Source organism: Alligator mississippiensis, chromosome 3 (assembly GCF_030867095.1).
Source record: "Alligator mississippiensis isolate rAllMis1 chromosome 3, rAllMis1, whole genome shotgun sequence".
Lineage (NCBI taxonomy): Eukaryota > Metazoa > Chordata > Crocodylia > Alligatoridae > Alligator > Alligator mississippiensis.
Window position 1 is genome coordinate 90,822,093 of NC_081826.1, and position 124,160 is coordinate 90,946,252.

The window sequence follows — 124,160 nt, forward strand, 5'->3', positions numbered from 1 at the left end:
CAGCTCAGGCCTCCTAAGTTCCAGCCTAGTGTTCAGTCAACTAGACTATTCCACCCTTTTTATAATAATGTGTTTATTTTACTTTTTTATTACAATAAATAATCATATTTTTATTTAAAACGTAGGTTTTAGCCCATTTGGGACAAAGGCCATGCTTATGCTTTCCTGAGTTTTTCAATTTACAACCCAACATTGTTCAGTTTACATAATATTCAACATAACAGAACAATCATAAATTGAAAATGATATGTTAGTTTGCTGATAGATGGGTAAACAAAGCCTTGCTATGGTGGAAAAGCATATGCTCCTTGTATCTTGGCACATAAAACTTCTTGCATATCTTTAGTACATGCCCATGTCCCACAGAGATGTGTTTTGCTCTGTACATATTGTGCTACATGAGTTCCTATTCTTTTTCCTGCAGCAGCCACACTTCTGGCAGAGCCTTACTGCTATATATTTAAATATCTGTAGAGCTCAGAACTCCAGTCATTAAATGCCATGCAACTTGTAGTTTGGGAAGTGCTGCCTAAGAGTGAAATCAACACATCTTTCATTATTTGTAAATATTACGTTTTATTAAAAAAAAAAAACAAAACCTTTGTATATTGGACAAATTTATTCCTTGCATGAAATGCATACACAATTTTTGGTGGAAAAAAAGGGGTTTTGGCAGTTAGAAACACACACACACACACACTGAATTGCAGGGGTTTTGTAAACATATATATATTATTAAATGACAGGTCAAATGCCAAGCCTGCTCATCTTGATATTGCTGGTTTCACAATAGAAATTCTGAATGAATGTTGGGAAATTTTATGGAGCAAATTCATGCATATATGCATCTCTTACTCAGCTCAGTGCAATTAATGTTCCCCTGTTTGGTACTGCATGGATATTCCTGTCTCAGCTGTTACAGTAGTCCAAAGGCATCACTCATTTGAATAGAATGGCATAATGATAATAGTCCAACTATATTTGCATAATATGTTTCCTGAACATAAGGTACCTGGAAATACCATTAAGCTTGAAAGATTTCAAATGCATTCAGAATCGTTATAAATCATTTCAGGTTTCCCTCCACGCTTTCTTGTGCTCCTTATTTGTTGTCTTATCTCAGTTTAGACCTTGTGAGAATAAATTTGTTAAAAATTGTCCTTACAACAGATATTTTCTTCCTATGCCCATGATTTGTTGCTTTCAGCAGACAGTGCTTTTCAAAATGACAGCAATCTCCTTTTCAGCACCAGAGAGCTTTATCGCTGAGAAATAGAAGAGGGGGTTAAATATATCACTGTGTCCTCAAAAGTCAATCTTAAAATAGATCCTATTATGACATTAAAGTAAATCCAGCAAATGACCAGCTGCTTAGCCAACAGATAATTTTTTAGTGGCAGGTAGTATTTCATTTCAATTAGTAAGCCACCCCTTTCATTTCAGCCAGAGAAAAGAAGTTCCTAGAGCTAGGAAAATTCATGTGAAACACAACATCTTCTGTACAGGTTTCCTTGTCTTCTTAGAGAGTTGCCATCTTCAGAGAGCCCTCGGTTTTTGTCTCCTACATCCTCACCTGCTCTTCCCCCTCCCCCTCACCTTCTTCCATAACATTTTAAAACTAAACTATAAAAATGGTAAATTGTATTCTTTTCACACATTTGGCATATTTATTTATTCTCTGATTAGACAACATTCCATGTAGGCTGACATGAACCAAATTACCCTTTCAGTTTTTATATGCAATTATATTCTTGTTTGTGTGAGTCTATATGTCACCCTACAACAATGTAGCAACACACTATGTCACCATATAGTATGCTACGGTGATGTAGCGATCACATGGGTCTACACATGATCTCCAGCTACGTTGCCATAATGGTACACTTCCCTGGTGTAGTGCGCTGCTATGGCGACAGTGGCGAAATCTAGCCATGTACCAGGCACACAGCTCAGTTACCTCCCATACTGGAAGTACTAAAGCATGGCGCTGTAGCAATGTTGCCATATGGCAACGTGTAGATGTGCCCTTTGAGATGTAACCTGTGACACCATCTGGTCATCTGGACCTTTTAACTACCCTAATAAAAAAATCCAGAGGCCTCATCATGGTCTTTATTCAGCGCAAAGCATATTCCTTGCCCCTGATCAGTATTCAGATTATATGATCATTCCTCCATTTCTTTCACAGCGCAAGCCACATCTGCTAGTGAGTGGATACCTTGAGATGTCCCACTCACAGTCATAAAGACCAGCTCCCCTCATCTATATATAAGCAGTAGGGCTGTGCGAAATTTCGGCAGCCGTTTCATTTTGGAGGTGTTTTGGGCTGTTTTGGCACCCGAAACACCGAATCCGAAGCAAAATGGAAGGCTCTGAAACATCTCCGAAATGAAATGAAGCATCTGAAACATTTTGAAAATGTTTTGGACAGTTTTGGAGTTTCAGAGCCAGGCTTACAGGGAAATAGCTGTACGCTGTTGCCCTGCCATGCAACTTGGCTCTGCAGGGAGCAGAAATCCAGGGCAGTGTAGGGTCAGCAGCGGTGCCAAGGAGACCCCCAGTGCAGATCTCTGTTCCTGCAGAGCCAGGTCGTGCAGCAGGGCAGTGCTGGTCCCTGCTGCATGACCTGGTTCCTTAGAGAGCAGAGATCCAGGGCAACGTGGGGTGGGCAGCGGAAGCGAGAAAATCCCTGGCGTGGATCTCTGCTCCCTGCGGAGCCAGGTCATGCAGCAGGGACCAGCAGGCTTGCTCACCACTCTGTGCTGCTTCCCTGCCCCATGACCTGGCGTGACAGGGATGGGAGATCTGTGCCGGGGTCTCCTCACCTGCACAGAGGGCAGGGGCACTCTCCCAGATGAACCACCCGTAGCCCCAGCTTGCTCCCTGCTGGGGCCCCAAGCCCCTGACCTCAAGCCCCGCCCAGCTGGGCAGTAGGGCTGTGCAAAGCTTACAGCCTGTTCGAAAGAGCTTCAGAGGAGATTTGGCCAAAACGAAACAGGACAGTGATCCGAAATGAATTACTGTCCTCCGAAACAGCCGAATCCAAAACTGAATTGAAACACTGCCATTTTGCACAGCCCTAAGTTAAGCAGGTGGCAAAGTGCTGTTCAAAATTGTGTTTATGGAGTACCTGTGCTAAAACTTGCAGCAGTTCCAAAAAAGGTAACGTATCAATTTTGGATGAATTAAGTAGGTGCTATATGCAAATTGCTATAGCCATGTTTAATTTCAAGATAATTGTTTTCAAATTTGCTCCTTATTTCTGTGTGTTCAGGGAGAACAGGGTCTGACAGTAAAGAAAAAGGGAAGGAGCTGCCAGGGCAAAATATTGTGGGGAAGCAGCTAAGAGTCTACTTGATCCCCCAAGATTTATTTTCTCTGCTATAGCAGTGGGAGGGTGACAACTTCAAGGCAAACCTCCAAAAATTATATCTGGAAAATTATAACAAACTAGTCAATTGCCTGTCAAGAATGATGGGTGGGGGTGGGGGTGTGTGCGGGTGGGGATAGAGGCCTGTGTCCAGCCCCCTACCCTCCCAACCTTTGGGGCCAGGCCTACTCCCCCTTTTCCACCCTCTGCTGCAGGCTGGGCCCACCCTGCCCCCACCACTCTGCCCCCTGACTCCCCACCCTCTCTGCCACTGTTTTGGGGCTGGGCTGAGCCCTGTGCATGCCCTCCCCATTGCAGGGACAGGCCCATATCCCCTCCCATCCATCCGGCCCATGTCCTCCTGCCTCCTCTTCCCATGAATGTCGTGGGGGGGGTGTGGATGGAGCACCACCACCCAGCACCCCATGCCACCGCTGCATCCAGGGAGCGGGGGTAGGCCAGTGCTGATGGCCTTCTACCCTGCTCTGTCCACTCTATTGCTGCTGCCTGCTTCTTTCCCTCTGTCCCTGCCATCACAACAGCATCTGGGCCTGCTCCTCCCCCACGTCGTGGCAGGCCCGGGCCTGGGCCCATTCCTCCCCTCCCCTGCACCGCCATTGTGAGTCCAACCATGTTCCCCACCCCACTCATGCTGCCACTGCTGCCTCCGCCATGGAGTGGGGGGGGCAAGGCCAGCTGTGCTGGCCTCAGCCCCCCGTCCCCTCTGTCCCTGCTGCCATGGCATCACAGCACTGCCACCACCTGCAATCTGAACGCTCTTGGAGCACTCCGATTGGCTGCCGAGACAGCCAATCAGAGTGTGAATAAAGCATTACGGAAAGACAGGCAGGCTAAGGCTGTGTGTAGATGAAACGAGGGGCATACACGCATGACACTTTAAAGTGGGCTAAATGCTTTTGCACCACTTTAATGGTGTCAGCCTTCGCACGCCTCGGCCGAGTATTGTGCATTAATTCCAGCTGCTGTAGGAAATTCGGCAGCATAATGCACCTTAAATGACTTGGGGCACAGCAAACTAAAACTCCTCAGACATTATGAGGGGTTTTAGTTTGCTGTGTGTACAGCCACGGAGCGAAGCACTGAGCTCTGTGCATTGCAAAATCAAGCCCCACATGAGCAATATTCCTTCACTCCTGACAATTATTAGCAAGCATTGTACACACTACTGCCTGATAATATGTAAGGCAGATCATCTGATAAGAGGACAAAGTCCTGATTCTTCTTGAAATCACTAGCCATTATTTTCCTCAACAACAGGTGCCTTCTAGCTAGAACTTTCCATTGTGGCTAGGCTGAAGAGGGCAGGCAAACATTTTCTATAGCTTTCTCCCCTTCCCCTGCTCCAGGTTTCCCCAGTTCTGCTTTTATGAATAGAGTTATAAGCAAGTACTTTTGCCAGGTACGTTGGGATTTTAAATGGGTCTCATTCTGATGGTGTTAGCATGAGTAGACAAACTCTAAGAAGATAGGAGAAGAGAAGAGAATGAGGAAGAGGAGACAGACTGGCACACAGAAAGGGTTAGAGTAAGGGTGCTTGTACACGTTATTAAGTGGCCTAGTTTACACCACAACATTTTCTCAATAGAACTTAAGTTGTGCTGGTAAAATTTTGAGCGTAGACAGATTCAAAATTTCTCTAAGATGGCAGAATTCTCCTGCTTGCTGCCAAGGTTAAACATTTCCCCTAACAAAGTAATGTTTCATGTAGACATGATTTTCAATCAAGGTGCCGTGGCCCCCAGGCTGCTATGCAATGTTAGCTGTGCTTACATGATTTACAAGATAAACCCAGAGTTTTCAAATAGGAATCCATAGTGTTAAAAGCATTCTGACTTGTTTGGGTCTTTCTGAATTGCAACAGGAATTCCTTTTTTTTTTTTTTGGGTAATCAAATATCAAGTGAAAACTAAGAACTGGCATTTTCCAAAGGGAGCCTGGCATGTAGTAAGGCATGCTTTAAGTCTAAAAAGGCTGAGAACCACTGATGTGATACACCCATGCTTTCCACTTGCTGTAAGTCCTTTCAGCAGCTGTTGCCTTCTCAGGGTGCACTTTGTAGCCTGGCAGCACAGCTGCTGAGGGAAGCTGCCAAAAGCACATAGTCATCCTGATTACTCTCTTGAGCCCGGGGGGGGGGGGGGGGGTGGCTGCTCTCTACTGTATGAATGTCTACTGCCAGAGGCAGGTAAGAGTTGACATCAGAAAAGAGGCCCTTAAACATAATGAGCAGTTGAGGGAGACAACTTAGACAACATGTCAACAAAGGAAAGTGGTCCATTTTAATGTCTCTCTCCACTTTCATTTCTCCCTGACCGTCTCCCACACTCATTTTCTCTTAATTTTTCTTTTTTATTCAGGTTCCTATACAGATGAAATCAATTATTCCTTGTACATTTTAATTTTCATGTGATCTGCTGCTCTTTGCTCTTCTCCCAATAACACTTTGCTTCAGTTCTTACAAATTGTTGTTCTGTCTTCAGGACAATGGAATCTGTTGTGTGTAAAGATTTGTTCTTCCATTCCAGCAAGCAGAAACATAGATTGACTGGAATATTATTATTAATGTGTTCAGTTTATGGCTATTGTTAGGGGAGTCAGGCTGAATATCTAACATGGTCATTATTTTAATTTGCAACCAGATGATGCAAATAAAATAGCTTTGTGTACTGTAGCATTGGGTTTTAGCAGCCTGAGTCTACAGACAGATCGTTTTCAATGATTAGGCAATAAATCTTGAACTCACCCCTACAAGAAGTCAAGAGCAACAAGAACCACAGATATACAGACTTGTTTTTTCACAACAGCACAGAAATCATTATACTCACTTATAGCTAATAAGAACAGAGATCAGACCCTTCTGCCTAAGTCAAAAGGAAAAATTTTTTCACAACTCTTCTTTCCCCATCTTTAAAATGCATACTTTATAATTTTGGGAGATAAATAACAGACTCATGCATGTGATCCTTCATTCACACTTTTTGTATGTGAACTATTCTGTGTTTATGTTGTTGAACCTAGGTGTCACACCATCAGGAGATGAGTTTACAATAGGATTATAAACTTAAGTATGAAGAATAGTATTTGCAGGAATGGGATATTTAGGTGATGAAAGGAGGTCATTACCCAAAAGCAGTACTCCAGATAAGCACTGTAATGACCAGGATGTTTGTTTAAAATGTAGTTACAAATATCTTGGCATATATAATAGAAGTGTCTATCATTTTAGAAATGCATCACATTCTGTCATTATGTAATGGAGTGAGAACAAAAGAACAACATTTTGTTGTATGTCACAAGAATGGAACCTATAAGCATCTCTTTAAAAGATTAGGGTCCAAGAAAACTTTTTATTCAATTTTATTGTTAAATGACAACACTCAGCAGTTCTTTTATTACAGTATTGTTAAAAGTATTTTTTCATGCACTTGTGAATGACACTAACTTATATAATTAAAATTAGAATTTTAAAGGCTTTACTTAGTTACCATGCACTAACTGTTTGTATTTTGTTTACTTTATGTAATAACACTTGAGCGGCTAGTGAGCAGTTCCTAACAGAACAAATATGTTGGTTTCCAGTTCTTTAAGACAATAAACTGAAAAAACAAACTAAGCAATACTCTAATGTAAGTTCACTGATATAAAATTCTTTCCACAAGTTTTGATGATAACAGAAGCAAAAATCTATTAATTTTTTTTTTTTTACAATACCTGCAGCCCCAGTTCTTTTCCAGCAGAGTTCTGTTACAGACCCTAGTGGGAGCAGAACTGGTTCCTAAATGTGAAGTTTTGTGAGCATTTTAGAATGTTCTTTCAGATTGGTTCTTTCAGACCCTGGTTTAAAGTCCCATTAAAGTCCATTAAAAGATGTCTATTAATGCCAATTGAGTAGGAGCTCAATCCACCACTCAATGGCAAAACCCTGCATTATATCATTTATATAACAATACAGGTGTCCATGTTCTATAAAACTAATTTCCTTGTAGAGGAGCTATAGAAGATGATTGATTTTTACAAGGGGTTTGCAGGATTCAAGCAACTGCTATGACAAAGAAATGGTTAAGAAGCATACAAAGCAGGCAGCAGATGCCAACTTCCGTATATTAGTGATATTTTGAAAGGACAGCGTTTCTCAAACTGCTGCTTTCTCACTAAGTGATGTAGTCATCATTTCTCCTGTAGAGTATTAATCATTTCCTGCTACACTCAAGCACTAATACATGTCTACCAGTATATATATTATTTGGGTTACCACTAAAACCAATTCTTATAGAGACAAATCACTCCTGTGTTTCTCTGTGAAACCTGTTGTAAAATTACAGGTTGTATTTGTTAGGCTGATTCACCATTGCTGTTTCCATTTCCCATTGATTTCAATGGAGTGACTTTTGTGTAATACAGGAATAATGCAGTAGTAAATCTAGCCTTGTGTCAAACAGTAGCTTGGTCTGATAGGAGCAGTGTTAGGAGGAGATTAGGCTTAGATGTGTATGGACTTTTTGGGGGGTGGGGCGTGGATTCTTCTGAATTTCTTGCTTAACGATAAACATTTTGCTCTGTGCTATTTTGAATCTTCAGGCAATTTGCTGTCTTCCATTCAGTTCTAAATTGTTTAAGTTCTAGTTTGTCTGAAACTTCTATCTTATTTATCAGAAAATTATTAGCAGTACCAGACTAAAAATGTACTTTAATTGTCCCTAAACATGGCACACTTGAAATGTTAGGTTTTTTTTTTATAGAGTCCACAACGCCCTGGCCAAGACTTGGTGGGTAGGAGTAGGGGAAGATGACAGTGAATGAAAAATTTAATGGTGGTGATGAAAAATGATAAAGCTCAATCAGTTCTAAGCTGCAGGTGGGTATGAGTGAGTGAAACCCAGGTACTTCTACTCTCAGGGTGCTGCTACCATGTTTCTGGGGAGAAGGTCCTGAGGCCTTATCTATGACTACAACAGCCCCTTAAGGATAGAGTCATTTGGGGCACAGACAGAAATGACTTTTGTTGTGTGATTGGCCTGTTAAGATCACTTTAAAGCCGCGCTGAAACAGAAGAGCACGGCTACAGAGCCCTCTGATTGTGAGACATAGTAATCCCCATTGTATGAGGGTTTAAATGAAGTCACTCCTAAGTGGAATGACTTAACTAATTTCTGTCTGCTTCAGCAGCAGCACAGTGAACTGCGGCTGCTGTCCCTGGATGGAAGGGGGAGAAGGCAGGGGAGGGAGGTCCCTTCTGGGGTTCTCAGCCCTGCTAGAGTGGGGTGGGGATTGGAGCTCCAATCTACCCACCCTACCACTCTGGGGTGGGGGGGAGGGAGGTTAGTAGGTGAGCAGAGACTAGGGAAGGCACAGCTTCTCTCCCTGGATCAGCTCCAAATTGGTGATTCATAGAAGTCACCTTGCGTTAGACCCAGGAGTTACACTTCTGTCTGTGCTCTTGGTGGTAATGGTAAAAGGTACAGCCAACATTACATTTGGGTGGCTGTATGTGAGGCCTCTAGATGTCAATTAGTAAAGACTCTCTGCTTTTAAGCTTCATGATTACCATACATTTGCAGCACTCTATACCAGGTCAATATTTTTTTTTATAGGGTCATAAACTTGTTGTTTATTGACAGACTATATTGTTATGCCTTCTACTCATTTCAGTGATTTTTTACACTGTATTGAATCACTTTATCAATACATGGATAATTGCTCCATTACTCTGTAAAATATACTTAGAAGCAACCACAATGCAATTCATACATGACATTAAAATGTGAACACACAGTATAAACAAAAACTAGTCTACGTTGTGAAGCTATGATAAAGGTAATAAGAAAAATCAATGGGTGTCTTTTAAAATATGGATATACTGCAATTCTCTTAGAGTTCATTGCAAGCTCAATATTGATCATTATACATACATGACAGTACAGTTTCACTCAGCCATTTGTTTCTACTGATTTTTCTTCCTGTCTCTCGAGGCTTTCTGTGGGATAAAGAACTATTTTTGCTGCTGCAGATTGCATATCATTCACCCTTACTGCTTGCTTGTTGCCTTCTGCATCATCCTCCTCTTCTACAATTGGGATTTCATTTGGATCAGGTGTCTCTTCTGTGGCAATAATCTCTTCTACATGTGGCTTAACAAAATCTGATGTAGAGGAAGTAATACAATTCCCCACATGTTTACTGAACTTAATATAACACAAGAATATGCAGTGTTTGTCTTTGTTTATGAGCTTCCCCCCCTCCTTTTTCTCTTCCCACGCCTGCATAAGGAGACCTTGGACTAGAAGTGTTACCATTTTCACATAAAGTTAAATGTGAGCTGAAACCTTTATGGAGAAGCAGGTAAACAGTTCCCTTCCTAAAGAAGACTGAATCTGCAAAAGTTTCACTCCTCAGTGAGTCTTTCACATAAATAATGTCCTTTACAGGACTACTGACAATCATATTACATGAACTAGTAAGGTTTAGATCTGACCCCAATAAACAATATAAAGATGGACGACGGGAAAGGAATACTTCTAAAAAATAATATTTTCTTATTTTTCCTTTTTTAAGGAGACAGTAGAGAAATTGGGACTAAGGAATTGTCTCATAACAAAAGTAAATATAACATATTTTGGTCCCACCTTCAATGGAAAAAACTGTTTACTTACCAGTACTTGGACACAAACATGATACAAGATTTCTTAAAAATATTGTAATTTTGGTATGGCTGGAAGCCAAGACATCGTACAGAAATAAATCATAATGTCTGTTAGCAAGAATAAATTAGTGTTGAATAACACTCACTTGGTGGATCTATACATACGCTTTACTGCAGTTGACTAATTAGCTCCGCAGTAAAGCATCACTGTCTACACGTGCACAGGGTACAGTAAATTAATTAACTCTGCCATAAGATAGTATTGTTGGAACGGGACTATCTTACAGCAGAGTCATTTGCTACACAGAAATGCTTGTGTGGGATGGTGACCAGGACCACAGCAGTTTGAGCTGGGACTGAGCAGGCCCAGGCTGGCAGTAGGCTCAGGGGTCAGCCTTATGGATCTACATTTTCGGCACTCTTGTGCCCCAGTCATCCCCGATGTTGCCATCTGGAACCTGGGGCTAACCCCTCAACCGAGCCTGCTGCCACCCCGGGGCTGTCCCAGCTCAGACTGCTGAGGTCCCAAGAGCACGTGAAAACGTTGAACCCTGGAGCAGAAGACTCCAGTGCAAACTGTGCCAGAGTTTATTGAGCCACATTAATAGCTCATGTAGATGCACCCACATTGTAACAACCTACAGTAACGTAAAAAACTCATTTAGAAAATACTGAACAATCAGACAACTTTGATTTGCATTTTTTGACTGAAAGTTCATAAAAATAGCCACTTAAAATTGTAACTCAATCATTCAAAACAGAAATAAAATTTTAAAAGAAGCATGCGTGAGAACACAGAACAGGTATTTCAGGAACCGATTCAGGAATTTCTTATAAATTAGGATGCTCAATTTCAGATAACTTAATGGGGCCTTATTTTCAAGAAGTGCAGAATACCAACTTTGTCTGAAAATCACATTTCCAAGATTACTAGTTGCTTTAACAAACCTTGATTATTATATGTATGTCTCTATGAAACCCATGATCTATGAATAATGGTTTGCATGGACTCTTAAGTCTGCAATGTTAGATGTAATTTTTTGTGGTGGGGAGCACACCCATATAAATGTTGGATTTCTTACCTTCTCTCGTCTTTTCTTTCTGATGATTGCTTGGAGTATTTGTTTTTTTCTTTTTAGTTAAAGACACTTTATTTTTATTCTGTCCCTGTGCATCAGAGACATGCACAGGCATGCTGGTCTGTCCTGACACAGGAGTGACAATCACCTAGGGCAAAGCAAGAACAAATAATGCACAAGCAAGGAATGCAGATGCATCAGGGATCTGCTTTAAAAAGCAGTGGTAGAATCCCCAATAAGCAGTACACATAAATGTGCATATTAGCATATTTTTTCTTCTAGATGAACTGAAGCAAAGGGACATAGAATTTTGTCCCGTATTTAGCAGATGATCTTCCCATAACACTATTCATAAAGGAACTATTTCCTTGTAGCTCTGTCAAATATACGATAAGTACAGGTAAGGCAAGATAAAGACAGAAGTTTGGCAAGAAAGTACAAACTCTGAAAGAAAAGTATAGTCATATTAAAATATGCTTATAAAATATAATAAGGATTGTTTAATCAACTACTCGAGTAAAAACTGTCCAAATGATCCTTTCAATTAAACCTGTATAATTTTATGGACCTCAGTCAGGTTGGAGAGAGGACTGACTAAATTCAGCAAGATTTAGTCAATTTTGCTTTATAGTGTGTGTTCTGGGCCCAGATTAGAACAATCTAATGAATTGTCACCTTGGAATTGAATTTATATTATTTTACGTGAAAGAATCAAATGCTCTCTCACCACTCTACTTAAAGTTCAGAGGTTTAGTTATGGTGCATTAAGCAATGAATCTGTTCTCTGTGGTTTCATTTTGAACGTAAAAAAGTAAGGAGCAGTTTTACTTTGTCTAATGTGCAGACATTCTCTAAACAAGGTTTGAACTGATCTTTTTAATTCTGTACAAGATAAGCATTCGTTAATGTACATAAGCACATGCTTAAATATTAAGATTGTTAATTATACCATTGAAATAATCATGGAAGTGTGTGAAAAAGTGATCACAGATCATGCTCCTGTAAACTGCTGAAAATGGATGCTAGTTCTACAAATTTTGTTGTGAAAAATCGTGATACTGCGAGATCATTTTGGGGAAAAAAAAGAACATGGCATATTGGTATATTCCAAATCACATTAAGATAATTTAGCTTTGTGAAATGATTGAGAGTACTCTATGCTTATAAAATGCTTTGATGGATCCGGGATACTTGGATAGACCAAATCCTGCTTGCCTTATGTAAGGAATTATGACCGAAGCCTGGCACTTTACATAAACTTTAGATCAGAATCTTCAGCGTTTTGTCAAAATTGGTTAAAAGTTCAACTGCAAAAATGACCAATTTCAATATTGATAAATGTGTTGAAAGTTGTATCATTAACAGAATGCAGAACTTGTTGATTTCACTTGTGTGTACATCCCCTTCTTTTCATACTTGTACTCCTTGAGATTTTGCATTGTGTGTCGGCACAAGCAAATGCAAATAAAAATCAGATCACAATCTGTTAGAAACTGCATGTTTGGTGGTATTTCAACCATCTTAGATCTATTGAAAATACCTGTCAAAATTCAGAAATCTTTTGGGAGAACCTGGACTCAGTTCTAGATGGTAAACAAAACCCCAAACATCAAACCCCTTCAAACCTTAAATCTTAATGTTTTACAGCATTCTAACTTACACAAAAAGAATTGGATCAAACTTTTAAATTTAAGCCACCAAAATTATACTGTTACACTTGAAAGACTGCCATCGTGCATCTGATGGACCACTCACATGAATAAGGGCTGTGCAATAGGCCTCAGCTGGGCAACAGTTTAATTTACCAGGCATACAGCACTTACCTTTTGTTCTTCAAAAAGCTGCCTCTATTACAGCAAGGTGACTGAGAAACTGTAGGGTTTGTGGGTTCACAGTGGTTGAGATAGTATAGAAGATAAAAGTTTGTGAAAAAAGTGAACACAAATCATGCAAAAAAAAAATTAGGCTGTTGTAAGATCAGTTGTGCAAAACAATGCATTCCAGATGATATTAAGAAATTTTACTGTCAAAATCAGAGATTAAGTTAATAACTATGTTAGACCACAGGGCTGAGTGTATATAGGAATTTAATTGCCTCACCTCATTTAAGAATAAACAAAGGCATTTTTGTAAAATCAGTGCCACAGATATTACTATTGCTACTAGAAGGCAGTTCTTGCAAACAGATCCAAGTTTTGGCTTAAAGGTTAAGGAAAATTTTTAACTGAAAACAGGTATTCTAAGATTCAACGATCACCCATTTTGTACTGTCACAACGAGAAATAATACAGAGAATACAAAGTAATGAAAAGCACAGGTCAGCCATTAGTGATTGTGCCTGTAGAGACCGGGGACACCCAATGTAACATAACTGACTGAGTTTGACAAGTTAATTGATCGTTTTGGAGCTACATGCTCTCTTGTTCCCATTCTTTCCCTACTTAATAATAATAATAATAATAATAAAATTATGGATAACAATTAACTTCAGTAGACAAATTGCTCAACTTGAGAGGACTCACTCCAGGCTTCCACCCCCACTAGCTGGTAAAAGAATTCAAATTTTCTCATGCAAGAAAGGAGGGAGGAGCAGGACAGAGATTTTTGCAGCACAAGGCAGCCACAGCTCCCATGGACCAAGGCCAATAGGAGTCAGGAGTCCAAAATGTGTGACACAAGGGATGCTGCCATTTCCTGATTCAAAACCCATGGGAGGGCAGTGATGGAAAAGCTGTTTTTCCCTTTGGATGAATTCCTTCCTGGAGTCCAGCAGGCAACACAGTGTCACAGCATTATATTGCATCAACAAGTACATCAAACAAGTACTGCTGTGCTTCTGGACTGTAAGCAGCTCAGAGACCTCTTTTTATACTCCAATAAGCATATAGCAATAGCGAGTCAGGAGAGGGGGTATGTATATACAGGGATGTATTTGATAGCCGTGTTGGTCTGAGACAAGCAAATGCAAAACCCTAGAACTCTTGCTTCAGAGATGATACCTTTTAAGATACTTTTCATCTTTTCTGAACCAACAGTTCACAGTTTTGCATTCTTCTATGTGTGTGTGTGTATATATACACACAAACACACACAATACATATATGTACAGCAGGGGTGTGTGAAGCGGGCCCTATTCAATTCGAATTCAGATTTGGCCTGAATCAGGGACAGTGATTCGATTTGTTGACTCGGATCAACGTCCTTGATTCAATTCGGCCGAATCTGAATCTGAAGATTCAATTCCGATTCAGAGAATCAGCGATTTGGACATAGACACAGCTTTAAAAGTTTTTTCTACATACCTTGAGGTAGCAGGCATGGCTCTTGATTGCTGCGATGCTGGAGTGCATGGAGCATCTCACAGCAGTGTGGGGGACCCTCCACGTGCTCAGCAGTGAACCTGGAAGTGGACCAGAAGTACGCAGGGATGCAGAGGGGCCACCCCAGCTTACTCCCCGGCAGACCCAGAAGTGCTTCTGGTCCAATTCTGGGTCTGCTGCTGAGCATGCTGGGGAGCCCCCCGTGCTTCTGTGGGACACTCCATGTGCCCCAGCATCGCTACCTGCTACCCAGAGGTATGTAGAAAAAACTTTTAAAGCTGTGTCTATGTCCGAATTGCCAAATCTTTCTGAATCTCTCTGAATCAATTCGGAGGGTTCCAATTTGATTTGGAGAAATTAAAGGGTCCTCTGATTTGATTCAGAGATTGGCCACCCGATTGGGCCATATCTGCCAAATCGAATCAGGAACCAAAGCTTCACACAGCCCTAAGGTATAGCATATTTCATCATTAAACAAACAGTAATTAATCATCATAATGTCCTTGTCAGGTAAGTATATGGATAGTATTATTTCCATTTTACACATGGAAAAAACATCACAGCAAGAAATTAAGTAACTTGCTCAAGTTAACTTAATTGAAGTCACGGTAGGGATAAACTTGGGACATGTTTTTATCAGGAGCATCACAGCTCTCCTAGTAAAAAAAAGCATGAGCATATAGGTGGGCACACTTGCTCTTGGAAAAAAAAGGCAGTTTCTGGAGAAAAATAACCTCTCTCTAACATGGTAGAGGTCGCTCTCCAGACAGTCTCTGGAAAATAACAACAGCAGAAATTCAGGTGTCATCTCTTACATCCCTTTGAAATAAGTTTATAATCTAAGTTTATAAATATAACATATAATCATATCATTTTAAATCAGCCCCTACTATTTTGCTATTCAGTGCTAGTTTTCTGTGATGTTAATATCCAATAACAGATGTTACTATGATAAACTTTAAATAAGTGATTTACTAGGATTTCAATTCACCAAAATATTCAAAACACATGTAATTGTAAGATCATGCCTCTTGAAATCAAGTGTTATTATTATTATTTAGATTTACTTGAGCTTAAATTTAGGAATGTTCTTAAGTTTGAAGTTGGTGATGACTGGCATTGAAATGCATAGAGTGGAAGATTATTGTGGCCAAAAGGAGTTATGAAAGTGCAGGCTATTGTGAACAACCAGTGACCAATAAAACAAGACACAGTGAAACAAGGTGGAGGTAGAGATGAAAGAACTGTGATACATTTATTCATAAACATTGAGGAGGGTTCATACACTTTTGCTGACATGATCACACGTTAACGTTATAGGAACACATACAACAAATTCATTGGTTTAGCATCTTCAGCCTGATTTTCATTTACATTATAGCCCCTTTACACCACTAAGTATAACCAAAACTCTTAAGTGGTTCCTTGACACTTCCAAAGCATGTAAAAGAGATTCAGGACCTCTTTTACTCATACCTATACTATTCTATGATTTATTCCATGTAAAATACTTTACCAAAGTCTGAAAAAAAATCTAAATTGCTGCTCAAAAAACCATCTCCTTTAAACCTAGAACATTCTTAATCTTTTCAGTCACTTCATTGGTTACCTCCCATGAAATACTTCCCTAATCTTTTTGTTTTGCAAAAATTGCAAAAAGAAGCCATTTGAGGTTAATAGTAAAAGAATGGTGTTTGAAGATTAATTTGCAAAGGCACCACTTTGCTTCATGTAAATAAAAGTAGTAAATACACCAGTGAAGTGAGTGGAAAGGCCAAGACCCTCTACTATGCATAAAATAATTTGCACACATGGATTATGTCAGTGTTTATTATTTAATCTCTCCTCTATTCTTTTGCTTTCTACTCTTAAATTCACACTTTCTTTTTCTTAGCTTCTGTAATGTGCTCAGGGTAAGGTATGGTACCTTCTTCTTCAGGTATGAATACACTTACAGTAAAATCACTTGTCTCTGTGCCATATTTATTTTTCACCAGAAGGGCATATTTTCCAGAGTCGACTGTGCTGACAGCAGTAATGGTGAAACTGGCACATTTTCCAGATTCATATTTCAGGATGCAATGGTCATCTGCTGTGAATGTTCTCTCGTTCTTCAGCCATGTGATCTCTGGGGCGGGATCTCCCCAGACATTACAAGTAAGATTAAGCGCCTGTAGCAAATGTACAAAAGGATTATTGTTAACAGATACTTGTTTACATCCATGTTGACAAATAATTCCCAGAAAGTCCCTTCTTTGCTGCTTCCTATTAAAAAATGGATGCAAGGATCCAAGATCAGTAATGTTTTGCTGTAGCCTGATGTGTTACCAAGGAAAAGAAACATAAAAAAAATTAAAACCCTTCAGTATTTCACAGATCTTTGTCATTTCTTTCATGATCATTACTATTGCTCTCTCTCTCTCTCTCTCTCTCTCTCTCTCTCTCTCACTGTTGTTTAATACATGTTTAGGCATTAATAGCATTTGAACATTAGGCCTTAAGCAAGAGTTTGAAAACTGTCAAATGGATTTATTTGCATGATGTCTGTGATGAACATGCTGCAGGAATATTGAGGCAAATCTATCATAATGATCTAAATAATGATTAAGCATTAAAACACTTAAATTTATTTGTTTGCTTTAAGAACTCTCTGAGCTACCTCCTGACAGCCTCATTTACACAGTGCGTTAAGCTATTTTACAGACACAATTAGTGTATAGCATTCAACTGCTAAAATTTTTATCTCAAATCAATAGTTTTCAGAACCATTTTTTGCTTTGCAGTGCTCATACATCTATTTACCTTTTAAGTGAACAGAAGTTATGCACGCATAAGGGATGAATCCATCTCTTATTAAAACATAGAATCTTAATTATCAAAGAACCATTTGTTATGATTACCTTGACAGTTGAAGAGCCATTGCACACTGGCAAATATGTGATTGGCACTAAGCATCAGAACTACGTCAACCAATGGCGACACATAGGGGGTGCATGTGCACTCCCTGAGAGTGCAGGTGCACTCCCTGACAGGCTGTGCTGCCCGCTTAGGCAATGGGCAGGGGGGGCAGGCAGGAGTGCCGGTGCCCCCACTGCGAGTGCTGGCTACGAAATGGGAGCTCTGGATGAAGTGCTGCGGCCACTTCCTGGTCAGCACAATCAGCTCCAGGGCGACCCCCTACTCCACCTCCCTGGTCAGTGAGATTGGCTGCAGGGGGACCCCCTCCCCCGCATTTGCTGACTGGTCACTGGGGGGGCATATGCCCTCTGACTAAGGTGGCACCAATCACCCATGCCTTTAATGCTTCTCTCTCTTGCAATACCAACCCCAAAATACACACACAGAAGATTGTCAGACATTAAATATTGCCTTCACCACGCAGGCTGAATTTGACCCTTAAGTATTAAGGAATTCTAATATTATAAAAGCCTAAGTCTGTCTGTCTGTAACGCTTTATTCGCGTTCTGATTGGCTGACAGAAACAGACAATCAGCATGAAGAAGCATTCTGACAGAAGGCAGCCTGTCACCATGATGGTGGGGACCCAGGGGACATGGGGGCTGGCCTCATCCCCTCCTTGCTCCCTGGAGGTGGTGGCAACAGAGTAGACAGAAGGAGTGGGCAAGGCCAGCGGGGCTAGCCTTGCCCCCCACTGCCCTGCTCCCTACAGGTAATGGGGGTGGGGTGGGGGGGAGCGGACCTAAGCAGGGAAAAAGCCAACCCTCCATGGCAGGGGTTGGGGAACAGTGGGCCTGACCCAACGTAGCTGCAGCAGCGGCAGGGGGAGGGAAAGAGTGGGCCTCCTTCCCCCTTGGGCCTGGGCCCACTCCTCCACCACCCCTCTCCCTGCATTGGTCCTGAACCCACTCCTCCCGTTTCCAAGTGGGCCTGCTGTGGGGGACGGGGGGAGGGAGGAGCAGGTGTACAGATATTAACAGAATGAAGGCTCTCACAACTGGAGTGAATGCTGCTCCCTCCATTTGAGATGAAGGATCCCCCAGGAGTGGAATCTTATTTTTTCTAAGAATACTGCTTTTAGCAAGAGTTATGGAGCAGGGTGTTATCCATCCTGATTAAGTGCTACCTCTGAGAGATATTGTTCAGAATAATTCTGAAACTAGGGATAGAAGGGGAGGGGAGATTGCCATCCTTCACAAGGTAAATTTGAATAATGAATGGATTCCCCATTTTCAAAAAGGGAAGGAAGGAGGACCCGGGCAACTATAGGCCGGTCAGTCTCACCTCCATCCTTGGTAAAGTATTTGAAAAAATTATCAAGGCTCACATTTGTGAGAGCCCGGCAGGACAAATTATGCTGAGGGGAAACCAGCATGGGTTTGTGGCGGGCAGATCGTGCCTGACCAACCTAGTCTCTTTCTATGACCAGGTTACGAAACGCCTGGACACAGGAGGAGGGGTGGATGTCGTATACCTGGACTTCAGGAAGGCCTTCGATACGGTATCCCACCCCATACTGGTGAACAAATTAAGAGGCTGTGATGTGGATGACTGCACAGTCCGGTGGGTGGCGAATTGGCTAGAGGGTCGCACCCAAAGAGTCGTGGTAGATGGGTCGGTCTCGACCTGGAAGGGTGTGGGCAGTGGGGTCCCGCAGGGTTCGGTCCTTGGACCGATACTCTTTAATGTCTTCATCAGCGACTTGGACGTGGGAGTGAAATGTACTCTGTCCAAGTTTGCAGATGACACAAAGCTATGGGGAGAAGTGGACACGCCGGAGGGCAGGGAACAGCTGCAAGCAGACCTGGATAGGCTGGACAAGTGGGCAGAAAACAACAGGATGCAGTTCAACAAGGAGAAATGCAAAGTGCTGCACCTAGGGAGGAAAAATGTCCAGCACACCTACAGCCTAGGGAATGACCTGCTGGGTGGCACGGAGGTGGAAAGGGATCTTGGAGTCCTAGTGGACTCCAAGTTGAACATGAGCCGGCAGTGTGATGAAGCCATCAGAAAAGCCAATGGCACTTTATCGTGCATCAGCAGATGCATGACAAATAGGTCCAGGGAGGTGATACTTCCCCTCTATAGGGCGTTGGTCAGACCGCAGTTGGAGTACTGCGTGCAATTCTGGGCGCCACACTTCAAGAAGGATGCGGATAACCTGGAGAGGGTACAGCGAAGGGCAACTCGTATGGTCAAGGGCCTGCAGACCAAGCCCTACGAGGAGAGACTAGAGAAACTGGACCTTTTCAGCCTCCGCAAGAGAAGGTTGAGAGGCGACCTTGTGGCGGCCTATAAGTTCATCACGGGGGCACAGAAGGGAATTGGTGAGGATTTATTCACCAAGGCGCCCCCGGGGGTTACAAGAAACAATGGCCACAAGCTAGCAGAGAGCAGATTTAGACTGGACATTAGGAAGAACTTCTTCACAGTTCGAGTGGCCAAGGTCTGGAACGGGCTCCCAAGGGAGGTGGTGCTCTCCCCTACCCTGGGGGTCTTCAAGAGGAGGTTAGACGAGTATCTAGCTGGGGTCATTTAGACCCAGCACTCTTTCCTGCTTATGCAGGGGGTCGGACTTGATGATCTATTGAGGTCCCTTCCGACCCTAACATCTATGAATCTATGAATCTATGAATATCTTATAAGTTAAAAAAAGGCAAAATTAGTCAGGTTATTCTGTCTGAATTCACGAATCAGCTACCTACATCCTTGTTTCGAATTTCTCAGAAGCAGGTGAATACAGGCACTGTAAAAATCTAGGATTGTAAGCACGTCTAACTTTTCCTTCAGTGCTTAGCTATCCCAGTTAGCAGGCATTAGCCCTTCTCTTGAGCCTGGCGCATGAAATGAAACTCTCTAAAAAGCTATAAAAATGGTGCACATGTTCAGGATATTTATTGCCAAGGTATAACTTTAATTCTGAATATGGGTGGGTTGAGCGAGAAATGGAGCATGAGCAATTTCTGGTTCCTAGGCTATTTCCTCTTCCTTCCCTATTTGTATTTGTTTCTTACTAAGCTTTAAAAAAATCCAGCTTTATTGAGCCTTCCAAAGACAAGATACGAGAATCAAATAATAAATCCCATATAAGAATAAAATATCAAAATAAAGCATATTGTGTCTTGTTAGAAGAACTCACAAAAGTGAACTCCATAGAATACAGCGTAAGTACAAAAAGTAGGGGTTACGTGATACTTAAGTGGTCATCAGTCCTTGCACTGGAGCTCTATACATGGGAAAATTTATCTCTACAGAGCTAAATCCTTCAGTTGGAGGATTCCTCTTCTTTGGAACGGGAAAATGTATCATTTTATCAATTGTATCTATACTGTATTTCCCATATAGCTGTGGTACATTGTTCTAAATTTGAAATAGTATTTAAAACAGTCTAGTTTTATTTCAAATTTGGTTTGAAGGTAGAGGGAATTATCTCCAAGTAAATACTAGGATTAGGATGGGGTGAAGGGCTGGGTTCAGAAAACAAGAAAATGGGTAGAGGGGAAATATAATCTTTCTCCACAAAGAAGCACTTCACTACAGCAGGCTGCAGTGCAGTAAATTCCTAGAGAAGCAAAACCAAAAACACACAGGATATAACATAGGAACAAGAGAAAGACAAAAAATTCATCCTCCTCTCAAAACTATTCATCTTGGTATGAACAAATGAAAAGTGCAGACTCTGGGCATCAGCAGTCAAAGCCTGCTGAAAATGACCCCTATCTAGTTTTCTGGAGCAGCTGCAGTTGATGATAAGTGGAGCTCTTCACCCTGTCCTTTCAGTCTTCTGCCATTAAGTAAACATGTTTTTGACAATGAAATCAGCACATTGCTCTAATCTGATTAAACAGCTGAAAACAGAAAAAACTCTTATTTCTCCTTCCTGTTCAAGCTCAGCCAGGTCTGTCTCTAATATTGCTACACAATCTAACAGGCCACTGATCAATACTGATCAGGGGTCTACCACTGTAAGATCCTAATGGACTGATATCAATGACACACATGTATTGGAGGCATTATTCAAACCCTAACGGTGGGAAAACATGCCGATTTTCCCTAACTCAGTGAGACATACCAGAAACAATAACACTTTTCTTCTTCAAATCTTTCCTTCAAATATCTCATTTTGTTTAGCCTTACATCACCAATCCTCTCTTTGGTATTGTGTTCACACTATCATGCATTAACTGTTTATTATTTGCATTTTGTCTCTTCGCATGAAAAAAATAAGTCTTAGAATCTTGTTACACCTTACACTGTGAGCTGCACAAATGTTCCATGTTAGTGCTAGTTCACGTTTGAAGCAGTCACACTTCAGTAGGGGCCTGGAGGACTGAAAGGTAAGAATCCCCCATACTCCCATTCTTCCCTTTCCCCCCCCTGCCCCCCCCGGGGCTTCCTCTCCTGCCCCCACCTCAACTCCATCCCCACCTACTTGTAGCTGCCTGGCTGCCTGTCCCAGGGGAAGCAGCCAGGGAAGGGTTAACTTGCCTGCCCAGCTGCTGTTGCCTGACTGCTGCTCTTCTTGAGGCTGAGTCCTTATAATTCAGTATGAAGATGGTAAGATCTCTGGCCATTTTGATACCATCTGGAGGGGATTTCCATAATTGTGGGCCTACTGCCAAGAAGGTCTGATCCCTTGCATGTAATGGTGCATCTGTCTGTTTTGGATATTTTTACTCCTTGGGGCAAGAACCTTATTTACCAATGTGTTCATAAAGCAGTATGTACCACTACAGGATTTCAGAAATCACTGATGATAAGGCTAGGCCAAATCCTTAGATCTGTGTTCCAGTTTCATGCGCAAATGCCCTGGCCTATTCCTGTTGGGGACATTAGCTTCTTTCTTCAGTGTTCCCCTCCAAGGAACTCTCTGGGCCTGTCTATACATGAATGTACGCACACCTAAACTTAATGCGCCTCAGCCTAAGGCACATTAAAGTGATTTAGGCGTGTGTCTACATGTGCATACCTTAAGGCACCTTAATGCAGATTGGTGGGTGAATGTGTTTGCAGCCTGGGCTGGGCAGCACCCTGGACAACCCCCTCATATGTACAGCAGTGCTAGGGCCTGCAGGCAGCGGGCAGGTGCCACGCTGGGAAAATGGCTGGGGGCAGCACAAACAATGAATGCATTCCTGGCTGGGGAGTGCAGAGACAGATGCAGGGCATGCCCAGGGGCCATGGCGTCTGTCAGCACCACGTGCAGAACTGGGGCCACTGGACCGCAGCCAGGGGCAGCTTGGCTCCAAGCAAACAGAGGGCGCACCTGAACCCCCAGGCCATGTCTAGTGACTTGAGGCAGCTGTACCCAATGCTGGGCCAGCACTGTTCCAAGACACCTGTTCGTGCCATAAAGCCCGCAGCAGTGTAGCCAAGCAGTGCAGCCCAATGCTGGCTGAGACAGTTGGCTTAGATGCAATCAGCCTGGCCCCGGCTCAACCCCCTCCCTGCGTTCCTGCTTTCCCAGCATCAGTCAAGAGTGGGCTGGACCCAAGCCTGCTGCTGCTGGGTACTACCGAGAAGAAAAAGCGACTTGGGACTTAGTCCCAAGTCAGTTGGCATACTGACAGGTACTGTTGGTGCTGGAACTACTGCTCCAGTTCCAGCATCTGCACCTCAGAGAACAGTACCTGCCACTTCTTCTTGGCAGCATCCGGTGGTAGCACAGGGCCCTGCAGGCTCAACTCTGGCCCACTCAGTCAATATACACAGCATTAAGGTGTCTGTGCAGAGTAAGAAACAAGTATTTGGGTCTGAGATGAGAGATCTCCAAAGAGACCCATGATCTTGAAGAACGTAGCCCAAGCAAAGGATTCTCTGTTTGAGTCTTTATTTTTATTTATGTATTTATTGGTAATAGGTTTTGTCCTGTAGTTTAGGAATAGAATTTTGAATAAAACGTTGTCAGAGACTTTTCTTATTTTTGGACATGCCCTGCCAGCATACAATGAAAAGGTTGTACTATATTAACCATAAACTTTTTTTAAACAGTGTATCCCCTTAGGAGCACTACACTGCTCCGGGGCAAAAAAGGGAGTAAAAAAGACTCAATAAATTCATTGTTATAGGGTCATTGATATCCTTGCTGGGACCTTCGTGCCCCAATCTTTCACAACAACACAGGTGTCTTTATAGTCAGGGGCAATGCATGTCTGCAGAAACCTCTGCAGCTTGCTGTTTTATAATATGAAATGATTGTGCTCTCACTCGCTCACTCTCAATCTCACTCTCTCTCTCCCCACACACATAATCTTTGCATTTTGCTTTAGAAATACTCATTTATATTGCTTAATTTCAACCTTCGTCTGGCAAAGAACTCTCAGTTGATGTAACCAGCTGAGCTTTTGCTCCATATCAAAATCCTATCTCCGAGCAAAAGCAATTATTTTAGCTGAAAATCTGCAAAATGATTTATTCTCCCTCTGGACATTTTCTATTCTGTTGCAATTTTTTAAATCTTTGAGGACTTCTTACCCCCTACATATTTTCCTTAACTGATAGTAACCTATAAAAAAGGAGTTGTGTGGTACCTGTCTCTCTTGAGAATGCTAAGATATGCTATTATTCATGAGACAAAGCAGTTTAGGACATTAGATTTCCAATATTTCCCTTCAATTCACATTAAAATATTTTTGTCCTGCTTTTTCTCATTGTTAGATCAACACCAAGGATCTGGAAAGCACTGTTGCTTACTGTCCTTGTAAAAAAAAATCATTCCCATTTCTTCTTTTAGTTTGCATACCTTCAGTTTGCATGTGATTGTTACCTACATTTTGAAGTGCTTAAGACAGCCTGTGATAAAGTAGAAAAGGTGCTGCTCCATCTTTTGATCATTACTGAACATATTTCCTTCAGCAGGAAAGACAACTGTGAACCAGACCATGCACCTAATCAGGCTGTGTTTTTTTTTGGTAAAATTGATTTCATTAGGACTTGATGGAATCCAGTGGAGAGCTGATAAAAACCAGGAATGCAGTGCTGGTAAATGATTATTAGACATGAACAGGTTTCTTGGGTAGTGTGAGTCATTACCAAGAACTACTACAGCAGCATTCCCTACATGGACCCTATTTCTCCAGTGAGCAGTCTTTGGCCCAAACTGTGCTATATGAATATAAATCCAAAGTAACCCCATAAGTACAAAAGACTGAAATTTAATAAATAATACAACAGATATTTTAGATGAAACTTTAACATGGAATCTTTCTTTAAAAGGTAGCAAAGTTGGTTAGCTGCTATGTAAAGCTTCAGTTAATTTACTGTACCTTGCCCTCCTGGATGGTGACAACATCGGGCAAACCTCCAAGTACCCGGGCACGATCTGAAAATACACAAATACAGTTTCCTTTAATGTCTACACAATCAACTCTGTCCCAGATTTTGTTTCCCCTCCAGCACTTTCCTTTTATCTTGTTTTTGTACAAGTTGTCCCTGGCACATGCAAATGATGAAAGGTATTCAGTATTCCTAGCACACCAGTTGTAAAATGGCAAATCTTCTGCAAAAGCCACATGTTAATATCTGTCACCTACTCAGTAAAATTGAAGCATAGGCTTTTGCTTGCTGTTACTTCTGATGAGTTCAGTATGAATGCTGGGTATACAAACAATGTAAAAGTGTTTGGCTCAATTTTTTTAAATTTCCAGAGCAATTCTGTGTTTTTAAAAGAGATGAGTTAAAGCCTGTAGAAAAGACTCTGAAGTGGATATTAAGTCTCTGATCTAAATACAAAGACAGATTCTGATTTCAATTACGCTGTCTGGAATAATTACATTGACTTCATTGGAGTTTCTTTGGATTTATACAGGTGTAAATGAGATCAGAATCTAGCCTGATTTATTTTTAGTTTCAAAACCCTACTGCAATCCCATACAGCTAAAATCATGCCCAGTGCATACAGTTGTTTGCTACAGCTATTCTAGGAAGTGGAGTAAAGTTGTGATAGTTGCAGCTCTTGATCTTGTAGCAACACATGATGCTTTCCCCTTTAGCTTAGTTGTTGTTCACCACTCTGTAAAATATGGACTCTGTCAAAAATAATCTTTTGAAAAAGAGTTGGCAGGTGCAGGGCTTAGGCCAAACTCTAATATGTGATATGCTCCCTCCCTACTCCCCACATCCAACTAAAGTCAGAATTAGAGTACAGCTTGAAAAGACCACTCAATGCTCAGTATGATTACTGGTCATCACATTGGCTGTGGGTGGTGGTGGCAGTGGTGGGGACTGCTAATTTCCTATGAACCTGCAGGAGGTGGGAAGGTAGGGTTAGGGGCCCAGATCACAACATATTTATTATACTTCACTGTCTTTTCAGATTCTATCCCTGCCTGCATCATTTCTTTGCAGATCAGAAAGATGCAGGAAGTGGGGAGAATTTGCTAAAATGTTTCAAAACCCAAAAGCTTGCTAAGAAAGCTTTAAACCCGAAAGTTTGTTAAGAAAAATGTTTACAACTATTTAGCTGGTCTAATAAAAGATATCAGATTTACCCAAAGAACCTTGTTTGCCTATGTCTTTAGACCAGGGGTGGGTAAAATGTAGCACGGGGTCCGGATGCGGCCTGCCAGGCCATTCTATCCAGCCCACGGGGCCCCTAAAAATTTTAGAAAATTAATATTTATCTGCCCTGGGCTGCCTGTCATGCGGCCCTCGATGGTTTGCCAAAACTCAGTAAGCCACCCTCTACCCAAAATAATTGCCTGCCCCTGCCTTAGATCAACATGGCTACCACCTATGCCCCTCTAAAATGTTTCATTCATCCATTGTACTCCATACATCTTTATATAGGACAGGATGCCTAGAGAGCTTAGTCCTTGTAGTCAATGTATAATGGCTTTATTCATGGAATTAATTATTAAATATGTTTTTCCTAATTAAGATTATGGTTTTTTAATGTATATATGTCAAGAAATTCAAAATGTTACTTTCAGAGAGGCAGTGACTTTGGCCCATTATACATATTTCATATTACTGTATGTGATGTGAAAACATTTACCACATGGGATAATTCAACAGCAATTGAACAATTTCCTTCCTTCATATCAAAGTTGCTTTTGCTTAGAGAAGGCAAAGAAATTTCAACCTGAAGTTAATCTAGCAATAAAAACAGAAGCAAAAGCTGCAAAAGTCAACTTATTTATAATAATATTGGGACTAGTTAAATATTATCATGCCAGTCATGGAAAAAAAGCCATTTTTCTCTGGTATTAGGATAAACTAATTCTGTCCGCCTGTCTGCCACACACACAGTTTCAATTCACAGTGCTAAGGAAAAAATCATAAACAATTTATGGAGATTACTGTAAAAGACAGTCCACTTACTTTTCTCTGCAATGGCAGCTTGCCTATAGTTGAGGGGGAAAAAAAATTCCAATTTTATTTTAAGTTAATTTAGGTTGACTAAGCATGGCTAAGCTTTGTAAGTGCTTTTAATCAGTTAAAGAAATGTTCTACACAGTACATCACTTGCTAGTCCTGCTTGTTCCTTATCAATAGAGTCATACATTTCCACTGACCTTATTAGGACCAAGATCTGGTCCAAAGCCTTTTTTAACATCAGTACAAAATGAACACTACTATATTTTCTCTCTTCTTGAGCACCATAATTGTAGTTAAATGACACTTGTTACAAGTAATACTTACTTTAACCTCTGGAATTCAGCATAGGCTTCATCAAATGCTTTAAAAAGAAAAATAATGTTAAGGGTATGTTCATAAACAAGTCATCATACAACAATAACTTATAACTTAAGTTGTAGCCAATAATTTGAAGATTAAAATTAACCAATTTGGTATCACGTAAGACAAAACAACCAGGTAACTTTACTTTGGTATCGTGTAAGACAAAACAACCAGGGATTTAATTAAAATAATTAAATGAAGGGCTGATATATATATAAAAGATCAGGCAAATAAGATCAGGCTTAAATGCAGGGATGGAGAGAGAGGCTGTGAGTATCCAACTAAAGCCACATCAGGAACAAAGCTACAATGTTTCAAATTAATTATAGCTTACAAGACATCAAAAAAATCTGTTTTTACAAGTACTTTTTACACCCAGTGCATGCAACTGGTCAAACAACAAAATATTTGGTGTTGACCTGAGGGAGCCAGCCCCATTTTTTCTCTCTTAAGGAGAAGAAAAGCATTTTCCCAGAAACTGAAAAACAGTAGAGAGGGGCAACAATGATTACTGTCAGATCATCCTGTCGCTCAGAGCCTACAGGCACAATGAAGCCTCAAGGGTTGAGACAGCTCTGGAAGGAAAGATTGGAGCTTGGGAGCAGCCACTGTATCATTGTTCCTCCTGAGATGCAAGAGGTTTCTCAGTGGAACTCCATCCCAAGAATTAATCTACATTCTGCACCTGCTCCCCCCTATTCTTAGTGCTGGTGAAAGTACCAACACGGAGAATTCTGAACAATGAGATCCTCTGTTTTTTTCATAAAAGAGCTATCACGGGAACAGCAGAGCAAAATTCTGCTTCTCTTCCTCCTCAATGTAGCTTATATTTGACTGGGTGTTGTTCAGTACATACCCATTCAGTTACTCACCTTTTTTCTTAGACTGCCAATCAGTGTGAATAATATTGTGTTTTTTTGTAATGTGAACCAGAAACTGGATTTAGACTAAAAGAAAAGCTGTCCTCTGACATCGAGACAAGCTAAAGCCTAAATTGTAATTCACTACCTGAGCACAAGTATGCCAGGATCTTCTTAATACACAGTAGCAGGCTGCTTAGGAGTAGCATAAGCATAATGAGAATTAAATCAGAAGAGTAAAATATCTTGCAGCACATAACAACCCACATATCTTAATGTAACTTCTATCCCAAATCCTGCACTGATTCAGAGATTACTTTTATAGAGTGACTCTTTTACCTTGTCCAGAAAGATCCACCATCTTCGTGTGTGCCTTTTTACCATCAAAAATCTCCATTGTATATTTGCCCTTGTCATGTGGAGTTGGCTCATTGATCTGTAACCAGATCTGCTCCCCAGTGACACCAGTCTTAACTCTGTCTGTATATTTAATCTTGGCATCACTGAAAAATACAAAGCAAAATTAACCCTTCATTTTTATTCTACAAAAAAATGTGAATGCCTTTTTGGCTTCATTGTATCTATCTACAATACAGAATTTTAGGAAATGATTCCCAGGTGGCGCAAGATGCTACATCGCCATAGCTTGTTGCTGCCTCACTATAGTGCTATGGTGACATAGCTGCTAAAAATAACCATGCACCACTGAGACGGAGAAGCTGTTAATGCACCATCATTTAGTACTTCCTAAAGCAAGTACTCAATGACAGCAAAGTAACAACTGCACCATATGGGGCAGGTGTAGATGTGCCTAAGGTTCTATATGACCAGAATAAAAAAATTTGAAGCTTCTGAGGTCATATTCTTACTGGGGATTATACCATGCCAGGAAAGATGAGGGCTACCAGGTGTCTGAGGAAGGTATTTGTCTGTTTTACTTCTAACATTCACAGAGATCAAGTCATGCATCCTCCATAACCAGACCTGAAGATCTATATGTAAGTCAGGACATATGGGTTATGGTGAGGAGCTCCGTATTTCACCATTTAACCCCACAATACACCTCACTTACATATTTCCTTCTCAACATAGTTTATTCCTTGCTGAGGAAAAATATAGGATTGGAACCGGTCAGGACACAGGCCTGCAACAAATCTATTATTGTATTAATAATATATGCCCGGCCTGAAGACAGTTTGGCACTATGTCAGAATTTGGTCCTTTAAATCGCTTCATTTATCAGTGTATTCCTTCTACAAAAAACATCCATTTACAACCTTTCCTGTTATAAAGTTAATTGCCTGAGACAAGTGGGAAAACTGTGTATCGAAACAGATGCTCATTTCCCTTTTCTCCTTAAACGAATGCCTTGGGATATACTACAGGGTCAAGGAGAAATTTACTGGCATTTACTGGATTAATTCGATCTGTTCTAGTATCCAATTAGTTTCTAAAACCAAAACAGATACCTATAAATGAAAAAGTGCAACAAAGTGAGACCATGTGATATTAGCTTCCCATTATAAAATACTTAGAGTCCTCCAATGTGAGGTTGAAAGTAGTGATGATGCCACTTCTGAGGAAAACCATAAGTTGTTACAACATCACTCTTACGCTACCTTCAATATTTCTTACAGTGTTGACTTGCCTTTCTGATCAGCACCAGTGCCTGTTAGTATAGCTATAATGGCCGAACATCTAATTAGCATGCTATGCCTGTCAGTTCCATACAGTTTTATTGAAAAATCAGTGATTGAGACTCCTTTTCATGACTAATTTCTTTTGTAATGACCAGAAGAGGAACAGCAATAATATTCATAATAGATTTTAAATAATTGTAATTACTTACTCTAATTTTTCCTGTGCTCCTCTATTTTGGCTGAAATCTTGGAGCTGTCTAAAAGATTTGGATACTCAGCTTCCATTCATTTTAATGGGAATTTGTCATTCAAATCCTTAAAGGCATTGATAAAGACTGAGATTTTCAATACCTTCTTTAGGTAATAACGTTATAAACTGTTGTGTAGGGAGCATTTTTCACATTTTTGGAGTTTGCTTGTCTTTTAAAGATGAGTTTACGTATTGAAAGATTTATAACACACCCGTTTGTTCTGTACCTTTAGTGTCCTTGCAATACTGTCAAATGATAGACTACCTAACCTCCAGTTAGATGTGATATGCACCAGCTTCACACATGGAAGGCCAGTAAACATTATCTTCAAATTCCTCCTTCAGGCTGCTACAATTAATGGATCTAATTCTTCTCTTTACTCAGTTTCACACTGGTGTAATGCTATCAAATTCAGTAGCACTACAGTTGATTACATGGGCATAAATAAAAGGATAACTGAACCCAGTGCCTTTAACACATGAGTTTCTGTTGAATGTATAAAAACAAAGAATTTACAGACAGCTGGCAAGCTCTTACTTGAGATGTACTTACTTGTGTGACCAGCTCACCCTCAGATCTTCTACATAATGACTAACAAAGGAGTATAATCTGATACCCTCTTCTGTGCTCTGGATTTTTAGTTCTGTTGCAGATAAAGCTGAAAAAAAGAATGTGTGTTTAATACAACCCTAGAACCATTCATGGCATGGCACAATTAATCATTCATCTGAAGGAAGAATTAAATCCTTACCAATTATTCTGCATACTTCATTCATCAGATCTGCAAAAGCTGTGGAAACAAAATCCAGAGATTGAGACACAGTGTTTCTAACTCAGACACTCAGAAATGGGATAAAACTGGCTCTGGAGTATTTTGTCAAAAGAGTCCCTATTGAAATCTTGAGTTAACCTTTTAAAATGTACCAGTTACAAATGCAGTACAGCTACCTTTCTTGTCTTTTCCATGGCTTTGGGACGTTATTTAACCCCTTCTGTGTTGAAGCCTGCTGCTGTACAATGCAGTAATATGCTTTTTTTTCTATATGTGACAGTGTTCAATGGTAACTTTGTCCACTCTATGACCTATGTATTGAACATGAATTTTGCCCCACTTGGTAGAGTAAGTAGCAGTAATGACTTTAAAGTATAAGGAGTTCAGTAACTGGAAATTCTTTGTGGAAACCTCTGATGTCCATAACATGATCTAGTTATATACTTTTCTTCCATATTTCTGGAATTATTTCTAACACAGATAGCCATATCAGCTGCTACCACTGTTACCTTAGTGGTGTTATCCTGAAGAAAATTACGCATAACTGAATTAACAAAAGTAAATTTGAATGCTGTTTGTACTGAAAAGCGACACCTTCCTATCAAGAGGATCTTATGCCTCTGTAATAAGTTTTGTTTTGTCAGCCTGTTTGTTAAGGAACACCTGAAAAAGATGCAGTAGTTCACCTATGTTATCAAAAAATCAAAGCACTGTCCCTTAAGGTACTAATGACCCAGCTGGTCATCAGTAAACCATTCAGAATGCAGTTCTGACCTGCATCCAGCAGCTTAAGCTCGCTTCTGTCCTTTCCTCTGTCATCCTTCAGTATGACTTCATAAATCCCAGCATCTTTCTTGGAGAACTGTAAAGTAACAAGAGTAAATATTAGCATTCAAAATTATTATTTTAAAGAACTGGATCATTGTTATCAATTGTCCTGGTGTTTTTTGGTGATTGAAAAGAACAAGAATGCAAAATTCTTCCAGCTATGTTCTTGTTTTAACTTTTCTCTTTTCCTTCTGGGGAACTCAGACACAGAAAGGAGATTAAGGGGCTTGCCTAAGATAATATGTGAAGCCTGGAAGAGAGCAGGGAACTTAGCCTATCTTCCCTGAATTTTAGTTCAGTGAATAACTTCAAGGTAGTGTTCCTGTCACTGACTGATAGGAATGAACTTTCAAGATAGGGATAATAATCCCTTTCCAAATGCACGTAACATACAGCAAAGTAATATTATCTGACTCTTACATGGAAGTTGGAAGCCCTTTATCTTTTTTACACCATTTCCTAAATATCTGCATTCATAGGATTATAAATAGAAATTTGCTTTAGCTGAAACCTAGATGTAAAGTGAGCTTTTTTTATAACCTATATCCAAGTACTTGTTTTTAGTAGTTCTGTTGAAATATCAGATTCAATCAAATCTATGAATTCAACTGAATAATATGGACCTCTACACTGAAAATGCACATTCACTCACCTCTGATATCAGAAGAGTACATACACCATCTTTAAAGTCATGTTCCTCATCCACCATTATTTCCCTGTCATCTTTGTACCAAACGATGTGTGTTTCCTTCTTAATGTTAGCCACCTGTAGCATATGCAAAACACAATTGGGTTATCATCTTCTTTTAACACAATTAACTTAATGCTGCATCTACTAAACTCTTCCCTGAGATGGCACAGAACCCACAACAACAAGCACCTCAGAAAATGGATTTAACAGATTAGGGAACAAAAAGCGTAGGTCAAAATCAGGAATCCACAGGCAGGGAGGGAAAATACAGTAGGAGCTATTCTGAGAGAGTTCAAGGAGTCAGCCTAGAGCAGAGGTATCAAACATATGGCCATTGTCTTGCCCCTAGTGCTGCCCCTGGGTCTGAGTTGACCCACACATACTGGTCTGGCCTTGCAGGCAAGGACCAGGACATGCTGCATACCACCACTCTGGGATCTGTGCAGCATGTTGGCCCCATCCCCCTCACCAGTCTAGGTGCCTGCAGGTGCCACATGCAACATGGGTCCCAGACCAGGTGGACTAGTCATTGTATGCAGCACAGACCCCACAGTGGCCAGAATGACCACTGCATATTGTGGATCTGTCATGTCATGGTTGGGGAGGAGGTGTTGAGGAGGACAGGGGGCCCATGAGCCCAATCTGGCCTGTGTACCCATACCAGCCTCTCACCACTCATCCAGCCCTGGGGCCAGATGAGTTTGACACCCCTGGCCTAGACGAACTATGTTTAGATATGTGAACAGGCATGAGACCAAAAAAAGGTCTTATACATTCAGAGAACCCACATCCTGTTTCAGCTTCCTTTTCCTGGCAGTCAAATGATTTACAGCCCTGGAGAGTAAAGTTCAGTCTATTTGTCTATTATGTCCTTGAGCTTTCTTCTCAGACGGCCAAGGAGAGTGCCATTTTTGTTGTTGTTTTTGTATTTTTATTTTCTTGTAACATAGACATGGATGCACTAGACACAAGACTTGTACCCTCAGCTCTTCAGACCTAGGTAGCCGCCAAGTTATAATGTCTGACCTAAGGTTGGAGGCTCCCTAAAAAGGGGAACCTAGGAAAGGGACTGAGAGACTGTGCCCTTCCAACTCTCTCAGTCCCTTTCCTAGGTTTCCCTTATTAGTTTATGTTTGTATTACAATAGTTTCAAGAGGCCTACAGGTTCAAAGCACTGCACATATACAAAAAACAGAGTCCCTATCCTGAGCAGTTTACTCTCCTTCCTGATTTCTTTCTCCCTCATGCACAAGGATTAAGGCTTTGCTGTTTTACTAGGACATTGTACTCACCAAAAAACAGTGGTCTGACCTTATCCAATATTGTACTACTAACTTGATTTGGATTTGAAATATAAGGGTGACCTAACCACTGCACTCTCCCCTAGCTGATTTGGGCTCAATAGTACCTGGTAGGCCTATCTCTGCATAAGGAAAGCCTGAAAATACCAGCTCTAGAAGGAATTGTGTCCAGAGGCTCCATCTCTCATGGCTTTATCCAATATCCAGGTGAAGCATACTTGTTACTACAATGTGCTTTGATTAAGAGCAGTATGCTTCCCTTCCTCTAACCAATTCTGGTTTTAGGGGCCCTTGCTTCTACTGAGACCCATCTCAAAGCAGCACAGAAAGGTAAAGGGAACTTTCTTGATCTCTTCCCTACCCTGCATGTCCGTGCAATGACTTGCCATACCTGGCCTGGTATATTGTACACTCTTATGTAGCTTGCTGTACAGCAGTGGCGCTCAACTTATCCAGCCCCACAGGCCAGATGAGTGGTGCAGGGCCAATTTGTAGGCTGGATCCAGTGTGGGGTCAGTGCACAGGGTTAGTGCATGTGTGCAGTGATCCAGCCACATGCTGCCCCAATGCCATGCATGGGGTACAGACACAGCTCAACCTTGTGTCGATGGGATTCACCACCATGCAGGGCCATGTCATCTGGATCATAGAGTTCCCCATGTTTTCAGAAATTTACCTGTGGGGAGCACAGTGGCAGAATTAACACTACAACCATTCCTCCACTGCCAAATTTTCAAACCCATAGGGAGTCCCATGAGCCAGGTGACAAAAGCTTCATAGCCAGATCTAGCCTAAGAGCCATATGTTAAGTATTACTGATCAAGTGTTGAAAATTTGCCTGCTTCTTACCTTACATTTCAATAACACATTGCAGTCACTGGTAACTTCCCATCCCAGATACTCAACAAAATGGGGACCTGTTTAAAATTATATATAAAAAAATATGTATCAGCAATGAATCATAATATAAAAGTATGGTCAACCATTTTTTTAGGCTAAGCATACACTGACATTGTACGTTTCATATTTCTTCTATACAAGTCAAACAATTATTTAGCGATTTATATTACAAAAATATATTGAAACCTACTCCTATATTTAATTAGCTAATATAAATATGGATTCCTTTCACATCCGTATACTATGCTGTCCAGTACCTTGTTTCCTGTACCATTCCCGCCTCTGGAAGTCTGCTTCATCCTGTAGTTTCTTAAAAACTAGGGATCAAAAATAATAAAGAGAAATGTAAACTTCTCAAACATAACATTTCATTGTATTCAGGTAACTGAATATTATGGTATTGGAAGGGTAAAATCCTGTCCCTGCGGCGGTCACAGAGTTTTGCTATTGACTTCAAAAGGGCCAGAAATGCATCTTGGGTCTTCAATATTACATATCTCAACATTTAACCATATCCACTTTCATGGTGTTAGTATAGGGAACTAAGTTCTACTAACTGCTGATAGTCATCAAATCTTTTGCATGTGTCAAACAATTTTGATGAAGTATTAGCCTTAGTCAGACAATCACATTTGATCCTCAAAGGCAGGAAATTAAGAATGGCAGCCAAATAAATAAGCATTTGAAATATAGACAGCTGCTAGTATATTTGAACAGCTAACCTGAAATATGAGAACAGTCCCAACTACTTCCAATATGCATCACCATAGCATTGTGGATCATTTTCAGTGTAAATAGAAAAGCAAGGAAAGCAAACTGGAAGAAGTTACTACTACACTTGGGCAGTAGTAACCAGCAGCACACTTATAAGATGGGTAACTCCCTTCTTGAGAGCACGGAGGCAGAAAGGGATCTTGGAGTCATCATTGACTCCAAGATGAACATGGGCCGACAATGCGAGGTCACGGTCGGCAGGGCTAACCGGACCTTATTGTGCATCCACAGGTGCATCTTGAGTAGGGCCAAGGAGGTGATCCTCCCCCTCTACGCAACACTGGTCAGGCTGCAGCTGGAGTACTGTGTCCAGTTCTGGGCACCCCACTTCAAGAGGGATGTGGACAACATTGAGAGGGTCCAGAGGAGGGCCACCCGCATGATCCGGGGACAGCAGGGCAGACCCTACAATGAGAGGCTACGGGACCTGAACCTGTTCAACCTTCACAAGAGAAGAGGGGGGACCTGGTCTATAAACTCACTAGGGGGGACCAGAAGGGTTTGGGGGAGACCTTGTTTCCCCTAGCACCCACCGAGATAACAAGGAATAATGGCCACAAGTTGTTGGAGAGTAGGTTTAGATTAGACATCCGTAGGAACTACTTCACAGTTAGGGTGGCTAGGATCTGGAACCAACTTCCAAGGGAAGTCGTGCTGGCTCCTACCCTGGGGATCTTTAAGAAGCGGCTTGATGCCTACCTGACTAGGGTCAATTGAGCTCAGTTTTTCCTCCTGCCCAGGCAGGGGGTCGGACTTGAAGATCTACAAGGTCCCTTCCGACCCTACTTCTATGATTCTATGATTCTAAGTGATAGAGCTATTGTAGGTAGTAATATTTAACTCTTGCATAGCAGTTGTCATATTTCAAGCACTTTGCAAATATTACTTCATTCATACAGTGCCTGTGAGAGGCAGATATGTATATCTGATGGCCAAAATCTTGGAACGTTTTTTTCTAATGTTTTTGTGGAATATTTTCCTTTTTATCAAAAAAATTGAAATTTGATATGCTCTATTAAGTGTTCTTATCCCAATATACAGTTGAGGAGACTAAAAAATGACTTGTGCAAAGGAAAAATTCATCCATAGGAAAACACAGATCATCCATAAGAGCACAGATCAAGACTCAAGAGTCAATGGCTGCTTAGTTCAGCCCTCTTTCATAAAAGCAAAGCTACAAATGAGCTTACCATCACCAATTAGCACAAGGCTGGATTGGTTGGTTGCTTTTCCATCTTGAAGTTGGAAGGTATAGGTCCCTTCATCCTTGGCATCAAGTTTTTCCATGATCATTTCAACCAGACCAGTCTTCTGATCTACATTCATTTTATATTTCTTTAGAAACAAAAAGAAAAGTAAGAATAATGACTGTCTTCAGAACTGCCCCCCCATCACTATCGAGCCAATACTCAATGGTATAAGTTATATAAAATTCCTCATTTTCTTCATTTGCTCACTGTGATTAACACAGTCTGATTATACAACCAAACAAACAGATCTACAGTCAAAACTTATTTATTAATATTAGAACAATATTATTCCTGTTAGAGTCTAAGCATCACATCCCGTTTCATTAGACAGGATTTTTAAAAATATATTTTAATTTCTGCCAAACACTACTGATTCTTGAACCAAAGATAATTGTGGATCTCATCAGCATAGAATACTCTGCTGATATAGAATAGGATAAAAGCAATGGAATTCTATACATATCATACAACTTCCTTGCCTATTATTAATGGAAACTTGCATACAGGTCCCAGTCTTGGGCTACATGCAGCCCCTTTTCAGTAGAATTTTATGGCTGTAAACTCGGAGGAAATGGTTGCCTGGAAATCCCCCTTAACATAAGAAGCTTCCCCACAAAGTATAGAAATAACAGACCTAGTCTTACAGTCCCTAGCTGGTGGCCCGGATGAGGGAAAAGAAGGTATGGTTTGAAACTGGGATTCTGGGCTACCGTAAAAGTTTATATAAGGCCATGACAGGCAGTTGCAAGTTACAGCAACCCTTGAAACTGCTTCTTCTGAGGTCTGAAATGGTCTTCAGCTACTACTAGCTCTGGGTACCCATGAAGGTGACCTAAAAATGCTTTGAGCCCACCCTCCTTGTCTTCATTCAGCAGAACTCAGCTGCAGCTCAGAATTTGTCCCTAATTTCCACACTGGTGTTTTCTGTTACTTATGATCTCCATGAAAAAGTATTAAAGAAGTATGTTTTGACTGTGTTCAAAACACTTAATTGGCATATTAATATTCATTGTTTATAAAAATCAGAAAACCATAAGCAACTACAAGTCTTACCTCTCCATTAAAAATTTCTTTGTCGTTAAATACAAAGTTGACCTTTGCATTGCCAGACAACTTTTCAGCCTGCAACCAGAATCTCACTTGTCCTTTCTCCATAATTTCAACTGCCAACTCAGACGTAAGTGGGATAGCTACAAAAAGGAAAGAAAGGGTTAGACATGCTCTTGTCTGTGTTTCACAATTTTTCTTTGTCATATTCAAATACCATTTCTTCCACAAATGTGCAGTGAATGTATGCATTAACTACCAGTAATATTAATTGCGCACTTGTGTTGAAATCCTTTTTTTTTTGTTCATACAAATAATAAATTAGTATTAATCCCTCTATTATTCACCATTGCCAGATCTGCATACACCTGGAAATATTCAGGATTCATTTAAGTTATATTTAATTGCCATAAAGTTATATTTAACTCCATTCAAGCTCAAAGCCAAACAGTAAACTGAAAATATCTCTGCGGCATGATGGACTTTCCATGACACAGAACCACACTTAATGATTCACTCTGTAATTAGACTTTAAGGGAGTGGAGTGACTCAGCAGACAAAACAGCATGCAAGGTCTTGTCCTGAAGGGCAATTAAAAAACAAACAGGTACACTCTAAGCTAGGAAGTTTTTTTAAGCACTGTGAACCCCTGCATGTGAAGTCCTTCATTCCCAAAATTTATGCTGTATGTCATATTGTGCCATAAATCTCAGTGGCTCACACATTTTTCCAAAAACAAAATTGAAGTCACTGACAAGGGCCAAATCCATTGCATTGAATGGGCCAGACTCTACTGAATTGTGTTGTGGTCACTTATCCTATAATAACTGTAGTCATACTTTTAGTTTTTTCCAGTACTAACAAGTTCAAAACGTTTAACATATTTCATTTTAAATCTTCCTTGGACTTTAGTTTACTTAAATCAGATGGTCACTTGAACCTGGTCATATATTGTGCGACTTAAGCTCCCACCCAGAGTTTAAACATAATCAAACTCATAGAGCTTTGTAAACTATGTGAAAAATCCCTTGCCCTCCTACAGGTATCTTGTGCATATATACATATTTTTTAAATAGTAGTTTCCCCCAAAATATAAGAACCTGCCAGATTGGCAACCTGAATTAGTACATTATTACTTATTCATCTTCTCTCATATAGTAAAATTAAGGTATAACACTATCCCAGAGCTTCACTGCTCAGTCCTGCATACCAGGATCAAGGCCTCCTGCATTACCTTGGCCTAGTCCTGTGTGCCAAAATTGGGGCCCCAGAGCCATGTGCCACTTCTGCTTGGTCCCATGTACCAAGATCAGGGCTCCAAGGCCCTGTGCCACTTCTGCTTGCTCCCATGTGCCAGGATCAGGGCTACAAGACCCTGTGCTGCCTCTGACTGGTCCTGCATGCCAGGATCAGGGCGGTGAGTCCCCACACTGCCTCTGCACAGTCCATAGGCCACAATTGGGGCCCCAGGGCCCTGTACATTCTCCATCAGATCCTGTGGGCTGGGATCAGACCCTGTGCTGCTTTGAGCATCCAATCTAGTACACAGGGCCACAACCTGTTGGGCTCCCCAGGGGTCTGTGGAGAGCCCGGCAGGCCAGATAACATGGCACCAGGGGCTGGATCTGGCCCAGGGGCTGGGGGTTGAGCATCCTTATGTTGCACTCTCAGCCTAATCTTACGTTGTCGAACAGTGGCATATGGTTCCTTTAAAGCTCTCCACTTGCTTGCACTTCCCAGAGCAAATGCACCTTCCAAAGCAGGCAATATACATAGAAATAGCTGCCTCCCAGTCTGTATATGGCCATGACGAACATGTAGAGGCTACACTCTGCATATGAGGCTTCTACTTCTCTCATAAATCATGTGCACACACAAACTTTTACTGCCTGAGTAGCAGGGAACCCTCTTTCAATCTTACTAATCTTAAGACATCTGGTATGCGGGGAAATGGGGAACAGTCATAAGGAAAAAAGGAAGCAATAGCTGCTACAGGGAAGATGGCAGAAAGAGTCATTAGGGGTGGGGGGAAATGGGATCTAGCATTAAAGTGACACTTTCCTCTCTGTTTAACTTCTGCATATTAGTACAATGGTGCTGTTAAAAGCTTCCTTACTTGCTTCACTGCTCAGTTTATGAGAAATGAAGGGAATCTAGGATCATGCATAATCTTTAAAAACAAAGGAATGAAATGTCACATGTACCAGTGTTTGCAGCAGGAAGTGGGTGTAAAAGAAGAAATTAGGCTGTGCTGCTTTTGTCTTACTGTCAGCTCTGTGGCAGTTTTACACTCTTCACTTGATTTGTATGTAATTAACTATGAATATCTTAGCCTAAAATGGAAACGGGGGGAAAAGCCTCACAGAAGACTACAATGAGCTAAAAGCTTTTTCTCTTGTGAAGAGAATTCACTCCCCAATCTACAGGAATCTGAGTAACATGACTGAGCACTTGTTTTTCCCAACAAAAAAGCTTATTTATAATCTCTGTATTATGAGGCACTGACTGGCAGCAACACCAGGGTATTTCAGCCTTCCTTCCTATTTTGTATAGGATCCAAAGTATCACAGGCTTTTGATTAAACCTCCTTTGGCAGTTCCAAAGTTGAAAAGCAGGGCTTTCCCATCCTTCTCTGAGTCCCTACATGGCTACTATTCATGCTTGTCTGAGTTCAGTAAGACTGGATTGCTCAGGCAACCCATTTGCCAATAAACTTGCCAGCTGTTGTTGTATTTGAACATGAATTACAATCTGTTCAAGTTAAGCACTGTTCAGAAGTTCAAGCGAGTGAACATGCAAGTATTTAAGCTTAATGTGTAAGTTCTGGAAATTAATATTCATGTACAGAATGAATTTTGTTACTGCTTGTCAAAGATTGTCAGGAGTTGAGACTGAAGCCCCCTACATACCCACTGGATCTCATTACTTTTATTCTGTCCTCTTAGGCATCTGCTAGTATATTTTATCTTATTGTTGTTATTTATGTTTTTACAGTGTCTAGAAGTCTGCTGCTATCCAAAAGGATGCAATAGTTATGCAAAAGCAAAGGCATGGGCTCCACCCTGAAGACATTACACTGTCTAATGTTGGACATGATACCAGAGGTAGGAAGGAACAACTAACTAGCAGTGAGGGGAAAGGTGAGGAAGGACAAATAACAATAGCAATAACATTGTGGAATTACAAAATTGTGGGCGTGGAACTGTGATTAGGCCAGAAAGCAGGTAGTTGAGGAAGAAGCAAACAAGTGGGACACTGAAGTGGCATCAGGGTGGCAAAACTGCGTCAGTGGATGACACATGAAAGTGAAAGTTGGCTGTTGGACAGGAGTGGAGTTTTTAAAAGAATCAGTGGGAGGATTCAGAATGAGATGGCTGGAGTGATGGTCATGTCCAGGTTTTGGAAGGACTGGAGAGGTGCAGTGAGGGTCTCAAGTAGGCTAGAAGAGTGGAGATTCTGACAACGGAGGCAGATGATCAAAGCTTGGTCAAAAATTTCAGTTCAGATTAAAGGAATAGTCTATGTTTTGATATGCACCAGAGGTACAAACAACCAGATATGGCCTGGCTATATGAAACAGGATTCAGCACTGTGTACTCCAGTTACACTACCATGATTCACTGAAAAAACGACACCAGGCTACACCAGGCTATTGCTGGATAAACAGAGACTGCGACCCAAATGCATCCTCCAAGGTAAGAGCCCATGTATGAAGAAGAATAGTCGTGTTGTCAACAATAACACCAGTCTCTAAAAGAAACAGCCAATGGGATGTTTTCAACACAGCCAATACATGGACTGTACTATAAAACATAACTTAGAGCATTCTAAATGTGCACTATTAATGTAGTGATAGGACCAGAAAGACTTATTAGAAGGAACCAACCTTCACACACACAAACTTCCTTATGAAATTAGTGGTGCAGCTCCCCTGGCAGAAACTTTGTAATATACATGCATACAAACCTTTCCCCTATGAACATGCTCATAATACATACTTGGGAATTTGTGTTCATGGCTGAGTGCAAGTAGCCTCTTCATTTCTGCAAAAATTTAAAAAGATATGATATGTAAATATATGAACATCTATTTCACAGCCTTTAATGAGCAGATTTTTCTACATTTTCATGTACTGCAGAAGAAAAAAATAAGATGTGAAAAATGAAGCAGCTATGCAAAAAGAAGTGGGTTTTGTTCTTACCTTCCTCATCCATTGTGTAGCTTGATGAAACTCCATCAGTGTCCGTGACAATACAAGAATAAATGCCCAAATCATTTTCTCCAAGATCTTTAAAGACAGCTTTCGACCTTCAGATAAAAAACATTAATTAAAAGCAGAACTGTGTCTGAACTGACCTTTCTGTCCCTAACAAATCCATATGTCTGCTATACCTCTAGCTGAGCAAGAGAATAGAGGTGCATGGTCAATGAAAAATCTGTATCTGCTAAATCTGTAAAGTCCCCTCCCCTCTGTCAACTATGCATCTAGAATAAGAAGGATATGAATAGTTTACCTCTGATTAGTAAAGAGACAAAATGGGCAACTTCCAAGAGCAAAGCATATAGGAGTAAAGATGGCTAGGAAGCGTTGACATGCAACTGAAGTGTGTTTGCTGCTTTGTTTGTGGATATACCCAAATTAGATTTAAATTAGAGAGTTCATGTAGTATGGAGCTGGATGGAAAATCCACCCTGAGAGCTGGAAAAATAGTCAGGCAATTAGCCTGTGTTGAGCTCCATTCTACTGTGGCTACCCTGTTACAAGTTCACAACCTAGCACGCTTAAAGGTGGCATGGGTATGTCTACACAAGCTGCAGTCATAGGACTGCAGACATATCTTATACTACATAACAGGCACCTATCCAGGGAGAAATTCTTCCTGGACCTAGTTTTTTATGGGAGGGATCAAGGAACATAGCAGGTTGTTATCTACCAGGGAGGGGAGATACCAAATTGTTTTGAGGCTCTATAATAATCAGGACCCCCCCACATCCATGTTAGTTTGTAAACATGTATTTACAGTTTCCTCCCCCCAAATAAAAGTCTGGGGAAATACATTAATTTTGTAGAGCAACCTGAAAGTCACCAAATCTGGAGTCTGGTGGAACAAAATGTTCCATTATTCACTGAAAAAATCTTGGAGGACCAGTCCCTTGTGATCAGGCTAAGGTGTTTGCTGCAGTACTTCAGGGGACTGAGACATTTGCAGTGTTACATGGTGAAAGAGCCTGAGCATTGAAGGCATAGAAAATTTATAGCTTCATAGATTAAGAAAAATCTTCAATAACACTTGAAAACTATGTGGTAGTTAGGTTAGGTTACAGAGCACATGTATAATGTCCTTTCTATGTAAAACACTATTTAAGTAATCAGGCTGCATCATTTCATTTTTGCTGCAATTTCTGAATAGTCTGAAAGTAGACTCCCATGAAGACAGCATGGTAACAATCTTACCTTCAGGCATGGATAATCTTGGTATCCATATCTAATACCACATTGGATGTGGTATTGGATCTGCATCCAATACAGTAGTGGATCCAGGATGGAAAAAAACAGGGTGTGTTGGCAGTGGAAAACTCACTGTGTACATGTTTAGAAGGTGACACCAGAGCTCTCAGCAGCAAAACAGTAACAAAAGTGGGGTGGAACTGCACCACTGAATCTCCTTGAATCCACCCTTGATCAGATAAGATGGATTTCAGTTTCTAGAGCTGCTAATCATCATAGAATTGCTATTATCAAGGTTTCTTACTTTCCACCCTTAGTGTCAACGTCTAATCGAGAGTCATCTTCAATTGGTTCATAATTCTTGGACCAGATGAACTTAGAGTCTGGAGACATCTGATCACATTCAAAGTTGAGGGAAATGACTCCATTATCATCTACTTCCGCCACCACTTCTTTAGTTCCTAGAAGATCAACACAAGGCAATTCTACTTCTTTTTCATACAAAGAAGCATAAAGATTGGATGGTTTTCATTCAAAGAGTGAACTCAAAGAAGGTTAATAAAATAATGATTAAAGAGGGTTCATAGATCAATGTGGCTACATGCACTTGGAAAAGGATTGTACATATCTGAAACTTGCAACATGGAGCCCTGAGTTAAAAGAAGCTTTAAAAAAAGACTCATAGAAAAAATGTAATGCAGCAGAGAGAATGAAAATGAGCAAATGCAAGTACATTAAAATGCACAGGATGTTGAAATATTGTAAAGGCAATACTTTCCAAGGTAAGGTGCATCTATAGCTTTCTTTAGGCAGGGCAAATTTTTAATTTGCTAATAAAAAACCTAATAAAATGCCAAATGCAAAAGTGCATACTTTGGAAATAGGTGAATTGAAACACTGCAACACTCACTTGTACAACTGAACTACTATTCACAGTTCTGAGCTCATTCACACATACAGGTTGGATTAAACTTACAGTATGTTGATCTGCAACAGCCTGTGAAATGCATTCCATGTCCACTAGTAGAGTGTGTATGTATTTGTGATTGGTTGCTAAGTGCAACACTTCAGGTGCATCTACACATCACCATACAGTGATGTTGCTAAGGCGCTGTGCTTCAGTACTTCCTTTTAGAGGTACTAAAGCATGGTGCAGTATGGGTGGTTACTGCACTGTGCATGTGGTGCACAGTTAAATTTCACTGCTGCATCACCATGGTGGCACATCATACCTGGGAAGTGCACTGCCATGGCAGTGTAGCTGGCAATCATGTGTAGACACGATTGTTATGTCACCATAGCGCACCATATGGTAATGTAGCATGTTGCAATGTCACTGTAGGGCAACACGTAGATGCACCCTTTGATTCAAACTAAGACCTAGTCCTGACTACTGTCTTGTCACTTGTTACTTGGTAAGGGCAAGATCATCCAGCACACTCCAGGAGGGTACCAAATGGAAAATAAAAGGTCCAGAACTAGAATATACTTAGAATCTACCCCTTTTGTATCCTTGTACAAATAAGAGGGCTCCATTTTGTGTATGAGTGCAGAGATAGCTCTGACCCACTCTTGAACATGAAGTTAACTTTTACTCCAACAGCTTGCCTGGAATGTCTTGAAAGTGGTTTGCATTCAGGAGGAGTTGGAAAATATCCAACTTCTTTTTTTGGCACAGCACTGAACTTGACTGTAATTTTTAAAAAAGACGCTGATGTCACAATATCCAGTTAGGAAAGCCTTGGTGTGCCTAGAATGTTAATGACATCCTTTTACCCTAAACAGTTATATCTTATTGAGAAAAGGGCCTCAATCACAAAACACTTGCAGAATTCTAAACAGTTATAGTAAATGCCTTATTTTCAGCACTTTTCTTAAATTCTGTGTTTCATCAGCCTGCAGCACCTTGCATGGCTTCTCCAGCACTGGGGACAGCAGCATGCTCCTTATAATAAATGTATTTGTGAACATGTAGCCTTCTTATCGTCTGTAACTTCCCTTTAATATTTAATGAAAGGTGAAATTCATATTTTTCTTACACCACTATTATCATTCTAGCACTTAATGTCTATGAATCTGTGAATGTATTCTCTAGCCCTTCTGATAATGCTCTTCACGGTTCAAAGATACAAGTTTAATACTAGTGAACTGTAAGTGAAGTCTCAGCTCTACAAATCTGTCACTGGGCAGCAGCATGTTTTTACGTTTTTCAAATAATCCATTATGTGGAAATCCACTTTTTGACATGTCATTAGCATTTGTTTCCACTGTAGATTGTTTGTACGTGAATCTTTTGATGACAGCGTAGATAATATATGACAAAGACAGCCATAATGGCCAACCAGGATAAATATACTTTTTACTTACTTTTAAAATGTTCATAATATGATGACAATATTTGGCATTTATCTTGAGTAGTGGTGCATATGCAATTAAGTTCTGCTATATTTTCTGCGAGTTCTCTGTTTTTATTTTATTTTGCTGATGATTTACCTCTACCTTCAATTCTTAATTAGGCCATTAGAAAACCAAAGTATGTTTTTATATTATTAGTTTTATCTACCAGAGGTATTCATCAAGCCTTCAAAAAGGAACCAGAGAGGTAGATAAAACAATACCAGACAAATTCCTTTTCCTGATAGCATGGCAATTTTAACATGTTGTTTTGTATCTCATTGAAGATTTGCCATAGGAAAAAATACTTGGATTATATTAAAGGATATTATATCACCTATTAAATATCCTCAATTCTGCTGAGGGTTTCATTACAATGAAAGGAAAGAGAGAACATTAAGATAAGATGGACAGCTTGGAAACATCAAAGTTACTGCCATCATTTCAGATTTGGCCAATTAGAAGAGAATGGTTGAATGGGACAGTTTCATTAATTTCTGCAGTTTGGATTTAAAACTTTCTGAACTCACTGCCAAAGATCTTCCTCTAAAGCTGGAATTGCTCATTGATCAGCTGCAATGACTGTGGTGGCTAACAGGCTCTGTGATTAGTCTGAAACAGCAGAAATGTACTGAGGCTAGTAGCTCTGTTCTTGGGTCTGGAAGAGCTGTGCTCCCTGCAGAGCTAGAAGCCATGGCAAAGAGAATGGGCAAATGCAGCTCCATGATTTCTAAAAGTGCTCTTAATTCATTGGTTGGGGATCATTTCAGCTGTTCATGTAACTTGGAGCAGCCTGCTCTAAAACTAAGTTATTGGTAGCTGCAACAGCCCTCAAATTATTGTTTTTACAGTTGAGGATAACAGAGTCGAATAGCACTATACACGGGCTCCCCTTTGAAAGCCACACAAGGACAATCCCCAATATTTAAGTGAGGTTTAAGACCCTGATCCTGCAATCTAATTCCAATGGGCAGTTCTTTAAGTCCAAGAAGAACGCTTTAAAATCAAGGGTGCTTTGCATAGGAGTGGTTGTCTAGCCATAAAAAGGCCCAACTGACCAACATAATATTTTGTATCCATCTAAGATCTGAATAACAGCAATGCTCATTAGAAAAATATCTTTCCTAAAAAGTGGAGAGTTTTAAGAATGGCACAATTATTACTGAGAAAGATAAAAGCTTGGCCCAGAAATGCTTTCTGAGGGAATTGTTTAATCAGTCTTTTCTTAAACTCATTTTTAAGAAGAGTTGCCTGTTTCCACATCTGCAGATCTGAACTAGAAATATGGGTCATTAAGCTCAGTATAAAACCTCAACTATCCTGAGAATTTTAATGGGCAGATGCCTGACTCTCCAAATCTCTGGACTTGGAACTGATGTTTTGGCTGCAACCTGTGTCCCTGAAAAAGAGTGCAACATGAGAAACAGCCACAGTTCTGCTTTGCAGTTCCTCTTCACCAAGATGTGTGGTCTGCAGGCCAAATGTTATGCTGATTTGGCCTTATGACTCCATAAGCTTCCCCTATTGTAGCTTTCAGAAATGTTGCTGAAGTTAAATCTCCTTGCTTTTTGTAAAAAAGCATCCCCAGTTCCCAATTAATGTAATTATCTATGCTTGTCTGTTCAATATGTCCAGGGCTTTTTAATGCAAGGCAAATGTGTTATCAGTCTGAAGACTAAACATTAATTCTCAAGGGAAAGAAATTAATACAAACAAAGTTTTGGAACTAAGTGTTCATCTGACTCTCTTTTTCATGAGGCTTGCCTTTCTTTGTGTAGAAACAGTTATCAGTTCCAACTGCAGAATGTGGCAAAAGTCCTAGTAAATCAAGAGCTCATAATACTGGGCTTTGTATGGCCGCGTTCAGAAAAGCACAGACAACTCTTTAAAATCAAGGGTGCTTTGCATAGGAGTGGTTGTCTAGCCATAAAAAGGCCCAACTGACCAACATAATATTTTGTATCCATCTAAGATCTGAATAACAGCAATGCTCATTAGAAAAATACCAGGGACAACAAGCAGAGGGACACCTTGTGCCACCAGTTGTCCAGGGGAATGCACATGCCATGCGTGCTCTGGCATGCAGCAGGTTACCTCAGGTTGGGTAGGGGAGGCTGGGGCCAACACAGTTGCTAGCCCCAACAGCTTTACCTGGGGTCCTGGGGGCCAGGGAAGCTGCAGCCATATCGCTTCTGCAGCTTGGAGCCTGGATGGCAGCTGGAGTGTGGCTCTGGCTGGCCAGGCTCCAATTTTAGGCAGTGCATGCTGTCCCCCTATGTGTCACCCCACCTTTTTCTGTGTGGGTTTTTTGACCCCTGGAGATGCTCCAGGGGTAACCCCCCCCCCCCCCCCCCCAGCACCATACTGCAAGGTAGCAGCACAGGAAACACCTAAATGTGTGGTATGTGGTGTCCCAGATGGGTCTGCAGCACCACATACCTCATGGCTGCACTTGTCTGGACACTGTCTGTGTATTTATATTAAGTGATTATTAAATAGATTGTTTGAAAGATATTTAAGGAAATTTTTCATAATTTAATCACCCATTTTGCTTTTAAATGTTCCAATATAAAATACAGCCTTTGTGTCCAGACTTATTTAATTTCAGTGTTTTCATCAGTTTTATGTATTATCTTACAGTTCTAACTATGATACCACATCTTGTGAGTCAATCAAAAGCTCAACAGTGTCCTTCTATGAAATATTCAGAGGCAGAGTCTAAAGGGAGGAAAGCTTTTGGAGGCTCAAAAAGTTTTCTTCATCTTCTGTCTTTTCTTAGGATTTTTTGCCCTGTAGAAAAATCACAGGCCCAGAGTCCAAAATCATAGATACCGAAGTATTTGTATGGATTCCGGTACCCAATGCAGTTGTAAGGCTAACTGTGCAGGGATTTGATGTCTCTTCAGTGATTCCTGGGCTCTCTCTGTTCTTGTAGCTTTTCTAGCCCTGTGAAACCATGCCTCCCCAGCCAGCAGTTACTTCAGTTACCCTGAGACTACTTAATGGTAGTCTCCATGGCACTGACACTGTCTATATTCGCTTTTTCAAGAATTTAGTGGTGGCTGATAAAGGGGAAGGGAGGAAGAGATCTTCCCAGTCTGTCTCCCCAACACTTTCCATAGTGACAGAGGTGGCAGGTACATTTCCTGTGCTTATCTAATAAAAATAATTAGGCTCTGCATTTATTGGTCTTTCAGCAACTACATACAAACCTTATTAGCTTATCATATTTGTGTGTTCCAGTACATTATGGTATAGGCATCTAATTTTATTTAAAATATATTTAAAAAGCGATAAAACATTTCCATGTTCTGTTCTGCATAGGAAAAGGGCCTCGTAACTTTGTAATAAATGAAAAGACAGATGGATCCATTTCTTTATGTGAAATTCTGTTTATGAACATAGCTGACAAATATGGACCTGCTTTAATCAGATGCAAAACCAGAATATTTAACAAACCTGGCTGCGTTTGAGCTATGACTGGGTCAGTGAGATCAGATGGTTTCCCAACGCCTGCCTGGTTTGTTGCCCGCACACGGAATACATAGCTGACACCTTCCTTTAAGCCGGTGATCTAAGAAATAAACACAAATAATGTATACAACTGAGCACTGTTTTTATTCCACTTGGTCTGTTCCCCTGGCTTGCAGGACTGACAGTAATGTATCTGTTGTTTCTAACATTTTCCACTTGGCAAGTATTTCCTTCCTTATGTTTTGTTAGCCCAAACTAATGTGACTAACTTGTTTTTGTTTGCTACTTCCTTGTGTGTGTACCTTGTAGTTTTTGATAGTGTCATCAATGATATTAGCATATTTCTGGGAACAGGATGGGTTTTTTTTAACTCCAGTTTTACTTATCTGTCTCTGAGGCAGCAGAGCAAACATTTCAAAGCACAGATATTTAGAATCTGGAGAATGTTGTCTGTTGGGCTACTGTGGTTTTAGCCTGTAGTTTGAGGACACTATAAGTGAATGTCTCTTTAAAAAGGCACATGCAAGGATAACATTTTAAAGTGAGGGGGTTTAAAAATCATCTGTGGATATATACATCTCAAATCTATTCATTTGCACATTCCTGGGAGAATGTCTATAATCAAGTTACAGTTATCCTATATTTAGAAGCAGGTCCATGAAATTATGTACTATAATACAGAAATCTAAATTCAAACTCATGGTAGAATGTAATGACAACACTATATTATGCTTAAAAGAGTTATCCTGTCATATCTCCACAATATCTGTTTTGGTGATGTGCTGCTTATTTCACCTTTGAATCAGAAAATATAGAAAGTATATATCCTGGATTTTAGGAATGCTGTATATGTTGGCAGTGCTTTCTTCTATTTTTAGATTCTGGCACTGCATTTTGCATTTTTACTCTGGTAACTACAATTCCCTCCTTGCTGTGCTAAATTTTCTTCCAAATTTAGTAATGTGCAAATACTGGCATTACATGGGTGTAACTCAGAGCACAATAAAGGTTGGCAAAGCTAAAATTATAAGGAAGCATTACCAAAATAATAGTGGCATACCTTGAACTGACTTCATTGTTCCTGGTTTCACTGGTATAACTAAATTTGGCCCCAAACTGTTTTACCTTCAAGAATCTTTTTGTAATTGTTTTCTCATTGGCGCTTTTCCAATGTTCATCTGTTGCTTCAGTTTCTTTCACATCAACATAGTAACCAGATACAGGGCTACGACCAGTATAAACTGGCTCTTTCCAAAGTAAAACCAAAGAATCTTTCCTAACTTCAGTGCAGAAGAGATCATGGGGTGGTCCTAAATGAAAAAAACAAACATGGAATCCCATAAATTAATTAAAATGACAAATAGGCTAATGCATAAAATTAATAAAGAATGTACTGTCTCAAAAAACTGGGGTCTAAGTCCAAATCTGGTGCAAGCCAGTATTGCTCCATTTTATCTTGTATATGAAGAATGAATATTGTCCTGATCATGTTAAATTGAATTAGTGCATAAAATAATCAAATTTATTTTGTGACATCCACTATCCTGACCACATAGTCATCAACAAACATAAATGACCAACAATATCAAGTACTGGGGGGAGAGGGGGTGTTAATTATTAAACCCATTACTAGATCCGGATTGCTATGTGTAGCACTGGGCTACTCAGCCCTCTATGTTGTGTGGCTATTTACACATAAGCTACTCTGATGCACATAGTATGAAAACCTCAAGAAAAAGAAATGCAAAATACAATGTTGTTGTAAAATCCTGCTTAAGATCTATTTTGCAGAGCAGTAAATGACTGTTCCATGTACAAGGCAGTAGAGGTTCAAGCCCTTATTGTTTTGCAACCTCTCCTCTTCACCTTCATTGAAACTGAGGGCACTCAAGCACTTGCATTATGGAACTGTTGAGAATACAGAACGGGGCAGCGTTCCTGTTAGAAGTACTGTTCTTTCCTCCTGTTTTCAATGTGCCTTTGTTATGTTAAGCTTCATGATATAAAACTTCAAAGCTATATTCAAGTTTTTACCTGGAACAGCAATGCTCCATTCTTCACATTTGAAGGAACGGCTAGGTGGGGAAGGAATCCCGACTCCAGCCACATTAGTAGCAGCCACTTGGAACTGGTATATCATGTTTTCCTTCAAACTGGTAATCTGCAGGACCAAGAAAGTTGTACCCATTAGCTTTGCTTTAAAGCTATGAGAGATGGAAAACTAGCTATTTCCCACATGAAAATTCATAGAACTTGTTCCAGTGTTTTACTACCCTCCTAGTGAGAAAATTCTTCCTGATATCTAACCTAAACTTTCCTTGTTGCAACTTGAGACCTTTGCTCCTTGTTCTGTCATCTGCCACCACTGAGAACAGTCTAGCTCCATCCTCTTTGGAACTCCCCTTCTGGTAGTTGAAGGCTGCTATTAAATCCCCTCTCAGTCTTCTCTTCTCCAAACGAAATAAGCCCAGTTCCCTCAGCCTCTCCTCATAAGTGACATTATCTAATACAAATCATCTTTGAAATCCTGTATGATAAATAGATTAAAACACTATTACAAATTATTTCTCTCTCTCTCCTTCTCTCTCAACATTATTAATATCGTAGTTTCCATTATGAAGAATGGAAGGACATTACAAATGAGACCTTGGTACTTTGCGACTTGGACAATATACCTTCTTTAAGCAAAGTGAAGAGGGTTTGAGACTATGACTGTTCTAAATGTGCTCAAATCGTAAAACTCTGCCCTTAATGATAGACAGTATGCTAGGTAAAAATAAGCAAGACTGTTGCCAGCTGAACATTAAATATATGAGTCATTCTGCTGACACAGAGCAGGATGGTTTAGAGCAAGAACTGTCCTTGCAAATTGCACATTTGTCTATGATATATAGCAGCCTTGCAAGTGAAATCAAGATCTGGCCACAGACATTAGTCAATAGGACGGAATATGTGGGTACATGAAGACATATTTAGATCGACCTGACTAGGTCAACTGCCGGTCTGTGACTGGCCCTGCATGCCAGATCCAGCAGATGTCCTAGAGCAGCTGGGGTGGGCACTGTATGCAGCACAGTCCCAGAGTGGTGGAGTGGCTGCTGCAAACAGCGAGACTCTGGAATGGTGGAATGTCATGCAGCCACTTCAAGGCCGTGCTGCTTGTGGTGGCCACTTTCCTGCTCTGGCATGTGTGTCAGAGTAGGCACCATGTGTGGGATGGTCCCAGAGTGGCCACTGCAAACAGCATGCAGGGCCATCCAATGTGTGCCATACATTGCCTGTGGGTCAACTCCAAGACCCATGGGCAGCACTGTTGGCCAAATGATAGGGCTCCATAGGCTGGATCTGGCCTACAGGTGGTATCTTTGACAACCCTGTTCTAGCCCATGAAACATCATTTTTTAAAAGCTGTCATATATTAAATTGGAGGACAGGTGTCTGAGTCACATTTAATAGACTAATAATACTATTTTATCTAGCATCTTTCTATGAAGGATTCCTAAACACTTACAGATATGACAAATAACTTCTGCATAAATTTAGCAATATTTGGCACTTATGAATGAGAAAACCAAGCAGTTAGTACATTAGCATTTGGTTACAAAAATTCCATTTCACAGGAAACAATAACTTGTAATGTGTCCTTTTCTGAACCAGTTTTTAGGAACTGTATTTTGCTATTTGTACATTTCTAATTCACACATAGCAATATGAAACTTAACCTCTTACCCTATATGCCCTCTCACTGATAGGTTTAACGTTAGCCTCTTTCCATTTCCCAGGAATTCCATCAATCACTTCACGATAGTCCACATAGTAGCCTGTAATTTCAGCCCCGCCAATGACTTTAGGCTGCTTCCATCCTAGCACCATGGAATCACGAACACTCTCCAATACACTGATGTCATAAGGTGGTGATGGGGCAGCTGTTTCAACATGAACAACACATGAGTAAGAAGTAACCATTGTATTAACTAAAGATATATTTAATTGAATTTCTTGGGTAGGCCCATCTTCTATTTCCTAATCAGGAAAATCTCTTATTGGAATCAATGGATATTTTGCTGGAATAAGGAATGCAGGATTCAGGTCACTGTCAGACCCATAAAACTCCAAACTGGATAAAAATCAGTTGGACTGCAACAGTTGTTTTTTTCAGGAAGTAAGCTGATACATAGTGAAAGTGTGTGTTGCAACTGCAGCTCTTATAAGTGATTTTTTTATTTTACAAAATGGTGAAAAATAAAACTAATACTATAGCAGACTTACAACATTTGGAGATGCAATGATTTATTTTCTTTTGCTGAAACCAAACTTTTCCCTCCCACACACAATATTTGCTTAACTTCCTATTTTTTTAACACCATACTCCTCTGATAAGAGCAGACCGCAATCCATTTGTTCTCTTTTGGTACCCCTACATTGCAATAATGTTATCATTGCACCTTCTGGGTAATCTTACCTTACTGAAACAAGACGCGATCATAACCACTGCAGTCTGATCAGAAATGGAAGATGCCTGTTTCTGGAGCTCAGTTTAAAAACACTTGCAGCATAATTATTTTTCTTTGTTTAATCAACCTAGAAAGCATGTAACTTCAGACCCCCCAATCAAATTGACTGGCTTGCCATATCTCCTCAATTTATATTGGTAGCATATTGATACACCTCTGAGGCTGTGTCCACATGAGCATGGACATTTGTTTCCCTGGGGACAAGAAGCAGCAGCACACCTTGTGCCATTGCTACTTGTCCTCAGGGAAAGCCTGTGCCATGTACCATCTGGCACACAGCAGGTTACCCTAGGTGGAGTAGAGGAGGCAGGGGCTAGCACTGGGCTGGCCCCAGCAGCCTTACTTGGGGTCCTGGGAGCCTTCTGGGGTTGCAGCAGTGGCAATCCTGTGGCTCAGACCCTAGCTGGCAGCTGGAGTGTGGCTCTGGCTGGCTAGGTTCCGGTTTTGAGTGGCACACGTTGTCCCCAAATACACCATCTTGCTTCTTTTTGTGTGGGTTTTTTGACCCCCGGACCTCCCAGGGTCATAACTCCCTATCCCCCTGTGTCCCGTGCCACTACCTTGCAGCACAGAGAACACCTGAATGTGTGGCATGTGTGGCACATGCCGCATGGCCATGCTCATCTGGATGCAGCCTGAGAGGCTTTCTTGGTCCCACTTTAGATGAATCTCAGACATCTTTAGAGTTACCTTATTTGTAGACTCATCTTTCAGAATAATACATCATCTAGTCAGTTAATTTAAAAAGGTACAGGAATTGGCTAAAACCATCATGAAAAATTTAACATCATGAATAATTAGCTAAATTTAAGTTAACTATTACTGAAATGTACTTTACAGTATCTAGGTATATCTTCAGATAGGTATAGGTAGTCCAATGCCACAGTGCTGGGCATGGATAGATATGTGCAAGGAAAGGCTAACTGTATGCATATTACAGTACTTTGTATATTTCCTTTTATTTTCTTTATGCTCTGATTAATGGGTTATAACATTTGGACTAATTTAGAATGGATTTACTTAGGTGATCAGTTTATATCAGCTGACCCAATGTTCTTGATGGTTCAATGTTCTTAAGTGTTGATTGCATATAACTTAAATGCTATGTATACATATTCAGGTTTTATGGTGTGCTCTATTAAGTATTCCTGTCAATAAGAGATACAACACAATATTCACAAGCATTCTGTCTTAAAGCATAGTTCTAAAACTAGGCATAAATCTACAGAGGACTGCCACATACTGGACAATGGCAGAGATGTCTATGCTTTGCTTCCTTTGTATACAACCTGACAAATAGGGGGAAGAACGTCTTTGCAGACAGGCTCACTAACCTACTGAGGAGGGCTTAAACTAGGTTTGCCAGGGGATGAAAAACAAAGCACTGAGGTAAGTGGGGAACCTGGAGGAAGCAGAAGCAAGAGAGGCTTCATTCTTCCTGAGAAAGTAGGGCAATCAGCTAGTCACCTCAGGTGTCTGTACACGAATGCATGGAGCCTGGGAAAAAGCAGGAAGAATGGAAATCTTCACACAGTCACAGAACTATGATATGATTGGAATAACAGAGAGGTGATGGGAGCTCGCATGACTGGAGAACTGCCACGGATGGGTACAAACTGTTCAGGAAGGACAGGCAGGGGAGAAGAGGAGGAGGAGTTGCACTGTATGTAAAAGAACTGTTGTACATACTCAGAGCACCAGTATGAAACTGGAGGTAGGACTGTTGAAAGTCTCTGGGTTAAAATTAGAGGGGAGAGCAACAAGAGTGATGTTGTGGTGGGTGTCTGCTATAGACCACCAGACCAGGAGGATGAGGCAGATGAGGTTTTCTTCAGACAACTAGTGGAAGTTTCACCATCACAGGCCTCATGGTTTTCATAGGGGACTTCAATCACCCTGACATCTATTGGGAGGGCAATACAGCAGTGCACAAGCAGTCCAGGAGGTTCTTGGAGAGTGTTGGAGAAAACTTCCTGGTGCAAGTGTTGGAGAGACCGACCAGGGGCCATACTCTTCTTGACCTACTGCTCACAAACAGGGAAGAATTGGTAGGCGACATAGAAGTGAATGTCAAGTTGGGCAGCAGTGACCACTAAACGATCGAGTTCAGGATCCTGACAAAAGGAAGAAAGGAAAGCAGCAGAGTACAGACTCTGGACTTTAGAAAAGCAGACTTTGATTCCCTCAGGGAACTGATAAGCAAGATCCCCTGTGAGGCCAGTCTGAGGGGGAAAGAGGAGAGCAGGTTGTATTGTAAAGAAATTTTACTGAGAGCACAGGAACAAACTATCCTGCTGTGCAGGAAAATAGTAAATGTGGCAAGTGACCAGCTTGGCTTAGCAAAGAACTCTTTGGTGAGCTTAAACACAAAAAGGAAGCTTACAAGAAGTGGAAGCTTGGACAAACAACCTGGGAGGAGTATAAGAGCATTGCTTGGGTATCCAGGGATGAAGTCAGAAAGGCCAACACACAACTGGAGTTGTAGCTAGCAAGGGATGTGAAGGGCAACAAGAAGGGTTTCTATAAGTATGATAGCAACAAGAGGAAGGTTAGGGAAAGTGTGGGTCCCTTACTGAGTGGGAGAGATGACCTAGTGACAGATGATAAGGAAAAGGCTGAAGTACTCAATGCCTTTTTTACCTCAGTCTTCACAGACAAGGCCAGCTACCACAGTACTGCATCTTGCAGCACAGTTTGGGGAAAGGTGAGCAGCCCTCAGTGGTGAAAAAACAGGTGAGGGACTATTTAGAAAAGCTGAATGTGTACAGATCCATGGGGCCAGATGCAATACATCTGAGGGTGCTGAGGAAATTGGCTGATGTGATTGCAGAGCTGCTGACCATTATCTTTAAAAACTCATGGTGATCAGGAGAAGTCCCAGATGTTTGGAAATGGGCAAATATAATGCCCATCTTTAAGAAAGGGAAGATGGAGGATATGGGGAACTATAGACCAGTCAGCCTCACCTCAGTTCCCATAAAAATCATGGAGCTGGTCCTCAAAGAATCTATTTCTAAGCACTTGAAGGAGAAGAAGGTGATTAGGAGCAGTTAACATGGACACACCAAGGGCAAGTCATGTCTGACCAACCTGATTGCCTTCTATGATAAGATAAGTGGCTCTGTGGATGTGGAGAAAGCAGTGGGCATAATATACCTTGACTTTAGCTGGTCTTTTGATACCATCTCCCACAGCATTCGTGCAAGCAAGCTGAGGAGGTATGGGTTGGAATAATGTACTCTAAGGTGGACAGAAAGCTGGCTGGATTGTTGGGCTCAACAGGTAGTCATCAATGGCTCAATGTCTAGCTGGAAGCCAGTATCAACTGGAGTGCCCCAGGGGTTGGTCCGGGGGCTGATTTTGTTCAATATCTTCATTAACGCTCTGGAAGATGGGATGGATTGCACCCTCAGCAAGTTTGTAAGTGATACCAAACTGGGGGGTGTACCAAGCAATACCAATGCTGAAGGGTAGGGCTAGGATTCAGAGTGACCAAGACAAATTGGAGGATTGGGCCAAAAGAAACCTCATGAGGTTCAACAAGGACAAGTGCAAAGTCCTGCACTTAGGATGGAAGAATCCCATGCGCCACTACAGCTTGGGGATGGGCTGGGTAAGCAGTAGATCTGCAGAAAAGGACCTGAGGGTTACTGTAGACAATAACATTGATGCAAGACAGCAGTGTGCCCTTGTTGCCAAGATGGCTAACAGCATACTGGGCTGCATTAGTAGGAATATTCCCAGCAGATTGAGGGAAGTAATTATTCCCCTCTATTCTGCACTAGTGAGACCATATCTGGAGTACTGTGTCCAGTTTTGGGCCCCCACTACAGAAAGGATGTGGACAAATTGGAGAGAGTCCAGTGGAGAGCAACAAAAATGGTTTGGGGCCTGGGGCACATGACTTATGAGGAGAGGATGAGGGAACTAGGTTTACTTAGTCTGCAAAAGAGAAGACTGAGGGGGGATTTGATAGCAGCCTTCAGCTACTTGAAGGGAGGTTCCATAGAGGAAGGAGCTAGAGACTGTTCTCAGTGGTGACAGATAACAGAACAAGGACCAATGGTCTCAAGTTGCAGCAAAGGAGGTTCAGGTTGGATATTAGGAAAAATTCGCTTACTAAGGGGGTGGTAAAGCGTTGGAACAGGTTATCTAGAGAGGTAATAGACTCTCTATCCTTGGAGGTTTTTAAGGCCCGGCTTGACAAAGCCCTGGCTGGGATGATCTAGTTGGGGATGGTCCTGCTTTGAGCAGGGGGTTGGACTAGAGCCCCTGAGGTTCCTTCCAACCCTAATTTTCAGAGATTCTATGATTCTAACCTAGGGCGTAAATAATAAGATTCCTAACAGAGTGAATTGCTGGCATTTGTCCAAAATACACTTTTCAGTATGCTATGCAAACATTGTTACTATCCCCATAAAAGTTACTGAAGTATTTAAAAGTGACATGATACTTTGGATAAATAAACATACATTATAGTAAAGCAAGCTCTTAAATTAGTTAACAATTTTAAAAGTTTCATTGTCAATAGGCACAATGTATATGAAATGACCCCCAATTTGTTACATGCAGGATGACCCTTAATGGAAAGCTGAGGATGTATCAAATAAATCTGATGAAGGATGCGTTGAGGAAAATGTTCATTTGTGACTTGGATGATCAGGGATGATTAAGTGAATGCACTAAAGTGATGAAATGGGTTGATTTTATTAGCTCTCACCTATATCTGTCGTCTTTTTCATTTTTTCCAATGCCAAGGAGTCCCCAGGTTGATAATTACTTGCCTGCTTAGAAGCTCCCTTCTGTGGTGAAGGTGTGGGACCATCTTTTACCGTTTCACTCACTTTACTGACTCCTGTATGCCCCAGCTTATCAGAGCTACTGGGCAGTGTATGTCTGTTAAATTTAGCATTGCATTTTAGCAAAGCATCTGTGTCAAATATAGGCTGGGAGGACTCATGCATGCCTTCCCAACTTGTAGTGTAGTCTGTTAGTCCACCAGCTTTACCACTCAGTTCAGGACACACACCATGAAGCAATCCTCCCCCTATAATTACCAGAAAATAACAAAGACATTTTCAGTTAGAATTCATCCTTATTTCTTCATTTACTTAACAGAATGAAGAAACTCACACAGGTAACAACACAGGCAGAACATAAACAACATGTTTTTAATGGACATTATGATATTCACAAATTTGAAAAGCACACAATACCTCTCACCCTCCTCGTCCCAACCAAGACTTTTTTATGGTATACATTTTACAGTACATGTGAATGCTCCATAATTTAGAAGCTAGTAGGGTTGGGAGGTATGTCAGTTTAAGACAAACTAGAGAGTTAGAATGTACACATACATGTTAAAATGTAAACAGACTATTTATTCTGGCCCAGTGAGTTCATTCATCTTTTTGTATTAATTCAGGCAATAGCAAAATGGAAACAACTTGTCACCAGAATGGGGGAAGCACAGGTTTTAGAAGCACAGAAAAGCATCATAGCAATATTAGTGAGCTCAGATATGAAAACAAATCAGGCCGTTAGCATTAGAAAGTGACTTTATGAAAGATGGTGTGTATTAGGTGATAAATAGAGATGATAAATACCACATTATGGAATCAGACTGCAACTCCATTTTCCAGCACAACTGTGAAGTGAACTTAGCAGTGTTTTCACATAGTGGTTCATGAATAACATCCAAGGAAGCCTGCATGGTGAAGGTGAATGGTCTATAGTACAGGGACTCAATTGCTGCAAAAGGATGGCTGTGAGGCATTACATATAACTTATAAGTAAATCATTATCTGTGGACAGCTCCATAGAACATGTCATTAGTTACAAATAGTTGCTAAAAACTATTGGTGAAATATGTTTTTGCTTTTTTGCTTACCATTGACCCTAGCAATGAGAAATAGCTTACCAATGGCTGCTTTCACTTGAATAGCCTCTGATTCCCGTGAAAATTCACTGAGTCCAGCTGCATTAACAGCTCTGACTCTGAAAACATAGTTTTCATCAGTCAGGAGTCCATGGCAAATAAATCTAAAATAAAATGGTGAAGGAATATTTAGAGAATACTGAAAGAAGTCCAAAAAAGACAAGACAAAACTATAGCATCATTTTTTTTTTTGGCTTTTGGAACTTGGCACTGAAATTCTGACTACTGTGGTTGACAGAAGTCATGCTATTGACCAGGAGTTCACCAATGTGGTATCTGTAGTGCAGTAAGACACAAAGGAAACTTAGATATCAGCAGAAAGGCTGACAAAAAAATTAATCTCAGGAACACATAAAGCTTTTTCAACAGCAAATTCTGGAAATAACTGATCAGTACGTGAATGATTTTATTAGGAGTGTTAGGATTCTGTCTCATAAAAATGTTGCACATGAAGCTGTGTAAACCAGGTGAAATATGGAAAACTTAAATGAAGATAAGACTTGGGTGATGATGAGCAGGACAAGGAACAGATGGAAATTTGACCTTACATAAACGATAGCATTTCTCTGTAAGTCTGAAATTATTTCTGCCTAGTAACAGAGAAAGGTCAAAGAATGGAGGATAATGACGCTAACATTAGCCTTGTTAATAAATTACTGCAATAGGTCATAACATACCAGACTTGCTTCTCAATTAAAATGACATAGGCACTAATTCCTATCAAATTACCAAAATTATTCTGGACTTCCATCTGGGATCAGAACTGGGATTTTGTGAATTTAGGATCTAATTCTGAAAAGCTTATTCAGACTAAATTCTCCTGTGGCCAAAGATTGATTTAATTTACTAAGGTATATATATCTTTAATATATATATTAACTTTATTACCCAACTAGCTAATTGCCTGTCAAGAATGAAGGGGGGAGCGGAGCAGGAAGGGATGGAGCCCTGTGGCCCCTTCCCTCGTGCTGCTTCGGGTCCGGCCCTGTTCCCCCCCTCCCTGCCACAGTGGTGGGGGGAGGGGAGGAGTGGACCCGGGCCCAATTCGGGGGAGAACCAGGCCCAAGAGTGGGGAGAAGCCAGGCTGCCGCAGTGGGAGGGGCAGAGGGGGGGGAACAGCAGGCCCGGATTGAAACCGGCAGCGGCAGGGGGATGCGAGGAGTGGGGGAGGGGCCAATGCAGGGGTACAGGGGGATGGGGGAGGAGTGGGACAAGGCTCCTCCCCTCCCCCCACCACTGCTGTGTCGGGCCAGGCCCACTGCTCCTCCCCCCTGCATCGGGCCCACTCCTCCCCCATGTTGGACCTGCTCCCCCACATGGCGGCAGTGGTGGGGGAAGGGAGGAGTGGGTCTGGGCCCAATGTGGGGGAGGACTGGGCCCTAGCCTGGGGAGAAGCCAGACCACCACAGTGGGGGGAGCACCGGGCCCAGGCCAACCCGGTGGTGATGGGGGTATGGGAGAAGAGGGCTCAAGGCTGATACGGGGTAGGAGGGGGAGTAGGGAAGGAGTGGGACCAAGCCCAAAGAGGGGAGGAGGCCTGCTCCACCCCTACCCCCACTGCTGCTGCATAGGGCCAGGCCCGCTGCTCCCCTCCACTGCCACGGTGGGTTGGCTTCTCCCCCTGATTGGGCTCAGTCCTCCTCCCCCCCTCAGGCCCAGTCCCACTCTTTCCCCATCCCCCCCTTACCCCTGCGTTGGCTCAGAGCCTGCTCCTCCCATCCTCCCCACCATTGCTGGGTCAGCCCAGGCCCACTGCTTCCCCCGCCATGGAGGCCCGGCTTCTTCTCACTCTCAGGCCCAGTCCTCCCCTGTATTGGGCCCGGCCCAGTCCTCCCCTCCCCCCACCACTGCCACATTGGGCCCTGCAGGCGGCGATGATGGAAGGGGGGAAGGGGAGGTCAAGGCCAGAGCCAGTGGCCTTGCCCCCCCACAGCATCCCAACTCGACTGCCCCCTGCGCTGCCACCACCATCACCTGCAAGGAGTAAGCAGGGTGTGAGGCCAGCTCTGGTGGCCTTGCCCCCCGACCTCCACTCCATCATCGCCCTCCCCCCGGTTCCATCTACTCTGTTGCTCTCACTTCCAGGGAGCAGGGCGAGGGAGGAGGGTGAGGCCAGCACAGCTGCATCCCCTGTGTCCCTGCCATCATGGCAGCGCTCCACCACTTCCATTTTCTGTTTAAACACTTGTTTTGACACTGATTGGCTGTAAGTGTGTGCATGTGTGTCATCAGGCACAGGGGCAGAGTGTGTGTGTGTGTGTGTGTGTGTGTTCATCGGGTGAGTCACACACGAACACCCCTCCATACACATGCACCTATGCCTCCCCTCGCACTGCCATACACAAACCCAGCCACCCTCCCCCCAAATTCACCCACACCCCACATACTCACAACTCACAGCCGCCACAAACCTATACCCACTCCCCACAATATACAAGAATAAGACTTCATTTTAAGCTATTGTGCATTCACCACTACGTACACTACACAAATGTATGTAAACCAGGACAAAAAAATTTTTGAAATCAAATTAATGAATGTTGTAGGTGATGACTTTTTAGAATATAATTTGGTATTTTTCTGGTTCTGAGATGGCAAAACCCCTTGCTGAAAGGAGTACTTCCGGGAGCAAGGGGAGGGACTTCTGGTGGCAAAGGTCAGGAGTTAGGGGGTGGGACTTCTGGACACAAGATGGCGACCAAGGGGCGGGGCACCTGTCAAGGGGTGAGGCTACCCATGAGGCCCTTGACAGCTTGCCAAAACTTGGTAAGTGGCCCTCTATCCAAAATAATTGCCCGCCTCATCCTAAAGTGATTAAAGCCTTTGTTTGCTACTTTGGTATTATTAGTATTACTGCCACCAGTCCCTTGCTCAGACTTAGGTGGTACATAAGCCACCAAACAAAGTTGCCATGTTTGGTAACCAAAGCCAGCAAATCAGAAATCTTGCATTCCATGCTTTTGGATATATTACCTTGTGCCTTTCACTGGATTGTTGTTGCATGGTTCCCAATGACCAGATCCAACTATGCTTGCTTCTATGTAATACCCAACCAACTCCTTTGCATCTTGGGGTTCTGTCCAAGTGACAACGACTGAGGTGTCTGTATTCCTGGTTGGTATAATACGGCCAGGAGCTTTTGGAATATCTGGTGGGGGAAAAACCAAAACCAAATGAATGACCAGTAACGTTGGAATTGTGCTATACTATAGACTATAGTTTACATTCTTTTTTTGGTTGCACTAGTGTGAATCCAAATAGCTCCACTGACTTCAGGGCATAACTTCTAGCATAATTCAGCCTTATGTTTTAAAAGCCGTGGGTCCTTACTGTGACTACTATCTTAGATTTTCTTCCACAAAAAGGAGTCTCTGTGTCCATGCAAGTGTTATAAGCACCATATTTTTTTGGTAAAACAGTAATAATTAGGGCTGGTAACGTGACCGCCACATGCCCCCAAAGACTGGTGGGGCATGGTGAGCTCCAGGAGGTGGTGGTGGCGCTGGCGGTGGGGGCAGGAGTGTGGTGGCAGTAAGCAGGGATCTCCTGCAGGCAGTCATGGAGCGGGCGGGGGTGTGGGGGACGAGCACTGAACAGAGGTCAGTGACCACCTGCAGACGCTGCCAGCAGCATCGGTGGTGGCCAGCAGCAATCATGGACTACCCACATGCGCTGCTGGTGGTGTCGGTGGTGGAGAGAGGGGTGGCAAGCAGCGACCACCTGCAGGTGCCGCTAGCAGTGTTGGTGGTGCCTTTTCATAGGGGGTGCACTGTCATGCTCAGGGTGTGCATGTGCACCCCCTACGCATCACCAAGGGCTGACAATATAGAGGAATTATTTTCAGCGAAAAACTGCAAACAAAAAAAGAGTGTGATTTTTGGATGAATTCCCTCTCCCCCCTTGTGCAATTTTCTTTTCATGTATTTAGTAATTTTACTAAATTACTTGAGGTCTTTGCTGCAGTTTTTGTATCTGCCATTAAATATACAATGAATCAATAACTCAGGTCATGATTAACTATGTAAAAAATAACATATCACTATCTACAGTCCACAGTAGTGCCAACCATGTAAAACCCATAAGTCTTCTTCCTGTAAAATAATTTAACCATTATATAGTCTCAGAGACTGTACAATATACCTGGTGATGTACTTACCAAGTTTATCACCCACCACAGTTGATTCTGTTGCTTCACAGGGCTCACCAATGCCAGCTGAATTACAACAGCGAACACGGAAATGATAAGATTTCCCCTCAGCCAAATCAAAAACAGCAAAACGAGGAGATTTTACAGGGATCTCAGTGTTCACTCTCTGCCAGTTCTCGGTGCCTGCAATACACTGCAATCAAAAGGAGAAACAGTTTTTAGGACAAATATTCCAAGTACAAAACTTAGAAAATTATCTAGGATGTCAAGCAGTTCCATCTGGACTGCCAAAGGCACAGCTATTATGGAAGAAAGACCCTGTACTCTTCTGTTCAGCAAGGCCTCACAATGAATTAATAGATTTCTCATCTTTCAGGTGATCACTGATTCCAGAGTCCATACCTATGGGCAATGCCATAGCAAGGAAGTTTGGTGCCTGGGGCAAGACCAAAAAACACCACCCCCAAACTTCAATTATTATAAAAATAAATAATTTTAATTGTGTGCTAAATAAGAAAAATATTACGTTTTTTACCATATATACAACATACTTTCTGGGTTGGTATGGGGTACCATGGCTTTGCAGGGAGCGGGAGAGGTGGGTTATACCACCCCTACTTTGGGTTTTACTAGGGCAAAAGTGGGCCATACCAATGTCCATTGCAGGGAAGGAGCATGGGCTATACCAATGCAGGTGCGCAGCCCTACCAATGCAGCTGAGGAGGAGGGAGGAGGGTGGGAGGCAGCACTGTATGAATGCTGCCGGGAAGCAAGTGAACTGTACCAATGGTGTGGAGTTGGGCAGTGGACTGTACCAAGCTGGGCTCTGGCTGGGGGGGAGGTGTGGTGGAACTCCCTGGATGGCCCTGAGCATGGTGTGGGGGAGGGGCATGGTGGCTCATGAGGAGCCATTGGCATGGGGGGAGGGGCAGGCATCCCACACGGGCTGTGCCATGGGTGGCTCCTGCTGGGGAGGCAGGAATGAAGAGCCCTAAGCTGGCAACTGCAGCCAAAGCAATAGGGGCAATGGCAGCCAGATGTGAGCCTAGGAGGTTCTATGTTAACCCCTTGCAGGTCACTTGGACAGCCCTGTCCTGAACAAAGTGTTTTAACACTTGCTCAGACTTAGTTTTCAGAATGTGAAAAGAAGCATCTTCCACAAGAAGTTTTGCAGATGTCTCAAATCATCAAAGAGACAATACATTATCATCACAGTGCTTGTTGAAGCTCCCTGGCCACTACAATGTGCTCGTTAGTATGGCTGGCATCACAGTGTCTTGGCAGGGAGATCCCCTATTCTCTAATAAATCTAGGGACTGCGATCATTGGAGTGCACTGTGAGTGGCTGTACAGTTAAGATGGTGTTTTGTGCACTCTTTTCTATTACAATGAACCATGATCTGAGCTAGATTTTTCAAAAAACAATAATGTTTTAATTATTGTTTTTCAAAAAACAAAAATGTTTTAATTATTAATGTTTTTAAAAAAACAATTAAGGTTTTAATGTGTGGCTAATTTTCGCTGATACAGAAGTGATATATTTGGGCTAAGTACAGAAAGTCAAAAAGCCCGAGGCTGAATCGATTCAGTCTTTAGACATTAATCTAAGCTGCATAGATTGAACCAATAAACAAGTGAATAGACGTTCACTTTTGATTCCAGAAATGCATCCACATGCCTGCAGTGGCCCATAGGGGTTACCTAAAGGCACTATTTCAGATGACAGCCCTCAGTTTGTTTTTGAAGAGTTTCAAAGAAAATGAAAACAATGTTATCAGAGAACACAACAGCTGATCCATGTCATCCAGCATCCAATGAGTTAACAAGTGCTTTTTTCATATAGATATTTAAAAGAACACGCAGGCAGAAATGAAGGGTAAAGCTTGCCACACCGGGTTGCCAATTTTCCCTAAACTGGAAATTGGCCTACTCCCGTTATCTGCTTTTCAGAAAACCTCAGCAGAGCCACCATTTATGTCAATAAATTGATTTACTTCATTTACATTGTAAGATCATTCAAATTTCATGAGATGGATTGGAAATAGAACAGAGTAAAGAACCCACAAAGTCTGTTGTTTTCCTTAATTGTTTTTTGAAAAACATTAATAATTAAAACATTATTGTTTTTTGAAAAATCTAGCTCAGATCATAGTTCATCATAATAGAAAAGAGTGCACATAAGACCATCTTAACTGTACAGCCACTTACAGTGCACTGTGACAATTATTCCACAACCAAGGGAGGGAAGTGGATGAGACAGTTATTGCCAGAAGGATGCCAATACCTGAATGAAACAGGTATTGTCAGAAGCAGAGATAAATGGAGAACCACAAAGGATCATATAGATCAGCAGTAACATGATGAAGGTTAAGGAAAGACAAAGGGCACTTAAATTAAAACTGACAATTGTGCAATTACTGGAAAAGACAAATGATGGTTATTTGTATTGACCTGAACGAGCATATGAAAATGTCAATGAAGAGGATGGCTGTGAGAGCACAGAAGCCTCTCTGAGGGATACCTTCAAGCACAATGTACATACAGATCTCCCACAAGACTATCCCACAAGACTAACTTTCTGTATAAAATAGCCCAGGACTACAAGTCTCTGTTTCCTCCATACTAACCCCTTAGGTTGAAAGTCTGTCAGCCTATATCTACCAGAATGCTATGTCATGATGCAATGCAAAGTGGAGGATCTTATAGCACTAGGCACATTGTTTTCTCTTTCATGAAGATTTTTTTTCTTGTTAATTCTCTGTTGCAGTTTTCCTTAATCAAGAGTAAAAGTTATTCCTGAGCGAATGTTCAAGTTTTATTCACTAAGCACGGAAAATTCACAAGTCTGAAAAATGACGGGTACCATAATTTGGAAAAAATATTAGGCAAGATGGCAGAATATACTTTAGAGATGACATGCCATTTGACACTGATGCTATTTTACCTTTTCCACAAAATACATGACACCCTCATGGCCTCGCTCTCCAGGAGGTTTCCAGCTGAGCACCACATAGTTTTTAGTAGCTTCAATAACTTGGAGGTTTGAAGGTGGCCCAGGAACAACACCCTCTGTAGAACAGGATAGAAGAGAGAGAAATATATGTTTGAGTCAGCCAGCTAAGCTAGGAAAGTCCTCAGCCCTTATCCAGGTGCTCTAGTAAATATATCAATAGATTTGTTTGTGTTGCATTAGACAACCTTTAAGTTGAGTGATTTTAAAAGTCTTTAAAAATGTGCCTACTTACTTGAATTTCTGAATTATTGCTGGGTTGAAAATATTAAAAAGTATCCCATTAGAAAACTATGAACCACTCTTTAGGAGTATTTTTCTCTCAAAATATAATTGAACTGAAAATCACCAAAATACTGTTTCTCTTTAAATTTGCAGTATCTGTGCGTTTATTTGGACAACATACACAGGGATAGATATTTTAAGGTACAGTGATTCTAGCTGGGAAGACTTTGGTCTGATCCAAAGTCCATTGAATTTAATGAAGATTGGCTTCAATAAGCTTCTATCGGCTTCAGTAAGCTTCAGTTTCAGTAAGCATCAGATTCCATTGGCTTCGATAAACTTCAGATCAGATTGTTTAAAGAGAAAGTACATGTTTACCTGTTGGTTCTTCCTCAGTAACAATAATCTGTCCAGTCCAGGGGGCAGAAGGATGACCTGAAACAGAGTGCAGAATTAACTCAGGAGTCAGAGAAATGAGAAAGTGTTTTTAAACAGAAAAGAGGGCTTTTATTTATTGTTCATACCAAGCCTTTACACTAATGATTTCTTGTAAATTCCATCTAGAGGTATGTCTATACTGCAGTTGCTACTGCTACTTGTTAGTCAAGCTTAGCTTAATCAACTAGCTTAAGTACTGCTAGCAGCATATCAAGGCTGCTACAACATCTATCCAAGAAGCTGAACAATACTTAAATGGTTAGCCTCCACTGAGCTCCATGCTACTGTAGCTACTACACTGCTAGTTGTACTTGAGGATGGACATACTCCTGAATGATACTGAATGTTCTGAGAAAGGCTTGTAAAGAATAATTTGGATATTTACTCATATCACTTTAAAAAATCCACACACAGGAGATAAAGAAATGGGCGGATGTGATATTACACTGGAGCCCACTAATAGCTTTGTCTCTAACTTGGCACCTCTTTCTCTATATTGAAGAAATGTTTTGGTGCTAGCAAGTTTTCCATAAGGGAAACTGATAGAAGAATACCAGAATAAAGGCTCATTTCCAGGATCCTGCAGATGAACTGGCTAAAGGGATTGTATTCAAAATGACAGAAAGTCTGCAATGGTTACTGTACTATGTCAGGACTGAAGCAGAAAAATTGAGAAGGTAGGATTATCAAATGAGATGGCTGGGAAAGTACTGTACTTTGATGAACTAAGTTTGCAGGTACTATAATGTTTTTCTTTCATGAATTTTTAGAAAGGTCAGTAAGTACTCTTCTCCTCATTTAACAGATGAGGAAAATGAGACACAAAGAGATCATATGACCCTAGAGAAACTGTCTGAAGGAAGCTGGCGGTAACATTTTCAGAAGCAAAAAGGAGTTACAAGCTTATTGTCCTGGTTCAAAAGATATGTCGATACTTAGGTGCCTAAGTCTCATGAGGCATATCTACACATGCAATTAATGCAAAGTCATAAACTCTGGAGCTTATTGCTCCAGTGTATATTGCTTCCGGACACACCATTTGAATGCATGCCTGGGACTGCAGCATGTTGAGTCAGGTCAACGCAGCCCTGGGTGGCAGAGAGCCCTGGAAGTCATGCCAGACTGGGACTGCTCCTCTGAGCTCATTGTATTGTGGAGGGGCTGGCTGGGCCACAAGGGTGCTTCAGTGTGGGGCTAGGCAGCAGGCAGCCCCCACACTGAAACACCCTTGTGCCCCTGCCAGCTGGGTTAGCATCTACATGTGCAATGCTGCAGAGTAAAAAACTGTGGAGTTTATTAGTTTACTTCAGCTTAATAGGGGCACACGTGTAGGCATGTCATGTTTACTGCTGAGCTAATTAGTCAACTCACAGTACACGTCTTGTGTAGATGCGCCCACTGAGAGTCAAGTTACTACTGAAAATGGGTTTTAACCTCCTAAGTCACGTAGGAGCCATGAAGGCACTTTTCAAACTTTGTCTCCCAAGGGAATTTGGGTCATATTTTTATCCCATTTATACTGGTTAAAATCAGAATTAACTCCATTTTCTACAATGAATCCAAACTAAGCTTACAACGTGACCAAAACTGAATGTCCACTGGGCTAAACTATTCCTTGCTGAAGTATCTTTGAAGTCATTGAGGTCATATTACAGAACAATTTGGCCAGCATATTTTTCCATTTGAACTGTATTTTCCATACTATACAATTTAACAGATCACTCATTAAAGGAGTTGGCAAGTTTCTAGAAGCTGCTGTTTTTCTTTTTCTCTTCTTGGTTGCTCTCAACTGTGAACCTTGCAACACAAGGTTCACAGTTGCTAACAGAAACTACCCCACTGCCTTGCCATTAGTCACAACTGATATGATTTTAGGTAGCTTTTTTGGAATGTCTTATATAACCAGCTTGAAAAATGCCAACTTAGGCACCTGATCCTGTCCCTCTACAGCGTGTTCAATCAGCTGGGCCTTCTTATGCCATTCTCAAGCACTTTAGAATGAAGTTGGCTGCAATGCCAGCTATTCCAAAGAAAAAAAAGACAAGAATCAAACTGCTGATGTAGGAGTTTTCTATCCAGGGAACATACTTCCCTGCTCCTTTTCTTGTTTTCCTGCACTCCAGTTACCTAGAGGAAAGCTTTGGATAGAGGGCTTTCTTTTTTTTAGAATAAATTTTACAAGAAAGAGTAGATGAACTTGTTGGAAATCCAAATTGCCAAAGGAAGAAGATATGTTTTTGCATTGCTCCCTCTTGTGGAAACTTTGAAGGCTTACACATCATGATTCCATGACTGATAATTTTTTTAGCCCCTTAGGGAATATATCAAAACATCTCACTTCTAAGTCTGGCTCTGTCAGCAGGATCCAGAGCTGCCACCGGATCAGAAACTCGGGATGGTATGCTTATTCCAGCATTATTCACAGCTCGGACTCGGAATATGTATGAGCGACCTTCTATCAAACCCGTGACGGGGAAACGAGCAAACTTCACTGGAGTGTCATTGCATTGGGTCCAGTTGGTGGTACCAACCTCACATCTGAAAGAACAAATAAATGTGATACTGAAAATGGACAGAGGAAGAAAACTCTGAACACAACCTCTTATTACTCTAAATAGTTGTTCATATACATTGGCTTGCTTGTACCAATTTGCTCAGCACTCATGTATTGCCAACATAAGAACATCTGCACAAAGATGTCAAAGCTCAAGTACCTTGTGTGAATGCTGGCAATAAATTCCCTGCAGCTACACTGCTTCTTTCATGAAGTACAGAAGGAAAGGGATTTAAGGCTATTCCTTTTAGAGACCTCACTTCAATGCTTATAGCCTTTGATGTGTGGCTCAAGATGATCAATGAGCATTTCAGCTTCAGCATAAACTAAGGAAAATCAAACCCCAGTCACCCTTAGTGCTTACAGGGGGTGCATACCTCAACTTTTGTGCCCATTACTGAGAATTTTCACCTCTGCTGTACATCCAACAAATATAGTGAGTTTTACTGGGCAAAAAACATAGTTTAAGAGCCAAATTCTATTTCACAGGTGGGATAAGCATCAGCCTACCAATTTTGAACCAGTGGGCAGTCCTGTGGGCCAGATGGCCTGGCCCTAAGGACATAACTTTAACAACTCTGATTTAGTCCATAGAAAAGCTGTCATTTCTGATGTTTTTGCTTGTAACAGGGCATGTCTACATGGGACACCTTAATGAGCAGTGGACTGTCTACCGTGCATTAGTGCGTTACAACAAAAACCGTGCTAACGTGCTAATCATAGGCAGAGGGAGAAGAAATTATTTGGGAAGGTGGAGCATATGTGTGCTCTGCCCACCCCCTCCACCCAGCAAGTAAGTCTGTGGGGGGAAGGGGCGGGGGAAAGGGGTAGGGAACAGGCCATTGTGGGGGCCCCCCTCACCTTGGGGGCCTCAATCTGCACCCCCACCAGTCCTTTCCACTTCACAGAATAAATTGATACTTCCCTGCTGTGCTGGGCAGTCAGTGATCCACATGCTGGGCTGCAATCCTGGCTGCGTTCATGCCCATCCCCCCCCCCACTGCAGCCACCCAGAGCCTGTGGCTGGGCTGCCTTGAGGTCCTACCCACTGCCCCATGCTTGGGGGGCTGAGCCCTGTTTACCTTGGCCTTCTGCTGCCATGGTGCTAATGCACAGTAGAATGTCTTCTGCATATTATGTGTTGGAAAAAAGTTCACCTTTGCTACTGCACATTAGCACAGCTACTGTGCCTTTATCTAGTACCCCATATTATTGATACTAAACATAATGCACAGTAGCAAAGGCACATGAATGAATTTGTAGATGCACCGTCAGAGTAGCACCCAAAGGATTCAGTTAGGAAGACCTGGTAGATCAGGCACAGGGCTGGGACTCAGGACATGTGGGTTTAACTCCCACAACCTTTCTTCAGGAAGTCACTCAGGGCATTTAGGCAGGTACAAAGAAACTTTTCAACAATCCCCTAGCACACAGCTGAATTTTTCTGTGTCTCATACCTTTGAAAGTCAGGCCCTTATGGCATTTACATATGTGCTCTGTAATTAGAGTAGCTGCGAGAGCTGCTCTAATTAAAGTGTCCGGAGCATTACGTCTATCATTGTCACTGCACTGCAATAGCAGCGGGGCTGCTTTAACTAAAGTTCATCTAACAAGCTTTAGTTAAAGTGGCCCTGCCACCATTTTTCAGTGTGGGGATGCTGTTACACATGATGCTGGAGTCTGTTGGAACATAGGAATTACCACACTCCAGCAGATTTAATTTAGCAAGTCTGCTCAGATGCACTGTAATTATAGTGCATTAGAGCAGGCTCACTGCACATGTGTAGGAGCCAGTGAGTGAGGGCCTTTTTTTTCTTTTAAAGGGCTGGGACACTGGGGCCAAGTGTGGCAGCCATTGATGGGACTGGGAGAGTGGGCAGGGGATAAGGCCTGTTCGATTTGGATATGGCTGTTCAGATATGGCTGAATCGATTCAGGACAGTGATTTAAATCACCAAATCGAATCACTGTCCCCCAAATTGGCCAAATCTGAAGCGAATACTAGCTGCTTCACACAGGCCTAGGAAGTAATGGTAATACCATCCCTTGTATCTGATCACTACATTTTATTCCTCTATGTTCTCTGTTTTTGAACAACAATCAGTAATAGAATTACAGATAAAGCATGAGATAAATACTGACTTATCAATGAAATATCCAAGGATGTGGCTTCCTCCATCAACAGCTGGTTGTTTCCAGGAGATGATGACATAATCTTTGTTAGCATCTAAGCATTGAACATCCAGGGGTGAACCAGGAGCTCCTGCAATTTCAGCATCTGTATCTATGAAAATGGAGATATAATGTTTTGAATATGCATGACAGTTATTTCAAGGTTACTCTCTAAAGTCCAAATGCTGTTCCTATTTGGTAGGAAGTTTTTGCACTAACTTCAGTGGGACCGTGATTGGGTCCAACATCCCCCTAAAAATTCTACATTTCTTTCCCTTTTGCAACAACTTAATAACATTCAATATGCTGAGGCATATTACAATAATTGATACAGACACTTTGAAACAAACCAGAATCATGCATCTTGATTAGGATGCTGTCATGCATACTTAAACTAAAATCTCTTGGCTGATTAAATGACATTCTGATGACTTATTTTAAGTAAAATGTAAAACTCGATTCTTCAAGCAGAGGTGTTCTGGCAATGTTATCTAGTCCTTGGATATACAGTGTTGTAATTTTCAAGGGCATGCTTTCCATTTTTGTGATCTCTCTGACACAGACAGATAGATAGGTAATTTATTAAATTACAAGTTGATGAGATATTGCTAGAACACTGACCATCACTATAGTCCAGTTAAGATTAATTTCCCCCACAAAAGGTGACCAGGTTTTTACCAGGCACTCCCTGAAATATTCATCTTTATGAAATGATAATTTTCTAGAATATCAAACTAAGGAATAGAACAAAACCTTTTTTTTTTTTTTTTTTAAGGAAACACTAGTATTTCTCTTCTAAGGCAGATGAACTAGAATTGATAATACAAGCAGTGACTATTTTTATAAATCAAATCCCAAGCCATTTTTTTTATTAAAAAAATTCTGAGTATATTTTAATTGAAAAGAGTGAATCAAGTGAGCATGATATTTTCACACACTTTTGCACTACTTGATCTTAGTTTGGTTTGAGAGAAAAACAGTTGTTGCAGTTTGAAACTGTCAGAATCCGATTTTCATATTTCCAGCAGTTCCTTCAGTCTGAAGAAGGGGTTTGATTCTGGTCTTGAAGGTTAGGGACATAAGTTACACATAAACTGGTTTGTGATCAGAAACTGGTTTAAACCTGTAACAGAACAGAAGTTCAGTGCATATAAACCAGTTTCAAAATGGCTGAAACTAGTTTAAGATAAACCTGGTTGAATGTAGTATCAGACTTAACTGATTTAGGTCAAATCAGTTTATGAAACTTCTGTGCCAGACCCCTTCCTATTTCAAGTTAAATCACAGCCCCCCAGCATCCCAGAATGCTTTGCAGCCCTGGTCTGAGCTGTGTTGTCTGCTCCAGAGAGCAAGGTTGGCCCTGCCCCTCTGCTCCCTAGCTGGAGCAGTGAGAGCTGGCTGACAAGGGGGTGGAGGTGGGAAACCCAGCTAGGGACTGCAGCCAGGTTTGCTTGTGGGGGGAGAGAGGGGGCAGCCCCTGCCAGACTTTTCCCCGCTGGAGTGGAGGAGGCAGGAGGTGAGGGCAGGCAGGCTCAGGCACAGGGGAGGGAGGGGGATTTAAACTCCCTCTCTCACCAGCATGACACGCCAGCTGAGGTCTGTTTGGCAGGAGGCTGGCAGAAGATGAGCAGATTCCGCCCCCTCCCACCTCTGGCAGAGACTGAGGCAAGTAGTTGATAAGGGGAGGGGGAGGGGGTATATTTCCCCTTGGCTCCCATTGGGGAGGGGGAAGAGGCTGGGGAGCTGGGGCTGGAGGGACTGGCCCCCTGCCACCTGTGAGCACAAGGCCAAGCCCTGTAGGACCAGACTGAGAGGTGGGAGGTGTTGGCAAAGACCTTGCATGATCCTCACATATATATGCTAGAGGCAGAGTTAAGGGAACAGATGGTCCCGGACTGGTAGGGGTGGTGTGACCAAAGAAAGCAGAGAACTACATTTACATTGTAAAGCAGAACCTGTAAAAAGTGGGAGACCTAAGCAGAGACAAAAGACAATTAATGCATGAGGGTCCTGCCAAAGGTGCTATAGGTGACAAGCATAGTAGTGTCAAGGCAACCAAAGGGGAGACGGGGATGCAAGTGTGCCTGTAAAAACTCAAGTAGAGACGATGCCTGTGGGATCCTCACTTCAACACCTATGACCACCTGCTGATTCCCCAAGAAGGACTTTCTGAATGCCTGGCTGTAAGGAGATACTCTGTCCTCAGGATTACATGAGACTTATGCATGGCTTTCTCTTGTCTTTTTGGTTTAGTATGTTCCATTTTAAATTAGACTAAGCTATGTGTGCTCTCACTGTGTTTTACTGGGCTGTATCTTAGCTTAGGTGAAGATTTTTGGTTGTTTTTTGCTGTGTGTTTGAGGTTGCAAATTGCTGTGTTCAATACATGCTTGCTTCAGAGAAAGGACTACTCTTGTTTAAGCTTTTATGAATTCAATGCCACGACCTTTTTCCCCAACCACCCCCTCCTCAGCCTAGCAGGGACTGCCTTCCCTTCCCCAAGTAGGGCAGGGGCAGAAGCCTGGCAGGCACTGCCTGCCCACCCAAGCAGACCTGGGCTGGGATCCTGTGTGGGCCAGGAAGGGGCTTTAAACCCCCATGCTCCAGTGTGCTAACCCCAGGCTGGGGCCTGGCTACTCCCTCTCTGCTCAAGCAGGGAGGGGGGAAAAGCTTTGGAGCTTCAGTCCCTTCCCTTTGGCAGTGGCTGGCAGGCTGGGAGACATGCTCTAGTGCCCCTGGCTTCTGGCCTTAGCCACTGCAGGCTTGTGGCTGCATTTCCTGAATCAAAAGTGAATGTCTGTTCACTTGCTTCTCAGTTTAATCTTTGTAGTTTAGACTAACCTGTAAAGACTGAATCAGTTCAGCCTCAGGCTTTTTGACTATCTGTACTTAGCCATATTGATGAGAATCAGGAGTAAATACATTGCGGAAACTCATAGCAACAGCATAAAACCACAGTATCAGGGAGAAGATTTAAGCATGAGGAATTCAGACACGCTAGAGTGCTTACCCATACCCTTTGAGGTTTGCCTATTACTATACTACGCTACACAGATATACTCATTTTGGAAAGGAAACTGTAGAAGGATAAGTATGTTCTTCCTTTCATATGTTTATTACAAGTCTGAGGCCCTAGGTATCAGAGAAGCCTTGATTTAGTATCTGTTTTTAGGCCAACCTTATCTAAAACTTTCAAAGCCAAAGTGTAGAACTAGATACAGGGGCCTGAAATTGTTTATGCAACCAGATCCTCATTCTTGGGACAGGACCTGTTTGTATAGCTGTAAGTATCTTAACATACTTGTGGGAAAAAATAAACATTCTGTAACCTTTCCAAGAAGTCTGTGTGAAAAGTTTTCACAGAAAAGCCATTGTTTCTGACCAGATCAACATCAGTTTATGCAATTACTCCTGGCATTTTCTCAATCCTGTTGTGAGCTACTTAAGAGAACAGAGGTAGGGGGTGGAGTTAAACAAAAAGGATCTGCAGACTTGAAGGAAAATAGTGCTTTAGTTAATTAAGCATTTTTACATGTTATCTATAAACATGAATTTTAAATATGCTTGGTCTTCCAGAATATTACCACATTTTCTATTATTTATTATAATGGCCCATTTTACAATATTTTTCCAACTCTTATTCTTTCTAGCTCCAAAATAAATACTTTGGAACCTTTGGAAAAGACCCAATTATACCATAACCCCTTGTGGATATTAAAATATTATTTGAACATTCAAGGACTATGCCAAAGCTACTTGAGTCTGGACTCTGTATGTTCCTCACCCCCCACCCCCCACAGTATCAGTGTTATATTACATAACTCATATTTTATAGAATAAATTATTCATTTAATATAGCAACATTATAAACATTATTAGTATTATTAATAATTCAATTTTTTAAAGTGTATGCCATAGAGACTGTTTGAAAGGCTTTCATTGTTAATATTTATCACATGGTAGGATCTGAGGTACCACAGATTCTCTTCAATACTTATATTAGGAAATAACTGTGATAAATTCCCACTGATGTAAGCAATACCATATTTCCCCCCTATTCATAGATTCATAGATGTTAGGGTCAGAAGGGACCTCAATAGATCATCGAGTCCGACCCCCTGCGTAGGCAGGAAAGAGTGCTGGGTTTAGATGACCCCAGCTAGATGCTTATCTAACCTCCTCTTGAAGACCCCCAGGGTAGGGGAGAGCACCACCTCCCCTGGGAGCCCATTCTAGACTTTGGCCACTCGAACTGTGAAGAAGTTCTTCCTAATGTCCAATCTAAATCTGCTCTCTTCTAGCTTATGGCCATTATTTCTTGTAACCCCCAGGGGCGCCTTGGTGAGTAAAGCCTCACCAATTCCCTTCTGTGCCCCCATGATGAACTTATAGGCAGCCACAAGGTCGCCTCTCAACCTTCTCTTGCGGAGGCTGAAGAGGTCCAGGTGCCCCAGTCTCTCCTCATAGGGCTTGGTCTGCAAGCCCTTAACCATATGAGTGGCCCTTCTCTGGACCCTCTCCAGGTTATCCACATCCCTCTTGAAGTGTGGCGCCCAAAATTGCACGCAGTATTCCAACTGCGGTCTGACCAGCGCCCGATTGAGGGGAAGTATTGTTTGCTTACAAATGCTTACTTGATAGCAGTGACCACTGTATGGAAACAGTAAGTGCCAAAGCACTTTCCAAACTCTGTCAAATGTGTTCCTAACCTAGATCTGATCCTAAGCATTGCTCTGCACTCACAGGCTTAGGGCTAGGTATCAGAATGTCTATACACGCCACTGAAGGGCAACCAGTTGGGATTAAATATGGCAGTTGACCACCTATATAAAGCAATTGGCTAGGATAGGAAGTGAAGAAAATATTTAACTGAAATTGTACGGAAAATCTAAGTAAGCAAGAATTTAATAATAATTAAATAAGCAAGTAAGTAATTACGTAAGCAATTATCTTAATTAGGATTTGGCAAAGACAGCATGGATAACTTCCATACCACTTTGAAAAGTGTCAGGAGGACTTCAGTAGTTATTAATGATTAAGAACTCAATTCTGTATTTAATGCAAAAGGTGTAACAGTAGCAAGAATGATCATTTATTTATAATTTTTTCACAGTGTTTTCTTGTCACAGCTGTACATTTCAATGGTTTCTTTCTACAAAGTGTGAATATCTCTGCTCTTGATAGGTTTTCCAAGCAGTCTGTTATCTGTGTCTCTCTGGGTTCTGCTGAATTTGGCAAAGTTTAAAAAATGACTCTGGTCATGTGAAAAAAAACCCAATTTCCAAAGTATTTAGCATTAGCATCGCACACTACAGCTGCCTTTGGCAGCTGAGACAGGTATAGAATCAGTGCATGGACCAGTGAAATCTGATAGTTCAGAACTTTCTTAAAGGAATATTCTTTCTAACAGAACTTTTCATTATGCAAAAATATAAAACTGAGACACAAAAAGTGATTCTTAGTGGGTTGTGAATTTTAAATATATTCTAGTCTAGAGACTGACTGACCTTCCCTATTTGATATCTATTCTATTGGATCATATTGTCTTGTGTGTTAGAACACCTCAGAATTCTTGCAAAAAATCTTAGTCAAAAACTGTGATCTGAAATTAGCAAATAAATTGCCCCAAGAGCTCATTAACCATTTAAGTGAGTTTTTCTTCTTTATGATTAGTGTGCAACACTGTTCAAAGATGTATCAAGAAAAGATTGTAAAACTGCACCAATTCAGTGACTTTCTCATCTGAATCATGATTATGCTGGTATGGTCCAAATAACCTCTTCCATATGGCAGTGTCACCAGACCAAAGGTATCCTATCACATTTTCTAAGTGACAATAATGGGAAATTATCATACCATAAATGGGTATTTCTTCAATGTCATGTCATTCTACCCATCTTAAACAACTCTGTAACCACATTTACTTGCTGCTTGTGTAATTCATAGGGTAGCATCACCTGTCTTACCTCGAACAAAGACATAACTGCTGTACTGTTCATAGTAGTCTCCCATCACGACACGTAGAGTATAAAGACCTTCATCTTCCTTGTTTGCGTGTGTAAGGGTTATCGTAGCTCGTTCCCCACTCCAATGCATATTGACCCATTTGGAGGGTGTAATAAGAACTCCTAGAAGTTAGATTGTTTCATAAAGAAAGGCAGCAAAATTAAATCTATCCCTAAATACAGTGAAACTCATAGTACAGACCATCTTTAATAGACAATTTCTTGTTAAGAAACAATCACAATGTCCCCCTAACTCTGATCTTGCATCAGTTTTAAAGTGAATTTAGTGGTTCAGCAGCATGAAGGGGATGACTTTTATAAATCCCTTTTATGGTCACTAAAGAGAGGTTTCAGTGGATCAATAAACAAGAAAAGTCAAATAGACTGTATGGAGAATGCTATATGAAAAAAGTAGAGCCAATTAAAATGTTTCTGATTTAATTTTTTTTAAAGACTTCAAAATATTTTCACAGAATTTCCCACTTGTTTACTGACCATTTATGTAGTAAACTGAAGTTTTATAAGCGTCAAATGTGTGAAAAGTATTGAATTTTTAAAAATGGAAATATTTTATTTGAAAAATAATTGCAAAAAATCTATCCCCCCATTTTCATTAGATCAATCTGATACAATATAGCTTTATAGTTATTCCTATCATACCTTCACATGATATTAAAGTGAATAAATCTTTCAGTCAGACAAATTTACAGTCCATCTTAGAAAGCGTTCTCACCATTCCTGTACCACTGGATCTCTGGCTGGAAGCGTTTAATCTCAGGATGAATGATAACCGTGCAACCCAGACTCATCGTCTCTCCTTCTCTCCCAAAGGTTACCTCAAATTTGTCAACAAAATGGATTTCAAACCTTGAAGCATAGCCATGTGGGGTAATGCCAACTGCATAAAGAAACAATATTTACTGTTCCTATCCTTTTGTAAAGGTAAAAGACAAAACCAAGCCAAAAGCTCACAATACATTAGGTGATGGTTGGGCTATAGATGAAAACAAATATCAAAACACAGGCAACAGATTTGAAAGGGACTTCTGTGGTCATCAAGTCCAGTTTCCTGCTGGCACAGGCAATCATGCCACAATCTTTTAAATCAGTTTAAGTAGATTGATCTTGATGTTGGTTAGATTTCTTCTCCTACTACTGCTATTGGAAAGCTGTTCCATCTTCTCATCATGGTGGCAACAACAATTTCTATGGGTATTTTTAAGTCTCTGTTTTCTCATGTACTACATGTCCCCAAATAATACGTGCACCTTGTTTACGGGAAGGCAGAATGAAGATTTCCACCCCTCACCCCCTGGAGTTGTTGTAGAATAGAGGAGACAGAGCTAAATCTTCATCTCAGTTACTCTCCCTTTCCTGTTCAAGCAAAAGTGACAGCTTTAACCTTTTCACAGATGAACTTACTGCTCAGCCAAAAGATTAAATTATAGCTGTTGTTGAAGACTGGACTTCATGGATGGATCTAGGATTTTGAAAAGAGCTGAAAACACTCTGTGGAATAGAAAAAGAAAGATCAGGGGTATCTAACAGACAGCAAAATTGCCAAAGAAAGAAAAGCTTGATTAGTGGAACATCAAGACTTAAAAAAGAGAGAATGTTGTTAATACCTGTGGAGTGAAGAACAGGACTCAGGTAGATTATAATGAACCATGAAGTCAATTGGCTCCATCAGAACTGCCTGAGGTTAGGACCACAGGGATTTGAACCTAAGGCAGCCAGGCCAACAGATAGAGACTTGGTCCTCAGCACCACCACAGAGCTGGTGAGACACTAGCACCAGCCCAGCCTCGTTTCTCCCCAAAGGATGTTAACGAGGACTCGGGTGACCAGGAGGAACCTATAGGCACTGTTAGCCCCTGATGGGAGGGCTATAAGACTTGTCCTATTTCCAGTGGGACTAAACCTTACCATTTGTTTAGTGACCATGTCAAGATAATCCCAACTTCCATAATTTGGGAAAAAGTCAGAGGCCAAGGCTCTTTTTACTGAGCTCCTCCTGGGAGGGCACTGGGAGCCTGGCACAGCAGGAAGGGCAGAGGGAGAGGCCAGCTGAGGAAAAGTGGGAGCTGGGCAGAGGTGTGAGGCTGTGGGTGAGCAGTGGTGGCCCTGTCTGGAGCCCCGAGCAGGAAAGGAGGCACTGGGGGATGGCGCAGAGGAAGCCCCAAGGCATGGGCGGCTGTTGCAAGGCGTGGAGCTCTCCTGCCCTTGCCCAGCAAAGAGGTGTTCAGACAGCAGCCAGGTGGCAGCATGGGCAGGTCTGCCTCCAGCCCACTGGATGAGAGCAAGTTCAGGAAGGAATTGGTATCTTCAAATGTTCAGCCTATTTTATTTAAGTTTTATAAATATTTAATGTTTTAAATATATATAAAAGTAAAATTTATCTGTTTGTTTTTGTTATTTGAAATGTATCCGTCATGCTTGATGGGCAATTCGTTAGTGTGTGTGTGTATACACATATATATGAACAAGCATATAATACTCACCTTTCCTCCCAAACTCAGCCTCCCCAAAACTGGGGTACATATATTAAGTAGGAAAACTGATTTTTTTTTTCTGCTGGAGGTTGAAAGCACCCTAATTTGCTGCTCATGGACTGTTTCATAGCTTCTTTAGCTCAGACATTTTAGTTCTTTTCCAAATTATAGTTCTACCCTGAGAAACCAGTCTTCAGGAGCTGCTAGGGATTCTGCCTTAGTTATGCAGAAGGAGAAAGAGAAGGAGGGAGAGCTGAAGATTAGGCTCTGCCTTTGCTCTATGCAGCCATAACTCTAGACAAATCTTTTTTCTTCATTTTGTCCTTCAAAAACAAGATGACTTGGGTGGATTCAGGTTTTTATAAAGGGGGTGTGGGAGCCACCACTGGTGCTGCTGGGGTAGCTACATCCCCTGCTCCAAGTTTCCTTCCCCCATACCAGGCATCCTCTGAAGCAGGACCAGCAGTGGAGGACTTCTTAAAGTCCATCAGTCAGGTAAGAATCTTCCCTTCCCCATCTCAGTTCCTCCTCCCCTCCCCTCTCCGCTCAGCAATATGTTCCCTCCTCTCCACTCTCCCCTTTCCCACTCACCATTGCCACTGCTTCTGCTGTCACCCACTGCCTTGGGGACAAGGGAATGGGGAGAGGAGACTCAAGAATCTCTCCTGTCCCATTCCACCAGGCTGCTCAGGGAGCTGGAACTGTCTAGGACAGCAGGGCAGTGGCAGCAGGTGGTTTTATTTCTCCCACGCTTGCTTCTGGACTGGCAGGGAACCCACAGAGGGACTGAGCAAGAAGGGGGAACTCACCCATCATTACCACTGTCCCTGGCTGAGCCCAGCTCACCTCAGAGCACAGTTGGAGCAAGCTGGAGTGACTCTGGAGCCTTTCCTGCCTCCAACTGAACACGGCCTGTGGGGACAGCAGCAGCAGCAGGCAGGAGGAGGAAATTGGAGGGGAGGGGAGGGGACATGGCACAGAGGGGAAAGGAGGTGGGGTAATCATTACTTCCTTCAGGGACTTAAAAAAAAAAGCCCCTTACTCCAAAAGAGGGGTGTCCATGTCACTATACCCTCTTTGGAACCACCCTTGCAAGGTGAGTATCAGATTTGAGGGCATGTTGTATTTAAGAAAACACATCAGTAGGCCAGAATTCTTGTTGTTAGTCACTGTCTTGCATTTTGTGAGATTAAATTTAATCATACAAAAGGGAAATGTGTGGGGCAAGGAGGCTGGTGTTTGGCTCTGTAAAATGGGCCCTTGCTTTCAATGAGGCAGAAACTTCCCTACTGTTCTCCATCTATTTAATCCCACAACTATTAAATGCAAGGTAAAGTGGGCCACCTTCAAGGAAGAAGGCTGGAATGGCATCTGGATAATGGGCAAACATACATGATGGCCCTCCTACTCCACTTTATTTCTGGTAGGGATGTAGCAGGTGTCCAGGGCAATTCACATGGTGATATAGAATCTGAAAATGGCGTTAAGTGCAAAAACTGCAGTTATATGCTACATTCATACTATTTAGCCATGTACAGTGAAGCAGGAGGCTGCTCTTGATGTCCACTATTGGTCCTCCTGATATCAAGGAACCATAGAGAATAAAGTAGGCAATAAATATTAGTTCATCTAGTCTAGCCCATGCACCTGAAGCTAGAGCAAATTTGTCCTCTTCTAAACATTCTGTGATGTTGTTTGTATCCAATATAGCCTTATATGTTTCAAAGGATGAAGCTTTTTCCTCCAGATCTAAATGCAATATACATATCACAGTATATTTTACAGAAGCAAGATACTGGCTGCCATAGTTCCCCTGCTTCACCTGTGGCAGGTTAGGGTATTAGGTCTATGTAGTGTCAGGGCTAATGGTAGTCTTATGTAGAGTTTTAGGGTGCAGAGAGAAGTGCAGCTCCCCGCTGTAATTGAGAACGCTTTGCAGGAACTGTTCAAAGTTGCAACAATCCCCTGGAACAAACAGAAGTTGACTGTTGGTTCCAGAGGGGAGGGGAATGTAGCTGCTGGCTGTGAACCTATAGCTCGTTTCCCCTAGCAATGGTCCCTCCTCCCTGCCAGGCTGCAAAGGTTGCAGAACGGGACAGGGGAAAGGAAGCAGAGGGAGCTCATTCTAGGGGTTCCCCAGCCAGCACGGGAGAGTGGGGTGGGTAAGCTGGAGCTTCAATACACCCGCCCCACCTCCCTGCAGGGGCTGAAAAACCCCTAGACCAAATTCCCTTTGGTCCCTTTTCCCCCTCCTATTCTGAAAACAGCTCAAGGCTGAAAGGCAGTGCAGATAGAAGTTACAGAAGATGCTCCATTTTGAAACATCTTCATTTGACCTGTCATGCAATGAGGGCTCAGATTTTTACCTGATCAGCCATTTTTTAAGCTGTCTGCAGTCGTGTACTTGTGTTTGGTCACAGCTATAGACCACTTTTTGTGGCCAAATCAGACAAATATTGTCATGCCTGTCTGTACCTTTAGATTATGGTTTGTATGGAATAGTTGGGATAGGAATGATCCTGCCTCAGGCAGGGGGTTAGAACAGATGACCTCTGGAAGTCCCTTACAATCCGACTTCTTTATGACTATGACACAGTATATCCCACTATTCTATCAGATGTGTACAGTAGATGTTTGTTAAATAAAAAGAATAGCAATAAACACCAAACTATAACATCAGAGTACACATTCTGATTTTTAGAGATGTTGAGTTCTTGCAGATCTAAATGATTTTAGCTGAACTGATAGTTTCCAGCTTCTCTGAAAAATCACAACCATTTGGTTTATATAAAATGTTACCAAATATTTTGTTGGTAGTTGTCAGTGAGCCATAATTTTTAAAGGATAGATTAGGCAAACACATCTTTGAACTTACAGCTGAGAGGCATGGTGACAATTCCAGCATGAAAAAAGGTGTCATCAATTTCTCCCTTATATCCTAGCAAAAATGGGAATAAAAAAGAGAGAGGGAACCTAGTTATGATGACTGAGAAATAATCAGCTCATTGAGCCAAGTAAATCAAATTAAAATTCATTTTAGAGAGAAATTGTGGGAAAACATTCCCTGCAAACCTACTCTTTACCACGATGGATGCATATGCTGAAAGTTCTCCTTTAACATTCATAGCAGAAGCACGATACTGAGCAGTGTCTTCAAATTCACATCTGAAATGATGCAAATATTTAGGCAGGCCACACAACACTTTAACATTTCTAGATTATTTGCGATAAATATACTATTTTCTAAAGACAAAAGCCCCATCCTCCCCGTGACTATTTAGCATAAGACTACTCTGTGTTAACTGAGAAGCTGTTTACTGTAATTGAGTTTAATTGTGGGTCTAACCTACAGTCCTTATTCAAGTAAAATCCCCAATTGAAGCCAACATAAATTATACATGATTAAGGACTGAGACTTCCTTTCTTTTCAGTGGTTCCTAAATAGGCCATGGGTCTAAAGTACAGAACTTGGCCTAATGAGATTTTTAAGTATTACAGGCCTATATCACTTGGTAAGTAGAAGGGGTGAACTGGTCTGAAAATGAGAATTGGCTTGAAACTTTGCCCATCTTCCAGTGATCTGAACTGAATTCTCATAACGCATAAATTCAAATGCAAGACTTCCCTACCTTCTTCCTTCATTCTGACCAGTAACTAGACTGGCCGTATTACATTCCTTATTCACCCTTCCTTTTTTCCAACCCTTCAATAGCACTCCAGATCCTATGCCTCCTGGGCAATCATGCATCATATTACAATAGCTACAATACTCCCTGTCTGTTTGGGCCTTGACTCCAGTGAATTAAAATTCAAAACCTGCTATAACTCACAGGTCTCAGAGAGCAAAAATTATGAATCCAATAAAATCCAGCAGCCAAAGGAAAGCTTTCTGGAGTTTCACCCAGCAAGTTCAATATTATAAATAGACTCCTCCCTGTTTTAATTTTTCTTAGATACAAGCTACTTTAAAACAGCTCCCTATTGTGGCTGAAGGCTGCTAAAACTTTTCTCTTTGTGTGTGTACTGGGGGGAAGCTCAAGACTTTCTCTATTTTTGGAAGGGCTAACAATCAGGATTTTCACCATATTTAAAAATACTTGCTAGATATACCAATATGTATCTCTCACACATAAAGCCTGTACAGTTTTTGTTACCAAATTTATACTGAGGAACTTAAAATGTTTGAACCTGAGAAGGTGGAGGCAGCAGAAGTTATCTAAAGTGCCCCAAGTATTTGTGACTCAGCTGTAAACAGCACTATAATATAATTGTAACTCACTTAGGAAAATTACAGATGAAAACCAGAACGGCTTAAATATTTACTAGCGATAGTTCATCTATACCAATGTGATAGCATCTACAATAAATAATGCACTTCAAAATCAACAGTTAACATTTTTGCTTAAATTATCTCTTATGTTAACCAGTATTCCCTTACGTGCTAATCTCCAGTGAGTGTAGCCCATATCGACTTTCAATGACATACTTGCCCGGGTTAGTATGTACGTTGATGGGCACATTGTTTTTGTACCTATGAAACAACAAAAACAGCATGTGGTAAACTGAAGTACAAATCATCTACTTTAAAAGGGCAAGTACTTGATGTTAGAGGTTTAACCATATCAGCTGTAGCTTCTCTATGATGCTCCTGGATAAGATGTAGTCTAACTTCCTTTAAATTCATTGCACACTTTCCTTTTGAGGCCCAAATTCTCACTTTATGGTTCAAATGAATTTTATCCTATAATCAAAAAGTGAATAAATTATGGACAAATACATGCATATTACCATGAACTTCAGGTGACTGCATTATTTAGGAGTGGAAGAGCCACAAGGGAACTCTTTCAGACTTCTGTAGATTAGCAAAACTCTACATTTTCAGTCTAAGGCCTATCCTACACTTACATTTGTGCAGGCATAATCTATGATGGAATAAACCCTACTGTAGAGGCAGTTATACTGCCAAAAAGTCCTCTTACTGGTATAGCTAATCTTAATTCAGGATCTGGCATAAGCTATACAAACAAGGGGATTTATTACCTGATACAAACTGTCTACAGTACAAAAGTTTTCTGGTATAGATATACCTTCAGTGACTGAAGATGAAGGAAGGAGGAAATTAATCAGACAGCAGGACTTCACCATTCAAATTTACCCAGGCAGTGATAATTTTAGGCCCTGTGTGAGCTGTCTTCACTCCCAAGAAAAGCAACTAATAGTACAGGATAAGTTTATTAATTAGAAAGGTATTACTTATGGATAAAACACAGCGATATTAGATAAATTAATAGACACTTAGTAGTAGTGATCACTTGGGAGACCAACCAAACCTGGTTATCTAGTTAAGATGGCCTTCTAATAAAGTTGGAGCAAAACTGTACTCTTTAATTTCAGGATAGTCTGAAAAGCTCTATAAAGACAATATAAAGGAAATTTAGGTTGGATATTAGGATGAAATTAACCTCTATAAGGATGGTCAAGTATTGGAACAAGCTATTCAGAGAGGTTGTGGAATCTCTATTCTTGGAAAGTTTCAAGAGCTGGTTAGACAAACACTTGACTGGGACAATTAAATCAGGGATCATTCACCTTGAGCAAGGAGATGGACAAGATGGCCTCCTGTGGTGCCTTCTCGTCTTACTTTTCTATGATTCCAAGGTTTTCCTGTACTATTTAATATATATGTATAAAAGTATTGGATTTTTAGATTAATACGTATGAAAATTGCAATAATTCTTACTTTTAAGAGGTTCAATCATTTTGTGATTTATAATAAACATTCATCAAAAGGGATTTATTTGCTTGGTTTTATTTTTAGAAATGTCATAATTTATTTCCTGATTTTTGACCATGGAAGGGAATAAGAACTAATCTGCCAATGGTATATGCTGTTCTACAAAACAACTAAGAAACATGCAGCTGGATTTATACCATGAGTATTACTGAGCATTTTTAAAATGTAGTTCAAAGTAAAGCTCCACCTGCTGTCAAACCCTTATATTAAAATTGCTTTTTCATGCTTCTTACTATTGGGAAAAAAGAACAGTACCCACATCTGCAAATCTGTGGGCAGATGTTTAAGGTTGGGATTTTCAAAAGTGCCAAAGTGAGTTAGGAACCTATGTCCCACTGACTTCCAATTCAAACCCCATCTCAGTGCAAAGTCTAACAAGATAGGATTGATACAAAAGCTTCTGTGGGAATCGGATGAAGGAATCCCCTTCCTCAGATTGTGAATAGCACTGGAGTGGCTTGACAGCCAGTATACACACCCTGTTCTTTTATTATCTTGCCCTACAAGAAACAATGGTTAGTGGCTCTATATAGAGGTGGATCTACCTTTCACCGCCTGACCTTCCTATACTGTTTCCAAATTGTATTGCCTGGGAATGTGCAAAGCATCTGTACAGAACTCATGTTAGTGGATGAGGTACTGACCATGTGCACTGGCTTCCCGGATAGTAACCCACGCCCACAAAGTGGAAATACACTACTTATGTTTCTAGATGAGGATTTGGGGTCAAGATACATCTACATCTACATCTACATCTACATCTACATCTACATCTACACCTCAATATAGGTATATAGATATATATAAAATGCTGTGATCACCTTGAGAAACACTGTGAGAAAAACTTCTCATCAAATATCAAAAGCACAAGAATAAAAAAATCAGTGACTGGATGCCCCTGAATGTTTTTATGTGCACATGGACTCGTTCTGTGTCATACAGATTTCTAACAAGTGGAAATTATGCCATAAATCTTTTAAAGTATTGCCAGAAGTATATATTATTTATATCTGACCAATTATTTTCTTCAGGGGGCATGACAGGGGATATAACAGTGTGCATTTTACTTCTGACCTCCCAAACTAACTTTTTGTTCCTGTAACCTGCAATAGGGAGCTCCACCCCAGTGCTGAGCACCCACTGAGTTCAGTAGGAACTGGGCTTCACAAGTGACCATTGTATGACTGAGCTCTAAATGAATAACATTAGTGTTTAGGATACTTCTTTTCTTGTCATTATCAGGTTTGTGAAAAGAATAATAGATTAGATTTTGGCAATTTTATATTCATCTTACATTTTAGAAGGACTACTTGTTACTTTTGGAAAGTCAAATTCCAGAAGAGCCAAGTCATTAGCTAATGTTGGATCCTAACCCTCTTGCTATCATTCTGTATTAATAGTTTTCACTTTCTGTTGCAGGTCTCAAATGTCCTAGGTTTCCATATCTTCTTTCCACTGGAGCCAGTAAAACTGTATCACACAGTAAAAGATTCCTACAGTGAAAACTCCTAGGATTTTTTTTTACTTATCACTCCTGGCATGCAAGGGAATATGTGAATGACATCTGATTAACAAACACTGAATGAGAGCTGGTAAATGCAGTTCACTGTTGCTCTGTATCCTACAGCAAAGCACCCGCTGCAAGGATTGCATGCTGGTTCATTCTTTCCATTAACAGTGAGTGGCAAGCTAATATCTAATATAGAGTTCATGCTGGATGTGAAGTAATTCAGGCTACAAACTTGGAACTATATATAATACTTTCCATGCTGCTAAACGACTTTTTCAAATGCCTTCACAGGTAGTTCCCATTATACAGTTTATTGATATAATTAACATTTAATGGTGAATAAATGGTGATTTTCTGTCAGCATTTATTTGCTAACATTTATGATGATACATATGCACAGTCTCAAAGTATCACAGATAATAAAAGTACATATGTATGATATTCCATTTCAAGCCTGAAAAAAACATTGTTATGTCTTTCTCTATTGTTTAAACAACTAATTATATTTTTATGGAATGGAAACCGGGCAAAAAAGGATCAGCTTGACAAGTGATGAGACAGAAAGGCTCTACAGTTCAGCACCAGTTAAACAAGAATAAAACAGCAGTCAAGGAAGACACTAGCCCAAGGGTCTAATTCAACTGTCACTTCTTTCCCACACAATCTTCAGTAGTATATTTGAGTCCTTTTATATTAAGGTCTTCTCCAAGGGCCATTCTAGTAAATGGAAAGCTTCCAAGAGAATTCAATGGCCTTTGGATGAGGCATTAAACCTATCTCCAGCATCTGGTTTTAAATAATTATGATGGGCCTTCCATGAGTGCGTGTGAATCTTGAGACTTCGTTTTCATGGAGTCAGGCTACTATAACTGATTAGTATTTAAGCAGCTTCTCTTTCACCACAGCAGTTATAAATGCTCCAGAATCATTAAAGATTATCTGAGGCCATAATGATAAAGGGGCTTGAAAAGTATTTAAAACAATAAAGTAAAGAGCGCTGGGAGAGTGGTCTACAAAGTATGGTCTCTGCTTTTTACATTTTTTAATTTTACTTTTAGAAATATTATGCATGTCCGCCACCTTAGCATGTCTTCTGTCTAACATCATACAAATACAGCTAACTACGTCCTTCTGTTCTTCTATTTTATTAGAGACTCTTGGGAGTCTCAGGGCACGTCTACATGAGACACTAAATGCGCATTAGGCTAATTCTAGTGCACATTAGCATGTCACACAAAAAGCATCCCAATGTGCAGCAGACTTAGTCTATTGTGCATTGTGTCACAAAAAAGCATTCATCTGCGCTAATGTGTAGTTGCATCAATTATGGATACTAAACTTAATACACGATAATTCTGGTGCATTAATAAATGTGTAGACTTGCCCTCAGAGTATGTTCATTATGAGCTTTCTCATCACAACCAAAACTATAGAAGTAATGATCTTAATGGAACCACTTATGGTATAAGCAGCTATTCAGTGTGAATAAGGAGGGTTGAATAAGACAGCATAATATTCACTCCTCTATCTCATAACTATCTTTCTTTATCATCACAGTGCACTGATTGGATATCTCCATTGACCTTTCCTGAGTGTCTCCCACATAGTTTTCCAAAGCATTTACAAATTCAGAACAGATATATAAAATTAACAACAACATCATAGATAGAGATGCAAGCCTACCATGTAACACGGGGTTCTGGCCAGCCAGTCACAGTGCAATGTAATTTAACGTTCTGTTTTTCCCAGACAGTATGGGACCGAGGCTTGATAACAAACTCAGGAGCATGTAAAAGTTTATCTTCATTCAACTTTCGGTGAAATTCCTGAGTCTCTTCTATCTGGAAGAGAATATTTCATCATAAAATCCAGCATTAAACTATAAACCCAACATAAAATTACTGATTCATACCCCAGAAATGTTTTGGGATATTTTTCTAGAATTAGAATTCTAGTTCTGCCTGCAGAATACTTGCAACCTCTCCCAGCTTGGTGTCATCCACAAATGTTGTGTGTATACTATCTATTCTGTCATTCAAGTCATTCATGAAAATATTGACTAGAACCAGGCCCAGTACAAATCTCTGTGGGATCTCACTTGACAGGCCTTCCAGTTTGGAAGTGAACAACTGATAACTGCCCTTACAGTATGTTTTTTCCAACCAGTTGTGTACTAAATATCAAAGCTGCCAGTAATTCTGGACCAAATTTCGGATGCCTTTAACAATTCCCTTTCTTAATTTCCACTGTCTGCAGGAAGCAGATTTTACACAGCCCTTTTACACAGTCTTTCTCTTTCATCACAAGCAGACCTCCATAGTTATGTAAGAGGGAGTACGCTGCACCGTTTAAAGGAAGAATGTAAAAATAACCCCTTTTCCCAAAAGCAACTCAGGAGCTTCCAGTACTTCCACTGAGGCACTGTCCTCTCCCATGTACCCAAAACATGGTTCTGGCTAAAAGCCAAAATACAAGCTTTTGAAAACACTTCCAGTTGATTGTTACTTTGATTACTGCATTGCAATCATGGTGTGGATCCTGGCCGTGGATCAGGTGCTAGGGAACTATACCACACAGAATAAAGAAGAAAATCCCAAGTGCAAACTGTTTACAATCTATGGGTTCTTTTGTGTTTTATTACCGTTTTCCTTAGGGCCAAACGTTCAGCTGACTCTCGTATTGCTACTTTCCTTGATTTCTTCTCATGCTGCTCTTCTGCAGATGAAGCAGCCACTCTGCTGCTCACACTAACTCCTTCTCCTGTAGCAAAAAGGTTCCTTCTGGCAATGTATGCAGCACTTTCCTTGATCCTTTCCTCTTCTGTATCTGTAATTCCACTGGCATACACATCACTGAAGAGATTGAAAAAAGCATAATCACTGTGGCAAAAAACATTTCATTTACAACTTCTGCTATTAGCTTGGCCCACTACAATGAATAAATAACAATTAATAAATAACAGCCAATAGGCTGCTCATGAAGCCTTTCTACTTTAAGGATCATCACCCCTGAAACAGTTCCATATCCTAAAAACAAAATATTCACAGCTGTGTACAGGTGAATGACTGAGTATATTTTGCTGTTTAAATCCATTACCATTTTCAATGCATTTATCTATCACATGTGTCACACAGGTTTTTAATTTAGTAACTCTCCTGCTATGCTTTCACTTTTCCATTTTTAATAAAGATTAGTGCAAAACAAAATAATACTTCATTCAATGACTTCCTTACACCTCTAGCACTTACAGTAGCAATACAAAAGTGGGGCAGATTGCAGCTGAATTATAACTCTCCTAATTTATATACTACAAAAAGTTCTGTCCAAGCAAAGCAACATTTTATTCTTTAATGTTATTTGTTGTTCAAACAGGGTTTTTGAATACTACTATCTCTTCCCTGAGTCAGCCACAAGCATTTTACAGATGTAGGAGGCAGTGAACACAATTTTATTAGTATCAGTGGGCACACCTACATGAAATGTCTACTATGGAGCTAATTAGCTCTGCAGTGAATTGCCACCATCTGCATGTGCAGTGCTATTAGGCTGCAGTAAATGAATTCACTTTGCTGTAAGATAGTACTGCCTAACACAAGTACTATCCTATGGTGGCATAGTTGCATGTGGTAAAACACATGTAGGCAGAGACAGGGATGGCTGGGGCATGAGAGTGCTTCTGTGTGGGGGCAGCCTGCCAGCTAGTCCCACACTATAGCACCCTTGTGCCCCAGCCAGCCCCTCCACAGCACACTGAGCCAGGGCAGAGCAGTCCTAGGCTGGCCCCCAGGACCCCTTACCAGCTGAATGTGCTGCAGTCCCAGGGACATGTGTAAACTGGAGCACACAAGCTGCACTGGAGTTTATTGCTTCTCATTAATCGCATGTGTAGACATGCCTCGTGGGTCAAATTCTGCCTTCAGATCCATGCACTACAACTGTTTCTACCTTTTTAGTTAGAACTGTTGGAACTTAGAAACAGTTACAATTTAGCAAGCAGCAGTTCCTTGATACACAGAGATGCCTCACTATCATTCTGGTAGATTCAGCTACTGCAGTTGTGTATGCACAATATTAAGTTTCACAGCATAAAGTGGTTTTACTTAAAAGCTTGCTAGATGCCTTTCTGATGATTCTGAGGTATTTATTTCAGGTAAAAATGGCAAGTTGTTCACAAGTACTGCCACTCTCATAACATATACTCATGCAGTTAACGACCGGATGCTACTTTATGTTTGTAGCTACAGTTTTCTGCCTCCCCCTCTTGTGATTTCCAATTTACCGGCAGCCACAGCTGAAAAGTATTTTAAAAGTTTATCTTAATTTTTTAATTTATTAATGTTGTATATTTGATAGCACTTCTGAAAGATCAAAGACTGGATCTCGGGTTTTATTTGGGACTCTCTCTAAAATCATAATGAAATCCCAAGGTTCTGTGTTTACTGTCGTGCCAGTATCAGTAAAGAGAGGCGGTAAAATTCAGTATTGCAATAACTAGTTCTACTAACCAAGCATAACAAATTCTCAAAACACTGAAAAAAAACTTACATGAGAGTTTGGACTGTTTTCTAGCTTTCTCATATAGTCAAAGTCTGACTTAAACTGTATTTCAAGTGACTTTACTGGAAAGGACTTTGTAGGAAGTATCTAGGGGTGGATGGGGGGGGTGAAGTGGTGTGACTGCACCCCCCCACCCCTTTTTTTGGATTAGACTGCACCAAAGGAGCCCTCAGGGGCTTTTTCAAATGCCTAAAGCAGGTGAAAATCCTCTCTCCTCCTTCCTGCTCAAAGGCATCCCTTATTCTCCTCCCATTCCCACCCCCCCAATCTGCTGCTGCTGCTTTTCCCACTCCCCCAGGGGTAGAAGGGAAGTACCAGAGCCATTCCTGTCTGCTGGGCAGGGGCTGGGCTCAACTGGGGAGTGTGGGGTTTCCCCTTCCTCACATCTTCTCCCAAGGGACCATGCAGGGTAAAGGAACTACTCTTCTAGTGCTTTTGTTGCCACTGTCCTCTACCCAGCTGATCCCAGTACCTGGGTAGCCTGGCTAGCTCTGGAGCTCCCCCCCCCCGAACAACAGAAAACAGCAGCAGCAGGCATGAAAGTTGGGAGGTGGGGGAAAGGGAGGGGAGAGAGTGTGCCTCTAAGCAGGAAGGGGAAGGGTAAAGGGGTGGGGGGGATTTTCACTTCCTTTAGGGACTCATACAATTCCCAGAGGCTCCTGCAGTGCAGTCTGTCTACACTGGTGGGGGAAGAGGAGGCCAGGAGCAGAGGGAACAGTACCACAGTACCATACAGTACAGGTTGCTGCTCCTGCCCTCTCTCCACCCCACTCTTTGGGAAATCCTGGATGTTCCCCAGGAAATATCAGGAGAATGGTCTTCTTCACCTGGAGACATCCAAAATTTCCAGATGTAGCTAAATAAACCATGAGGGAAATGTCTAATAACTGCTTTGAATACTCTATTCTAATTCAACAAATATAAATGCAGTTATCTGAAGTCACTTCAAATAAATCAATAACATTTTCTTTTAAAGGTAAACTGATTTTTTTTTCTTTTTGATTACAAATGAGTAAGATTCCATTTGGATTTGAGCAAAGTGCTGAACACCTATGAGATCATGTGCACCTTCAGCTCTGAATAGGGACTCAGACCCTTGCAGAACTGGGCCACAAATTTGCAGATCTATTATTGCTAAATAATAAGAATGTTAAAAGTAAGGAGAAAGTAATTAACTTCTTTTTCAAGGCCAAAGGCCAGGACTCAGTGTTCTCTGCAACAATGGTTCACACCATAAGTAACATCTCTTTTAAATTTAAAGCACAATTCCTCCATCTTTATGTAGACACAATTCTCAGAGATTGCAATGGAAAGTTTTATGTATATAGAGATTGCCCCAAATGACAGATTTTTAAAAACTTCTTCAGGAAGATGAGAATGTCTATGGATTGACTAGTATTCATAAACTTTCATCTTAGATAGTTCATGCCTATGAACCAGCTTCAGTTTCAATTAAATTTGGAATACATTAAGTTAGATTGAGCCTCTGTGCTTTATAAACTAAAATAGTGGCAGGCTTTCCTTCATTTTCTCCTCCATTTCACTGATTTGTACCCTCTACAGTTTTATAGAGGTCAATGTCTATTTCCTTGTGTATGTGCATCCCTATGTATACGTGTGTTCACGCACCTATGTAAAGCAGTTAAGAGCTAACACTTCTATTCCGAGTGAGAGAATATTTATATCACAAACCTGAGCCCCTGCAAGTAGGACTTAGAGTGGAAATGCTGGTGAGCTACAGAAACAATACTGCAGCAAATTTAATAGCCCTGTAGAATGGACAGAATGCTGACCTTGGACAGAATGATGACCTTTTAAAATAACTATACACATACACGTTATCTCCCCTGGGGAAATGGCACATTGATTTCACAGGAGAATTTAAGTATGATATATTACATGCAAATGGTTGAATGCATCTGAGCTATTATCGTTCAAACAAAAATAAATACTTGGCATTGGCTTAACATGTCACTTCCATAATCCTGGCACACAGGCATGAATATGATGCCAACAAAGAGAAAAAAAAGCACATATGGAAACATGCCCACTTGGGCACTCTAATGATCATCACTGGCCTTTTAAAACTCCTCAACTAATTCAGAAACCCAATCTGAGCCAACTCAGTAGCACAAATATATGCAATATTTTGAGTTGCCATGTGAAGGAACTAGAGTCAATAAATAGTAGTAACTGGCATAATAATAATAACAATAGTATTTAGGAAATGCATAGTATTCTTTATCTCAGGATCTCAAAATATTGTACAGACAAATAAAGTAAGCCCCCTAACATCTTTCTGAATTAGACATCATTATACTATATACATATATATTACAGATATACTATACTATTATACTACATATGTTATTTTAGTATAGAATTTTAGTTAAGAGGTATATATAGTAAAAGAATATACTAGGTGAGTACAGGCAGTCCTTGATTTACAACGTTTCGAGTTAAAAACGTTTTGCATTTACAACATTTATAAATTGACACCCTGTTTCAACTTTCTGGCGTCAGTTTTGAATTTACAACACTTGATCTGATGCCAAGCCACGCAAGTGAACAAGTTTGCTGCGTCACCCACCTCCCTGGAGAACATCTGTCCAAACTTTCTTCGACACTTTCTTTAAGAAAGCAGACAAGGCTCCAGAAAAACCTGCAGCCAAGACTCCTGAGAAGACTCCAGCCAAGAACCCTTCAAAAAGTCCAGCCAAGAGCCCTTCAAAGAAGTCCTTCTATATCAATATGATTGCTATTTACAATATAAATATATTAATGTAGCTATATTACTCATCTATAATTGATTGAGTACAAAATTCTGGGTTATTTTTGGTGAAAATAGCGTATTAGGCCTTGGTTCAGGAACCAATCCCCCATTTATAACATTGTTTCCTATGGGAAGATTGTTTCCGAGTTACGTTTCGACTTAAGACATGGTTTTCAGGAACCAATTGTGTCGTAAGTCTGAGGACTGCCTGTAAAGTGAAGCACAGATTGGTTGTAATACAGAATCAACAAACCAGTAGCAAGGTTAGGACTACAATATAGGAGAAGTGGCTATCATTTGTGTGTTGTAGCTACTTTTCTCCTCACTGAGGAATAAATCTAAATTCCACAGCTAGCCACAGCAGAAAACACACATGCTGGTCTTTGAGAGCTGATGGGGAATTGCCATTATAATACTTCTAAATCATTCCTACTGAATCACAGACATAACTAGTTTTGCAAGTGTTGTATTGCAAGTAGTATATGAAATTTTAAAATTTATCTACATCCAGAACAACATTTTGAAATGTAGGGTGGATATGTCTCAATTTATTGGCCAGATTAGAGAGCAAGTAGTCCATGGCCTAGAAGGATATAAGTAAAACAGCACCTGCATTCTGAAATAGGTGGAGGGAATATAGTAAGAAAAAAAACCTTCTGGTTCAGAGATGCCCAAAAGCAAACTATTAAAAAAGCTAAAGTAAATGAAATATTTCACTAATCAGAAGAAAACCACACACAAAAGAATTCTGCACAAAGGCATGAGTGTAGATACAATAGTGTTTCCAAATTTAAGTTCTGTGCTAAACCATGATACCACTAAATCCCCAAACACATCATCAATACCATGTGTTAGGCATAGCTTTGCAAGAGGCACAAAAGCTGGAAAGAGAGGTGTGTATTTGACTGCAAGTTGACACAAAAAGATTTTTTCCTTGACTCTAATCATGAGTTAGTTTTCCATGACATACTGTGGTATGAATTAACCTGAACAAAAGACTATGCCTGGACTGCCATAGCCTCGCAATAAATCATTATGCCACATCCTAGAAAAAACAAGGAAGCCTCCTTGTTTGCCTTGGATTTGGCTCTCATGCAAAGTTCACATTCAGATTTACTTAGGACATTGCTGGCATAAAAATGTTCACATTAATAGTTCCCGTGAAATAAATATCACTAGTGCCAGGGAGCATTAGGGTACATTATGCTGGTCTTTAGAAATTCATTAGTTTTGCTGACAATATTTTTTGTCTCTGCCAAGGGAAGACATGAACTGGTTGTTTCATTTTCACCATCTTTAACATTAGATAAGGGATACCTAATTTATTAGAATCCAAGATGAGGTCTTTTCCCTATTCAACATGGGAGGAAGTGCCTCGTCTTGGATTCAAGTATAAGCAGGGGGGCAGGCAGCTGCTGAAGCTTCAATTCTGGCCTGGACCCAAACTGAGGGTTGAAGTAAGATCTGGAGACATTGCCCTCCCCCCACCCCCCCCATCACCTGCCACCTGCAGCCTCTGCCTCCCCCATCCCCCCATGCCACCTCTGCCCTGATCTACCCACCTCCCAACCCCGCTACTGCGTACTCTCTGGCTCTGGCCCTGCCCCAGCTTGGGGCACAGAGCACATGTTCACCCCAGCCTCTGTCTGGCCACCTCAGCATATTGGCAATGGTGGTATTGCTGGGTCTAGGGCCAGTGCTGCTACCACTGCAGCCACTGCTACATGGCTGAGTGGGGACTGGAATGACCATGTGCTCCATGCCCCAGCCCAGCCTGGGGCCAGAGCCAGAGCAACAACATAGAAATAATAAAACTTACCCTTACCTACCTTTGTAAAACACTTTGAGATCTAGGGGTAAAAGGGCTTTTTGGATGGAATGCTAATTATTGTTGTTATAGGGAAATTGTCATCACTAGAGAAAGACACAAAATAAAAGAAAAACGAACATACCGCCCTGTGAACACAGGTACTACGTAGTCAATGCCTTTATTTTCTTTGTCTTCTAAGAGTAAACTCTGCTTGGCCCTCTTTGCTTTGGGACTCAACTTATAGGATTGATCTTCTATCATTATATTAGACTCTTTTAGTCTGAAATGAAAACCATATTGTTAAACACACAAAGAGATTTAAACAGCTTTTGAAAAAAAAACATTTAGAAAAAATAGGCATTTTATAAGCAATAAATTATGAAGTTTTAAGAGGCAAATTTTCAAAATGTATTTGAATTAACTGTTGGTTAAAGGTGAAAAATTGATGACCCTTGACATTAAATCAATCTAAGTACAGAGAACAGCTGATACATTCAGCAGCAATGCATATTTTACCACTCTGAGCCCTGCAAAGTTTCCATACCCACCCTTGGCACTCCTACAGACACCGTCAGACAGGACAGAGAGATTCCAACTATCTCAATTGTAATGAGGATTTTTGTGATGAGTACTTCATTCACTAAAAGCTGGACTTGGACTACCAGCTCCCATTCTTGCAGCCACTGATTATTTGACAAATGTCATGAATTTTGCTCCAGTGGATTGGATTTGAATCACAGACTTTTGAGTAAATACTGTATATACTAAATCTTCTGAACACTGCTAAAAACAAGGTATGAAATCATAAGATCCCCCCAGTTAGGAAAATTTTGAATATCTTCAGAATGACAGCACTTTTAAATTTGTCTAAGCAAATTATATACCAACATGTTAGTCAGTTTGATGCAACCTTTGCTACTGCCAAACCATTTAATAAACTAAAATCTATGGTTCACCACCAACATTTGCAAGTTTCCAAAGACACCCAGATAACACATAAGGCGTGAATAGAAGTAGTTTGATTTCAGAATGCTTTCTGGTTTCTACTTCTTTCCAAAAACACAGGTCCTTCTTAATGATATTTTCCAATACTAGGTTTGCCAACTCTGACTGAAGCTATTCTGGAAGATTTTTTTCCCCAACATGGCCTAATGTCATTAATTGTACTGTTCAACCCATTCACAATAGTCACTAGGAAATCGATGCCAATTCTGGTAGACTCCTGGCCAATCCAGGAGGGCTAGCAACCCTATAGGTGATACAACAGCCATCATGCACCTCACCGTTAGTCATTTGTAACTCATAATCAGAATATACTTAAAGAGTCTAAGGTCTAAATAAACATCAATCTTCTTTAATTGTAAAGGCTAATCTATTCCTTTATAATTCAAACATGCCAATGGTCATCCTCAGATATCACATTTCTAGACTGCTCGTCACTAAGATCCATGTTAACATCTTGGAAGAACTTGACCGGAGTAATTATTCATGCTTGGAGTCCAGATATTTACTATCTGTACCTTTGGATAAAACACAGTATGATCTTTAAATATATACAAATAGTCATTACATACAAAAGTATCCGAGCATCTAGATCTTCCATGTTCTTTAGACCAGTGGTATTCAGTGTTTTGGCCCTAAGGGCCAGATAAATGGTACAGGCCTAGTCACAGCGACCGGATTGAACCCCACCCACCCAGATTAGGCCCTGTGTGGATCTCAAAATGTTGGGATCAGGCCCCAGGCCCCTATACCAGCCCCTATAGGCCCCTATAGGCCAAATTTGGGCCCTGAGGCCCTGTACCACCTCTGCCCAGTCAGCATGCCAGGACCAAGCCCCAGGATCCTGTGCTGCCTCTGCCTAGCCATGCACTGGAATTGGGCTTCAGGCCCTCACACCACCCCTGCCCAGCCTTGCAAGATGGGATTGCCCCCTCTCTGCCCTTTGCGCCTGATCTAGCATGCAGGACACAGCCCATGGGACTCCCATAAACATGTGGGGACCTCTGTGGGTCAGATGATACAGTACTGGAGGCCAAATTTGGCCCAAGGCATGGCTTTATACTCAGGTCATTTGAAGGTACACACCATATTTTCTTGCATACATGCACCCATTTTCCCAAAAATCAGCTGCTGAGAATTGGGATGCATGCTATAGGCAAGGACATATGGTAATAGTTTCTACAGCATAAGACTCTCTGAGAAAAAAGAAATGTAATATTCCACATGCTCCACATGGATGCTGGGCTCCCTAGCTGCTCCTACTCAGTTACTTCATATTACTTACCAGCATTTTCAAGGAAAGAGCTTTTTTTCTTCATTCCGCTGTTCAAAAACAAGGTACACCTCTTATTTGGGGCATGTCATGTTGTGTACAAGGAAATATGCTATTTCAGAAAGGCCAATGACAAAAGTTTTAATATAAGGCAAAAACTCCCTGCTGTTCTAAAATACATGTTAACTATCACCGTCTCATTTTTAATTGCAAAAAATACAGCAGAAAAAAAGTGCAGGCAGCTGAAAAACTGGGAAGAAGCAGTATTATTTCTGCTTTGGCTGACAGGGAATGCTAGAGAGTTCAGCTGGTATGACTAGTTGTTTTTTCTCTTAAAAGCAGGACTGTCCTACTGGCAATGCACAGGCTACATATGGGCCATGAGGGGTTAAGTTGGCCCCCAGGCTCTGCCTGGCTGCTGCTTTCCACATGGGTTTTCCCCGCTCCTCCAGCTTCTGCTGTCTGACTCCACCCCAATGCAATGAAGTGCAGCCTAGCATGGGGAGCTGAGGCTGAGGCCAGAGTCACGCAGGCATGTGGTACTGTGGTGTGGGGCATCCATATAGGCATGCAGTGTGGTTGGAGGGGGAGTATGCCCACACAAATGCATGGTGCAGTGGGAGGGGGCACCTGTGTGGTGCAGTGGCAGCACTTCTGAAAGGCGTGTGGCCCTGTGGGGACCAGGGATGAGGTTTGTACCTCATTCTGATGCGGTCCATGCAGTGTGCAGACCTCTGTAATGTGGCCCTTGGAAGTTGGACAGCCCTATCTTACAAGCATTATCTTTGAAGCAAAGGCTGATGTGTACTGATACATTAGATACACATATCAGCCAACTTATGATGGACACAGTGCACTGCTCCTGGCCACCCAGCAGGATTCTGTAAATATCCAGAGGTTGGAAACTTCAAATCCATTACACAAACTTGTGCGACTTGGGCTATTGAGTAACTTAGGGCTGTCCAACTTCCAAGTGCCTGGTGGGGGCGGGGGAATCTACCAGCAGGAGCTACGCTTTGTGGAGACAAGGTTCTTTGGATAAACGTAATATCTTTTATTAGACCAACTAAACTCTTTCTTCTTCGTGTTGTAAAGTTTCCATTCAAATGCAAAATTTGATATCTTCCATGCTTTAGGGGTGTAGGTTGTAGCCGTAGCCATGTGGTTCTAAAGACACAGGTAGACAAGGTTCTTTGGGTAAATGTGATATCTTTTATTAGACCAACTACATTAGACCTGCACTTTGTGGAGGGCACACTGGTGCAGCCAGGTCACAGGCTCCCAGCTACACAGGCACTCCCTCTCTGCTGAACTGAGCTGCATGAGCACTCCCCACCCCTGCTGCACTGTGCCACGAGGGTGCTCCAGGCCCCACTCACAGAGCCTCCACTATGGACTTTAGCACCTTGTGATGTGCTGCACCATGCTACCCCAACCCACCCCACCCCCTGAGGAGGAGTTGGAAGTGGAAGCTGGAAGAGGGAAGGGGAGCCTGGAGATTCCAGCTGCAGCTGCAGCTGGAGTGATGTGGGAAGAAACCACCAGATGAGAGACTGTATGCTAACCCTTTGTGGGCCACATACAGCCTGCAGATCACCAGCTGGACAGCCCTGGAGTAACTGAAAGCAGCAGTAGATTATCCTCCTCTTTATGAAGAAGCACTAGAAAAGAATGAGATATATACACACTTTGCCAATGAGCTTTGCAGGTATTCACTGACAACAGAAAATCAGTGAGGGACAAATTCCATTTCCAACTTTGAAAGGTACAGAAAAGTCTTTTGACCTGTTCTGTCCAGAAGCTTAATCCCTTCTGCCCTGAAAATCTGCCCCAGTCTCAGGCTCTTCCCTTTCTTTCAGCCCTATTTATTTAGCCACACTGTACCAGTCTCCACTCTTCCAGTTTATCAATCCAATCCCAATCTCTTTGGTTAACCAATCCCAGGCTCTTTCTTAGGCTCATGATGGTCTGTCCCCTACCCACTGCTCCAAATTATCCTGCCCACACAATACCCACTTCTCATCTCATCAAATTTACATCCCTCTTCCTTGCTGCCTTGCAATTCCAATCACCCTCTCTAGGCACCCAATCCAGTCTCAGTCTCAGTGTCCCAACTCTCAACCTGTGTAACAGCAGGGAGGTCATTGAGAACACTGGAGAGATTTATTCCCTGTTTTCAGTTATGTGGCCAAGCCCATCCACGGCCAGAGAAGTTGAGAGCAGTCATTATAGGGAAAATCTGGTTTTGCCTGTATCATTACAGGCTGGGGGGTGCTCACGCACACCAGTTGGGAGCACATTCAGGAAATACAGAATCTTCCAAGACTTCACACCACTAAATTGTCAGAAGCATTGACACAGTTGTAACCAAACATGGGTAGATGTTTATAAGCAGTGAAAAAGGAAAAAGGCTCCTGACAAACATCCAGATTTCAGGTCTCTGCCCCTAAGCAGGATGGTGCTAAGTAAAGGTTGTCAGAGTTTTTTTAACATGGAAAAAGGAACATTCTTTTTTCAAGCCTCATAGTATAGAATGGATGAACTATTTTGGCTAAAATTAAAAAAAAAGAAAAAAGAAAAAAAAGAAAAGTCCTGAAGAATATAGCTGGCTTCTGAAATTTCAGCCCAAATAATTAAAGCTTGGCAATGTTATAAAAAAATGAAAAAATGTATTATAATAGGATGTGTCAGGCAACCTAATTTTAAAGTAGTGTTACCAGCTCTGTATTTCATGCAGCTCATGTCCAAATATTAAGTAGCACCAACTATACATTACTGCACCTTTGACCATTTCATTTTCAGTCTTGCAACAGTAGTTTATATTTGGATTTCTCTCAAGTGTCTCTGTAATGTGTACATACTTGTGTATGCATGCATACACACACATTTGATTTAGCCAAATTGCCCTTTATAATCAAAACACCTAAAGAAAAAGTTCTCCTTACAAATTTTCCATATACCATTTCTCCTGGTCAGAGAGGTTTAAAAGAATGGATGATGCTTTGCTGGTGCCAACACTCTATGGAAGTATTAGTCCTGGAAGAGATGTATTTGCTTTGGCAAAAGATTTCCGTGCACCACAGGCAGAGTCCAAAGAGAGCTCAACAGCTGCATTTCTGTTTGCACATATATGCATAAAACACTGATAGCAACAGGCTAGACACAGCAACAGAGGAGAGAGGTAGTGGAAGAGGATACACAATTGCATAATGTTATATAACGTATTCATCTTGTAGGATTTGGGGATATAATATAAACATTGCAGCCAAGTACAAATGTACAAATCATCATCAAGCAAGTGGTAAGAAACTTTACATCAAACCCAAACAACACGTTGCACAAATAGACTTCATCCTCACCCACAACAACTTCACTTTCAACAATTTTCACTTCTTCCCAACCTTGGGCACAGCTATGGCCACAAAGATTTCAGGTTAGATAAGCATCTAGCTGGGGTCATCTGAACCCAGCACTCTTTCCTGCCTATGCAGGGGGTCGGACTCGGTGATCTATTGAGGTCCCTTCCGACCCTAACATCTATGAATCTATGAAAGATGACCCCTCGATATGCCAGCCTTTTCATGAACCACCTCGGGGAAAAATTTCTAAAAACTTCACAATCAAACCTGGACTGTACAGATGAGCCAAATGACTGGATAGATGATATTTTCATACACTGGACTGAATACCTGGACTCCCTGATGAACTTCCACCACAGATTTAACTATTATTATAACCCTTCAATCACACTTTCTCTGAAATATTCCTACACTAACATCAACTTTCTAGAAAGCTATAGCACAATCCATGTCTAGGATTGTATCCTACAAACTACCGTATACAGAAACCCCATAGACCACCATACTTATGTCCACAAGACTAGCAGTCATACTGCATCTCCTCCAAGAAGAACACTTGTGATATCCATCTGGCCAGCCTAAAATCTTCTTTTATACAACAGGAGGCAGACAAGGTTCTTTGGGTGACTCTGATATCAGACCTTGTCTGCCTTTGTCCTTAGACCAACACAGCTACAACCTACACCCCTTTATATAACAAGGACACACTGGTGAAGACACAGGTGTACATTTGAAAGAGCTATTCAAGTACCCCACAGTAACCTGTTACAATACAAAAAGACTCCTGGTGGCAATCTACCACCCACACTGGAAGTTGATTAGAAAAATCATCAAACAACTACAGCCTCTAATTGACAAAAATTAGACGTTGAGATAAATAGTCCTAGTCCCTCTGCTCCTGGCTTTCAAACAATCCCATACCTTTGCCCAGCTTGTCACCAGAAGCAAACTCTCCAATGCCCAACAAACACATGGAACAGCCTTGCCTTAGCAAGAAATACTTAACCCTTCAACACATCTCCGCTGCTACTCCAGTCAACACTCCCTGTAATGAAACTAATAGAATCCAATGGTTCCTATATACGCCTTTCCCAAAATGTGACACATTGATCCACTGCACCAAATATCCTCATGGCAACAATGTGGGTGAAACTAAACAGCAACTACACACCAGAATGAACTCTCACAGAAAAAACCTCCTTTTCTGACCTCACTATTCTTGTGCTCAAAGGAAATCTACCTAACACCTTTAAAAGGCAAACCTGGAAACAAAAATTCATAAGCTGGCTGGACAACAGGAACCAAGGACTTAACACCGATATTGGTTTTTGTGACCTACAGACATCACCTGAAAAGCCTGGAACGATATCACCAGCACTACCTTTGGAAGTTTTTTGGGATAAAATGGGAGGATCATCACACAAATGCCAGTTATCCTCACCGATGCTAACACCATCCATATGTAAGCATTGATTACTCAATATCAGCTGCAGTGGACAGGGCATTGTGTGTGCATGCCTGATGTATGTTTGCCAAAACAACTGCAATACTCCCAACTCAGCTAAGGCCAAAGGACATGCAGTGGCCAGAGGAAACGCTTCAAGGATACCCTTAAGGCGAGCATTAAGAAGTGTGGCATTGACACCAAAGATTGGGAAAAACTAGCTCAGGACAGGGCTACACGGTGATGTCTTGTGAGAGAAGGTACATCTTACTTGGAGGAAAGCCATCTTGCCTTGGAGGCAGAAAAATGACATAAATGGAAGGAAAGGAAACAACACCAAGAAATCCGTGGTCCAACCCCCCCCCTTTAAACACCACCTGCGGCATTTGCCAGAGTCTGCAGCTCTAGGATTGGCCTTCTTAGCCATCAATAGACTCATTTACAGCCCTTTACTTGACCCATGATCATCCTTGACCATGAGGGATTGCTGCTGCTGATTGTTTTTTGATTCCTGAAATTCTCCCTGCACATAAAAGGTGAGAAAGATTCTCCTCACTTTTGTTAGGCCTTGAACTCCCAGTAATCGGCTTCCTTTTTTTGCTAATTGTTTGTCTGCTGCCCCTAGGAATTTCTTCCCCCTCCCCTCCCACAGATTTCTTTTTTTTTTTAACCATTCTGTGTTGGCTTTTAATGCTCAGACCTGATGGCTGCATCATGTTTCTTTTCCTAAGATTCTTTCCTTCCCTAACAGTAATCTTCTAAAATTATTTAAAAGAGATAAAGTATCTCAGACTGTTTCCTATCAAACAGTCTGTGTGTGTCTTTAAGTATCTGAATTGAATATCCTCTCTTTTGTATTTTTTCTGCTATTGGTTTTACCAAAAAGTAAGGCCCTTCAGGACCTGCAGATTAAGGGTGGAAATCTTCACAGTACAACATCTAGCCATGGCCAGCAGGAATGGAACTGTGACTTTGAGAACTGCTGTAGATGATAAAAATATCAAATACACACACACATCTGCCTTCCCATAACTTTCCCACTAATCATCTTTAAAAGAGTCTACTATACTAGAACTCTTTTGATAGAGAGGTGCCTCCTACAGCCTCTATCACTGCAGGTAGCTAAAGCAAGCTCTGATAATTCCCTATATTGTTTGGACCCAACAGTTGTCAATCTCTGTGTATATACACTAATGGAGAAAAGCATCAGGTCCTTTTTGTGTCCCCTCTGGAAGGACCAGCCACAATTTCAGTGCCTTCCTTCTTCTTGGCTTTGTTTGTTGTTCAGAAATTAATTAATATAATAATCTGCACTACTGACTTTAATAATCTGCAGTCTGTAAATCCTGTTGCAGATCATAGAAAGAACTGACAAAATGGTCAGTGGTTTCTTACAATGTCTCCTTGAGCTTCCCATGAACTAGTGCAGACCCTTACTTTCCCCAACCTAGGCCTGTGCCTGATAGGCATAGTCATCCCTTGACCTTATACAAAAGCTTAAACCAGCAAAGGAGGCATACTGAAAAGACAAATAGGCATGTTTTAATCCAAAATTGTATAAATTATGCTGCTATAGAAAATGTTTGTCCACTGGCTTCCATACAAAATGAACATGATAGAAAATTAACACCTGAATTCAAATTTAAAGATTCAAATTGAGTTGCTTTGAAGACAAAATGGGAGCACCGCTTCACTCCTGATCCCTTTACTATCATACATGAAAATTAAACTCTGTCTAGTCATAATTTAGGTTGCCTGAAAGAGAGACAGACAGAAACAGAGACACAGAGAGACAGAGGATCCATGTTCTTCTTTCCAAAATCTTGCCCTTTATTTCAAAATGTTGCAACCCATGCTTTTACCTGATACATGGAATAGAATATCCCTGGAGCAAAACCTAGCAGACTAACATTGCTCTCTGATTTCACAGAGAGGAACACTACCATGACCTTTTAACAGCTTTCAGCCTAATTTTATCTCCCCAGCAAACATACATGTTTTCCCAGGTCACTACTACCATCATCAGAGCTGCTGACCTAAGCTTGCTGTTCTCATTTCTTGATATAGTCTTCCAAATTTTCACTTTTTATAATGCTAATGTTTTCTCAGTGTCCCTCCCAATTTACTAAAATTACTGAGTGAAATAAAGCTGAACTAGGGTTGTCTCCAAAGATATAAGCACAAAGTTATCCTTTAGAGGTGTAAAAATAGAAGAATATATGTTAATATGAACCTTTTCCCCTGGCTCTCACAATAGAAGCTCAGTGTAAGATTGTTAAACAGGACCTTTGCATCTCCTAAATTGTTCTTTCTTCTCCTCAGGTACATGTTCTAGATGTAAATCCACCCTATAAATCTACCAGTGGCTTACACTGCCATTAGTGTATTTCTTGGCCTATAAAACAGATTTCCTGTTCTGCCAAAGCAGAGTGTAGGCACAGTAGAGCTGAGCACACATATGGAGCTGAATTCAGGTAGCTGCCCCAATACAAATTAGAGATCAATTGTATTAGCAATTTGTATTAGCAGCTGGTGAATGCACACACACACATATATATGTGTGTGTGTGTGTATATGTATGTATATATGTATAGATATAGTTATTAGATACAGTTATAGATTTTTTTTAAGTCTGCATTCACCAGTTTACTATCTTTTATGTGCCACATAAGAGTAATCACTACAAAGTAGACTGAAAGAGGCTACTGATGGCCATGGGAGAAGGTCCTCTGTAGAAATGCACACCTCACTCTGGGTATAAAGGGAACAAAGTGTAGTATTGTGAGTATGCTGCTGACAGGGCATCTGATTTTCCGTTGGTATAAAATCAAGTTAGAGCTACTTCCATTCATTGCTAATAAATATATGGAGTTTTGCCAAATGAATCTTAGAGCCAAATTGTTCCTGAAGAATGAGAAGCATTCTCTTCATTTTAAATTCATTCTAACTGCTTTACAGTTCCAGATCCATCAGGGGGCCAAGCCAAATGGTTGGCCAGGGGTCACATTGCTTGCTAATGCAGCTTGCATCATCAACAGTTTTTTTTAAGGGGAAATGGTTTCATATGGATGATCTCATGACAGCAATTTCCAAGCCTGCACATGACATTTGGAAGCTAACTCTTTTAAACGTTCACCTATAATTAACTAATGGTTGGGACAATGCCAATGAGGATCTCAAGATCACTCAGCGGTCTTCTATGTATTTACTGCTGAAACAAATAGTAACTACAGCTATTGAAAAAAACACCATTTTCTATTTTACTTACCTGAATGATGTGTTCTTGATTACTGTTTTTTCAACATTGCAAATAAATGCAAATGGTCTACACTAAGCCATACCAAATAACAGAAAACCATTAGCCCAGGGTGTTATAGCTAACCTGTGTGCAGCACACACTGCTCTGCATTGGATTATCAGCTGTAACACTCATACTATGCTGTTAGCCAGAAAAAGGGCATATGAAAAATCACTGAAAGCTGGAACACACATTAGAACAACTAGCTACACTCCCCAGTAAAAAGATGCCAATGGCCTTAGCTTAGCTCTGTCATTTCACAGTCCCAAAGTATTATATGCAGATAACACTTTGAATAATATAGTTTATTATATACTCATATCATAAAGTGGAGACTGGCCACAGTATTATACCTACATGTAAAGTTGTTTAACAAAATAAAAGCCCCATTTTAATTACAGTTCAGTTGTTAATGATACAGACAAAATGTAACAATAAAGGTTGAAAGTCTTCACCCTACCTCTCTGGCTGTAGTTGATCTTCATAGAATCATAGAAAAGTAAGACTGGAAGGGACCTCCAGAGGTCATCTAGCCCAACCCCCTGGGTGAGGCAGTCCTATCCAAACCATCCTATACAAATCCATAATATCCCATGCACCAGTACAGGCTGGGGGCTGAGTGGCTGGGCAGCACCTCTGCAGAAAAGGAGCTGGGGGTTACAGTGGACAATAAGCTGAAAATGAGCCAGCAGTGTGCCCTTGTTGCAAACAAAGCTAATGGCATCCTGGGCTGCATTGGTAGGTGTGTTGCCAGCAGGTCCAGGGAAGTGATTCTTCCCCTCTATTCAGCACTGGTGAGGCCACATCATGAGTATTGTATTCAGTTTTGGGCCCCCCACTACAGAAAGGATGGAGACCACTTGGAGAGAGTCCAACAGAGATTACAAAAATGGTGAGGGGGCTGGGCACATGACTTCTGAAGAGAGGCTGAGAGAACTGGGCTTAGTGGCTTTAGTGTAGAGAAGAGAAGACTGAGGATTTTATAGCAGCCTTCAACTACCTGAAGGGGGTTTCTAAAGAGGGTGGAGCTAGACTGTTCTCAGTGGTGGCAGATGACAAAACAAGCAGCAATGGAAGCAGCAAGGGAAGTTTAGATTAGATATTAGGAAAAACTTTCTCACTAGGAAAGTAGTAAAGCACTGGAGCAGGTGACCCAGAGAGGTGCTGGAATATCCACCTTTAGAAGTTTTTAAGATCCAGCTAGACAAAGCTTTGGCTGAGATGATCTAGTCTAGTCCTGCTTTGAGCTAGGGGGTTGCACTAGACAACCTCCAGACATCCCTTCCGACCTTAATTTTATATTAGGGCTGTGCAAAGCTTCAGTTCCTGATTCAATTTGGCAGAGATTCAGCCCAATTTGATGGCTGAATCTCCAAATCTGGATCGAATCAGGAGACCCTTTAATCTCTTTGAATCAAATCAGAACCCTCCAAATTGATTCAGAGAGATTTGGAAAGATTTGGAGATTTGACCACTGACACAGCTTTAAATGTTTTTTCTACATACCTCAAGGTACCAGGGGGCTTGTGAATGCTGCAATGCTGGGGTGGATGGAGCATCCCACAGGAGCACGGGGAGCTCCCCAGCATGCTCGGCAGCAGACCCAGAAGTGGACCAGAAGCACTTCCGGTCCACTTCTGGGTCCACCAGGGAGCACACAGGGGGGGCCCCCATACCTCCCTGGCTCAGCGACTGCTGCCTCCTGGGTCAGGGGAGGCACCCGGGGTCCCCCTGTGTCCAATCACCAAGCCAGAGGTAGGGGGTGGGGCACAGGGGTCCTCCCAGCGCACTCCCCATCAGACCTAGAAGTGGACCAGAAGTACTTCCAGTCCACTTCTGGGTTCACTGCTGAGCACAATGGCGGGGGGGGGGTCCCCCCACACTCCTATGGGATGCTCCATCTGCCCCAACATTGCAGCATTCACAAGCCACACCTGGTACCTTGAGGTATGTAGAAAAAATATTTAAAGCTATGTCTATGGCCGAATCACTGATTCTCCAAATCAGCATTGAATCTTCAGATTCGGATTTGACCGAATTGAATCGGGGACAATGATCTGAATCAATTAATCAAATCACTGTCTGCGATTCAGGCCGAATCTGAATCCAAATCGAATATGGCCCGTTTCATACACCCCTATTTTCTATGATTTCTAACACAAGACGCAACAACCAAACCTGCAACAGGTAAAGCAGGGGAACCATGGCAGCCAATGTCCTGCTTCTATATAAGACTGAAGTAATATACACTCAAGAGATCCCAGGTAGAGGGCCCATTTAATGTTGCAATTAAAACGATTCAACCATTTCCAAGAATGATGCTAGCAAATGGTATAATTTTGCCAATATTCATCCCCCCACTGGAACCCCAGAGAGTTTTCTATACTCCAGCTCCCTTAAGCATGCTTTCAGCACCAGTGAGTCTCTTATATAATAGACCATCAGAGGACCAATTACATGTGGTGCAGCCAACCCATCCTTCTGCTCCTTATCGCTAACAAATGCCTTATAAACAGTGCATGAAGCAGGCAGCAGAACTGTTCTATTCAGGGGAATCTTTGGTTGCTCCTGTAAGGCTGCTTTATGGATGCTTGCGTAAAGCAACTACATGAGGGGACAAGGATCTGGTCCTATGAGTAAAATTTAATGGAGTTAATTTGGAAAGAAGAATTGACTTGAACATAAGGTCTAAATTCAAATCATATTTTATTAGACATGGGCTTCACCCACAAAATTTAGATCTAGATTTGAATTAAATACAATTCAATGAAATATACAAGACTGGCATTATTTGAAAATTCCCAATGTAAATTAATATCTGGGGTCAGACTTCAACCTTCCACAAAAGTTTTGCATTTGATTCAAAACCATTGATACTTTATGAAGGTTAAACATATTTAAAAAACCCATGTCAGGTATATTTTAATGCACCTCTCTTTTTCTGGGCTCTAATGCAGACGGGGCAAAATGCCCTGAGGTTATTTCTGACCCACCTGAAAGCAGGAAGTACTTTAAATTTGCCAAGAAAAATATTTTTGCAAGATTTTCTTGTCAAATTATTTGGATTGTTTGGTGAGGATGAACTAACATTGGGAATATTTTAAAAGTCAGATAAGAAGGCCACATACTGAACACTTCCTTTTAGGGATGTAAATACCAATTTAGACAAATATCCACTTCACCTGTTGTAATTACAATGGTTAAACAATTAAACATCATGCGAAGGAGCTGAGCTGGTTTCTTTGTGGACAGCAGCGTAGAGGGGAGGAGAAGTGAGGACTAGTACCTAATACCTAGGCTCCGCTGCAGCCACTTGCTGCCTCCCTGCTGCCTGCCTTGAACAGCCCAGCCTCTGTTGCAGGGAGAAAGGGTTGCCCCGAGCCCAGGTTGCTTGTGGCAAGTGGTATTGGGGCTGCAAATGGCTGCACTGAGGTCTGTGGAGCCTAGCTATAGGTAACAGTCCTGCCTGCTCCTCCCTTCCTCTCTCCCATACTCCTCACTCTTGCTTGCCCTGCCACCTTCTGGTTCCTGCTGGCGCACAAAGTGACTTCCCTTCCCCGACAGACTACTCCCTGCTCCACACTAAACAATAACCAGTAATCTATAATAGGTTATCACTAGGCTTATCAGTTAAATGATTACTTGTTCAACAGTTTACATGATCCCTACTTACTTTAGGAAACCAAAAATATGGTGGCCTAAGGGACACAAATTAACCATAAATGTGGGTACAATATTAAGTTCATCACTCAGAGCCAGATTTTCATGTATGTTAAGTCTGCACTGTGCCAAAAGAGATTTAAATATGGCGGAGCTTATCCTCCAGCTGCATTGGGGTTTTCTACATCAACTTCTTCTAATCTCTAGCAGAAGAGAAGAGACATTATGGATGGGATGTACTTAACTAATTGCTGGTCCCTTGTGGCTAGAATTGGCAGAAGAGCTATTGGCAACTGGTATAAAACAGATTGGAAGCCAGTCTACAATGTATGACATACAATAAAAAAATTAAAAAACCCAGTTTTCTCAAATGGAAATAGGAATTAGAAATGCAATATGGTTATGTTACTGTAAGAAAACTGTTAAATGCATTACTCCAAATTCATTATCTCTAGTATAACTTTGTTTACTTCATTGTAGAAGTCAGTCTGGTATAATTCATTCAATATCAGAAAAGTTAAGACAAATTTGGTTCAGCAAAACATCTTCTCAAGTTCATTGGTTATTAGAGGTTGGCAAGAAATCATTGTTGAACATTGAATTAATGTTGAATGTTCCCTACCCTGCCAAAAAACACATCCTTAGGATGTGGGAAACTAAGGTTCAGTGCCTGACTGAAGGGACTATGCCTGATTCAGACTAGGAGCTTGAACTTCAGTCTTTCATACCCCAGTTGACTGATTCACCCCACAACAGCCAACAGACAAGACAGAAAGAACACCTAGCCTGTGGCAAACTGAGTTTCATGTTCTTGGGCTGAAACACGCAGAGGAGGGACCTGAATCTTAAACTCATCCATGCCAAGTAAGTGCCCTAAACACTGGGATATTGTCTATTCTGGGGCATGTGGCCTCTCCAGTTTGACTAGAAACTGCACTCTCTTCCATATAGAAAAATATATTAACGCCACAGAACCTGCTTTTGTTCCAGTCACTGGGAGCTTCACCACTGATTTTAATGGGAACACGCTGAACAAGCATTTTCTCATTATTGTTCCAAAGCTATGTTTTTCTTGTCCTACCCGAGACTGTAGGCTTCAGATCCAAGGCTGGAGGCAGCTGATCTCTTACTAAGGGCTTCAGATCCAAGGCTGTAGGCAGCCATCCTCTTACTGAGGGCTTCAGATCCACGGCTGTAGGCAGCTGAAGTTTTGCTGAGGGCTTCAGATCCAAGGCTGTAGGCAGCTGACCTCCTGCCGAGGGCTTCAGATCCAAGGCTGTAGGCTGCTGACCTCTTACTCTGAGCTGCAGATTCATGATCATAGGCGAGAGATCCATAACTGTAGGCTTCAGATCCATGAGCATAGGCTGCAGATTCATGACTGTAGTCTGCTATGGTGGCATGACTATAGTCTGCTGCAGAACTGTGACGATATGCTGCAGACCCATGAGCATAGGCTGCAGATTTACGCTTCTCCTCCTTTTGGTACTGACTTAAAGCAGATTGCAGCTCTTTGTGACGATATGAGCGGTCATAATGTTGATGGTGTTTTTGGTAGAAAGGTAAAGCCATGATGGATGCCTAAGTCAGTTTTTGCTATACTCTTCTGACTGAGGTGTGCCCAGTCTGAAAAAAGAAAAGATTAAACAGATGAGGATTCAAACCAAGCCAACCTCTCATTAATATTAACACATTATCTAAAACTTTTCCTTCATATCCAGTACAAAACACTTTGAATTATCTTCGTATGGTGTCTTCCACGTTTCAGGAAACTCACACATCAATTGATATGCTCAGAAATATTTTTATTATTGTATTTGTTCATTAATTTGCAATGTATAATTGTCTCCTAATTGTTGCTAAAAATTATTGAGGTCTTATGTGATCATCTTCCTTAGAAATTATTTAAATATGTCTTTTAAATGAAAAATATTTAAGAGGACAAAGAAACTGAAATGTTTAAATGAAGTAAAAAAAAAATTTATGAAGTATTTATTTACTTCAGGTTCCAAGATTTACACACACGAAAAAATTAATTCGAATCAGCTTCAGTTTATGGGATGTTCAACTTTTTCAACAGCAAACTGAAAGCAATAAAATGTATAGTTAAGTAGAATGCTAAATTTTGGCTATAAAAAAAACAGTGGGCCCTTATTAACCAGATTCTTTTCTATGCAGTGTTAGAGAGTCAATGAACTTGCGTCCAAATTAAAAAAAAATCCTGTCAAACTCCCATCTTATTCAGCAATACAAGCTATATCTGCTGGTAAAATACAACCTCCTTCTTTCCAAGTTTCATTCATTTTTATTCCCCACACCAGTCTAGAGCTTCACACTCAAGCTCTCCGTGAAATCTCCTCTAGATGTCGCCCCTACTTTGCAGGTGTTTCTCAGAGCCTTCAGCAGATCATCACATTCCTACAGTCTCCAGCTGACCTGTGGAGTTTGAACAAGTGGAAGGCAGTTCTCACAATATGCTATTAGTTCATCAAGTTGGCACACACAGTTGAAGATCCAGCCTTTATTTGAATAATGATTAAGTCTCCCCATGTGGTATGAAACCCAGTCAAAACCAGCTACAGCCAAAGCTTAGCAGGCTGCCTGTTTGGTATGGTTGCTTGTTGGGCTACAGCACTAGTTTTAACAACAGCCCAAGCTACTGCACTCTTCTTATACTATGGGCTTCACACCTGAAGTTGTTCTGTTCCAGACTTTGTTCCCAGTTCCAGTCTTCTGTTCCTGCCTTAGTTGTGTTCCCTATTCCTGCTCAAACCTAGTCCTGTTTCTGCCTGTCTTCCCCTAAGGAATTGCTAGCTCCTGGTCTCTCATGTCCTATGATTTATGGATCTTGGCCCCTGACTTGATTCCTGCCTTGGGCTGTCTAGATCCTGACTCTAGTCTTTGAATTCTCTCTTACGTGGATACTGGTTTTACCTGATCTACCTTGACTGACAGAGCCTTGGTCCTAGCAGCTTTTGTTTTTTTAAAATGAAAACCGAGATTCTGTTTTGCAGAAGAAACCTTGACTCTTGTTGGTCTTACCTGTGGTTAGCTGTAAGTATGCAAGATGCAATAATCCCCTGGAATGAGACTAAGCATCTCAGCAATGAGAAAGTTCATAGAGTTGCATAACGAAGGGATATTAATTGTGGGAGGAGAATAGCTTTTCTAGTCTCTTTTCTTAGGGTGTCCCATACTTGTCCCTCATCTGGCATAAAAGCTGAACCTTGAACATTATGAAAAGAAAAAGGGATGGCTTTTTTTAATAGTCTGAAAGACAGAGAATTTATTCCCTTCTTTTTATTTCTGTTATAAAACTCACTATTTTATATTCTAATAATAAAAGATACTTAAAAAACTGGAATGGAAGAAAGAAATCCTGCTCCCAGTGAAGCCTATGGGGAATTTTAACATTGTACTTAATGGCACCAAGATATCATCCCTTGATATTTTTTAGCAGTGTTTGGATCCAATATAAATCAGCCAGTTTCTGACTTGTTCTTTTCAAGGAATAAGATAAACACTCACAAGGACTAAATTAAGCCAAAAGGGAAAAAAAAGGAAAAAAGAAGTAAACTGAATGTTTCCATGCTCACTGCCACAAATTAAAGTTTCAGAACTACATGTTGCTGATAACAAAAATGACCATTTAAGTTGCAAAATATTGACTTCATTAGGGTATTAATTCAGAAATTTTTCATTGTTAATTTTTTGGTGAAAACCTGGCCACAATGAAGTCACTAAGGATTTAGTCACTGGCTTTTGTGAAACTCAAATTTCACTTCTCATTTTTATTTTTACCTGCAAAAGGTAGCTAAGGGGAAGGCACCATCCCTTTTTCCTCCATGGTGAAAAATGATACAAACAAATCACTTAGCTTATCTTTAATGTTTCCTGTGTTCCCAATTTACTCTTTTTATTCTGTGTAAGCCTAGCAAAGCCACTGAATTTTCCAATGCATTTAAAGATTTTTTGAAGTGCTTCATAAAAAGGCAATGACATAATTGGTTACAGGATGGAAGAAAATTCTGATCTGAAGCTGAAACTACTTAAAAGACAGAAACATAGAAATGTAGGGCAGGAAGGGACCTCCACAGGTAATCTAGTCCAGGGGTTCTCAACCTTTTCATGGGAGAGGACTGGCCCAGCCCTCCAGCCCTGCCTGCAGTGTGCAGGGCTCAGTGGCAGGGAGTCCCACTTGTCTGAGCAGCAGCTTCATGGAGTTTTGCCCACCGACCTGCAGCACTGCCTACAAGATGAAGGCTGCAGGGCCAGACAGGGCAGGATGCCCCCTGCCCTTGGGTCCCACATCAGTCCCCATGCCAGGGCCAAGTGAACGCCCTAAAACCTGGTGTGGGGACTGAGGTGAGTCGGATGCTGCAGACCCCCAGGTGAGGGCCATTGATCCAGTCCAACCTCCTGCCTGAGGCAGTGTCATCCCTGTCCAAACCTTATACAATTTCATTGTTAGTAAAACTGATACAACCACAAGACATAACACCCTAGGGGGACCACGGTGGCCAATACCCTTTTGCAATCAGGCAGAGGGTGCCATGTGTATGTATATGCCTATGGCTTCCAGGCAGCCTGGACAGCAGCTCTCGCAGGTAAGTCTGGCAGTGAATTGAGGCCCCCATAGAGAGGAAGGGAGTTGGGCACGGCAGGGCTGGGACTGGGGCTGCTGCCCGGCTGGGTGGTGCATAGGGCTTGGGGTCTGGGGCCACAATGCGCAGCTGCAGGGCCCTGGTGGGGAGTGGGATGGAGCCATCCAGAGGGTAGTAGGGGGATCCAGTTTCCCACCACTGCACACCCTCCTTGGGGCAGGGGGGAACACATGCACCCAGGAACTGTGCATGGGGTGGGCTACCCGCTGCAGGCTTGGGCTCCCCTCCCTGCTGCCCTCCCCCAGGGTCTTCGAAGCCTGGTGAGTGCAGCAGGGCAGAGTGGGGCTTGGTGAGGAAGCTCATTGCAGCCATTGCAAGCTCCGCACTGCCCTGGCAACCCTGTACTACTGCCCCTTGCTGCTCCAGGGCAGGCAGGGGATGTGTTGCCAGGGCAGTGTGGGGCTCGCAGCAGCCACAGTGAGCTTCCCCACCTGGCCCCGCAGTGTTATGCCATGCCCACTGGGCTGCAGAGGCCCTGGGGAGAGGGTAGCAGAGCCCAGAAGCATGAGATATACTCAGAGTAAAACAATGCCATAGCTAGTCCTAGATTATTCTGGACCAATGCTTTTCTATCCGCTTCTTGAACACCACCAGTGGAGCATATCTCACAATTTCCCTAGGCAGTCTATTCCACTGCCCTACTGTTCTAACAGTGAAGTTTTTCCTGATCTGAACTTACTTTGCTGCAACTTCAAGCCACTGAACTATTTCCTAGTCTCTGCAGCAAGAGGGAAAAGGTGTTTACCCTCTTCTTTATAGCAGCCTTTTGGATATTTAAAGACTACTACCATGTCCCCTCTTAAGTGCCTTTTCAGCAACTGTTTCCTTCAACCTCTCCGCATGTGACTTGCCTTCCAAGTCCTTTATCATTTTTGCCACCTATCTCTGGACTATAACTTCTTCATGTCCCTTTTAAAATGTGGAGTCTAAATCTGCACACAATATTTTAAATAAGGCCTAACCGGTGCCAAGTAAAGAGGTGCTATTATCTCCTATGTCTTTCACGTAATGCTTCTGTTAACGAATCCCAAAACCATATTTCTGCAGCTCCATGACCCTGCAGACTCGTACTGAATCTGTGATCTACCAAGACTAGAAATAAGCTATTTGCAGGAAATGAGGGGGCTTATTTAATGGTTTATATTGCATCTGTCACACTATTTTGGTGCCAGAGGTTTTTGTTCTTCCCTACTTTTTTCAGTGTCTTTCCTTCAGCACATGCAAGCAAAGGATGATATGAATCCATCTCTGATGAGGAAGAGCAAATGCAAAAAAAAGTCTGGCGTTATACACTAAATAGAAAAAAAGGGGAAAGGATCATTCTGATTTCCTGCAGCAGAGAGTGTTACGGCTTCATCTTCTCCAGCTTTGTTTTCAGAACCAGCAAGGTTCATTGTGAATATTAACTGCTGCATTATTGCCCCTGTTGCTCATGGTACCCTTTCAGTTTGCATATGTTAGTGTTTAGTTCTAATAATCCAATCTCAAAAGAGATAAAGAAAAGCTAGACAATTAAAGCAGGACAATTAAAATAATTAGAAGCTGGAATAGACTTCTAGAGGAGGATAGATTTAACAAAAAAGACTGAAAAACTATTTAGTTTTGTGAAAAGACTGAATAAGAGGAGATGTGATGGAGGGATATAAATTGTACCTTACACAAGTTAAATCAAACATCTCCATGTGCCACCTCCTTGCAAGAACAAGAGGTCATGCAATCAACTTAGCCATTATAGTTTAAAATGTATACAAGAAAACTTTCTTTTTCTTTGCATACACCATTAATTTGTAGATCTCTCTTGTCAGAATAAATAACTTTAGGAAAGAACTGAATGGAGTTATACATTTATCTAGATAAAAAATAAGCAGTTACACAAATAAAGATACAAACTGACATGAGATTTCAACCTTCCTGCTAATTGCCTGAAGTTAGGAAGACACTTTCTTTCATAGGTGTATTGCATAATTGTCCATTATGAGGATTTACATCTTTCCCTGAAATATCTGCTGTTGGTTGCTGATAGGGATTGGTCAGACAAAAAAAACCACTGGTCCAGTCCACTATGTCAATTCCTATGCTCTTTGAAAACCTACAAAAAGATCCCTGATCCTCACACAATTTTTGGCTCCATTTTTTTGGCCCCACAAAATTTTTGGCTCCCCCTGAAATCAGGAGGACTTAAGTAGGACAGTACGGGATCCTACATCTCAATTTAATAACATGCTTAGTACCTTCTTCAACCCCATGCAGAGTTGAGTCTGTTACATGGCCATGCATGCGGATACTGGAATTCCTTCTAAAAATTTGTATAGGCTTTGTATGATTGCAGAGCCTGGTCTAGACATGCCCAAGAATCCATGTCAGAGTTATCCAAAAGTCCTAGTTTTGGGACCCTGTGCTAAGAGCTGTCAGAACAAATTCCTAGATAATAAATATAGACAGTTATTCTGTGCTTATCTGTACAGCAAATACATATTGAAGAAAGATTTTATTCATAGCATATCTCTTGAGCTAGTATTCAATATGATTAGTTTGTGCTTTTAAAAGTCTGCTGAGAATAACATTTTAAAAATACTGAAATCAAAATGTTGATAAAAAGAAAACTAACAGATTTTCTTTTGATCTCAGTCAGTGTCACTTCATTTGCTTCACAAATTTACAGTAAATCCCACATAATGAGAAAATTGTTAGAAGATTATTTTCACATCCTTTCATTCTGGAGGAATTTAGACAACAAACCCCTCTTGTATCTCCAATAACTCATGCTTCATTTGAAAGTACTACAGCTATCTGCTAGGATAGCTGAGCTGATAATAACTGAACCCCTGCTTTACTTTGTTTTGTCTCTAACTGAATGTCCGGATTTCTCCAATGTGCTACCACAACTCCTTCAAACAACTGCCGAGCTCAGAAGATTAAAGGGAGCTGCCGTCAGTTTGATGTTACAGATGAAGCCAGGTGACCACTTAGAAAGATTTCCTGTCTATACAGAACACTTACCAGCAGCCAAATGAAAAATGACAAATTTAAATGTCCTGAAGTGAATGAATGATAGAGAGAAAAATCCAGGAAAGTTGAATCCAGCAAAGAGGTAGTCAGGACCAGGGCTAAGGACTGGACTCCAGGGTCTAGAACAAAAATAATGCCTGTAGTCAGTGGAATGTCAGAGCCACAGTCCAGGCCTTTTATGGCCAGGAAGGCTGATAAATATAGCAGCGAGGGGGAGAGACAGATTCAGATACAGCGAGCTGTCTCTATGCAAATATATGATGACAGCAGCTTCAAGCTAAGAAGTCTCCCTTTTAAGTAACCTCAATAAATTCATCCCAAAATCAATGCATCTGTCCAGGTTTTTATTGCTGAATAGAATCAGAATGAGGAAAACAAAGCAAATGGTCCCTACTGTGATCCCAAAGTACAACAGAGAAACTTTCATATGGGTAGAAGTATAGGTAGCATATTCTGAATGCCATATGGAATTCTTGGATTTCTTTTTACATCAGGTTATACTACATGATGTGCTCGAAGTAACAGGTGTAGATTACAAACAGGACAGGTTCCAGTTAAATAAAAGAGAAATCAGAGAAGTAATTAATGGCAAACCTCATAAGGTCAAACAACAGGTTCAATTAAACAGAAAATCTGTTTCTGTGCTGCGTGGACAAGGTGCTACATTTTTATCTTCTTATTAAAGATAACATTCTAAATTTAGGACATAACCTCAACCAAGGCATTTAACTGGATATAAACAACACAGTTCTAAGAGCCAACATATTTTTCTAAATTAAACCAGTATTATCTCTACTGAAATACCAACAGAGAAATCTTCCCATAGCTTAGACTAGGGCTGATTCAATAGGGGTTTCTTTTTCTTTTGTTTAAGTCACAGAAACCTGATACTTCAATGGTATATAATTAGCATGGCTAAATATAACAACAGAGGATTCTCTAACGTGAAATAGTTTATAATGTATGTGTATGATGAATATTCTATGACTGTACAGTCAAAAAATATTTACTTCAGTTCTTGCATTTCATTTAAAATACCCATCATTATAAATATAAGTGTACACATTTTTATGCACTTACATTTATAAATAAATAGACTCCAACTCTTAGGCCTACTCCGGTTGTTTGTACCACTTAATCAGTGAAAACCACTTACTAATGCAAAGTAAAGCCACCTTTTCTTCCTGCCTAGTTCAGCTTAGTTGGGCTAGACAATAATACATACCAGTTTAGAGAAGCTAGAGAACATAGTGGTTGCACTCCTGAGTCTGGTTCTTTAGTTTCATCTTTGTCAAATGGATAGAACAAAACTGATAGACACAGCATGAGGCTTAAGTATATACAGTTTGAAATTCTTCAATGAAAGGCAGTAGAGAAGTACAAAGTATTCTTTATTTTATTTTTATTATATTATTAATTGTACAGCTCATGGGTTAGATATGAGATTCCCAAAAGGGGCAACTAGAATTTATCATGATATAATGCCACCAGAAGTAGATCCAGGATATTGCAAATCGGGATGCAGGTTGCACCCTCTGCTCCCAGCATCCTCCCTCCCATAGAAGCAGCAGTCAGGGACTTGTTAAAATCCCCAAAGCAGGTAAGAATTCCACCCCCCCCCACACATTTCACCTCCAAGTTCAGAGGCACATCCCTGCCCTCAACAACTGCCACTGTCCTGGGGTATAGGGGAGCTCCAGAGCGGGGGACAGGGGAATGGGGGAATTCTTAAGAAGGGCCCCAGCTGTTGCACCTGCCATGTGGTCAGAAAAGGGGGGCACAATCATACCATTGCACCCCTCCTGGAACCACTCCTGAATGCCACTACCCTGCCTGCGGATTTAAGAAGACATAATAAACATTATCACTGTCTTGAATTGCTTACTGTAAATAAGATACTTATAGGGCATTAACAATAAATTCCTCCGGCTTCATTATTTAGGCAGTTAAAGTTAGATCTCTCAGACGTACATGATCTCTTTCAGGCTATAAGAGGAATGCTATTCAGCTTCTCATTTCAAGCCATTCAATTCCCATCAGAATATCAAAATACATAGTGCAAATCACTTAGAAACGCCTGCAAAACTCTTTGTCAGCATATATTTGGTTACTTAGATCATTATTTTTTATTTATTTTTTAATTTAAACCCCTGGTACTTAGAATTCTACAGCAAAAAATCCAGCACATTTTTCTGAATGGAAAATGGAGAACCTGAATTTAGGGTTTAATTTGGCAGAAAAAGCTTCCTCAGCTGTTGCTCCACGGAAGCTCTTCAGACTCTTACTCCCTGTGGGTATTAATCTGTGGGTGCGTCTACACAAAATGCTATGTCACCGTAACGACGAGCTATGGCAATGTAGTTTGTCACTACGGTGATGTAACATTGGTGGGCACAAACCACGATGCCAACCCTCCTGTGCAGTAGTTCATTGCTACTGCACAGTAGGGTTGGAAATGACCTGTGCACCACCGGGACTGCACAGTAATGGTGGTTACTGCACAGTCATTTAGTACTTGCTAAGGCAAATCTGGACTGGCTAAAGCAAGTACTAAATGACAGCGCAGCAACACAGTCAGGCACATGTGTAGACATGTCCTGTATGTTGTAGTGGCAATCCTTCATCATTCTCCACCCCTCTTTTTCTAGGGTCAAGCCCCATATACATGAGCAAATTATTTTGTGTGAACAATAAATTTGCTGAAAAATGCTGAAATTCTTGACATTGTTGATTAATTTGAGACAAATTTGCATAACATTTTTGGCAGAAATTTTTGGGAATTCTAGATTTATAACAGTATGAAGGAGAATTTGTTGCTCCCTTTTTATCCAGTATTTCAGCATTTATTCAAGGTAATGGCAAGAGGATTAGAACCTCATCAATAAAATATAGGCTGGGGTTGTACGCTGTCTTGCTGACACTGTTCCACTTAAACAGGTGATTTGACTGCCATCTCCCATCTCCCAGGTGAGTATTTTAAACACTTGGCAAGCAATAGATACTCTCTTCTTTGTTCTTTGTCTTGATGATTAACATATTTCCTTGAATCTAAGTTGACCCTGAATTTAAGATCACCAGATGCCCCCAAGTTTCACTTGCCCTCAGTCATATGGCCACAGGAACAAGGTAGGGAGGAGCCTCCCATTTCCATAAAGTCAGTCAGTGTAAAGCGAGATCCTCCCACTGGAAGCTGGCCAGTGGGAAGCTTACTATGAGGCTCTCATAGGGAACCCCATCTGCAAGCAGACAGGGGTGCACCTTCCACTACACAAAGCAATTTGTAAGATACCTACTTGGTCAGGGTACTGCCCCCTGCCACCTTTGTGGTCATGGTATTTCCCCTGCCTCCCTAGCTTGCTCCTGTGGCCATATGGCTAAGGGCAAGTGAAACTCAGGGGCATCCAAGCCCCAAGTCTCTGGGCTTAGGCCTGCAGGTAGGATGCCTGCCAAAGTATTTGGAAGTATCTGAAGCCCCAGGTTGGGGTGGAGGGTACCTGGAAGTATCTATCTGGCTCTTGGATGATTCAAATGGATTTGGACTTGATCTGGCTAATTTGACCTGGGACACAAAAAATAGACAGACTCAAAGGGGTTCCAGTCCAGCAAGAACAGTTCGCCCATCCCACCAATCAACCAATAAGGAGGGCCATTATCCCATGGTAAGAGCCCCCTACAGGAAAATATTCTTTGTACTCTTCTGGACAGACCCAGAGATAGCCACTTCCAGGAGGTGGGAGCATTCTGTCACAGCAGCAAGGTTGCCTGAACCCAGGTTTATCCCTGGCTCCCATGTGTCTCTGGTCCTACTGGGCACTGGGCACTGAGCAGGGGACAATTCTCCAATGGCTTCAAGGCTCCCTGAATGTGGTGAATTTGTCCATGTCCCTCCCCACCACGCTTCCCAGTGGACCTCGAGGAGTGCACCGGGTACAAGCTCTTTTCCTGTGGTAGGAACCTTCCTGGGATGCTGGGAGGTTCCCCAGAGGAAAATGTTCATAAATCAGCTGTTGGCAGGACAGGGAAAAGGATTCCCACAAGGCTTCCTGAGAGTGCACCCCTGGGCAGGCTGTGAGGGGAGCAGAGGACTGTGGGATATTGGGAGTCTTCAACACTTGTGAGAAGTGTGCAGCCATTCAAATTTGTACAGGAGGGGAGAGATCTATCTGATTTGACAAGGTAGAGCTTTCCTGCAGAACTGTTTTTCTTCTGCAAGAAAGCTCTTTAATGTTCCTACACTCTGTTTTCATTCCAGGAGAAAGCTTTTCTTTCAACACAAATGTAATGCCTGTATATAGCCTCAGTTTACTAGTGCAGTAAAAAACATCATACAATCCCTCTTGTAAACTGATCAAGCTCTCTCTCAGAACTAGTTAAGTTTCTTTGCCTTCACTCTTCCTATTGGAAAGTTGCTTCAGAACTGCACTGCTCTGAAGATTAGAAACCATCATCTCATCTCCACTGTATATTTATTTGTGGCCCTTTTATGTCCATTTATTCATGCACCAATGTTGCCCTTCAAATTAACTAGTTCATTTCCTTCCCTTGCATTTATGACCCTGAATATACTTACAATGAACAATTATAATTGCCTCTAAATCTTTGTTTTGCTAAACAACCCAAGCTCTTTTCCTCTCCTTCCTCTCTGTTCCCTGCATTGCACCAGCATTGCACACAGTGTTTCAGTTGAAATCTCACCCATGCCCTGCACAATAGAATTAATACTTCCCTATCTGCATTGAAAATACTTCATTTAATATATTCCACAATAGCATTTACCTTTTCCACAGCTGCATAGCACTGGTGGCTCACAAGTAAATTATAAGTCCCTATAACAGCAGTAACAAACTTACTATGAAGAATTTGTAGATGTGGGACCTCTATGTGCTACGGTATACACAGTATACTGTTACACTGTAAACTGTATACTGTTTACAAGATGTACCATTTTTATTTTGTCCTGTATCTTCTGATCTAATCTTTTGTTTTGTATTTTGACTAATATCTTATTTAGTTTTTATTTCCTTTTTGGTAACTGGTCTTTGCTCTGTTCTCATTTACTGTGTCTAAATATTTCTCTGTAGTAAGATCTTAATCCTGACCTAGCTTATCCTTCTCTGGGTAAATTTCCTGTGGTTGATGTGTCACTTTCCATTTGAAAAATAAGTTCAGGATTTCATGAGTTATCCCTCACTTTTTACTTCCCCATTTCATGAATTTGTAAACTGAAAAATTTTGAATAGTCTTATCATGTATCATTTCTTATAATAGGCAAGGCAAGTAAAACTTTTGTGAGCATAAATTAAAATATAACTAATCTTCTAATCAGTTATTTTGGAAATTCATTTCTGTTTTTTAAATAAGAGTTTAATCTAGTAGACATAAAATTATTTGGAATCTGGAAGAAAACTCAGTAACTAAGCTCCAGCATAATGGAAGAAAATACATTGCAAGAGAAAAAATTGACTTCCATTGTGATTGTGACTCCTGTTCCCACAGACATTGCATGTTCTAAACCATCAAATAAACATGAGTTTGAGGAATCCATGCTAGCATCAGCCACAGATGATGGACTGTCCATTGCTAGTGGTAGATGGAAACAAAAACACTTTCATCACCAGATCAAAATGAACCTAAAAAACATAATTAACTTCTAGGTTTTACTGGTTTTAATGAAACCAAAATCATTTAACATGTACTGGTAGAACATAATTGTCTCATTGGCTAAGTGTCTTTTAATTCTTTGGTATTACTCCCATCATCACACCAAAGAAATATGGAAATTTGCCCACTTTGTCACCATTGATATCATATG

At 41.3% G+C, this 124,160-nt stretch overlaps 1 protein-coding gene across 3 annotated transcripts; it reads right to left on the bottom strand.

The window, feature by feature from the left end:
* Window positions 1-6,718: 6,718 nt before the first annotated feature.
* On the bottom strand, window positions 6,719-118,476 carry MYOM1 (myomesin 1). Of its 3 annotated transcripts, XM_019490496.2 has the most exons (40): window positions 118,340-118,476; window positions 111,757-112,301; window positions 96,782-96,919; window positions 90,141-90,351; window positions 89,183-89,340; window positions 84,634-84,726; window positions 83,272-83,360; window positions 83,071-83,133; window positions 78,437-78,601; window positions 77,665-77,826; window positions 71,669-71,810; window positions 69,311-69,510; window positions 66,913-66,969; window positions 66,244-66,368; window positions 63,309-63,492; window positions 62,126-62,300; window positions 59,135-59,256; window positions 58,244-58,261; window positions 52,430-52,626; window positions 50,735-50,861; window positions 49,826-50,010; window positions 48,686-48,800; window positions 43,137-43,293; window positions 41,585-41,691; window positions 41,382-41,426; window positions 37,390-37,526; window positions 36,277-36,421; window positions 34,570-34,629; window positions 34,262-34,329; window positions 32,073-32,186; window positions 31,367-31,454; window positions 30,572-30,610; window positions 30,373-30,478; window positions 28,269-28,432; window positions 27,031-27,067; window positions 26,710-26,732; window positions 24,654-24,709; window positions 16,386-16,601; window positions 11,114-11,258; window positions 6,719-9,530 (listed from the first exon to the last, which is right to left on the bottom strand). In XM_019490496.2, the coding sequence occupies exons 2-40, from the start codon at window positions 112,245-112,247 to the stop codon at window positions 9,319-9,321; spliced, it is 5,136 nt and encodes a 1,711-aa protein (XP_019346041.2). In that variant the 5' UTR covers window positions 112,248-112,301; window positions 118,340-118,476; the 3' UTR covers window positions 6,719-9,318. The 3 variants fall into 3 exon arrangements, with proteins under 3 accessions (XP_019346041.2, XP_006269580.3, XP_014462190.2); XM_006269518.4 differs by lacking the exons at window positions 6,719-9,530; window positions 11,114-11,258 and having other exon boundaries at window positions 15,655-16,601; window positions 57,935-58,261; window positions 118,340-118,475; XM_014606704.3 differs by lacking the exons at window positions 6,719-9,530; window positions 11,114-11,258; window positions 58,244-58,261 and having other exon boundaries at window positions 15,655-16,601; window positions 118,340-118,474.
* Window positions 118,477-124,160: the final 5,684 nt, after the last annotated feature.

Excerpts from the sequence above, each read along its gene's own strand:
- MYOM1 (XM_006269518.4), bottom strand. The coding sequence starts at position 112,247 with ATGGCTTTACCTTTCTACCAAAAACACCATCAACATTATGACCGCTCA. Across the intron at positions 41,692-43,136 it reads GTTGACACTAAGGGTGGAAA|GTCGAAAGCTGTCTTTAAAG; the intron begins GTAAGAAACCTT and ends TTTTATCTGAAG. Across the intron at positions 30,479-30,571 it reads TGAAGTATGCAGAATAATTG|CTTTATCTGCAACAGAACTA; the intron begins GTAAGGATTTAA and ends TCTTTTTTTCAG.